The following is a 109,164-nucleotide window of genomic DNA, read 5'->3' as shown; positions in this document are numbered from 1 at the left end:
AGACTTTGTGTATCCTTTTGCAATATAATCTTACCCAGAATGGTTTTGAAAGACCATGAACTCGATCCTGCCAAAAATAGTCCATGCAGCCAAAAAAAATCAACAGAAGATCTTTAGCATTTGAGCTGGCCCATGAGTTGCATTTTTCACCTTTTTCCAATATGTTTCTTGACATCTGTGAAACTTCAGTTGACTTCTAATACCCCTGATTATTCCTCTAAGTGTAGCAGACTGCATTTTAATTACAACTTCAGGGCTCAGTGAGCAGCTTCATGGGCATAACGGAACAGACAGTGACTTTAGCCCTAAAAGTGTCTGTGTGCAGGCTGGCAGATGTATCCTATGAATGCATGTATTTTCATTTGGGTTTATGTGGTTTTGGTGACCTTTTGTCAAAATCAGCCAGCGACTTCCAGGAGGCAAGTTACATGCTCACTAAAAAGAAATGTGGTAAAATAACCTAGCATGGGTCCTTCTGCTGAATATTACATTTCTGCTGAATATCATATCCCTGTGTCCAAGGCAGGGATGACTGAGGTTAAGGTTAATGTAATGTTATTGGCGGACATGATGGCTACATGGATATTGCCCCCGTGTTCCTAACAAAGAATGGCAGCCCAGAAATGGGTTACATGGAAACTGGGGCCCAGTGACCGACTGGGGCTTCCTACAGGTCTGATATCCATTACAGGCTGTTTTATAGCTGGGATGCATCTGCATTGTCCTGTCTCTTCTGCCAAGTCTTCCACAAGCCCACAGAAAAAAAAGAGCAGTTCGCCTCCTCCCTGGTGCCTACACCACATTCTTCTGTCTTGCTGGGCTCATCCTGCTTCCAGAGAGCAGCAGCAATTTCTTGCTGTTCCCTCATTGCTCCAAACAGACTGCGAGTGAAGCAGGGATCTCTCAAAGCAATATATCCATGCCTACGCTCAGGTGGCTTTGGCAGCATCTCAGCATGTAAGCTGCTTGCTGACTTCACCAAAGAAGGCTGTCAAAAGTTTGCTGGGTCTCTGGGCAAGCCTTTCAGAGGGTGCATTGTTGGAACCCAGGTGAGAGTCGCTGTGCCTGAGAAAACACTGCACTAGGAAGTTGCCAGTCTGTCCATGAATCCCTAAGCGAGATGCATTAGAAAATACCTGGAGCCTGATATTTAGACAATGTCTGAATGGCAAGTAAACACACATGCACGGACTCTGGGTTTAGAGGCTGAGGAAATAGACTGTGAAGAACCTATGGTATGGAGGGCTTCCTCTCAGCAACCGGCGCTGTTTGGGCTGCTCCACACCCACCCAGCTAAAGACTTGCACGTAATTTGCAACTTCATTTTCAGTTTGCCATTTTATTTTTTTATGCCTTGTGCTGCTAAGTAAGTGATGTTTATTGTGGGGAGGTGTGCAAGCAATTTCTTTTTCACCACAGTGACTAGAAGAGCAAAACTTCCTGTACATTTTCCACTCTTGTGGAAAGACTCACTGATTAAAAACCCTCTGTGAACAATTATCCTGCAGTGTCTTCCTGTCATGGTGTCCTGTGTAGGTAGGAAATTCCTCCTGGCAGATCAGAAGGGAGCGTATAATTCAAAGCTATTAACTGATTTAATGGTCATAAATGAATATTGTGACACATCTGCTGAAAAGCTCGGTCCAGCAGGCAGCTACCAGCAATGAATTTGCTAAGACTGAAGCTGTTACTGCTCTTCAGGGAGTCCAGAGGAATTGGAAAGCAGCCAGGTCTGAAAGCAGGTAGGAAGGTGATGATGGAGGCAGCTCTTCCATCATCAGCCCAGAGGGGTGAGGGAGCAAGCACATTTAGGTCAGCCGTCAGTTCAGAAAAACAAGATCCACTTGCCGAGCTGATTGCAACAGAGGTTTTGCGTTTCAGGTGAAAGGTAGACATCTTGAAACGGGGTTTTGCACCAAAATGTGACAGAAATACCTACTTCTGAAATTCTGCGCAGAAGAGAATTTCAGGAAAAGTTCAGGAATGTTTGTATAGGAGATTCAAAGTCTCTTGCTGGTATTTAAAGTTGTTTTTATCGTTTGACTTGATTATTATTGCATTCTTTCAAAATGTATTAGCGGCCATGCAGCACTGCTGCTGGCATTTCATAGTATAACAAAACAGCAGATGTGTTTACAGTTCAGATTTTACTTTAGGATCATTACGGGCAGCAACAGCTTGGCTAGGATTGAAATAGCTATCCTTTTTAGATCAAAGGCCCTCCTTTGTTACAGTGAAACGAAACACTGCTGCTGTTTCTCTAGTTGTGAGAATAAGTGCAAGATAGAAGCGAAAGCAGATTAAAACATTAACTATTACACCAGTACATGAAAGTAGTAAAGAAGGAAATTTTCTTGAACTAAAATGCTGGTGTCCCAGGAGTTATTTCCAGTCGGGTAACTTTCTGATGTGTGTCAGTTAGTTCAGGATACCTTTTTCATGGATGTTTTAGCAAAGTGTGGAAGAGACCCCACAGGTTTGGCTGTCAGGCCTGCCTCCAGCCAGGAAGGTGGTAGATGAACAGGACAGGTCGTGGTAGGCGACCAGGACTGTGGGGCTGGAAGCCCATGGGATGCAAGCCATGGCAGCAGAAAAGGAAGGCCATGTAGGGAACTAAAGGCAAGTGTGAGGGCAATTCAGCGGTCAGCCCGGTGTGTGGTGTCCACCTCCTTCCAGCCTGCCCTCCCTCAGGAGGGGCACAGAGCCCCTACAAGCCATGGGCCGTGAGGCACTGGTGGGCAGCCTGGGCCGGGCCGGGCCGGGCCAGGCTAGGCTGGGCTGAGCTGGGCGGGGCGGGGCAGGACCTGCCGGCCGGCCGGCCTGCCTGCCTGCCTCCTCCTCCTCCTCCTCCTCCTCCTGCTTCTTCTCCGCCTCCTTCTCCTCCCCTTCCTTGTCCCTCCGGCGCCGGGGCAGAGGACACCCGCTCCCCGCCGACCCAGACCTCCTGACGCGCCGGCCGCCCGCTCCTCGCGCCGCCGGGGAGGCGGGGCCGGGCCGCCGCGCGTGCGCGGGGCGGGGAGGGGCGGGGCGTGCGGCGCCGCGGAGGAAGCGGCGACGGCGTCGGGCGCGCGCAGCCATGAGCGGCGGGGCGGGGACTGGCGGTCGCGGCGTGTGAGGGGTTCGGCGGGGCGGGGGGTCCCCTCCCTGCCTTCCCCCCCACCCCGTCCCCTCCCTCCCCGCGGAGAGATGGTGCCGGGGCGCCGGGGCGGGGGCCGAGAGCCCGGCGGGGGGCGGCAGCGGCGGGGCCGGCCCCTTTCGGAGCCGGGGGAGGCGGACGCGGGGCGGCGGCGGCCCTCGTCGTCGTGGTGGTGGTGGTGGTGCCGCCGGGTGCGGGGCCCGCGCCGCCATCTCCTCCGCCTCCTACCGCTGCTGCTGCTCCTACCCGCCGGTGCCGAGGGCCAGGCCGGCCCCAGCTCTGGCCCGCACGCCGCGGGGCCCCCGGACTGGCCCCCCGCCGGCCCCGGGCCCAGTCTCAGCCTCTACCTGAGCGAGGAGGAGGTGCGGCGGCTGATCGGTGAGTGCGGGCCGGGGCCGGGGCTGCGGCAGGCCCGGTGGGGAGACGGGGGCCTGTGGGGCCGAGGGCTGTGTGGGACTGAGGTGGCACTGGGGGATCCGGGCGCTCAGAAGGGGGTGAGGGGGCGTTCTGTGGCGTTGGGATGGCGGTTTTGGGGGTCTGGAAGCGGATGGGGGGACTCTGTGGGAGCGGGGCGGGGGTCATTGGGGCTGGAGGACTGGGGTGGTGTCTGTGGGACTGCTGAGAAGGTGGCAGATCTGGGGGTGCGAGGCAGGATGGAGAGGGCTGTGAGCCAGGGTGAAGGACCTGGGGCTCGGGACTGGGGTGGGTGAATCTGAGGATTCGTGTGGGGTTCTGCAGGTCTGGGGGAGCAGGAGGTCATGGGGAGAGAGGAGGAGTCTGGGGACTCAGGAAAGAGTCTCTGTGCTGCCTTGCGCGTGTCTGTGTGGTTGGGTCTTTAAGGTAGGAAGAGGCTCCTGGGCTTTACCCTCATGGTGAGGGGATCCCTAGGTTCAGGTGACTGGGGATGGTTCCCCGTGGGGGTGGGGTAAGCCCTGAAAGAGGTGAGTTCAGGTCCGTGATTTAATTAGGAAGGTGAGTGACATTCAGAGGGCAGAGAGGAGACCTGGCAATAATTGGGTGCGTGTGTGAAAGGAATCTTAATTTCTAGGCAGGCTGACAATTGCTGCGCAAGTACTTGGAGACAGTTCATGAAGTCTCCCATCTGGCCTGCTGCGGAAGGCTTTTGCAGTAGTTTTGTGCTTGGAGAGTCTCTGATTTAAACAAAGATTTGCTTTCTGTAAGCTTTGGCTTGCTTAGCCTCTTGTTTAGAGTTGGTGGCTGGAGTCTCAGAGCAAATATATTTGTATCCCCAGTGATTTGGTTTTCAGCAAGTGTCCTGTATCTCTGTAAGCTGAAAAACGAGCAGTGCAAGAGTTTAGTTGCATCAAATCGACAAAATAAAAATACCTTCAGTTAATTTGGGCTCTCTAAGAATGTAGCTGACCAAAGTCAGGGGACGTGGGGAGTGAATGACACTGTAAACATTTTTTTCCCCTCATGGCTTGCTCTGGCGATTAGCGTTCTGCTGCTGTCATTTTTACATTGCATGTGCTTGCTGCCAGATGCTCTGTTATGGATAGAGGATAAAAATGTCAGGCTTGCTGTTTAGCTGAGTTTCTAAACAAGCAGTTAATCTTGGAAATACTATACAGTAGGGTTTGAGCTATCCCAAGTCTAGTGCCTGAAATCTGTATTAGTTGGATTTGCTCAGACTTCTATGGCCCACTAGCATAATTAGTCGCCATTAAGTAGCAACCAAGGAGGGAAGATCTGCTGCTGCTGTTATGTTTTTAAGTTAAATTGCATCCTGTAGCATCTTTTATGGGTGTCGGTTGCTAACGTGGCCAAAGTCACTTATTACTCAAGCTGTCTGTAGCTGTTTTATATCACTTAAATTATCTGACACTTAATGATCTGTTCTGCTTCTGCATCCCCAAAGGCTTGCATAGACTCGTGTTTAATCCAGAGATAAACTGGCACAGTTTTCAGTTAGTGGGATTTAGATTACTGGAAATCTGTTGTAGATTATTTTTGTAGTTTATTTTGCCTTGTGTTGTTGTCGTGAGCAGATTTCATTTTAGGGGTGTCCTTTACGCATACTAGCTGTTGTAGGTAAGGTGTAATTTAATGAGGCATCTAGACATAGGCAATCCAATATCCGTTAACTTTATGTATTCCTCTGGCAGAAGAAAATCCAAAGGGACAGACAGGTTTGTTCCAGTTCTTCACACTTCTGAAAACAAAACAAGCTCTTTTAAAATGTTCAGTTTTGTAGTATATGAACTGTGGTTACATACATTCAAGTTTATGGTTTAAGTGCTCGTATCAGTCTGCATGACCTTTCAAAGAGCAGGGAGGGATCTTTCAGCTTCTGCAACCTCTTTGAGGAAGACCATGGTTCAGTGGATGCTAGCATAGTCATCCCCAGTGGATAGGAAAATGAGGTTGCTTGTGAAGCGAATTGTTAGATTCAGCAAAGCTGCTAATAGAAACACAGAAGCTAGTTTCTTTCACCTTTTGTTTCTAAACAAACTCTGTGTCTGCTACTGCATTGCTGTGGTTGAACAGAAAACTCTTAGACTTCCTGAAGTGCTCATAAACCCAAATGTTACACAGAGTTGCTACAGCCTGTGGTGTGTTTTCATGCATCTTAATATCATCCCCATGCATCTTTAGATCACAAATTTGGTTTGGAACAAGTGTAAGCTTGTGATTGTGAATTGTTGAATCAGCTATAGACGGTGATATAGTGCGTCCTGTGTGCAAGGCTGGAGCATCCGTGGAGTCTGGTGTGAGGTCTGCGGGGCCGTACCCATGCATGGCCTCTCCACTGGTGAGGTTCTACCAGTTCAGTGGCACACTGCAGTGCTTCTGCTCCCCTCAAAACCAGAGTTTGCTGTCTCATGGAACCATGGCCTGTGTTTTTAATTAGGTTGTGGCTCTTGTAAATGAAATAGTGACTTGCTTAAGATTATTTGTGGCTGCTGTTCTTTCTGTGGTGTGGAGGCAAGACAAATACTATGGTTTATAGTGACAACTGCCCACTACTTTCCTGTATGCTTATGCCATATTTCCACCATTAGGCTGTGTGATTCTGACCATGTGTCTGCCTTAGGAGGAATTGTTTTGAAATCTTCAGAACCTTACAGAGAGGAAAACTAGAGAAAACTGGCTTGTCTTGTTGTGTGAGATGGATTTTTATTTTGAAAAGCGGCAGCGTTCTCATGGTCTGAAAGCAGGGCTTGCTATATGGCAGGCAGATGGTGTCAGAAATATCTCCTGCCATTGCTGTGGAAAACACTCACAGCCCTCTGAACTGTAAGCCTTTGGAAAAAAAATAATAATGTGGTTTTCACATACTTACATGTGTCAGATTTCACTCACACTAGGCAGGATTCAGCAATAGATAAAGGTAGAAAGAGGAGCTGGTCAAGGGGATGTGGTTGAGATGACTTCAGTGATGGCAGCAGGAGCTGGAGGTGTGTTGAGAGCAGGGGTGAGGTACAGGGTGACAGGGAGTTGGGGAGGAGAAAAAGTGCGCTTGCTGGGGAGAGGCATCCAGGGCACCACAACCCTTTTTAGGGCTGTCTGTGAACTCTCTCAGCACCGTGATACATAGCTTTATGGAGTTGGTTCGTAGCTTTTTGGACTTGGTTTGTATGGACAATCTTTTTTGGGCCTGCACATAAACCTGAAGAAAGTAGTGGTAGTCTTGCAGAGTGGCTAACTATAGGCACGATAACACCACCTGATCTAGTCACTGTTTTCCAGTGACCACCCTGTGATACTAAACATGCAGGGCAGATTGTCTTAAATTAGTGATGAGTTATTCAGTAAAGGGTCTGTACTTGATTTAGTGACCTTCATTCAAATTCATCTGTGAAATCAGAATGTGGTGTTTGCCTAATGTTGAAATGTTCCATCAGTCAGCTTTTCACAGGATCCTGTGACATAAAGGCACATGTATCCCTGCTTGGCAGGTAACAAACTAAGGTTTAGAGAATAAGGTAAAAAATATCCATTAATGTTAGGTAGCTAGCTTTAATAATTAAGGATTTGATGTGATCTATTTAAAGTACATAGCATTATTTAGCACTTAATGCATTCATCATATATCTCTTAGACCTTCAGCTGTGAGTTTCCAGCAGTTCTGCAGCTCAGCCTCACAGGAGACCGTGGATTATACCTCCGAGTACAAGGACCAGAATCAATAGCTGCCTGTGAACTTGGCTTAAGCAGGTTTTTTTTTGCATTGCAGGCAGTTCTTTTGCAGCACTCACGAGATAGCACCTAATTGTTCATGGCAGAAACAAGACGCTTAAGCAGTGAGGACAATCCTTTCTGTTCTTGCAGGGTTGTTTTTTGGTTTTGTGGGGGTGCGTGTGGTGGGTTTTTTTTGTAGACTATGTTCCTTTCAGCTGTGAAATTGGCTTGTGGATAGCCCTCCTCAAAATATGGCTCTGACTTTTTAGAGGCAGGTCTAGCCTAAACGCTAAATGCAACTTAAGTCCCATGGGGAAAAACTACCATGTTATCATGTAACTAAGGGCTATCATAATGCATACATATGGGGGGCGTGGGGTGGGGGCTAAATTAGAATTACAGGAGAATCTTAAAAGTCAGAAGTCCTACAATGTTTGCACTGAGTTTGCAAACTTAGTATTCTCTGGCCTAGTTTCTTCTGACTAATCGTATTGAATGCTGCTTCTGTTGATTTTTATATTTGCACTTGCTTAATTACAGAGTTTAAATTAACACTTATGTGACTTTTTCTTATGTGTTCTAGAACTTCATTTGAAGCCAGCATGTAGCTTACTGAAGTTAGTTGTCTGGTTGTGAGATGCAAAGTCTGTTACAGCAGAGGGTTGGTTGGTTGTTTTTAAAATCATACTGCTGACTCAGAGCAGCTGGGGTTGGCAGGGACCTCTGGAGGTCATCTGGTCCAACCACCCCTGCTCAAGCAGGGCCACCCTGAGCCAGTTGTCCAGAAGCTTTTGAATATCTCCAAGGATAGAGACTCTACCACATCTGTGGGTAACCTCTGGCAGTGCTTGGTCACCCTCACAGTATGAGTTTTTCCTGATGTTCAGACAGACCCTCCCATGTTTCAGTTTGTGCTTGTGGCCTCTTGTCGTGTCACTGGGCATCACTGAGAAGAGCCTGGCTCAGTTCTCTTTGTGCACACCTTCAGGTATCTATATACGTTGACAAGATGCCCCTGAGCCTTCTCCAGGCTGAACAGTCCCATCTTTCTCAGCCTTTTCCTATAGGAGAGATGCCCCAGTTCCTTTAATAATCATTGTGGTCCTTTGCTGGATTCTAGTAGCTCCATGTCTCTTGTACTGGGGAGTCCAGCACTGGACCCAGTACTTCAGGTGTGGCTTCACCAGGGCTGAGCAGGGTCCTGGTAAATTATAGGCCAAATGCAGTTATGTGTATTTTAGGCGGAGACTACACATCTGCTTATTGCAGCAGTTGATCTTAATTAAGATGTTTTAATTTTATACTGTGAAACAGCTTTCTTAAAATTGCTGTTTTGGGGAGTTAGCAACACGGGTTCATGTCGAAAGTGCTTTATGGTGCTTGTGCTGCATTTGTAGTGACTGGAAATCTTCTTGCTCCTCTGTCTGTTGCCTGGTTATTTGTCCCTGTTATGAAAGGGAGCTGAACATCAGTGTACTTGAATGAGCTGGATGTTTAAATTATTGAAAGGTTGAAGTATGTATTTCTTGTGATTCTTGAAATGCTTCAGGACCTGTTAAAAGCCTACTCACACCTGTCTTTGACAGCATCACAACCTAGAGCAGCACCACTGAGCTAGTGCTGCGTATAGAGTGAATTTTGTTAGTAACACCTTAGAAATCTCCATGTGAGGTGGGTAACTTACGGGTACTTGTACATGGTGCCTCTTCAGGACAGAAAAAATATAGCAGAGAGTCTCTGTGTAGCTGCAGGTGGATGAATGAGATCTCCACCAAAGAGGAGATGTTTGACTACCCTAGGGTTTTGAAGCATGTATGCGGTACGTGACCTACAGTTCAGAATCTGGTTCTGTTGTATACATGTTTGTAGATCTTTGTTTTCTAGCTTTTAATTACTTGACTCTGAAGAATGTTAGCTTTTTCCACGTTGTATGCAAAAATAAGGATTGTGTTGCAATTGTCCATGTGCCTGTCTTTGCAGAAGTGCAGAAACCTGCGTGTTAATCCTTCATTTTATCATTTGAAAAGGACTTAAAGATTACTGTAGGTGAACATGGCTGGATGGAAGGCGAGCTTCTAATCTTGACAGACACCATGCACTGTAACAAAATTGAATTGCTGCTGATGACCTGAAAATATTCTGATATATTCCACTTAATTGGAAATGCTGTTTTTAGGATAATTATTTTATTACTTTGCCCTGTAAAGCCCTTTGGCCTAATGATAGTCTGTGTTTGGTGCTTATTAGACAGGCTTTTAGTGTTGCAGGTGAATGTCACTCAAGTCGTCTTTGGAGAAATAGGGGGCTTGAGGGTGCATGCAGCAACATCTGGCTGCTAGCAAGCTGCAGCAGGTTGTGACAAGTTACTTGCATTGCAGAGTTGAGCAATGTGTTTTCGTTTTGGAGCCTTTCAGTGTGCTTGGATGCTTGTCCATCTGATTTACCGAGTATCACGGTTTGTGTCAATACTATTTTGAGGTTTATGAGAACAAGCTGTATTTGGGGTTCCTCTGCCCTTTTCTGTTTTGTTGCCTCACTTTTAATTTGCAAAGCTCAAATAGCATGTGGATAGCTGTTTCTTCTGAGATGTGTGTAGTCATATAAACCCACTGCAATATTTGTAATGCTCACAAATGGGCAGAAGAATATTCTCTTATAAGTTTGAAATAGCCTGCAGAAGGCCATCAGAAGTGGTGCCAGTGGAGGCAGCCTCTGGCCTGGGTTAGGATTGCTTTGAAATAATGTATTCCGTGTGACCAGAGGGAAGTCCAGGAAATATGTAAGTCCTCATGTGTATTGATCTACTCAGCATTGCTGAGATGGGTGGTTGACTTCTGCTTTATTTATCACACTAGCTTATGTGTTGAGATTTAAAAAATGCTGGGGTTCTATCTGAATCCTACCTGGAGAAAGCAATTTGCTTCTGCAAATTGGCCATTCAGGAGGGACTGCATGGGCAGCAGGCAGCTTGGCTTCCTCGTGTGGCTCTTTGCCCTCAGCCCTGGGAGGAAGCAGCCATTTCAGCTCCCGAGAGGCCAAGTTCTGTCTAGTGATAAATGTTTGTGGCTCTTGTAACACTTGTGTGTTAGGGACTTGGAAGAAATCTGACCTCTGAGGCTGAAGGCTAGTCTGATGAGGGGGAAGGGAAGGAATAAAATCGCCAAGCTGCATTCCACACTGCTGTGATTTTACACCTGTGTTCTGTTTGGCAGCATCTTATTTATCACTGTTGATTGTTTGGCCTCTTTGAGTATACACTCTTTCTCCATCCAGTGCGTGGACAGAATGAGAACAAGAGAGAGGAAATTGGGACAAAAAGCTCCCTGCATGCATGAGAAAAGCCAGCAAGAAGGGCTTACGGTACTTCGAGGAAGGCAGGGGCTGAAACTGCTCCTAAATATCACCTGGGCAGAGGGAAATACAAGAGATAAGGATCATGCTCACAAGCATGAAAAATCCCAGGTGGCATCTTCCTGAGATTGGGACCTGTGGAGGCAGCTATATTGTACACTCCGGTGTGTGGGTACCTTAAAAGATTAAGTATTTGGGGAAGCCATTTGTTTTTTCTCCTACCCTTTTGCTATTTAGAGTTGTGTTTGGATACTGAAAAAGCTGAATTAATGGGATAAATAGCAACTCTATCTTGGTTCACAGTTGTTCTGAGCTCTGGCAAAATGGAATTGCTTGATGACTAATTCCTACCTGATATTATCCACACTGAAATATCACAGAGGCACCTACTTTTCTTGCAGTGGAAGGGTCTTTAGAGGCTATTCCTAACTTAGTGTGCAGTATTAAAATCGTATTTGAGGTCTCAACTGTGAAGCAGGGAGTGCGTAAAGGGTGAAGTGCATTTAATGAGTTGTGCCTGATGAATTAATTTTTTTCTTTTTTCTCCCCCCTTGAATGGCAGCAGCACCAGCAGATCCTGTGTAAGAATGAATGCTAACACTCTGAAAATGCCTTGTGGTGGTACAAAGGGCATGGTGGTAGAGGCTTCAAACACTTTATTTCTCTTCCATCTATGCCTTTGTCCTTCTTTCAAGCGGATAACTCACATACTTGCACTGACTGCTTTGGAGATCTGGGAGCAGAAGCAACAGCTTGAAACTAATGTGATGCTTTAGAATTTCACTGCCACTTACTGGGTGTTGAATAGCCATAATTAAATTAACCAGATATTGATTTCACTATGCTGCTTGGGACCGATAAGAACAGTAATGTAAGCGTTGGAACTGCTGCTTGGTAGGCTTGAAAAAGCTGCAGCCACTCAGAATATGTAATGCCAGTGGTACCAATGGTGAAGCTGAGCAGGTTGATAAACTGAAGATGGTTATCTTATCAAAACTGTTTTAGCCTTTAAGAAGTTAGTGCATGGCCTTGTAGAGAAATGCCCAATAAAAGAAAAAATACTAAGCTCCATGGCCTTCCTGATGGCAGAGATTGCCACAGAAGCGAATAGACGTGTTTTAGTTTGTGTAAAGCCTGGTTTTGTGTTAAACAATTAGTGTCACTGTGATGGAAGCCTTCCAAAGCATCTCAACGGGTGTGAAGGGTGCGTTATCCCTTCAGCAGTCCTGTCGGTCACAGAACTGGAAGCATGAGTTTTGAGGCCAAGAGGTCTGATGCATTGAGGGAGGGGTGTGTGTGGTCATTTTTAAATTTTTTTTTTTATTTGTACTCAGTTGGGTACTTGTTACTGAAATAGTCATGGCCACTGGAAGGGAGACTGTTTGAAGGTGACTTATGCTGTGGTACCTTATGGTCTTGCCTACAGAGATAACTAAATCAACATGTGGGTATGTTACTGTAACTAAAAAAAAATAAAGGTGGAATAACTTTGGGGTGGGGTTGGTGACACTTACATACTGCAAATCCCCATTATTCACGAGTCCAGATGACATCTGACATACTTTTGTTAGGTGATTGAGTCTTGCCTGGGAAAATTACAGCAGTTCAGTTCAAAAGCTCTTTGATACTAGCAAGCATTTGATCTGAAGTTATTTTATTTTGAGATGTGTGCTCTTGGGCAGCTGCGGTTCATGTGGATGAAGACTTTATTTTTGTTTTCTATTCTCAGTGTTTATTCTCACTCTAATTCAAAAGGAGCATCAAACGTCATGCTACAATAATTGAGACATTAACCATTACTAATAAGTTAAATTTTTGTCATAAATATACCTAACTATTCCATGTGCTAAGAATAAATTTGTTTAATTTGCTCATTAAAGTCAGCTTTATATTTTTATATTATTGAGCTCCCTTTCAGTTGCTTCCAACCCTGTACCTGCACCATTCCTATTCGCATCTGTTGCATTTTCCCTTGCCCACTGGGTAGGTCACTGGCACTAATTTCCCTCTGCCTTCAAGTATTTGTCTTGTGCATCTCTACTGCATCTTCCCTTTGGAATCAGTCCTTCAGGTAACTTGTGTGCACTGCTCTGGCTATTAACACAAAGTGACTGCTAGTTTTGTTGGGAGTTTACTGGCTTTTTTTTTCTTTTAAGTTTAAAATGGGCAAATTTCACTTCAAAGGTGTTCTTAGGAGCAGAGTTTACTTGTGTTCTGCTCTGAGGATACGTGCTGTTGGTTTGTGTGGGATTTTTTTTCTCCCCATTAAGGAGAGTGTCATCTTCTAACCATTTTCACAGCTGCCTTCATTTTTCTGATGGATAGAATATAGATTTTGTAGGTGAAGGAGAGAAGAATAAGCAGGCAGGCTGTTGAAATGTAATTGTTGCTGTTGTTCAAACAACAACAAAAGGGTAAGCAGTTGGGTCCTAGGAACAATTAACATCTGCCTCTTGGTATGGATAGAGTTAAATACCACCTTATGCTTTCACTTCAGCAAGTGCCACCTCCTGGGGAAAGCTTCTTCCCCTAAAAGAGAACAGGTCTACTCTGTGACTTTCACAAAGACCTTTGTGAGAAAAATCCTGTTTGCCTGTGGTGTTGAACTTGCAAGTTCTATTTAACACCATCAGCACTGTGAATTGTGGGTGATCTGTCAGCAAAGATTCACGAGAATTTAATGAGCTCTCAGCTAACAGTTTTTCCTCCTGTGTGCTAGATGTTGGGAAGTTTTCTACTAAGATTCCCTGCTAGGAAGTCTTGGTTGGTTTTCAAGGATGCAGTCATTGCCTTGAAGTTATGTTGAGTATTTCCTCAACATGGAAAACAGTATGTAAGGCATTCAATCTCCAGCTCATGAAAAGTTAACTGTGCGGTAGCAAAGCCCTTTGTGTAAGTAACCCCAGTCCATATGCTCTCTGCTACCGCTGGGCAGAGTTAGGTGAGCTTGCAAAGCAGCTGTGCTATTTGCAATGAGGCATCAGGCTCTGGTGGGAGAAGTTTTCCATGGAGGTGAGAATGGATTTAATTCTGGAACCTCACCAGTCAGTGTTATGTTAATGACCTAATGGTAGAGCAATTCCACAAAGCCATTGCACATTTCAGTATGCTTTGGTGGTGTCTCCAGTTGTAACTTTATTTCTAGTCTGTTTTCCATGCACTGCATACGGTCAGTTTTTTAAGGTCTGTGGTACTGGATTATGAGACGTTCATTTCTAGCAAAGCTTAGACTGAAGTTGAAAAGCTCTTTTGTTAGATAGATGCACATAGGCAATGAAGAACTTCACATAGAAGTAGGAAGTTGTGTACCAAAATGGGGCGTGATGAGCAGAAGGACATCCCTGTTCAACACTCAGGGAAGAAATGTTTCTCAGCAGAAGGTAGAAAGTGTGTTAGTGAGTACTGATGGATTTGTGCCTGCTGATTTTGTCTTTTAAGCTTGACACTGAAGAATGTCTTTTGATGTTCTCTGGGACCTGCATTAGAGGGAAAAGGTGTTTCTTCATAATCTCCATGTTACTTAAGATTTAACTTTTTTTCTCTGTGGTATTTTTCATCAGTCGTCTTTTCCAGAGACTCATGGTCTGTAAGATGTTTAAAAGCAAGTATTTCAGACCAAACTCCTGACTGACAGCTGTAACTGGCAGATTATAGTATTGTGGAAAACTTAAGTAAAAATGCAAGTGGGAGGCTATAATCTGTTACTTGTTTTATTAAAGGAAAGTTTACTTTCATTGTTGTATATACTGGATATGTACAAATAGGATATAAGAAGTTTATGTGTGTGCATATATTCAGATGCTTAGTATTACATTTCCAATAGTTTGCTGTTTTCTAAATGAAATGGATCCATGTGGATCAGCTTGTATTTGACTTCCTCATTTGTTAACTCCCAGTTGTAGTTTCAGCCCTCTGTAAGCTGTTTGTTGAAGGGAACTGATTAAATACATTCAAACAAAGAAGGCTTGCTCCTCTGGGAAAGTGTTCTTTCTACCCTGAAAAAAAAAATTTGAGTAGTCAAGAGCTGATTTTTAATTCTTCAGCCACATTTCCTTGTGCTTAGGCTGATGGTATGAAAACAGCAGATTTGTTTCCAGTGCACATTTGCAGAACCTGTTGCAAAACCAGAAAGCTTAGGATTTAAAATCAGCATTTCAGACTTATGGTGCATTTCTAATGAAAGGAAAATGGAAGGAGGGAAGAAAAAAGAGAGATCTATCTTCAAGGTAAATTGTCCAGTGCTGGGAGAATCCTGTGTGTTTATGGAGTAGGTTGCACAGACTTGGGAAGTGGCTGGAGGTGAAGGGATGTTGAAGCTTGAGGTTCATACTTTTCCATGTGGATGTTCACCCTGGAGTGGAAGCTTCTGGTCTGGGCAGAGGGCTAACCCAGACGAGCTGCTCGGGAGTGGAGGCATCATTCTCTGGAGCACGCAAACCTCTGAACAAATGGAATATTTATATAAAGACAATAACTTGCTTAAATGTGTCATAAATTGAGACCACAATGGATCATAATCCAATTAGAATTTTATTAATTGTAGCAAGTAGAATATGAGCAAATACAGCGCTGGACGGCAGGGGAGTCTGCGCTCCGCCAACTGCCGTACTGAGCAGTTCAAACAGTCTCTCTTTATACATCTTTACTTCCATGTTCAATGAGATAGTGGAGGTACTTTTCGCATGCTTCAGTTGTTGTTAGGGGGTCGTTTCCTGCTTCCTGGTGATAAGGGGTTGCTTGTCTTATCTCTGATGGTTATCTTGCATAAGCACGCCTGGGAGGTATTCTTCGCATGCTTTACATTGAGCTTAACATAAGTCTTAATAAACAATACCTTAGTTCAGTTTCTCACAATCCCCCCTTTTTCTTTTTATCCTATTATTGTTTATTAGACACTACTTTCATTTTCGGCACTGCAGGCAAATCTTCTTCCACAATTCCGACATTTATCATAACACTCACAAGGTAATATCTCACAATTACAATCATAGTTCTTATGTGGCATAATGCATTCACAACAATCGTCATCTTCATTAATAGATACTCTTATATTTTGCTTCAGACCTTGTAGTCAAAATAAGCAATTTAGCTGGGTCAAACCGTTCTTTAATAAAATGTAAAATACAGCGTAATATACAAGGTCCAAATATAAGTCCCAGAATCAACATAATAAGCGGTCCTGCTAAAGCAGACAACAAAGTGGTTAGCCAAGGTGAAACATTAAACCAGCTTTCATACCATAACTTGCCCGCTTCACGATCTTTTTTACGTTGATCTAACCTTTTCCGGAGTTTGGGCTATTATCGATAATAAAACTAACGATATACCAGGAAAAAGGGTGTCTGTCAATTTTTCCAATTTAAGTACACTTTTACCAGTCTTGGGGAAGTTCGACCATAGCTGCTTTTGCGTCCCATTGTTCTGGTTCTTTTCTCCACAGTTTGTTCCTCCTCTGCCTCGCCCGTCGACTCGGTTGCTTCGAGCCACGGGGTGTACCATCTTCTTGGCAGCAAGGGAAATCTTCAGGAGAACAGCTGTTTCAGGCTTTCTGCCTGTTTATATAGGCCTCCCACTTTGCAGCTTTAACTAATGGGACTAAGCAAGACACAGCTAGTACTTCCCTTCTGCACTTTGTAGCCAAAATTTCAACCACAAAGGGGATTGATTCGTTGGAATGGTAACAATAATACTAAGGGTTTATTCCTTTGGCAAAACTTTCCACCATTCATGGGATCCTCGAATAATTTCTTGTTCCGACTCTAATTGTTTTTAATTTCCACTCAGTGAGAGTTCTTTGGGTTTTCCAACACTGTGTGCAAACTCCTATCGGAGGGTATCCATATTCACAGTGTGTCCACCATTTATCCTGGCATACCTTACACTTGCAACGAGCAAATGGATAACAATCGCAGTTCAAATGATTGCATCTAATTTGTATGTCTAAAGTGCTTATTAGCTTTTCCTCTATATTCAATATTGTGTTACTACATAAGTTTAGCAATTTCCTTCAACACACTTTGTACGCTTCCATATATAATAGATTAAAAAAGATAATTATAGCAAATATAAACAGCAATATACACTTTATACCAAAAGGTAATGCGGCAAAATAATCAACTAAAGTTCTTATCATTACGTTATCTTTTCAGAGTTATCTTGGTGTCACCTGGAGTACTGATTACTTTCCAGTGGGGTCTCGTCACTGGGCCTTTAATGCGACTAGCATGAGTCCATCCACGCTCAGCAGTCCGGACAGCTGTTTCATCTTGTTCCTTAGCTCCCATTTGTTCTAGTTTTTCCTTTTCTGCAGACTCAAAACTCAAATTATTACTAACAGGTACTTGTTGCATAGTCAAAATCGTACTATAATTGCCTGCTACTCGTTTTGCTTCTGTATCAGCTGCATTATTTCCTCTAACTTGATAACTCGTGCCTCGCTGGTGTCCCTTTATATGTACAACTGCTATTTTATTTGGTATTTTCAATGCCCCCAGAACTCGCCGAATTAATTCTGGGTGTATCAGTTCTTTTCCCTGTGAGTTAACAAATCCTCTCTCCTCCCATGTTTTCCCAAAGGTATGTACTACTCCGAACGCATAGCGTGAGTCTGTATATATAGTTCCATCCTTTCCCTTCAGTGACACTAAGGCTTTCCACAATGCGTACAGCTCACAGGCTTGAGCCGACCAGCTGGCACTCAGGGGGCCCGATTCTATTGTCTTAAATTCTCCTTTTGCCCCAATTACTTGTACTTTTTCAGGGGAAACTTTACATCCCTCAGGTATTTGCCTAATAGTCGATTTCTCAGCCCCAGTGTCTACTAAAAAGGTGAACTCTTGTTTATGGGGACCTATTTTTAATTTTATCAAGGGCTCATGATGACTCCGGTCCCCTAAGATATAGAGCCCCTGACTCTCCTATTCCATTTTTAATATTTCCTCATCCCTGATCCTTTCTCTGCAATTCGTCTTTATATGTCCCTTCTTTCCACAGTAAAAACAACATCTCTGTTCCTTCTTTACTTCCACGTTCCCTTGTTTCGTTCCAGCAGATCTGTGTTCACCAGTCCGCCCTTTGCGATCCTCTCTGACTGCTGCTACCATCATTTTTACTTGTCGCTTGCTGCTCTCTTCTTCCCGCTTTACGTAGACTTTCTGAGCTTCCCTCAATAATTCATCCAACCCTCTATTCTGCCAGTCCTCTAACTTTTCAATCTTCTTTCTGATATCTTCCCATGATTTTGCCACAAACTGAGTTTTGAGGAGCGCTTGCCCTAAAGGGTCGTCTGGATTTACCCCAGAATACAGCTGAAGGGCTTTCCTCAGTCGTTCCAGCCACTCAGTAGGGCTCTCATCTTTCTTTTGTATTTCATTAAATGCTTTATTGATATTCTGGCCACGGGGTACTGCTTCTCTAATCCCTTGAATTACTATAGTTCTCAGGTCCTGCATATGAGTTCTATGCACCGGATCCTGATTATCCCAATTAGGTCTTTGGAGTGGCCATTTAATATCTGCTTGGGGTCCCTGGGCATGCTGAGCATCCCACAGTCTCATTCCTGCTCGCCTGATCATATCTCTTTCCTCGGTAGTAAATAATTGACCAAGGATAGATTGCATCTCATCCCAAGTATAAAGATTTGGTCCCAAAAATTGATCTAATCTTTCTGCCACTCCGAGTGGGTCTTCAATTAGGTTTCCCATCTCGGTTCTTTTAAAATCTCGTAGGTCAGCCGAACTTAGGGGCACAAAAATATATCAAATCACAGGTTGGGGTCCCCCCATGGGCATTTCCCTTAAAGGATACATCTGAGCTGCCCCTTTTTGACTCCTAGTTACGCGTCTAGGAGGAGGGGGAGACCCTTGTTCCGATTCTGGTGGGGGAGTGGGCACTCTGGGGACCTCTGAAGGGGCTGCGGGAGCAGGAGGAGAAATATAGGGAGGGGGGGTTAGAAGGGTTTCGTCTAACTCTTCCTTCTTTTTCTTTTGTTCAGTTTTTACTTCATTCAGTGGATAAAGTCTAGCTCTCGGTCTTTCTAGCCACACTTCCGCATACTGACTCTCTTCTGGGTTAAGGGGTTTTTTTATTGTTAACCCAGAGGTTTAATTGTTGTCTGACCCAATCCTCTTCTGACCCATAGACTGGCCAAACGACATCTTTAGAAATCTTCTTCCCTCCCCATATCCTAGTACAATATTTTATCATTTTCTGTTTATCTTTCCCTAGGGTTCCAGGGAAATATCTCCAATTGTCTAGGATATATGCCAGAGGGGTATTCTTAGGTACAGTGGGTACCTTTCCCATGGGAGTCGAAGGCTTGCTGCCCTTCGCCCCCATCTTCTGGAATATCCACAAGCGTGCACTCACTCGTTCCCCTTGTTCCTGGCCCAGTCCCTCGCGGGAGATGGGAAACGCAGTACTTAAGGGTCCGCACTCGCCTGGTTCAATATAGCGAACCTCTCACTCGTTATATTCCAGGAAACCCAATCCCGCCCGAACGGTAAACCCGCGAACAAATTCGCCATATACTTACGCGCCCTGCGTCTTCGTCCGGACTCCCGTGCACAGAATTTTTATGGGATTTTACCGGTTTCTCCTTTGCTCATCATTCTAGAATTTAGGTTCGTCGGTAAGGTTGAGGTAAGCTGTCGGTCGCGGGGCCGCGGATTGCCGCGGGGCGCCTCCCCGGAGGACAGAAGCTCACCGTTCCTTATCCGAGTCACGGCACCAAGATTGTCATAAATTGAGACCACAATGGATCATAATCCAATTAGAATTTTATTAATTGTAGCAAGTAGAATATGAGCAAATACAGCGCTGGACGGCAGGGGAGTCTGCGCTCCGCCAACTGCCGTACTGAGCAGTTCAAACAGTCTCTCTTTATACATCTTTACTTCCATGTTCAATGAGATAGTGGAGGTACTTTTCGCATGCTTCAGTTGTTGTTAGGGGGTCGTTTCCTGCTTCCTGGTGATAAGGGGTTGCTTGTCTTATCTCTGATGGTTATCTTGCATAAGCACGCCTGGGAGGTATTCTTCGCATGCTTTACATTGAGCTTAACATAAGTCTTAATAAACAATACCTTAGTTCAGTTTCTCACAAATGTGTAACTCTTCTCAATTAAATATTTCAGTGGCTGAATCAGGAGCGGGAGTGTCTTGCTCTGTGAGGGCTGTATTGGTTTGACGTCGCACTGCAGAGATTTCCCAGCTGCTTATGAAGAAACTCATACAAATTACAGACTAGTGTATTAAGAAAACGGATACTAATTTCAGTACATAGACAGGAATCTACCAGAGGGTTGGGTAGGCAGCTGGAAAAGCCAATTATGCCAGCTATTGTTAGCAGATTGCTATTAGACTAGGGCTAATCTTCATATTGTAGCAAGCAGTATTTCAGTAAGAGCGATCTCACTGAACTCTTATATTGCTGGCCCGTTCTTGATTTTCAGACGTGCTGGCCCGTTCTTGATTTTCAGACGTGCTGGCCCGTTCTTGATTTTCAGACGTGCTGGCCCGTTCTTGATTTTCAGACATAATCTTCCAGAATTATGTTATGATAACTTGAAGTCTGTTACCTGGGGTAACAGATGCCTAAATATTGTTGTCATCTTTAAGAAGAATATGTTACTGCTACTGGATGTTGTAGGATAGATTTGCTTCATAAGAATAAAATCTAATTTTTCCCATGCTGATAGTGGTGAGTTTCTTTTGTATATTGTGCTTAAAAAGAAGAAAAAAGTTGCAGCTAGACTGCATTTACACAAGGGCATTTGAAAAGAAGAGTTTTGTTAGGCTGCTAGACTGACATGATCCAATTTTGTCATGAACACAAGGGCTGCTTAGCATCTTTCACATTTGGGAATGAAAATTGGCCTCTCCCCTTCTTTTCTGAGCTTCTTCAGATGTTTTGTTATGTTAAACAGTGCAAAGAATGACTGACTTTCTCTATGGTGCTGCTTAAATTTACCTTTTTGTTTGTGTTCAACTTTAATTTATTCTCTCAAGTTTGTGCCCAAGGGTAGGAGGTACAACGATGTGGAAGTTAATAATGAGATTTAGGGGTTGCCTGGGTAAAAGGGTGGTGTTTTCCCCTTGAAATTAAAGCAAAGCATTGGTCTTACTGTTTTCATGTGGGCTGGTGTAGGTTAGTCGAGTCCAAGTAATGAGAAACTAGATCCTTTAGTGTTGTGTGTTGTCTGCATATGGACTTGTTTAAGAAGGCTTGCCAAAGCAAAACTGCAGCCTATGTTTTAAAACTCTTCATCACTGATCACCAATATACTACTTAAATCAACAGAAGCATTTCTGAAAAGCTTCTTTCCACCTCTGCAATTTATGTAACCCAACGTTTTTTCAATTTCTTTGTAAGGTTCTCCTCCCCTTTATGTTTTACTGCTTTGCCTAAAAAATTATTATTGAAGAACTGCCCATTTTCTCTAGCTCTTTGTAATGCATCTGTGTTTTCCTTCTAGAGCCACCTGTTTTTTCTTTTTATCATTCCATATATGATGTAAAACATTACATACCAATTCTGGTTTGTTCCAGGATGCTGGTGTATTTGCCCTACTTGAAGTGCAAGGTGGTGAAAGCACTCAGCACCTTAGGAACAACCCAACGTCTTGCAGAATTCCATTTCCCCCACCCCCAGTCAGTAGGTTTTAGTGTAGTAGTTTAGTAGTTTACTAAGCATTCTTGGAATCTGAAACAATTGGGGAAACAAACCTTGCTTCTGTCTTCTTTTCCTCAGCAACCTGCTACGGGTAGGCTGATTACAGCTTATGCTGCTTCTGTGTTTGAAAGAGATTTACACATTAAAAAAAGAAAAGTGAAAAACTGAGGTTGCTGGTTGAGGCTGTGTATTGACAGTATGTGGCTTGCTGCATTTGATACCATCTTTTGAAGCTGCCTATTCCCAAAGCATGTTTTGAAAAAAAGCCCAGTATGGTAACAGTACTATTTTAGAATAAGGCCCATCTAAGTTAGTGCTGCTGCAGTCTTGGCCTCCAGAAGGGGTGCTTCTGAGCATCCTCACTAATTCAGGAAGTTAAGCTGCCTGAGAAGTGTTCCCCACTTTTTTTTTTTCTCCTCCCTGCATATTACCTGCTTGACTTCTTGAACTTGGCTTGCTGAAGGCTTAAGTAGTGAACATTGCAAGGCAGGTGTAAGTAGGTGTCTGAAGAAAAAAGGTGAAATGCAGAATTAAAGCAATTCTGAGTTAGACTTAAACTATCATGGTAATGGAGCCTAAAGTGTTCTCTGCAAACTCCTTAACCATTTTTAAAGTCTACTCCAGAGAAAGTTAATAATAGCACTTAATCAGTCTGGGAATCTAAGCAGTGAGGAGGCACCATTTCATTGTTTGTTAAAAAAAAAAAAGTGTGTAGATAACAAGGAACAAAGTATCTGACTGAGTACAGGTAGCTCCCCACCAATACTCAGTGAATGTAACTGAACCTGTTTGATGTTTCACCAAGGTTGATCATTGTCCTTGTAATCTGACCTTGTGGGAAGAGAGGTGTTGGATGTGGTCTGCCCAGTGTGTTGGTAGTGGTATCCTTGTCCTCTGTCTTCAGCAGCACAGGGCTGTTGGAGCCTGGCAGGCTGTGCCATGGTTTTTATTGGTAAGAATTTAACCTGTGCAACCCATGCGGCATTGAGAAGAACATACCTTATCTTGGCTAAAATCTACTAAGTGTAGAAGTCTGGAATCTACCTGATGTGGACCTCTTGAGCGTGCATGGTGCTGCAGTATTGCCTGTGCAGTTTCTGTGGGTATGGGGAGGTTTTCTTTTCCTCAGAGTGGAAGACTCATGAAACAGAGGAAGCCCAGGAATGCAGCAAGCGGAGCGATGGCAGCCTGCATTGAGAATACTCATGCAACCGATCAATGAGCTATGGCTCTGGCTTTCATCACCTTTCGCTGCAGTACCCTGTGTGATTCCTGGCCTCTATGTACGTTCCCAGTGCCCTCCCTTATGGCTGGGATGTGGTGCAGCTCCCGGCATCGCTGGTTATTGGCACCTAGACTCCTTTGTGTTGGGCAGAACACACCTTCCTGCCTGGAGCACAGGCAGGTTGATCTATTTGACTGGCAGGTTCAACTGCAATTTTTGTGTTTTGCTGGCCTGATTGAGATAAATTATATAGGCAAAGTGCTTCAGGAATTCAGGATTGAGATGTGGGAGGCAGCAAGGGGATGAAAAATTAGGGATGGAAGGATGGTCTAGAAGCAAAACTGCTGTGGCAGATTGGGGGTAGGAAGATGGGCGCTTGCTTGTCTGGTGTGGACACAGGTTCTTAGCTGTGCAAGGCAAATGGAATTTTGTCTGTAGTTCAGTGATGGAAGAAGATGCGCTATAGAGGAAATGTTTTCATTTTTTATAAACTTAAAAGGAAAAAATACCATACAGTATTGAAACATTGACATTTCCTAAGTATGTATCTGCCAGTTTTCAGGGTTTGAGAAAGCTTTTATCCCAATTCATAGAAGATAAAAAATACAGTGAGAAGCTGTTGGAAGATACTGCCTATTGGTTTAGGAAGTTACTTTAGGAAGATCCACAAACACTAGAAGCACAGAGGATCTACTGCCAAAGTGTCACTGTGTATTTACTTTGGTTTTATATTCTTCCCTAGGCATTTTCTATAGAAACAGGATATTAAGTCAGGCAAATCTGCCTCTTTTTTATGAGTTGAGCTATTCTACAAAACCTCTTAAATTGTTTTTATATGTCAGTCTTTTAGAGCATAAATTTTTTAAGCAATAAAACTTGACATTGATTCTCATGCTGCTCTTACATGATGCTGTTGAAATTCTTATAATGAGCATTGCCTGTTTGTAAAGCTTTTCATGGAAGTACAAGCATTAAAACATTAGTGGTCTATATAATCAAATTACTCGGTGTTGTACCACTAGTAAAGCTAAAAGATTTGATTGATCTTCTGTAGGGTAATTTGGTTTTGTACACCTTTAGCTATTATTGCACATCAAGATATTTATGCTTGACAGCTTCAATTAGGATTGCCTTTTACATTACTTTTATAAAAGCCAGTTTTTATAACAGGCTATTTTATTGCTGTATACCCATTTGATTTCTATGACCAGTTTCTCTACAAAGTTTATATTAAATCAAGGATTATCACCTTGAAAATCTCATGGTGTTACAAATTCTGAAATATTTTTCTTGTGAACCTCTAATTGCTGGTGTGACCATTTATCAGCAAGAGAAGGTTTTCTTTCTTCCAAAAGTAGTTTCATTGCTCCAATTTCATAGTTTCACCTGCTAATCGTTTTATCTTCCTGTCTTTTTTTTAATAACTTGTACTTACTGGGTTTGATTTGAATACTTTGTTTACTAAGTTTACGCCCATAAAGCTTCCCATCGTCTTGATTGGATCTAATGGCAAATGCCTGATAGTTGTGAATTGTTCTATATGCTCCTCCCACATTGTCTAAAACTGAGGTAGATTTCATGAATAAACATGTAGACATGTAAAAATTATCTGGATGAGCTATTTTGGAAGTTTGTTGTTTCTTTTATGTGTTTTAAATGTCTGCCTTTGTTTCAAGGGGTGTGTGTGTGCTTCCCTCTTGTCCCTATTTTACTGGTGGATATGCTTTTACATTTGCCGTTTATTATTGAGTGGAAATCTGGACAAATTGGAGAAGAAAGGTTTAACTTTTCCTTTATATACTGTCTTGTGCTGATTACAGTCAGCACTTAAGACATCATCTGCATCTTCTTCTGTTCAGGATCTTGTTGGAGAGCATTTGCATTTCTCCCTGGGATTACTCTGTCTTCTTGATTCCTTTCGTGCATCCAGTCTCTAGAGTTCTCCCCCTCACCAGCCCCTAGTATCTGTGATTATATACTCTTGGGTTTTGATTAAGTTTCAGGACATTAATGAGCCAGCAGGGAGTAAAAGTAGTTAACAGCAACAAGAATGGAGAGGAACTTCTTGGCTGCATTTCTGTATCTTGTGAAAACAAGGTAGATTAAATCAAGTTCTGGAATAAGAGAATGCTTATCACTTTGCACTGATCTGTGCCCAGTTTTTCCACTAAATAGGAGGAATTAATTATCTTATGCTCATGCTCATTGTCCCTTTCTTCAAATATAGCTTGTCTACACAGTTCAATAGTTATCTTTTATTTTTTTTCTTTATGAAAAAAAAAAACCAAACAAACCCCAAACCTTTCATGACTCCCTAGATTCTTGGAATAACTTCAGGATGCCTTAAATGCTGTCATATTGGAGTCACAACCTCTCCAGTTTTCTTGACTTTCTAGCCATAATAAAAATAACTCCATTATTTATGTTCCCAATTGTACTGTGAATACTTTAATTGAACTTGGTCCCCTCTGTGTAGCTCATGCTTGGAGCATGCACCTGTGTCTGATTTGCCCAGTTTTCATAGTATGTCAATGTATTCTTGAGCCTGGATAGCATTTAACTGGGAGCAATGCAGGAATAGCTGTGTGAGACAAGACAAAATGGTACTGATTACAAATACAGTATGTATGGTTTTGTCCTGAGGGTATGGAGCTGGGATTAATTTGACAGCTGCAGGGAAGGGGGTTAATTTGTAGGGCTTGCTTTACCACTAATTGCTAGTGACACCCAGGGCAAGCTGTAGGGTCCTATCCTGTATTCAGTGTGACTTTGGAATGTGTGCTGCAAAAGATAATGGCAGCTTCAGTACTTCTAAATATAAGAGTATGTGCCTTATTTAGGAAAATGCACCTTAGTGCTCTGTACTAAATAGTTCTCTGGGTCTTTCAACTATTGAGGTTTATTTAAAAGTCCAGAAAGCAAATGGCAGACATTAAATACTAATATTACTTAGTGTACAAATGTCATTCCTCCTTTTGTCATGTGCTTTGTGTTATGATCTATTCCAGGGAGAATTACATGCAATTAATAAGTTAATAATCCAAAGCAGTTTGTTTTGAGCATACATGGCTGTAAGAGCAAAACTGGACCTATGATTCCCAGAAGCAGACAGGAGTATGTTCAGGACAGTCTATAATGGCTCTTTTGGAGGATTGTATGAAAAGTCATGTTTCTTTCCATTACATTCCAACTTTTACCTGTTGTTTAGGCTGCAATTTCTCTGAAATTGTTGCTTTGTAAGAGTTTGAAGCACTCTTGTTAATGCTGACATGCATGACTACGGATCTCCAAACCTGCAATTGAATTTATGGACTTGAGGAAGTATTTGCTTAAACATTCAAATACAAGTGGAGCTGGTGGTACTGATAGTTGTTTGTTCTGGTGTGTTACTGCTGGTCCTGTTCTTCCCCATCTTACTCTTTTCTTTCCTATTACAGGTCTTGATGCAGAGTTGTCTTATGTGAGGAACGATGTGGTTAATCACTACGCACTGTCCTTCAATCTCTTAATACCCAGCGAGACCAACAATCTTCACTTCAGCTGGCACGCTAAATCCAAGGTAAGCAAGCATAACGTCTGTGTTTGAGTACTTGACATGTGATCTGTATCGCTTGGTGAATACCCACTATTATAATTTAATGGCTTTTATTCTTTGCAAAAATTAGCATGTGCTAGGTACAAAAGAATTGTTTATATGGTTGCAGGCAATAAGTTAAGATGATATGTATCCAAACTGTTCTCTTCTTGTTTTAGAAAGGTTAAGCACTTCTTTTGAAGTATTTTATACTTCTTCCTTCTAGCAAGCTACATGTGTATTATGTACAAGCTACTGGCTGTGGAGTCTCTTCTGGTGGTGCACTGAACACACAGAAGGGGCAGCCATGAACTGAAGCCTCTGGAAATTAAATGTAGAGCAATTGTGCTTTAGAGATTTCTAGAAACTTATGTTTGGAGACAAGAAGAACCTATAAAAGTAGCATTTAGTGTGTTACTACCGAGCACCGATTAAATGGAAAGGGGGTTTTATTTCCCTTAATCACCATGGTTGGAGCATGCAGCAACAGCTGTCAAAGATTGCATATGCTCTTACATTTTGAAGGATTTCTAATTACTTAACCATTTACTTTTCTTTATGAAAGGATCTGTTCAGTCTCTGCCAGATGTTCATTCTTTTTTTTAAGCTTTAATGATGGTTATTATTCTGTCCATAAGTAGAAGAAACTGCAGTAGGAACAGTAATATTTAACAACTGCACTAATGCAATTTCTGAAGATTCCTTCTGCCAGTGTTCTTCCCTTTGAGGTGTAACTTTTTAAGAGAGGTGAATTTTGGCCTGCATTGATATTGGGTACAGTGCAAGCCAGGCCTTCTACTTGGTTTTGCATTCTACCTTCACAGGCAGTTCAGTCACTTGCCATTTGAATAGGGCCTTTGGAAGAGTTCCCTTGTTGTTACAACTTCGGCTATGAGCATCTGCATCACTGTCCCTGCCCTGAGGTTTCTTGGGCCCATCTGTGACTTCTGAAGAGGAATTTTTGAGCTTGTATAGCCCTGCTTCCATTACCGTGATTGCACGTCCTGTGCTTTTTTGAATGAATATTTGCAGAATCAGCTTAAGTGGAAATAAAATCTTGACTATAGTTGAATAAACTGTAAGCTATTTTGGCTATGCAGTTTATAAAACTGACCAGAGGAGGGGGAACCTTTTGAATTTCTATGGTTTTAACAAACTGGCTTTTGAACAAGTAAGTTTAAAAGTAACAGCAAGGGAGGTTTGTGTTTGTTTGTTTGTTTGTTTTTTTTTTTAATACAGCACTTTAAATTCTCCCCCAATTTTCAAGAATCATTTCAAGAATGGCTTCTGTTTTGTCTTTCTTAATTTGAACTGTCACAAAAATCTGATATTTAGACTTCTTATATGAAACCTTGAATTTGGGCACCTAAAATCACCAGCATTCTTTGAAAATAAGCTACAGTTTCTTAATTTCAAGAAGAACTATGAAAAGATATGTAGCAATTCTTTTTACTACTGTAGAGATTTCTTATGTGTTTTCCATCTCCTAACAATTGTTACAGGTTGGATATAAACTGGGATTTCAGGTAGATAATCCCATGGCTATGTCTATGCCCCAGGCCAACATTTCTCTACAAGGAGAAGTTCCTCGCACCCTTTCAGGTAAACTCTCCACCCCCGAAAGTGTCAGCTGGTGCTGACACTAGTAATGCTTTCTGGTGGTAATTTGTTTTTCCCGAAGTGTGTAGTGTTGCTTAAGAGCGTAATTTTTCTCTATTAAACATAATACATTTACAGTCCTTCTGCAACAGTTATGACATTGCTAAAATGGTATTATAGATTAGAATCATAGAATTGTTTAGACTGGAAAAGACCTTTAAGGTCACCAAGTCTGACTGTTAACCTAGCACTGCCAAGTCCACCACTAAACCATGTCCTTAAGCAACGCATCTGTATGTCTTTTCAATACCTCCAGGGATGGTGACTCAACCATTTTCCCAGGCAGCCTGTTCCAGTGCTTGATAATCCTTTTGGCGAAGAAATTTTTCCCAGTATCCAATCTAAAGCTCCCCTGGTGCAACTTGAGGCCATTTCCTCTTGTCCTATCACTTGTTACTTGGGAGAAGAGACTGACACCAGCTGGATTTCACTCCATTCACCACCACTCCTTAGGCCTGGCCATCCAGCCATTTTTTTTCACCCAGCAAAGAGTACGCCCATCCAAGCCATGAGCAGCCAGTTTCTCCAAGAGAATGCTGTGGGAAACTGTGTCAAAGGTGTTACTAAAGTCCCCGTAGACAATATCCACAGCCTTTCCCTCACCCTCTAAGCAGGCCACTTTGTCATAGAAGGTGATCAAGTTAGTCAAACAGGACCTGCCTTTCCTAAAGCCATGCTGCCTGGGCCTGATCACCTGGTTGTCCTGTACATGCTGTGTAATGATGCTCAGGATGATCTGCTCATAACCTTCCCTGGCACAGAGGTCAGACTGTCAGGCATGTAGTTCCCTGGATCCTCCTGTCCCTTCTAGTAGATGGATGTCACATTTGCTAATCTCCAGTCATCTGGGACCTCCCTGATTAGCCTGGACTGCTGATAAATGGTTGAAAGTGGCTTGGGGAGAACTTCCTCCAGCTCCCTCAGTACTCTTGGGTGGACACCATCTGGCCCCATAGACTTGTGTGTGTCTAAGTGGTGTAGCAGGGTTCCCCTTGGGTTATGGGATCTTCATTCTGTTCCCCATCCCTGTCTTCCAGATCAGGGGGCTGGATACCAGGAGAATAACTGGTTGTTTATAGACTAGATAATAGAATAGGTTGAGATTATTAGTCTGAGAGTAATATTTTTCCCCTTGTTTAGTGGAGGATAGAGATTTTCCTGAAAAGGAAACGTGATGGTTTTTTATGTGTACGCACACACACAAGGTTCCTGTTCCCTTTCAACAAAATTATTAGCAATTGCATGAATTTTAAGATCCACACCTTTTAATTTCTCTAGCCTATAGAGATGACATTTCAAGATGTGTGGGAGTTGTTAATAAATTGAAGTTCATGGTAAGTTTTAAAACTGAGAAAAACTATTTTGAATATTTGAATATTCTCCTCCATAGAATTTATACTGGAAACAATTTTATTTGTTTCTGGAAATGTGCAAGTGATCATCATTCCTTGCTCATTCAACTCTGGTTCCTTGTACTCTGTTATATTTTATTGCCCTTTGAAGATCTAGATTGTGTTTTGGTTTTGTACCACTTTTTTGTGAAAGCAGAGGCTAGGGAATTAGGCTTGTTGTGTCTGCTCTGTTGGTGTAAATAATACTGGTATGTAAGCTAGAAAGTAAACAATGTCATATTAGTTTAACCTTTGATTCCAGTCAGATTTGCAGAGGCCAAAATGTTTAAACTTTACAGTTGTGAAAAGAGCTAGCCTTCACAGCTTTTGAAGAAGCAATGAGGAAAACAGTTTTCTGTGATAACAGAGGTTTCTCTTGTGACAGCACCTTAGCTCCAAAGCTAATGGATGGCTAATGGTAATTTATCCACAGATACAATTTTTAGTAGCCTGTAAACTTTTAATATAACTCACTTAAATTTCAAGTCTGTGCCCTTTAAGGCTTTAATAGTTGTCTGAAATTACAAGGCATGAAGGCTAAAATACCATTTTTTAAAAGCAAGTTCTTTAAAAACATACATTATAAACATAATTTAAAAAGACCCATATTTAAATATTCTTTGATGACAATGTCTGAAAAGTGCTTGAACTTAACTGCAATGCCTATTTGTTGTCTTTTTGCAGTGTTTCGTGTCGAACTCTCCTGCACTGGCAGACTCGACTCTGAGGTCACAATACTAATGCAGCTCAACTTGACAATAAATTCATCGAAAAACATCACAGTTCTAAATTTCAAACGAAGGAAAATGTGCTACAGAAGTAAGACATTAAGTTTCAAATATTAAAAGGCTTCTAGTATTAAAGTATGACAGGAAAAAGGAGTGGGAAGGTGTATGGTCCAGGACAGGAGTAACAGTTCCTGAGAGGGAATGTTGGAGAGGATGGGAAGAAACCAGGTAAAATTTTGCCTTTCAGAGTTGAATGGGGACTTTTGGTAAAAGCAGAAGCTGATGGATGAACAAATTCCCCAAGTGTTCTGCTGCAACGACTGACCATTTTACATATATAGCAAAAACCATTTTCTCTGTTGTGCTTGGAAGGAAGAAACTAGTTTCCTCAAAACTAGTTGAACTAGAACTCTGAATGTTCAGATTGTTTTAAGAATTACCAACAAAATCTACTTAGTTTATAAATTGTGATAAATTGGCTATTTAGTGAATGTAAGCAGGTGTTAGTCTTTCTGACTTGAGTACAGAATGATATTGGCAGATAATACAAGTTTCAGAAATCCCAGACCAACTCTTCTGTGTTTTGAATTGGGAATCAGCAAGCATGGTTTATTTTGGATTGCTACTATCTCCTGTTGCTTTCTAGGTTTCTCCAGTTGTTTCCTAGAAATTTTTTCATAGATATCAGAAGAAAATTGTTTGGGAGAATCCCAAGAACTGTACGCTCCTTAAAAATGGCTGGGATATCCTTTTCTCAGGCAGCGTTTGAGGATAGCCACCTCTCTATTTGCATGCTCCTCCTAGCACTGTTCAGTTTACTTGGAGCCTTTGAGGATGGTAGTTGACTTTTTAGAGTGGAGTTTGTCACTTCTCTTGAGTATGAATGTCTAAGGATGAATTTCTGGAAGGTGTGGGTGAAAAAGCTAGCGTGGCTTTTTAGCATATAATGTTGTGATACTCATATTCCTTGTATTGATGCTATGGGAAGATCATTCCTAATTCGAAGTGTATCTCTTGTTCTAGTGAAAATGGAGGTCTGACTGATAACGTTGACATTTTTACCTTTATTTCATGTTTTCCTAGCTACTTTTTCAAATGTTCTAAGTGGGGGAGGTCAGCACTGCTTATGGATTCATAGCTTATTGAGCTGCTGAATGAGCAGAGCATGTTTCTATAGGCACTGCACAGTTATCGGGGTGTGTGAGATAAGACCAATTCCTAAATGATGCAGAAGTGATTTTTACAAAGATCACATTTCGGTGGGTTCAGAAAAATGTCAATAGCTTTTTGTGTGTTGATTGGTATAGAGCATCCAGGGGTTTCTGATTTAATTTAGTGTGTAAGTTGAAAATATGCAGGAACTTGCTAGCAGTTTTGTTCAAAGCATTTGTAATAGTTCCCCCTAAAGTTTAAGGGGGGGGGGGGGGGAAGAAGGAAAAAAAAAATCAGATTTTTCCCTCCCCTGGATTACTTTTTCCACAAGTTTATCAGGCTGAACTGGCTTGCCAAGGAGTCAGAAGGGGCTGTGCTGGGGAGGAAGCAGCTCTTCACTGGGAGCAGGAAGGGGGATGGGCAAGTGGGGCTGTGCCTTTACAGCCACAGGGGTCCATTATATTGCCTCAACTGTGTAGGAATCCTCAGTGAGGTTCATTTGAAGTCATCTCCACAGCCTGCATTCCTTCAGTTTGCACTGCTCCTCTTAGTGACCAGACTCATAGTAAGCTTAATGAAAATGTATCCCCTTTCTAAAAGACCACTTTCAAACATGAACCTCAGTGTTGTCCTTCTGCCTTTTGTTCCATATTTATGAGTATTTAAATAGGCATTACCTTTGTCATCCTTCAGTTTTAAAAGACTCATGACTGTAGCATCAGCTGAGAAGGCGCAATGCCCATGGCTACATCTCTGACCTCTTCCTAGGATGAGTAGTGTTAGGCTGGAGCCAGAATTTCTTCCAGAAAGTCAGGGTAGTATTGATTGAACATTCAAGAAGTTATTTTCTATCCTGTAGTAACTGATTCTGTGGGCTCTTTGTTTAGTGTCTGTTTAGTGTCTTAGCATACGCTCACATTCTCTGCACCTCCTCTTTCTATTGTCTGCTGCTTTGGACTTTGGACAAGCTGGAGGGTTTTTTGAGGTAGGTAGATTCAGTGGGTTCAAGCATGGCCTCAATGGACATATGTATCAGTGGTGAAATATCTGACCCATGTGTCTTAAAGAAATGTTGGTTTTTTTATTATAGAGTGGTTAGGTATTTAAAATGGAAATCTAGAGATAACTATAGTCCTTAAGTCATCTCACCTGGTTGGAAAAGCAGATTTGTTTTTCCATAAATGAAGCAATTGACACTCTGTGAAGGACTACAATAATAAATCCATACTAAACTTATTGGTTTTCTCTTATCTGTTTAGAGCTTGAACCAGAAGTAAAATCTCCAACATCTGATAAGAACAGCAGCAAGGCTATCTGTAAGTAATTCTGAGTGTACAACTTCCTTTGAGTGTAAAAAATGAAAAACTTGTGATGTTCTTTCTGTTTCCACAGCTTTCATTATGAAAACACTCCCCGGGTAGTCGGTACTATACCCAGTATTTTAGTGGGGTTTTTTTGCAATTAATGATTTTGACTGGGAGTATATACTAGTGAAGAGGAAAAAAAACCTATTCCAAGTCTCCTAACAACTTTTTTTATCACATCTTAGGGGCTCTTGTTTCCCTATATGACTGATCTTTTTCTTGACTTTAGGACCTGTCTGGTTTGCCATTTTAACTGGTCAGTATTGAATAAATAGAATGAGGTAGTTTCTCTTACTCATTCCTCTTCTAGCTGGAAATATCATCGACTGACTGTGCTCTGACTCTGTAGTACCCAAAATGTAAACATTTTTGCCAGAGTTGTTTTGGAAAGCAGTGGAGTACATTGCTCAGTTTTCTCTTTACCACCTGCTGTCTCTTCCAGGGCAATTGTTCTCTGCTATGCGTGATTTAAAATTGGAGATGGCTAGGGCTACTGCACTCTTCCTGCCTCCAGTCCTCTGCTGGTGTTGCTGCTTAGCACTAGCTGAAGGCCAGCGCAGCAGACAGCCTTCTGTTGCCAAGGTGCAGAATTTTGCTGTAAAACTCACCACAGTTGAGATTCTTCTGAGAAAGAGGATTAACTGCCCTGTAACACTGCTGCTTTAAGATTCAGGACAGGGGCCATAGTCCACCCACCATACCCTACAGTCAGGAGGAGAAGCTGAAGTTGTGTGCTCTGGCACATTCTGTCAGTGAGTGAGCACCACTATCACACTGTGCCTAGGTATTAGTCTCATTTGATTTGCTGTATTGCTCTGTGTCCTGGCATGCAGGTGACTCCTGCTCCTTCAGCCCCAGCTAGCAAGTCTTTGCCACTTGCTGTGTTGGGGCTCAGCTGAGCTGGAGGCTGGGTTTGTCCATGCTCCTCCTGTGCTTGCAGCACGGGAGCCATGGAGGAGGGTTGAGGGGTTGTGCAAGGTACAACCAGCAAGACCAATAAGACCATTTTAGGAGGTTCCTGGCAAGCTTTTATCCTTTGGTAGCAGCCCTTCTTTTGTCCCAGTAAATAAATGGAGGCATCAAGTGACTTGCTGGGCCCTGCCCTGCTTTGTTGCAGCAGGAACTGTGGTGCCCACTCTTCTGGAGGTTACCATGGTCTATCTTTGCAGGCTGGCTCCAGCTCCTGCCAGACCTGGGTGACAGGGCACCAGGGGCAAGTCTGGGGACAGCAGTGCCGCCTTCCTGACATGTCAGCCTGCTGGGAACTAACAAAACGTCACTTGTTGCAGGGTTTGCTTGGGGATTTTTTTTTTGTTGGTTTTGGGTTTTTTTTTTTGAGAGGTTCACTAACTTTTCACCTTTCTATTTCAGTTGATCCTGTAAATGCAGCTCCCACCACTTCTACCCGTGTGTTTTATATCAGCGTAGGCGTGTGCTGTGCTGTTATATTCCTGGTGGCAATAATATTAGCTGTCTTGCATCTCCACAGCATGAAAAGGATAGAGTTGGATGACAGGTATATATTCAAGCTTTTCAAGTGCATTTTTGGGACACGTTTACCCAGATCTGTGGGATTTCTGGTCTCAGAATGAGTACTCTGTATAGCTTGCAATTTCTGCTCTTGATGTCAAGCTGTAACAATTACTACCTGTGCAGAGTTGTTCCAAGTGCTATACTACAGAAAGGCAGCAGTTGCAGGTGCTCAGCTGTTCACAGGATGGGAGGGTTGTGGCTGTTGGGTTTTTGCCAGAATAGCTGTGTGGAGGACACGCACTGGGGAAATTAGGACAGAACCAGACCTACACAGATTATTAGGATTGAAGGAAAATCTGATAGATACCTGGGCACGCTGAAAATATTTGGGTTTACTGAGTTCTACAGGAGATTGAATTTCGGCTTTCTCAGTTTTGATTGATTTACCAGTATTCACTTTGGCCTTAGGGCATAGTCTGGGAATTACAACTGGTTGGTTATAGAGCTGAAAACGGGCTCACTCTCAAATGTATTTTCAATCCAGAAAAATCAAATCGGCACATGCATGTGAAAAGGACTTGTAATGTGAACCCAAGGGCAATACGGTCAGCTGAGTGGGGATTAAAAACCGAGGCAGAAGGGAGGCTGAAGAAGCAGGTGGACTGAAGCTGTGCTGAGGCTGTGTGAACAAGCTGCATCAGATACAACTGTTCAGAAGCAGGCAGTTTTGAAACTGAATACTCTGGAAAACAGTCAGGCCCGTGGGTGGTCACCCCTGTTGAAAGGATATCTCGAATTGTTTCTGTTCCTGCCTGCAGCATCTCAGAGTAGCTCTACCTTTTCATCTTATCTATCCATTCATCTGCTTCTTTCTGGTTTTCTTTCTGTTATTTACTCCTCTGGTGTCCCCAGATCATTTGGTTTTTGGGGCATGTCAGTAAGTAGTAATGGTTTCTTGAGGCCTGATTATCTAAGCAAATGACTTCTCAGCTTTCCTCTATTCATTTGTGCCTCATTGTCTACTGAGGGTTTTTAATTGATAGAAGATGTTAAAGGATGTGGAGCTTGCTTTAATTTAGAAAGGAAAAGCATTACATTTATAGAGTATGTGAAACGTCATCTATGAGTTTTTAAGAGATTGTCTCAGCCTAGCAGTGTGATCAAATGTCCTTTCACAGAGTCATTGTACTTGATTTCTGTGGAGGTGCAAGCTAAAAATTCATACTCTGTGGCCTGCAGGTATTAAAGAACTTGCTCTAAATCAGTATATGGCCTTCTGATAATTTCTGTGAAGTTTGTGCAGATCGTGGGATTTAGTTCCTCAGAGAGCCATGTGGCGAGTTGTTTTCTGACCCCAAAGGTGCCTGACCTGATGAAACCTTGAGTAAGAGCTGTGGTCAACTAGTGTTGTAAAAAAGGTGTAATAGAGGCAAAATGTGCCTGAAAATCAGGGTCTGAGGAGTTTTGTTGTCAGAACAGGCAGCAGGCACAGGAGCCAGCAAAGAAACTGCGAGGTGATATTTCAGTGTTTGGTTGAGAAACTGGTTCAGTCTTATTATTTAACCTCAGTGCACTGGCATTACATACGATCAGTGTAGCAACTAGTGTAGCATTACACACGATCATGTAGCAACTAGTCAAGGAACTTGTGAGGGGAGAAACTACTTTTGATTTGGTTTTGAATAACAAGCTCAAAATGTTGCTGTAAAGGGGTTCTGAATGAAAGATGATAATGTCATTAGGGTTAGCAACCTCCCAGGAGCAAGAGGCTGAAAACCTACTGTCCTTGCTCTTAATCTCAAAAACTAGAACTAAATAAAAATGAGGGAGGCTGTTAAATAGAAGCTAAAACCCAACAGCTGAGTTTACAGGCTCTACAGAGATGCTTTAAGAACATTGTATTGAAAGTTCAGAGCAAATGCTTGCATACGTCCTATCAAAGGCACTTGAAAAAGTGCCAAAGAAAGTTGGCGTGGCTTAACAGCAGGGTAATGGAGGTTATTAAAAGCAAGAAGGCACCATTGAAAAAGCTGATGTAGTACACAAGTGAGAAAACTAAGAAAGTTCATAAACACAAAGAAGTTAAACCTAAACACCAGGGTGAATCTAATAAAAAAAAGTTGTTTTTCAAACTTGCAACAGGCATTAAAAAAAACAACTCCTTTTTCAAAATTGCCTGCAGCAGGAAGGCAGCCAAAGAAATCTGTAGGGCCGGTAGGTGATCAAGTTACAAAAGGAGTTTCCAGGGGAGATAAAGTCGTGGCAGGAAAACGAAATGCAAGTTCTGCATCACTGTTTAATGCAGTGACCGTGCCAGGACACTTCTTTATGGGAAATTTGCTGGAGAGTGGATTACACTGAAGCAGCATGTAGATGCGATAGTGTGAATAGTTAAAATAAGCAGTAATAAGTTGCCAGCATTGGAGTATATGTATTCAGAAACTCTAAAGGAAGTTAAAGCGGCGTAGCTAGATCACCAACTGTAACTCAACCTCATGCTAAAAACTACACTGGAACCCTACACCTGGAAGACAGTAAATGTGGGAATAACTTTAAAAAGGGTTTCCAGAGAGAGATTGAGGGCCATCTATAAATAAGTAAGCCTGATGTTTGTATTGTTAGTATTAGTAAATTATGTTCTAAAGAAAAAATTCAGCAGGTGCATCTGTGATTACGGCGTAATGGGGAAGAGTTGACTTGGCTTTTTTGTTTTTTAAAGGAAGCCTTGCTTCAGAGCTAACAGTGGTCCTTGAGGGCATCACCAAGCATGTCTAAAAATCCTACAAGGATGGCTAGCGCTGCTTTGTCAGTGCTCAATAGCAGCCCAAGAAGCAAATGGAATGTTGATTATTTGGCAAGGCAGAGGGTTATACCCCAAAACACACTCTTCTTTGTTCTCCTGATACAGTCAGCAGAAGTGGATAAGCTTTTAAGTTTCAAAAAAGAGGGGGATGTGTGTTTGGGAGGGAGATCAAAAAAGCTTCTTCTGGCCCTGCCATCTGAGCTAGTAACAGGTACTGCCTTTGCCTGCAAACTTTCTCACCTGTTCTTAGGCCATTACAGCTACAACTCTTTTTGTAGGATTTTGACTGTAAGGATAAGATGGAAAACATTCTGCTATGGTTTAAGCTATGGTTTGCTTGTTGAATACTATGTGCAGCTGTGGTCCTTCTACCCAAACAAAATATTTCAAAAGCACATCGTAGGTTGTCCTGGAAGGGGCAACAAGTATGGTTAGAGAAAGGAATGACAAAATAGGCTAGGGCAGTTTGGTCTGTAAAAGAGATGTGAGACACGTTCAGTGGAATAGGGCAAACAACCATTTGCAACAGTGAACTAGGGAATATCTTTCTGATATTTGCTCCAGCACAGGAATTAAAGGGCAGCAGATAGAGCTGGCAGCTGGCAGGCCCAGAGCAAGCAAGACGAGATCACTCTGGCCGAAAAAGCTAGTTAAGCTTTGCAGGGTGTTATGGGTGCTGCTCTGTTTGTTTCTGACTACTGCTTTCAAACTTCTGTAGTTGTCGCTGATTCTCAGTGGGATGTTGGTACCATAAAACAAATGCATACAAGTCTTCTCTGGAATATAACAACTTTGTTTCTGGTATGACAGGGTGATTCTTGCATTTTTGTCACCTTGGTTTTTCAAAAGTGGGGAAAAAGTACTGGGAAATAGAGCAAATTCTGCAAAACACATAGGAGGAAGTTGTTCACACTCAAAGGATAGAAGTGCTAAGGTTTTTGAGTTACAAATACATTTTAATGTGTTAGAGCTTTAAAAATGCCATTCTTTCAAAATCTGGCCTGGAAAATCTTCTGGTTTTAACTTTGTTAATTTTGAACTTACTACAGTGGCAAGCAGTGATGATCCTGTCTGTTTTTGTTTTAAAACAGCATTAGTGATAGCAGTAGCTCACAAGGTTTATCCCAACCTTCCACGCAGACGACACAGTACTTGCGAGCTGACACGCCAAACAATGCAACGCCAGTAACCAGTAAGTGTTAATCTAATTAGACCCTTGCAACAGACCCTCTTGGACACAGCTGGAGTATTTGGTGGTAGGGGTCTCACTGATTAGTCTTTTCATCTTTTTGCTGCAAAAGAAATGAATGGGGAAAAGCTTTATAAGGGTGATATATTAATGATTTTTGTTTACAGCTTTGCTTTAAAGAACATCAAATAGTTTAAGAGCAGTGAATTAAAAGGAAGGGTGGCCGGGTTTTACATACTCTGTGGTAGACTGATATTAGCTATGTTCCATGTTAATTCTGTAATTACTGGAGGTATTTATTATCTGCAGAGTAAACACTCTGCCAGTTATTGTCTGTCTTCTCTAGTCTCCTCTATCCCATATAGCATTACTCCAGGGAAGGGACTGTTCAGACTGTAGGGAAGCTGGACACACTTGGTGTGCAGTTCCCTGGCAGTTCAGTCTCATCTAAGGTTGGACTGACTGTGAGTGTTTGCCTTTTACTCTGTGCTGGCACTTATGCTACTAGGCTGCAAGATGATTCAGGGAGCTGAGTCGGCCAAAACCTGACTTCTTTTGTAGAGTGATGGGTTTTTGGTTGAGTAAGTCTCTGAGCTGGCTTGTAGCCTCACTGTGTGAGCACCAAGAGTTGGTACTTAGAGGCTATGGGTCTACATGACTGGACACTGGAGGAAGGCAGGACTTAGCCCAAACTCAGTTGGCTTATGCTACTGCTTGAGACCCTGCTTTAAAAGATCAAAAGTGAGGGAAGGGTTTATATTATGAAATGCGAAAAATGGGGGAGCCTGGCCAGAGGAACAAACTATCTCTCTGTTAAACTCAAATTGCTGTTTTTACAGTAGACGGGACACTGCCAAGCTGGCACTCACGACCTTTTCACAAAGTGTAAATTAAATGGCTCCTGTTTTCATCTATTGCCACTAGTGATTCTTCTCTTCTGTAATGCTCAATAGTTTTGTATTAATTGCCTTAAGAGACTTTTTTCAGCAATCTAACGAGTAGAAATGTCAATGTAGAACTGTTATTTAGAGCTAGGTAAAAATAATGGTTAAGGACTTGATTTTTTTTTAAAGCAACCAGTTAAGACCTAAAAGTCTCTCCCATTTCCTTCTGGTTGCATGTAGTAATGATACAGATCATCCTAATTCATGAGGGAGCACTACACAAATGTTGTGATTACTGTTCAGCCCTACTGTGTCGTCTTGTTTCCTCCTCGTGTGGAATGTGGAAGCAGGTGTTTACCAAAGATTGAACTTGAGCAACTCTGGGAAAGTTTTGGCTTTCTTCTAAATTGTATTGTATCTCCTTTGGAAAAAAAATATTTTGTCATCTGAGTTCATATTTCACTTACAAAAAACTGCCTTTAAAATTTTAGTAGAAAAATTTATTTTAAAATAAAAATAAGTAAATATAAAAAAATATTATCTTTCCACAGAGTTTGGAAGAGATCTTAGCATACAACCAATTATTGAGCTGGTTTTCCCTCTTGCCCTCTGAAGTCTCTCCCCAGCCTTTTTATTTTCCATCCCTTATCCCAGATCACAATCTGCTGTTGATGTCCTGTCAACTTCAGGTTTTTAGGTTGGCCCTCTAAGTGACACTGTTTGGTTAATTTGAATTATGACCCCTGGAAACACATTACTGAGCCTCTGGCAAAAGGAGAGAGGAGAACTTGTCATGAAAGTGGCCTGCAAACTAAGCCCATGGTGATGATTAAACCCTCCTCGCCTTCATTAGTGTGGTAGCTGCTATGCCTAAACGGGACCTGTTTGCTCTGTTCAGTCTGGATTGTTTCAGAATGTCTCTTACCTGTTTTGGGACACCCCTGGTGGCACAGGGAAAATGAATAAAATTAAGAAAAGAAGAAAAAAGGTTGGACGCACAAAATAAACAGCAGGAACATTCTTAGTCCTATCAACCTTGTTTTCACTAATGTTCAAATAAAAAAATAATTCCCATCAAAGTAACTGTCAAGATTTTTTTCTAGTGATTCATAAACTTGTACAAAAATATTCAGACCTTTCTGACTATATTATTCTAGATGTCTAGAAGTGCCAGAAGAGGGCACTGGTAGTTTTGGTTATGTCCTGCTGGGGTAAGGCATCTTCCTCATGACCATGATCTTTATTTCCTTGTCAGGGAAGTGCAGTGTTGTGTTAATCCTCTTCAGTACGTAAGGAGTAGTTTTATTTACTTGGTGTCAATAATGAGACTTGATTGCATGACACTATATAGAATTCCGATAGGATTTTTCTTTTTTCCTGTGGATTATTATATTCATGTGTCTTTGTGTTTGTATAGTACTATAATCTTTTAAAGATTATTTACTAAACTTTTTAAGTACATGCTGCTTGCATATGTTTATACCTGTAGGTGGTGCTGCGGTGAAGCGATGTGTTTGTGTTCTCATTGTAAGGGTATTTATATTAGTTTGTTTGGCTCTGCTGGCTCCTCAGGTTATCCTACATTAAGGATAGAGAAGAATGATCTTAAAAGTGTCACTCTAATGGAAGCAAAAGCTAAAGTGAAGGACATAGCCATCTCCCGGGAGAGGATAACTCTAAAAGATGTGCTCCAAGAAGGTATTTACAGGACTTGGATACTTGTTGACTACAGCATGGTGTATATTTTTTCTTCTTTTTCAGTAGCTAGATTTTTCTGAAATTAATCATGGATGACGTTTCTGATCTTCGTAACTTTGGTGAATGAGAAGAACGATGAATGATGTTTGCATTTGGGGTGTGAGGGGTGGGGAAAGCAGTTTCCAGAATTCATTAGAATTGGGGAGCAACTAATCGTGCTCAGTAAATCATTCATCTTTCTGTCTTAATAATCTAGTCCTTTAAATAAAGGTAAGGGTTAGATGGCTAAGGAATGAGGTAATCAGTTGGGGCTGTAAGTGGCAAAGTAACTCACTTCTGTAAGTTACTGCAGGAGAGCTTCTCGTTAAAAAAAAAAAAATCAAAACAAAAAAACCCAAAGCCCACAAAACCTGCAGTCATCTAAACTCATAATCTCAATTTAATGGCTTCTGATCAGGAAATCCAATCAGCAGATGCAACATTTACAGCTCTGATATGAAAACAATTAGAGATTACTTGACTCCATCTTGTTTAACGTTTACTTTGGAAGTATTCATGCACAACATCAGTTGGTTCTTGTTGCTGTTGAATTTGGGAAATGGACTTAAATATTTACAGGTTTTTGTTGTAAATCTTTACTGCTGCAACTTCAAGTCTGTGTTCCCTAAGTCCCATGAGAAATCAAACTTTCAAAAGCTAGAGATCTGAGATACTAATGCTTTGGAGGTAGAACTACTAAAATCCCTTGCTTTACTGTCTGGCAAACAATGGGAGGATGCTAACACTCCCCATTTAATTTATGCCTCTAAATCTCTAAGGAGGTAGCTTTTGTGCTCAACTCCAATGTTCGTTGGGCAAAAAGCTTCCTTCGCATGCAGAATGTCCTCTGTGTTCCTTTGTACTGTCTGTTGCCTGTAGTTGCGATGTGAGTAGTCATCCAATGACTAGAAGTGACTCAGTACAGCAGCTATGTGTCACATGTTTAGCACTGAGTGACAGAGCTGCCCTATTCTGCGAGACAGCTTAAATGGCTGTTGAATGCAATGTGTACCCAGTTAATACTGGGATGGATCTTGGTTTCTTGGCCTCCAGTTGGTATTCGAGACTGTCAGAATCTTAAAAAGTTAGTGAGACATCTAAAGACAGATCCTGATATGAAAAATCATCAATTTTAGTTCAGGACTGTAGGAGAGTTGAGCCTCTGTCATCTAAGAACAAATGAGCTTCAGAGGGGAAGAAGCGACTAACAAAAATGCCTTCATAAAATTTTCAAGAATTCCTAAGTGCTGCAAATGGAACTTAAAGATATTTTACAGGTCTTCGCTACAGATTTATTATAAATTTTGAGTAGCTTCCGTAACTTAACATACTTTAACATTTTATAAATTTAGGAGGTTATGGCTCTGCTGTGGTGTAACCAGTTGGAAAATGCAAAGCACCAGAGTTTGAGAGCATGCAAAGGAAGAGGGATCTGTAGGGGCCTTTTGTATTGCTGGGCTTGCGCAGCACCTGTTTCTGAACCTGCATCAGGGTCATATTGTACTAAGATGTAAGCCAAAAATGTAGGTGTCTCTTTCAAAAGTCTGAAGGACTAAAGGTCCACTTGCTATTAACATCTGTTCCGCTTTAGCAAATGGAGCAGATGTTAACTCTAAGTGGACTGTTACCATTTTCTGCTGAAGTAGAGAAACGGCATAGATGTTCAGTCTGGAATATAAACAGCATAATCTGCAAAAAGCCCAGGGGAGGGTGAGGCTGAAGTAGTGTGTTCACAGTGTGGTCTCTGAAAGTGATAGCACGCTTGGTGACACACACAATTCCTGTGAAGATACAAGTCTTTCAAGGTACCATTAAAAAAAAAACAAAAAACCAAAGCAACAAAACTCCAAAGTGTGGGCCATACAGGCATGCTGTGAGTCTTACTGTGTCTAGATATTAGATTGCAGGAAATTTATTTTCTAGTCATAACTGCTTTTATATGCTTCCCCATCCTTTTTATTTCCAGCATTTAAAAATAGATAGCCTGATACCATAACATGTTTCAGTAGAAAATGCTATCTTCCCTTTGACTTATGTGTATTTGTGTATTAGAAATATGTATTTAAGGCACTCTTACAATGTCTTCAAGAACCAAGATAGGAGGGTTTTAGTTTACTGTTAAATAACTCATGCTATATATTTATGTTTGCCTCTAGTTAAATTGCTTCTTAATAAGGTTACAATTTGAGGATCCCTGTCTTGCAGGGTTTACTTTCAGTCCTAGGGTAGATGATAGAAGTGTTGCACTGTCTCTGTTAAGTATTTAGAAACCAAACGAGACCCACACTTCGTGTCAGAAGATGTACAACCAGGCTAAGGCAATCCCTGTCAAAGATTGTTCAACCTGTTCACACAGGACAAGTCAATGGGAAAGGGATGCAACATATTAACAGATTGCATGAAGGTGATGCACACAGTGGTGCCATGGTAATAGCGTGATAGAAAAGCGTTGCCAACCTCAGTTGTATAAAAAGTTAATTCTGTGTGTGTTACCAAGCTGCAGTTGTTCTTACTCCAGCTGTTCAATGTAGCTTCTCTTCCTCTAATAGCTTCGTTAAATTTTTGTAAATGGAAAAACATTGGAGACGCTGAAAAAATAAACCCCCAAACAAACCCAACACCTTCTAGCTGAGGTGAAATATTTGCTGAGTGTGATACTGTTTTTCAAACTGTTCCATGTGTACTGGTTGATTGAAAGCAGTATTTCTGTGTGAACATTTCCAAAAACATTTCATCTTTGAGAAATGTTTTGCCTGGAGAATGCCAGACCTGCTGGATGAGAAAGGCGCAGAGCTGGAGTGTTTAGTGTGGATGGTTGGCAAAAACTGAATTGCCACAAATAAACCCATCGTCAGTATTGATAAGTAATTTAACTGGATTCTGTTTCTATCATTAGTTCACTCAGGCTTGTCTGCCTAAGTTTTAGTTATCTAAACTTTCAGGATTTACTGCATATAGGTCTGAATCAAGAACTGGATTCAGTGCTGGAGAGGTTGTTAGGTTATACATTTTTGACTTACTAGGGCATTCAGGACTTACTGCTTCAGGACCATTGTTCCTAACTTTCTGCTAACTTTCCTACTTTCCTAACGTTCCTAACTTTCATGTTAAGGTAGTGTTTTCTTAATAGATATTGAATTCTGCTAATGTTATCGGTGTATTTTTACCATGTAGTACTTACTAATTGTATGTTCTCTTCACAGGCACATTTGGGCGCATTTTCCATGGGATCCTAATAGAAGAAAAAGACCCCAGTAAAGAGAAACAAGTTTTTGTCAAAACTGTTAAAGGTATGTTTATGTAAAGGAGGGGTTTTTCTTTTGTGTCCAGTTTTTGGGTTGTGGTGCTTGCTAAGTGTACCAAATCTGTCTTTAAAAACAAACCCCTCCTCCCCGAAATATGCAAAAGGCTACTGCTTAAAAAGCAAATGCAATTTGGATGCTGCCTTCAGCCAGAGAGAACTGAAATCTTATATGGAAGAAAAATGTGTGCATTCTCCAACAGTGCGTTCAGTTACTGCGTCTTGAATACTTTTGCTTCTTATTCTTCTAAGTAAAAAAATATTTGGTTTTCCCCCTATCATGTCATTGTTCTTTCAATCCACAGCCTTTTCCCCTGCAAATTGCTGAAAAAGGCACCTGCAATGCATCTTAAAATCTCTTATAAACATGTGTGGCTGTACAAAAGATAAGACATAGTTTCTGCCATCCTTAAACTTTGCTTTTGAAGCACAAGAATTATCATTTAGAACTTGAACAAAGATGCTGTATTTGTATAAATTAAGAAATACGTTGCTGGAGCAGTTTAAGATATGAATTTTAAAGAGGAAGGTGGGATTTGGTGAAGCTGCTAAATTTTGTTGTTTAATCTTTCTGGTACCCATTTATTCTGTGCTGTTTTTAAGAAAGATATATTGCTTAAAGAAAGCAACATTCTTTTATTCTTGGTATGTTTCTCACACAATCAGATATGTGCGTGTGATCATAATAAAAGAAAAGTTGAGGTGGAAAGCCACTTAGAAAAAGATTCACACGCACTTCAAGGGGAGGAGTTTATTCCAAATCAGGTTGACTTTAAGAAAGGTAGCTGAAAAAAGGGTCCCTACTTTTTGAAATGGTCTGAAGTGGCAGTTTGGGATGGACCCTGCTGCATTCTTTAGCTGCACGTTGTTCGTGATGTAAGCCTAGCAGGATGGTGTGCTTTGACGGTGAAGACAAGTCTGCCTGATACCATACCTGCTGCTCTAATAAAACAGGTTGAACTTAGAAAAGGTCCAGCTTGTCAGTACTATGAGACTATGAGGCCCAGCTGTGATTAATCAACATAGGCAGTGTGAAATTAGCCTCCTTTCCTCCCCAACAAACCCTTACCTCCTAATCAGCCTGGTATGCCTGATCTGTAAGGTCCCTCCACCTCAGTGGAAGGGGTACCAACAGTGAAGTAGTGCTTTGTGGGCAGCAGGAGGGTAACCGGTGAGTAAATCTGTTGTAGCATCAAGTCAGCCAGCAGAACTGCTTGTGTTTCTGCTAGTGGGATTCATGGAGCGCCAGTGAGGATTTTGCTGCTGTCACTTTTCCTGCTCTTTTCTCTTGCACGTCCTCATGGGCATCCCTAGATTCAGCGTCACAGCTACTCTCATAGTCACAAGATACTTCCATTATTTCCTCAGGAGTGCCTCTGAGGTGGTACGCTTTCATTCTGTACCCCTTTTCCTCCCTGTTGAGTCTAGAGAGGACTTCTGAAAAGTAGACATGCTGCCCATTTGGAAGGTGTTGGGAGCTACCATTTAGCATGATAGTGGTAGCTAGAACTGTGTCTGCTGAAGTAGTCATAGCCATAACAAAAGTAATGGTCCTCTTGTAAAAAGGAAAGTATTTTCTTGTAGTGACTTCTAGCAAGAAGTAATGGAGCATTCTCAATTAAAAGGTTTCAATATTTTGGGAACTTTTCCTGAATTCTGGCCTCTTCCATAGCCCCTCCCTGCCAAACAGTTCTGACTATCATTTAGTTTTTATTTGATACGGATAAGTCTTTTGGAAACTATATCACGTGAGCCTTGCGCTCTTCTGTGTATGACGAGGTTGTCTAACTTGGGGCGTCATTCACCAGTATTACCTTAACCTGTGATCCCCTTTGTTGTGTTGTTTGGTGGTTCTCTGCCCTGTTTCAGAGTCAGCAAATGCTATGACTCTTGTGAGCCCCAAAATTGTTGTGAGCTAGAGCAGTTTGACATCTGTACAGCACTACTTAAGCATGCTTACTTTTTATAGCATTGGATTAAATGACAGTGACGTTTGTGAGAACAGATCTTAATTTAGCTGCCTCCCATCACTGCTTGTCTAATTGCTTTACCAAAATGGGCCTTCCAGTCTCCTCTTAAAGCTTCATTTCTCCATTGCAGTGCCTTGTATCTTTGATATAGCATGCATCCTCATTTCTCTATCCCTTCCCTTTGCAGTGAAAGATTTGCTGGCTGCAGTGAACCAGAGCATAGTCTTAAGGGAGTAATGGTATTCACATAGTCGTTGTCTGTAGAGTATTTCTCAGCTTTAAAAAGGATCTATATGGACAAAGTTTTTAATAGATTTTGCTGATGATTGTCTGTGAATAATACTGTTTTGGGCAGCAGAATGTTGCTAGGAAAATAACTATAAACATTCTCACTTCTCCATACAGTGGTTCATTTGCAGTGTGAATATTAAGCAGCTTCATCTTTGTACCCTGGCTGTGATATCTGTGTATGCAGCTGGGTCATGTAATAAGTTGGGAGTTTGATTTGCCTGGGGGAAAAAAAAAAAACAAACCTGCAAAAATTCTCTCTTAAGCAGACTTTTTCCTTGATCTCATTCATTCTGTGACCACACACACACTGCTGTTGTGGCACAAGCACAGGAGTAGGACAGGAACACAAAAGCGGATGGGTATGAGAACTGTTGAACTGCCTTAAGTATCTCTGTTGCTGAAGGCAAGAAAGGAGCCTGAGGGTCATGGAGGAGAAACAAGGGGAAAAAGGCTTTATGTAGCTGAGCTATCCCCCTCAAAAGTTATGGGCTGATCCAGAACTACCTTGGTTTACCCAGTGGTGCAGTCTGATAAAATAAAGTCCAGTGGTACACTGAATGACAGAAAATAATGGGCAAGGGGCGTGGGGTATTCCAGATCTTCTGAAAAATGTGAACTGAAATTGTTTCAGCTGGTGCTGTGAGGAAGAATAACCTTCTTAAGAGGAAAATCACCTGTTGTCAGTAGGATCAGAGCTTGAGAAACTTAAGAAACTGCATTGGCTGTTTTGATATAAAGAGTAGTTGCTATGGCTTTACATCTGGAATGTCCGATAGAAATAACCCTTTGGAAGGAGAACACCTGGACGTGGCAAATACAATTGGTACGCTTGTGCCCAAACTATACCATCATATTAGAGAATCATAATAATTTGGATTGGGACCTTTAAAGACCATCTAGTCCAACTCTGGATATCTTCCACTAGATCAGGTTACTCAAAGCCCTGTCCAACCTGACCTTGAGCACTTCCAATGATGAGGCACCCACAACTTCTCTGGATGACCTGTTCCAGTGTCTTAACCACCCTCACTGTAAAAAAAACCAACCAAACCAAAACAACCCAAAAACCAAAGCAAACAAAAAACCCAAACCCCAACCAACTAAAAAAATTCTTCCTTATGTCCAATCTAAATCTACTCTCTTTCAGTTTAAGACCATTTTCCCTTGTCCTGTCACTACAGGCCATGATTAAAAAATATCTCTGTCTTTCTTATAACCTCCTTTAAGTACTGAATCTTAGAATCATTAAGGTTGGAAAAGACCTCTAGGACCATCAAGTCCAACCATCAACCCAACACTACCAGGTCTCCTAAACCATGCCCTGAAGTGCCATGTCCATACATCTTTTAAACACCTCCAGGGATGGGGACTCCACCACCTCTCTGGGCAGCCTGTTCCAATGCCTGACCACTCTTTCAGTGAAGAAATTTTTCCTAATATCCAACCTAAACCTCCCCTGGGGCAGCTTGAGGCCATTTCCTCTTGTCCTATCACTAGTAACTTGGGAGAAGAGACCAACACCCACCTCACTACAACCCAATTTCGGGTAGCTGCAGAGAGTGATAAGGTCTCCCGTCAGCCTCCTCTTCTCCAGGCTAAACAACCCTCAGCTCCCTCAACCTCTGCTCATAAGACTTGTTCTCCAGACCCTTCACTAGCTGCTTTGCCCTTCTCTGGACACACTCCAGCACCTCAGTGTCCTTTTTGTAGTGAGGGGCACAAAACTGAACATAGTATTTGAGGTGCAGCCTCACCAGCGACCAGTACAGGGGCACGATCACTTCCCTACTCCTGCTGGCCACACTATTGCTGATACAAACCAGGATGCTGTTGGCTGCCTTGGCCATCTGGGCACACTGCTGGCTCACGTTCAGGTGGCTGTCGACCAGTACCGCCAAGTCCTTTTCCTCCAGGCAGCTCTCCAGCAACTCTTCCCCAAGCCTGTAGCATTGCATGGGTTGTTGTGACCAAAGTGCAAGACCCAGCACTTGGCCTTGTTAAGCCTCATACAATTGAAAGGCCACAATAAGGTCTCCCTTGAGCGTTTTCTTCTCCAGGCTGAACACCACCAACTCTCTCAGCCTTTCTTCACGGGAGAGGTGTTCCAGTCCTGGGATGATTTTTATGGTCCTTCTCTGGACCTGCTCAAACAGGTCCATGTTTTTCTTGTGCTGGGGACCCCAGAGCTGGATGCAGTACTACAGGTGGGGTTTCATGAGAGTAGAAGGGGGCAGTCGCCTCCCTCAACCCAGGAACTTTGTCTAGATATGGCCTAAGTTGGTGCAGTTGTCTACCATGTCACTGTATATAAGCCTTCACCCCTGCGAAGTAACACCGTGTACTGGCATACAAGTGGCTTTGTGTTGGCTGCTGCCATTGCAAGCTATATTAATCATAGCAAGTTTGTGTTGTGCAGAGTGGTAAGTGATTATCCACCAGACATGCCTAAGAAATCCCAACAAGTGGCTTTGTGTTGGCTGCTGCCATTGCAAGCTATATTAATCATAGCAAGTTTGTGTTGTGCAGAGTGGTAAGTGATTATCCACCAGACATGCCTAAGAAATCCCAACAAGTAGTATGCATGGGCTTGGAAGGCTCTTTGGGCCCTGGGCAGCTTGTGTACGTTGGCTTTTAGGAGGAGATCTCTGCTATACTAGGAAAGGTGTCAAAGAAGGGCTATTGTCCTATTCAAGTAACTTTTTCTAAATACTTCTCATTAAGAAAACTTGTGAAGAAAGGTCATGTCATAGATACAACAGCAGATGCATATCATAACAGATCTCGTCTTTCTTGTGTTCCTTCTTCATATTAGTTTATAAGATACATAACCTTTCAGGATGGGTTAATTACTAATAATGTGGACAGAGGAAAATGTGCTGTCAATTTTCTCATTTCATATCTTGGAGAAGATGAATGTTGTGGCTGACGTGCTCATCAGACAATAGTTAGATGTGTTTCCCGCTCTGAGAGGGGAGTGTTTGCAGCCTTGTCAGTCTGCCTCTTTTTACCTTGCTGTGGGGTTGATGCTTTTCTACAAAGGATCAAAAAGCAAAGAAGTTGACTGGTTACGGCAGTAACTGCAGCAGCCCTTCCCACTTTCCTTCCCTGATGTTTTCTAGCCTTCTGGTAAGGTGTTGAGTATTACTACAAACCAGACGAGTGCTAACTGAAATCAAGAAACCTTGATTTTTCTGAATTTAGCACTTGGTCTCCCTTCTGAAGCGATCTGCTGTTAAAGGAATTGGTTGTACATAAAAACTGAGAAAGTCTGGACCTCCCTACCTTCATCCTGAGAAAATCTTTAAGTGAAAGAGGCCATTCAGAGAGTGTGAGACTTGTTTCCAGCAATGTATTGTATTCCCAGTTTTCTCAAGCTGGGATTGACCTGCTAGGTCAGACTCTCAAAGGGCAAGTTTGATCCTTATAAAGCAACATCAGTGCAGGCGGCAAATAGATTGGAGTTTCCTTGTTTAGCATTATTTGACTAGCTTCTCCTATGCCACAGAGTTTGCCTCGGGTCTTTCATCTTAGCTGTTCATTAAGTCTTTGAAGTGCTTTTCAACCGATTCAGTGACAACTCATTCTGTAGCTTGTAAATTGATATGACTGGAAATTTGGAGACACTTCTCTTGAAATCTCAATGCTGTATCTTTTATAAAGATATAATCTGAAGGCACAATTCATCCCTGAGTTCACTCGAGATCCCTTAGAAGAGTTTTTTCTTCCACCTTACTCCAGAGAAAAGTTGTAAAATGCCCTGGGTAGTGACAGAGCTTCTACCTGCATGTTCGTATAATACGTTAATTTGTAATAGGATTTTTAAATGCTATATCATCTAATACTTTAGATTGTGTCTGGATGCCTGAGTGTGCAGTGCTCTGTGCCAAAAGAGGAGAGCTTAAAATTAAAAGTAGGTATCAGTTGGCAAAAAGAGAGGCAGCTTTTTGGGAGTACAAAGGTCACAAGCCCTGGGCAAAAGGTATCAGTTGTTCATACTTTCTTGAGATCCTTCGTGTTGGCCATCCAGTTGTTCTTTTCTGTTTGCAGTTTACGGTTTCACTGTGTATTAATTTGCTAGTCACTGTCATAGAAGTTTTAGCCTCTTTCACATTTAGATTTTTCTATGGATAATTTGCCTTCGTTCATTCTTTTAAACGGACATCTATGAAGATTAAAATGTGTGTCTCATTACCAGTAAGAACAAGAATATGTTATCTGTACTATATTTGGGATATTGGAATCTGTGGATCAATAGAACCTAAATAAGTTAGAAAGATGAGAGGCTTAGCTGGCATATGCTTTCTTAATTTTGTTTCTTACTCTACAGTAGAATTTTTTAATGAGGTTGTAATGCTTCACTTTCCGATAGGAGGTTTGCTACCACTCTCAACTTCGGAAAGTGTCTCGTTTGGCATGTTTCTCACAATTGGCATTGCATCTCTTGCCAGTGGTTGACAAATCTCTTCTGCCTTTATATGGTGTGAAATAGACTTTGTCAATCTTTTAGATTGTCTTATGTCAGAAGAGGAAGAAAACACATGGTTTTCACCTTTGATTTAAAGAACACATTGTTTAATGGTGCTTTTCCTGTGAAGGAGAAAATTCTTTGCAGAACAAATGGAATTGTGTTATTCCAGGAACATACGCAGTGAGTTTGACTTGTGCAGAGCCCTGACTCATTTAGTACATTCTGGCCAAGGTAAATTTTTGTTAAAAACAACTGATCATGCTGTTCAAGATAACCTGACTGCTTCCATTTCATTTTCTAACCACGTAAAATTTTTCTTATGTAAAGAAAGGAGTGTTTGAAAACAAACCACCCGTGAAAAGCACTGGAAACAGAGTCATAGCGTGAATGAAGATTAACTCTTAGGGCTTCATCTTTTTACCAACTTAAGCTCAAAGCTTTGAGTTTATATTCATGTCATCATAGGTCACTAAGGGACTCTCAGCATTCTTGTCTACCTCTATGCTCTTTTAAAAAATTTTTTGTTAATCTAGTTAAGAGGGGCTGCTCAAAGTGCACCCACATAGACAATATGAATCATGATGCTGTAATAGAAGCCTTGGAGAAGAACCTTGCCATTAATTCACCTGGTACGTCTCAGATGCAGCTGCCTTCCGAGTGTAGTACACCAGACTTTACTAGTACAAGTCAAAACATGCACTTAGCAGTGCAAGTTTGTGTTGAGTTGTAGATATGAGGAAACCTATTAGATGTTAAATGTTGTATGTTAAAACAAGCGGGAATTAACTGTCCTTAGTGAGGAGACCTGTTACTGCCTTCATTCATGTGATATCTGTATTGGTCTGCTTATGACCTAGCTGAGTGCAAGTTGGTGACCCTTCAGGGCTTCTTCGGTACAGTTAGGAACTGTAGGAATAAAGATCCTGAGAACTTAGGCAAACCAGGGAAAGCAATAGGCATACTGATGTGACTTAAGTGTGTATAAGCAGCTTTGTGTTAACCAAGTTGAAGGGTTTCTTGTTCATATTAGACATAGAATACTGCAACCCAGAGTATACACAGTTGTTCCTAAGGTACCATTTTTAAACTGTATTGAATTTACTGTTCTGGGCAGTTCATTCTTAAAAGCACTGCCTCATGAAAATATTTATAAGCTTAAGTTCATGCCTTAAATGTACGGTATTTAAGTTAATTGTTAAAAGTTTTAAACTTTCCAAAATCAGAGTACAGGGTCCTGTTTCTGTAGAAGAAAGTTTATGACAAAAAAAAAAAAATCAGGAAAAGAGCTGCTTCTAGTCTGAGCTAAATTCTTAAGTGTCTTTCTAAAGGAAAGATACCTGAATTTGAAGAATTAGGGGACAGTAGCAAATTTCTGAATGTCATCTTAAAAATGCACTATATTTGTCATTCAGTCCTAGTTCATTAAGAAAATATATTCTACTATTTTAGGTCTCAGGATACATTACAAAAAATCTGACTAGCAGGTCTTAGAGGTTGATTTCTAAAGTACTGTGCTTCTTAATTTAAAGATTTGCTATTCCATATGCTTCTGCAGGAAAAAAAAAATCATGATCTACAGTACACTTTCATTTACATACAGTTAAAATCACTACTTTTATTTCAGTTTTGTTAGCTGTTGCCCTTTAGCAGTTGATAGACTTTGAAATATTAAATCAGTTTTATGTCTCTCTTCCCCAGTTTCATTTCACATTTACTTACACTTTCAGCTTCACTTTAAGTTAAATGGATTACTGAGCAAAGAGCCTTTTACTTGTTGCTATTTGCTGCGGCTACTTGGATTCTAGTATTATTGTTATGTGGGGAAGTAGCACTACCCCCAAATCATATCTCTCTGCCCTTTTCTGTGGTTTAAAATTGCATGTGCGTGTTTAATGTAGGAAAACCAGAACAGCATTCCCCATTTTAGCAGCATCATGTTGAAGCACTTCCAGAATATATTAAAATTAGGCTTGAATTTGAAAATATGAACTGAGTTGTTTTGGAAAATAAACTTGTCTGGTTGTGCTGTGGAAACACACATTTCAATATAAATAGCCTTGATATTAAGATTGGAGGAAAAATCCTGCTCAACTGAAATTTTTACAAGACTAAGCATAGCGCCCTACGTTGTAGCATTACATTGTCATCTGTGTTTGTATGTTTTAACATATCGAAGATTTTAATTCTGTAGGATGCATGGTTGGCTTGTAAAGCAGATAGACGTGGATGTGTGAAAGTGTAGCCATTACCTGAATGCCTCTGTAGCTGTCTAGACATGCACATGCAATAGAGTGGCTAAACAGGAGCCAGGAGCAAGGTGTTTTTCCTTCACTTCTGTGGTAGGCAGAAAGCAGTAAGATGTACTACTGGCTTCCACGGTAGCTTGTCACTGTCTAACTGTTAGGGCCTCTTGAAGTTTTGAAGTGTAAATATTTTTGCGTATGTACTTCCCCTTCTACCTATAACAAAGCAGATTGGATCATGACTACTTGTGTTCCTTGAGAAGTTGATCCTTGTATTGAAGGAAAGTTCTGAAAGTGTCTGCTAGCAGCATTAAAAATGTCATGCACAACAGATGTGAATTCAGGATAGCCTTTGAATTTCTTCCAAGAAACCAAAGACTTGTGTAGGAGGGTTAAAGCATGTATTCAGGCATGTGTTCTCTTTGAACTGGGATTGAATTCTGCCTTGGGAGGAATTTTACATAATGAGTTGTTCTGCAGAAGCAGCAGTAATTAAAAAGGAGCATTTCTTACGTGAAACTCAACATCTTGGGCAGTTCTAGTACTACTCTCATTTCCTGTGGGCACAGAGTTTGTGACCATTGCGCCTGCCTGTATGCTTTTCACCCTTCACTAACTTGAGCTTTTGGGCTTTGTCACAGTATATTTGGCAAAGGCCACAAGCTTGAAAGATAATAAGGGTAGTGGAAGCTTTGTGAGAACAGGTAGCCATAGAGAAAAATGGGTCATGTAAGAGTTTTGATGTTGGAGAATATTAGCTTCCAGTATGAGACAGAAGCAAGTTCACACAGGAGCAAGACATTAAAAATGGTCCAAAGGTGAGAAAAGTTTCAGGTGAAGCATCTTTTTAAATAGTCCTGTCAGGAAACATGTTTATCGGAAGCCTTAGACTTCCTAGCTATAGTGTTTGTAGAGCTGCTCCTGATGGGAGTGCTGAAAGAAATAGCTGTCTCTTACTACCCACAGAAGGTTATGAAAGGGCTCTGAAATTACTTATTTCAGTTTTGAGAACTGTGGTTATATTGCTTTTAAGATTCTGCTTTGTTTTCAGTCTGAAGAAACAGATTTCAGTGACCGTGCAACAATCTAAAGTCTTTAAGTTGTAATGCTGTGCTTTGCTATTTTGAGATTCTAGGAGGTCTGACTTAAAATGTTATTCTTGAATGCCATCCAGCTAGTTGGGTAAGCCACTGCAATATCCAGGTAATTGCTGCTTTTCATGTCTGGTAAGTAATTTGAGGTGTGGAGTGACTCTTTTCCGACATACAACCACCCAGTAAATGTAGAGCATGATGCTCTGCAGCTGTTATGAGTGCCCAGTCTTGTAGCAAGTAAATTGCTGCAATGCTAATGTCATCGCAAAACTTGCCAGAGATTTCTTTTCATGTGAGTGTCATGATGATTCATGTGACTGATGAATGATGGTAAACAAAGATTTAAAATGCAGTTTTGCAGATGGCCTTTCAGAAGTTGGTAAAAATCAAATAGGTGCTCTTTCTCCCCATGAACCAGGAAGGGCCTCGGCACATATCTCACTTGCCAGAATTGTGTGGAGAGATTAACCTCTTACATAAAAATAGTAGTGCCAAGAAGCCCCATTGTGCCTGGCTATACACAAATAACATAGTAACATTGAGATAAACTTGCAGCTGTATCAAAGCTTCTTGAAATCCTAACTGTTCTTACACTGTGCCTTGGGGTAGAATTTCACAGCCAGGCTCTTGGTACAGAAAGGGTAAAACCAGTGCTTTAAAAGCATCTTCCTGGTTCTGGAATGCATTTACATCTATCTCATATAGTCTTGTTTTTAAGCACCTTCTGAAAGTTGGACCTTCTTGGTCCTAAGTGAACATTTAGAATTACTACTGGGTATTAAATCTTTCTCTTAACTCACATGACCTGAAGTCTTTGCTCTTCAGTTACTCAGCTGTTGTTGTGTGATAGCCTTGTGAAAATAGATGATGCTCTTTCAGGGCACTTGACTAGGCACTGACCTAGCTATGCCTCATGATCATTAGGCTCCAGCTCTGTGAATTGTTGAGCACTGATGTATTCTTAATCACAAATAGTGTTAATATCAGAGGGAAGTTTAGATTTTTTTTCTTGAGGGCTTTGACGAAGTTGTGCAGCAAGCCCTTGTTGCCTTGCCTGGGAGTGTTCAGCTTAAACTCAGGGCCTGATGCCCAAATTTAATATATGGGAGACTATGGCCTCCTCTGTCATGGCTTTGAGTTGCTATTCTAATTTAAGAGGTGTCTGGCTCTGTGGGAGGCTTTTCCTCCATCCCCCCTTCTTTAGCTGCGTGTGTGGCTGTGTTTGTATCAAATGACTTCATGGATCCGGTACAGAAAAAACGAGCTGCAAAAGCCTGTGGGCATTCTTGTGTGTTTGACAAGATCACTCCCCAGGTCTTATTTTGTGTGGCTGCACAAGCATTTCTGTGAATAAAATGCCCATGTGTGTGTGCTTACATGTGATGCTTAGAGATTTGATATATGGTTTTGGTACAGGGTTACACTTTGGCACAGGCAGGAGAATGAAATCCGTAGTCTTCACCTTAGTATGTGCTCGTAAAAACATTTCATCAAGCTGGGTCACGGCTGTCGCTGGCTTTGCCCTGGCACTGCGTATTTCTCTTATCAAAGCCAGAAATGCTGTAGATTTTCTGGATTGCTTTAAGGGTTTGCAGTTGCAGGATGGTCAGATTCATTAAGTCCTCTACAGCAAAATTATTATTACCAAAATCACCTTCTTCCTATCTATGAAGACCTGTCTGTTGGATGCTTGAAAGTGCTTATAATCCACTAAATGTGACAGAGTTTGTTTAAATGTACTTTTTGTTGGGTAACTAAAGAAAATGGCCTTAAAAGGAAGCCTGATTGCAATGGGGACTGTTGCGGTAGCGCTATTTTGGTATTTTTTTACCCCCTTTTGACAAGAATCACTCGAAGAAGTGGAGATTTATGTTCTGTTTTGAATTATATCTAGTACAAAACCACAATAATCGAATTGTGTGGTGGTTCTAAATTGGCACTGGTCTAAGCTAGAGGAGGGATTAGCCTTGTACTGCTATTGTTTGTTTTGAGTGTGTTGAATTTGTTGGTGTTTAAGGTTTTTTTTCCATACAGAAAACAAGGAAATAATATTGATAAGAAAACACAATACGGATGCTGGGACTGTTTCACAAGATAAGATTTAGATTTCCGTATATACTTGAATGGGAGTCAATCATCCTTTTGGGTGCTCAACGACTATAGTGTAGTCTCCAAGCTGAAAGAAAACAATGAAACGTAACAGCGACCTGCTGAAAAACACCCTGTGTGATGGAAAGGGAAAGGCATTGGCGGAAGAGTGTCGCCTATTACAGTGTTAGTGCCAAGAGATGAATAGGTGAATTGTCCAAACCCGATTAACTCGTTCTGTAGATTTTAAAACCAGTCTGAAATAATCTCTGATTTAGAGCTTCAAACTATTGCATGGTGGATCTTACAATTAAAAGCAAACCAGTTAAGCAAGCACGGGGCCAAAGAGTGTGTGAGTGAGTTAATCACCTTAAACTCACACCTAGTAATCCCTTTCTTCTATCATATGCTGGGATGAAGAGGTTGTGGTCTTTGAGTTCTAGTAATTAACGCACTTAAACCTGACGCTGTCTACTAGTAGTCTGCTGGCAGTTCCTCTTAATTTCTTAAAATACGCTTTTACACCTCTGTTTTTAATGCTTCTTGCCCTTTAGAACAGTTGGATAACTCAGCCATTCATGCCTATATAACTTCATTTTAATGTAGTATCTTGGTTTTTCTTGTCGGCTTACAACCTTTGAAGTCTGTCTCTTACATATCAAATGAGTCATGTATAAAACACTTGACTGCCATTGCTGCGCAGTAGGTAGGACTTCCTACTTCTCATACTTCTGTGTGTTGGGAGGTCAAACTAGAGACATTTAAATATAGCCAAGTGAGGCCTTCTGCACTACAAGAACCTGTTCATACCCTCCCCTGCATACATACTTGTTATCAAATACAAGCAAATGCACTGTTTTAATACATCCCATAATATACCACAGCCATAATTGTCACTAATCTAATGGCACCTCTGTGTCTGGACTTCTCTAGGGTGCTGTGTCCTGGCTTTTGGTGGCCTTGGTCCTTCTAGCCTGTACAGGGTCCAGGTAGTGATGCTCCTTAGGGGTTTCCAAGCATGCCCAGGGTTCAGTGCCTCTGGCTGGGACTTGTATCTGCATTTATAAACTCCATTTCCTGATCTTCTCCTTTTTTAGTGCCTGTATACTTTTGGGAAGACGTGTCTCCTTTTTAATCTCTCCTGAGCTGAGGTGGTAAAGCAGCCTTTGAAGTAGTTTGCCTTGGAATATCATTCCTTTCCCTCACTTCAAGGAACTTTCTCAATCCACCTGATGTTTTGTGGCTCTCAGGGTCTTCAGTTGCAGGATTTCTCTGTTGATGAATCCTTCTTAGGCAGGAGCTGTGTTGTGCCTGAAGCTGTCTCTACTTCCAGCAGATCCGGAAAGCTAAATGCCAATTTGTGCATTACGGTTAGAGCCTATCTATTTAGCTTCCCATTGCCATGAAGGGAGGCCGTGTTTCTTTCCCTACCTTGTGCTCATCTGCGCTGACCATGTTCACCACTCTTAACTCAGTCAAAGGTCATGTTTTCTTTTTCAGGGTTAAAGTTCAGTTAGGAAAGGGTGTCAGAACTGGTACAGGGAGGAGAGTAAGACCATGAAGAAGGGAAAACAGCAGATGAGTTCTCCCCTCTTCTTCCTCCCAGGGCAGTAAAATGTTGGTTTGACTCATCTGTAATATGTAAATTCATCCTAATTCAGGAAGGAAAGCTGATTGGCCTTTGTTGGGTGCACCCCTGTGCTAGCTTGCTGCTTAGGCACACCAGTACTAGTTTTAGTACAGGACAGAAAATGCATCCAAGTATGAGGAGGGTGGGATTGTGAGAGCTCTGGTTTACATTGTGTTAAGCTTCCCTGTTGCTTCTTGCCACCAGACAGGGAGGGTTGGGGGAACCAAACATAAAAATATTTGTGGGCAAGGGGTTACAGGCAACACTTTGATTCTGATGAGTAGATGTTCTGACTGCTGTTATCTGGAGTTATCACAGATGCTTGAATTTTAGCTGGCAGCAGTTAATTGTTTTTTTTGTTTGTTCGTTTGGTTTTTTTTAAAGGTGGGGAAGAGAACAGCAAGCATTTTTAAGGTTACCAAGAGGCAAGTGTTTCAAGTAGAGAGTAGTAAATAAGAAAACCTAGAAATAAATGGTCTTGATTGGTATGGAAGTAATCTGCAGAAGCCTATACTGGTAATTCAGCAGTGAACCGGTGTCTTCTGAGCACTTCTGTGCTTTTGGGAAACGCACAGAATTCTCACCTTCTAGCAGCATTGGCCCTGTGTGCAGGATGTGAGCCATGCTGCCTAGTGCAGGAGGTTCATGCCTGCCCAGAAGCTGTCAGGAAGTGGCAAAAGTACAGTCTGTCAGCATCTGGAGTGTGGTTTATTTCCTTTTTCAGCTTCACCCCATTTGTTTAAGCAGAAATATGCCCTAGAACTTGGCTTACTCGTTTGGGGTTTTTTTTAAATTCCTTTTTATAAAAGTAGGCAAACAAGTTCTGTTTGTGCTCAAATGACCTCAACTGACTTGTGAATCTGGACCAAATTTTAATTAATACATTGATTTGTTTCCAAAATCATATTTGCAGTTCCTTTTTTTTTTTTAATTAGATCAAGCCTCAGAGGTACAGGTGACAATGATGCTGACTGAAAGCTGTAAACTCAGAGGACTTCATCACAGGTAAGCTAAGCAGTGTTTATAAACAAAACTGTATCTGCGTGAGCTGAAAATACTTGTGCTTAAAGCTTCCTAGGGGGAGAGGAAATTATTTTTTCAGAGCTGAGCAACTTTTTTGTTTGAAAATATTTTTAAGCCATAAAGAGCTGACACTATTTTTGGGTCACTTTAAAATACAAAATTCTAGATTGCAAAGGGTACTTACAACCTTTTCTTCCAGCTGTACAGTGAGTAAAATCAAATAGCAGTGTGTGGGAAGATGGGGAAAGCCTTTGATGATCCCAGCCTTGCAGTGAAATATGGGTAGATACTCCTTTTACATATTCTTTGTTATTACTGAAAAAGGTGCTGCAGGCATATGTTCGTTTATGCTAGTTCTTGCACATTGGTAAATGTGGAGGGATCTTAGTGATGATGAGAGTAAGTACACATGCAGGTTGCTTATCAGTTTAGCTAACTTACTAGTCTGTTTTGCATTGTTTGTAATTTTCTACATGGCACAGAAGTACTGTGATTAGGTGCCCTTCCACATGGAGGCAAGGAAGTGCATTGTTAGTCTTGCACACCTGGTATGGCATCATTACATCTCTTATGGGATTTACTCCGTAAGAATTACTGGCATGATCTTGTGGAGTGATGGCTTAAGTTTTTAAATTAATGCCCTAAACAGCTTGAGTTAGTGGCAGTTTTGCAGCTTAGATTAAAGGCTAAATTTGGCCTTAAAGATAGTTATTACTGGCAAGGATGCAGGTGGGAAGAAACCTGCATTCATCATCAAGTCCCTAGACTAGCAATTAATCATTTTGCTGGTAACGTGAAAGAAATGATAATAGTTCAAGCAGAATTATTAGTTATGTAGTGCATTTAAAAGCTGTTTTTCTAAGAATTATTATAGTTAAGACTTTGCCTAAAATAAAGGATTCTTTAAGAGGAGTAGCACGTTCTTGGGGAAACATACTTAAAACTGAAACAAAATTAAACCACTGCCCTTTCATCATTCAAAATCAGTTCTCTTCCCTTTTACAAGTCAAACTTCTTAAATAGTCCAAAAAGCTTTTCTTCTATACAGTGCCTATAAAGCTGGGACCTTTATCTTGATTGAAGGTAGAGCTACATGGGTACATAGAGCTCATGGGTTTGACATCTATCAGACTTCTTCAAGGAAGAACAGGAAACTTCAAAGTTCTCTTTTAAGAATCATTATAACTAGTTGAAGATTTCCTACTATGTTTTCAATAGAAAATACAATTTTTAAAAAATTGAAACTATATAGTTTGTTTCAAGTTTCTACAAATTGATATGCTTACCCCCATGCTGCATTGTCGGTACTATAGGAAGATGTTTAATCTGAGACATAAGGAACAGTAAAACACTTGTGATGAAACTCCTGACATACTTCTGCATTTAGAGTGCAATTTAATGCTTAGCTGATTCAAAACTAAAGTTTTCTGTTCTGTCATTTTGAAGTGACTCAAACATGATGTTTTGACTTTTTTAAACCACTCTGTAATGGAGCTATACATTATATATCTATAGTTGCATTTAGAGTGATACACTTCCAAGCTGAAGATATATTGCTTCTTAATATAAATGATAACTTGTATTCACAGAAACTTACTTCATCAAGTGAAAAAATTTGGAGGGTTCTTCCTAATGGGAAAGTACTCAAATATATTTTTTTTAATCTTTTGTGGTTTTTTTTTTATTTTGAATGTCTAGGGCTTCAGTTATTTGGAGACCTTGTGCTCTGCAATTCATAATGCAAGATTAATGCTTTTCTTCAGTGTTGAATTACTTTCACTTACTGTGTTTAGGGATCGAAGTTCTTTTTTTATCAGATTTTGGGTTCATAAAATTAGGGGTTTCTTTCCCTGTCTTCCAGGAATCTGCTGCCTATCACTCATGTCTGTATAGAAGAGGGAGAGAAGCCAATGGTGCTGCTGCCATACATGAACTGGGGGAACCTTAAACTATTCTTGCGACAGTGCAAGCTGGTAGAGGCTAACAATCCACAGGTACACTCAGAAATCTGTGACTTCTTGCCCATTAAACTTAGACTTCATTTGTCATCTGTGTATGTGCCTTAAAAGAAGTAGTTGTGCTATTCACCTCTTCTGTTGTGACAATGAGAGAATTGACAAGCAGGTTCCCTAACAAGTGTTTGTCTTGATTCATACAAGGAAAACACTCTTGGCTGTGTTTATCACAGACATTCAGAGGGCACAAAGCTGAGTTAAACTCTCATTAGGGTAGTAGCTGGTATATTAATACATCTTCAAAATATTAAAAAGATGTATGATTGTGGATTTCAGTTAGAATACATGGGGAAAATTGTGTATGGAGGAATTTCAGATTTGCTGATTTATTTTTTTATATAATAGATTATCCATTTAATTGCTGTAATTCATTACTTTAAGCATAAACCTTTGTTAAACTTTTAGGGTACTGCTGCAGATTTGCTAGTAAGTAAAATAACTGGATTTATTTAACTTTAGATACTAAAGGAAGCAATCTGATTTTTTACTGCTGTGGGTGCTCGTTAGCATTCATAACTTCACTGTGTTTCAATGGAATCTGTTGCATATATTTCATGAGAAGTGGGAAAATATTACTAGATGAGAACATATTTTGCATATTTTTAAAAATCTGAGTAAATGTTTAGTGATGGACATACGTATGTATTAAAACTATCTCTCTCATTAGGATTACCTTGTCTTTTCTTTGACTTCACCTTGGTTTGGCTTCTGTCTTTAGGCTAAATCAAGCACAAAATGAAACCTTGTTTCCTAAGGTCAGCATTTGTCCCTGTTATGTACCAGATTTCAAACTAGCAAGGCCACATACCTCTGATAAATTTACAAGCTGTGATAAACTGCTTTCAGCTTTGATTTTACTTGTTTTCCTGCTTAATCTGAGCTACAAATCCCTATGCAATGCACCAATATATCTTTCCAAGAATTTAAGCATAAATGGTATTTGTAATCTGTTATGTCAAACAGTTGCCTCTTAGTAACTCGGTATGATTGTACTTAACAATCAAAAAATGGGGCATTTGGTGTCCTAGATATTTATTTTAAGATGGAACTTTTCTACAAATACCTAAAGCGAACTCTTGAGTTTCCTGAAATAATACATAGCTATAGTTCTTAACCTGTTAACAAAGAAGCCAGTTTACTGTTTTGATTTAGTATTTGGTTTATTTTAACCTGTCTTGCAACTTCAGTGTGTCGACCTACATACCGAGGTTCTGAAACACTGTGGAAATGGAAGAGTGAACCGGGGGTATTAATATGTGCAAGAGTTGAATTTATATAGGACTATGAAGGTGTAAAAGTAGCTAGAGCAACAGCCTAGCTGTTTTCAGCTAGTTTTCAGCAATAGATAGCAACAAGAATTTTGACTACTGGTTGTGTTCTGCTGCCTGAAAATGAGTTGGTTTTCAGAGAAACAGAAAGTGAAAAGAAGTGTGGTCAGAAGGCTAAAATTGACCATTTTTGCCTATGTTCACCGCTAATTAAAGGAGAAGCTGTGTAGCAGTGAGGCAGCTGCAAATTGGAAACATTTGCCCTGGCATGTCAAAAAAAAAAAAAAATTAGAATAAGGAGTCTTCATAAGTTTTCAACAGGTGGTAGTGTCTGTAATAAGCTACTAGAAAGCATCAGCCACTAAAGAGGAGGGGAGGGGGCACTAGAATACAACAGAAATACTAACCTAACATGCACTGGGCTTGCAGTTTTGCAATGATTGTTCTTCTGTGCTCTTGCAGGCCATTTCCCAGCAGGATCTTGTACATATGGCTATTCAGATTGCCTGTGGAATGAGTTATTTGGCCAGACGGGAGGTCATTCACAAGGACCTGGCTGCTAGAAACTGTGTGTAAGTACTAAATGGGGTAGAGTTGTCATGCAGGCAGTGTTACATCAATAGCTAGGGTTAGGATGGGCTTTCTCCAACTGATCTGATCTCTACTTCAAAAATATACTGCTGTTTGGTTTCTTTCCAAATTTTGGGTGAATAGTCTTGTCAGTGAAGTTGTTTTCCTCTAAACATAAGGTGAACCAGAAACCATGGTTTTCAAGAAAGCAGAATGTCCTCACCTAAAATACTCTCACTAGCTTTTGTTTAGCCTTATTTTTTCAAAGGCTTGAAAAATACTAAACTTTACCTTAAACTTTAATAAAAACTTGGAGTATCTTTGGCTGTTTAACAATGGATAGATTTTTGTATGAAGTTGGGGTTTTTTCTTTTTTTAAAAAAGCGCCTAATAGCCTTGATCACTGATAGATTTCTTAGTTGTCAAATGATGGGTAGATATGAATGTGCTCTGTAAATGGTAGGAATGCCAAAGTAGTGTTCGAGACCATCATCTTACTGGAGTATGTCCTTAAAGTGTAGAGATTGTTTTGAGGTGTTTAGGGCTTTGTGTAAACCAGATGACTCAGAGACCACCAACTGTGCTCATTCCCCACCCGCTTTCATACCTAATAAGCGGAAACATAGAAAATACAGGATTCTGCCTGTATGTGACTTAACTACACATATGATAATATATAAATGGGCTGTTAGTCCATGAGCTTAGTCTTATGATAACTGTAAATAACTGTGTTACTTGAATTACGACATTACTTTTCAGAATTTGAGACCATGTTTGAAACCTTGAATTAAGTTCCTTATTTGGAGATACACTTCTTTTTGCTCCTTCGCCCCTCCACGCAGGGCATGTACTGGTCTATTAATGAACTAGCAATGAAAGAAAAGGAGAAAGAAGCAACCTCTGGTTTATACCCCAGAGCTGTGTACAAATTGTCGGTTGGTGAAGTAAGTTCTGAAGAGTTAACTACTGATGAATATAAATTCTTTAACTGGGAACTGGCTATTAGAGGAGACTTTGAGATTTTATGAGCTCTGTTGTATCCTAAATAATTTCATTTCTGAAACAGTACATCATCATTGGCTCACTTGGGATGAATTCACAGCTTGCATTCCTTCAGTTATAATGTTTTGTTTTATTTTGTTTTGCCTTTTTTTTTGAAGAAAATAAAATACCCAATGATCTAGTAATTTGTTTGATTCTTCTTGTATCTGTTTTAATGAAAATATTATTGATAAACTATTCAGTTTCTCAGAATTGCTGCCCATATCTTCTTGATGACCTTGGTGCATGCATTACATGGAATCTAAGACGCTTTTTGCCTTAAAAATACCTACAAGGTTTTCTCACGCCCTGTATTCTGCCAGTGCAAGGGTGTAAAGACTGGAGCACGCTCCCAAATCAGGTTTCTCGGTGCGTGAGCAGGAGTGACTGGGTTACTGACTCAGTTCCTGCTCTTTGGCTTCCACCTCTTTCAACTTTTTGCTACTTTTGTAAATGTGTTTTTCCTTATTTGCCAACCTGTTTTCCAGTATAGCCTTGGAAATGCCTCCTAGGATCCTCAAGGCCTCAGTCCCTCCAGTATCTTCAACGCACAGTTGTTGAACCACCTTGTTGTACCCATTTTTGATCAGGCATTTGCTTTGATTGTTCTCACATAGTCCTTGAAGTGGAAGTCCAGTTTCTGTCTTCACACTGTTCATGGACAGTATGCCCTTCTAGTGTATGGTGTGCCTCGGGGCTGTGCCACTAATGTCTGTTAGAGAGCTCTGCATCTCTGGCCCAGCAATTAATAGTAAAATATGAGTCACGTTCCATACAACAGATAGGTCCTGTTCCTGAAGTGTGGACTGACTTCCCTGCGTAGCCCCTCACGGTTGTCAGCGATTACTATTGCTACAACTTTCATCCCTTGTTCTTCTGTCCACAAAATGACTCAGTCCTCTCAGGTGCAGTCTTTCGCCCAGCTCTTGAAACGTCCCAACCGAGCCAACAGAGCTTCTGATGTTGCACCCAGGGGCTAAGAGGAAAAAAGCTTGTCCTACGATATTCTTGTCCTAGGATATTCTTTTATCTACTGCACCTGTTGTATGGGCACGACTGCCACCAGGCACTGTTGCTGTAGCAAATGCTGGGACAGAGGGAGCAGTGAGATCCACCCTGAAGCCATCCCTTGTGCTTTTGAATTAGTGTCACTGATTCTGCTGGACACAGAATCTTTCATGGCTCTTGTGCTGTGTGAGGATGCTCAGTTTGATAGTCCTAGACACTGTTTTCGGAATTCCTATTGCTTTTCCTCTCTGGTGAACAATTTGAGGAAGAAGTGGTACCACAGGAGACAGAGATCATAAACAGTGCTCCAGGGAAATTACCTTGTGACAGCCTCTCATTTCTGAGCAGAGAATTAATTGCCTCATGCCCTTGCTGTGTGAAGGGTCGGCACTCCAGACAGTTGACTCCCTGGCCTCCTGGGGCAAAGTCCAGCTTTGCTTTAGTTGCCATACATGTGATCTGGAGTGCTGGCAATAAAAATCAATTAATAGTGCACCTGACACTTGGCAGGTTTGTTAAGCGGAAAAATACTTCTGTTCTCAAATGCCTGTGGCACAGTTGGGCCCAGTTAGAGTGGATATATGGATTACACGAGTCAGAGCTCTCTAGAAAAGGCAGCAAATGCCATTTTGTTCCAGTCCCCCTAATGCAATGTTATTTCTATATTTTTGTCATAAGATGTTAAAGCCAATATCTTGTTGCTTTTACTCATATTCTGATACTAACGCCAGTATTCTGAGTCAGCTGTTTATGAGAACATTGAACTTTATTACGTATTTTTTAAGGTTTAAAGAATATTAATTAACATCCCAGAGGGGGGGAAACATCAGTAGGCTCTGTGTGCTTTTTTTTTGAGTCATCTTTTCACAGAATCACAATGGTAGGGGTTGGAAGGGACCTCTAGAGATCATCTTGCCCAACCCCACTGCTTGAGCAGGCACACCTAGAGCAGGATGCACCAGACCACATCCAGGCGGGTTTTGAATGTCTTCAGGGAAGGAGCTCCACAACCTCCCTGGGCAGCCTGTTCCACTGCTCTGTCACCCTCACAGTAAAGAAGTTTTTTCTCATGTTTAAGTGGAACTTCATGTGTTCCAGCTTGTGCCCATTGCCCCTTGTTCTGTCACTGGGCACCACTGAAAAGAGTCTGGCCCCATCCTCTTGACGCCCTCCCTTCAGATATTTGTAAGCATTGATAAGATCCCCCCTCAGTCTTCTCTTCTCCAGGCTGGACAAACCCAGGTGTCTCAGCCTTTCCTCATAAGACAGATTCTCCAGTCCCCTGATCATCTTGATAGCTCTCTGTTGGACTCTCTCCAGTAGTTTCCTGTCTGTCTTGAACTGGGGAGCCCAGAACTGGACACAGTACTCCAAACGTGGCCTCACTAGGGCGGAGTAGAGCGGGGAGGATAACCTCCCTTGACCTTTTGTTGATTAAAAGTATATTTCCCTTAGCCAGTATCCTATTTCTGACAAAAGTCAGAATGTATATCTCCTCTTGAGGGGAATAAATAATATCTTGCCAGATTACTTGATTAGACACAAACTTTTAGGCCACAAATAATATTGGTTGCTTTAAAAAGATAGTACTGGATCTTGCTTTCTTAAATCTTTGGCTCGTTATTGCTACAGAGGTACCATAGCTAAAATTTGTTTAATTGATCTGATAGGGGTTCTCCAAGGGAGCAGGAATAATTTAAGGGAGTTGTTTGTTTGCTTTAACTGTATTTTTTTTGCACTTGTAAATATTTGACTTTATTTGATCTAAGATTGCTGATTTTCTAGTGCTTATCTGTTAATGCAGAATAAATACTTCCTTTGATAACATTTGGTAATCACAGAATAAGCATGTGTTGATCTAGAATGCTAGTCCTTTGAAATGCCAATAGTGCGATTAGTGCTCCCCAATTAAATCCTGAGTCTGAAACTTAAGGTTGAGCATAAATAATTTCTGTAAAACTATAATGCCAAATTTGCTAAATACTTTGTTCTTTTAAATTAGCATTGATGATGCACTTCAGGTTAAGATTACAGACAATGCGCTATCTCGAGACCTGTTTCCTATGGACTACCATTGTCTGGGAGATAACGAAAACAGGCCAGTTCGATGGATGGCTCTTGAAAGCCTGGTTAACAATGAATTTTCCAGTGCTAGCGATGTGGTAAGTTGGTGTGTTTGGTTTTCTGGTTTTTTTTTTTCTTTGCGTGTGGGTGTTGTTTTTTTGGTAAATGTATTTTGTGGACATTCTCCCCTTTTCTTCAGCTGGTGGAGAATCATGGCACTGAATAAAAAAGTGATTTGTCCAGAACAGTATCTATACACCTGCTTCCTGCACTCACTGCTTATATCAGACAGTTCAGAGATCAAGCAGGCTCTTCTTGCATGGCAAAATTGTCCATTGCACACTGTTCTCCTTGGTAGCATTAGCAGGAAAGGCAATTTATTTCAGTGAGCAATTTGTACTGGGACTTGTCTGACATTTGAATAAACGGGATCCAGAGTCCTCAGCAGAGTATTTCAGTTGCAGTCTCAACTGAAGAATTGCTTCCCTTGACCTGCTGGCTACACTCATGCTAAGACAGCACAGAATGCAGCTGGCTTCTTTTGCTTCAAGGGCATGCTGCTGATGCATTCAGCTTGTTCACCAGGACCCCAGGTCCTTCTCTGCAAAGCTGCTTTCTAGGTGGTCAGCCCCAGCCCATCCTGGTGCATGGAGCTATTCCCTACCAGATGCAGGACTTTGCATTTGCTTTCCTTGAACTTGGAGGTTCCTGTCTCTTGAGGTGCTTGAGGCTCTTGAGCCTGAACTTCAAGAATCCTGTCCTGAGCTTCTTGAGGTCCTTCTGTAGAACCCCGTCCACCAGCCTGGCAGCCACTCTGCCCAGACTGGTGTCATCCATGAACTTCCTGAGTCCAGGTTGTTAGTGAAGATAAAACAGTATTGGTTCCTGAGCAATGCCACTAGTAACCAGCTGCTAGTTGGACTACTACTGCTGGTAACAGCAATTTGAGTCCAGCAGTACAGCCACTTTAATGTCAACATTCGCTAATTTGATATAAGGATCCTGTGGATTCCTTATTAAAGTCAAGGTGAATACCCATAGCTCACCTGTATCCACTAACATGGTCTTCTCAGGAAAGAACTAGTCAGGTTAGTTGGGCAGTGTTTGCCCTCGATAAATCCACTCTCGTTTTTGCCAGGTGCCTTTATGCTTCACGTGAATGGAAGTGACTCCCAGGATCACGTGCTCCCCATTAGCAGCAGCTGGTGTTAGACTACCTGGCCTGTAGTTCCCCAAATCCCACCTCTTCAAGAGGGTGCCTTTTTTCCAGTTGTCAGCAGCTTCCCCTGGTTGTGGTGGCCTTTCAAAGATGATGAGAGCAGCATTGCAATGACTTCAACCTGCTCCCTTGGCACTCTTGAATGCATCCTGTCTGGTATAGTGGTGTGGTGTGTACACACTTGACTACAATACAGCCTAAATATTTTCCTCTATGGGTATTTCTTGATAGTTTAACTTTGAGCTTTAGTTTTCCAGACTCCATCCCAGCATGCTAATGCATTCTCACTGTATTCCTCAAGTAGCCGCCTTCTGCTTCCACCCTTTCTTTCCTTCCTTAGTGTCTGAGCTTAGTCAGTGCATCCGTGGTGGCTGTCTAACATGCTTGCTCAGCTTCCTGCATGTCAGAATGGACTGGTCTTGTGCTTACAGGAGCTTGTCCTTGAAGGCCTGTGGTAATTGTAATGCTAATTAATGGTAAAACCCTTGCCCTTATGATCTGCATCTTCTTGCTGAGGTGGTATTTACTTTTGTAATGATGCTTTCCTTAACATGGCTACATCCAGGAATTGTAATCTGCATCTTAAAATGTGCTAGTTTAGAAAACTTATGAAAAGTTCCGGGTTTTTTTGCTCATTGCCATGGTCTCTGTACTAGTCCTCAAGCCAGATAAACAAAGCAAAAACAAAAAAAAGGAAGGAAGGGAAGGAGTCAGCTCTTTTGCAGAAACCTGAAGTTGCCTGTAAAACCATGTTTTTGTAATACTAAATTGGGTCAATTAAATGTTGATTATTTCCCCCCCCCCCCAAATTCTGGGACACAAAAGCATTCACTGTTTGTGAAGACGGAACTTGGAAATAAAAGCTTATGTGGCATTGGCAGTGAAGTGCAGAATTTCATTAGGATGAAGGCACCTCAGTATCATAACCATTTCAGAGGACTCTAGAGTAATTCAGCATATAGTCCACATCATTTTAACACAGAACTCCTCCTTGCATTATATAGGGATAAATGCAACTCAGCTTCTAATACATAGTTCTTAACTTCGCATACGTACGCAATCTGAATTTTGCAGTGTGCAAAAATGGACAGTTTTTCTGGGTGTAGAAAAGACTATCTGCCCTAAATATAATCTTTGCACTTACCTGGATGCTTTTCACAGATATGGTGTCTGCTTGCTGGGAATAAATCTAGTTATCAGTTGCATGTAACTTATAATCAGTGATGAAATCTATTACTAATTATTTAGGTGGAGCCTGTTAAGGTGCAGTTGGCATGTGTTCTAGGCTTGCTTTTTGGATGCATTTCTTTAAAATGATTTTGCTGGCTTGAAACATTCCTAATGTGTTCCTCCGTTGCCGACAGTTATTTCAGTCAGCTAAAGCACAGAAAAATAAAACACATTTCCTGTTGAATTTTAACTCTGCATTTTTCCCCTCTGTTGGACAGGAATTTCTGTCTCTTTATGCCATTTTTAGGCAGCTACTTAGGGAATTAGAAATAGCTGTATTCTCAAAGTATTTTTCTTGAATTGCCCTTTATTTTCAAGTTCTAGGTGCACCACTACTTGTCCCTCAGTATTTTTCTTAACTGCAAATAAAACGGATGTTCTCCCCTGCTTTCCCACACTGCTAATAGATAGCTGTTCAGAGCAGGCACACCTGGGCCCCTGCCATTCTCCAGCTTTGAGCTTCCCATTGGCATCTGCTGACAGCATCCATTAGTTGAGGCTTTGGTCGAGAGGGGGGCAGGGTTTCTTTTGATTAAAACCAGGAATCTTTCAAGGCTCGCAGAATTCTACCCCTTTTTAATAAATCACAATGTTTGCAGCACTTGTACCTTCAGCAGTGAATCATCAGTGTGCATCATGGTGCATCAGCACCATCTGTGTTTTGTCTCTTGATACCAGCTAGTAAATCACTTTACTTGTACTGTGGTTGCACATGAATTGATTGATTGATTTTTTTTCATCACCTTAAGCTGCTTTTGGCAAGTATTGCTGGCTGAATGATGTGTGGAATGCTGATCCAGCTGTCAGGTTTACTTAGATGAAATCTTCTTCTCATGAGTCCTACTTCTGAGCATATACTCAAAATATTCAGACGACACTGATTTTAAAAAAGCTATGGTTTCATTCAGTGTGCTCTTCCAAACCTTTGAGTTTCACAGACCTTTTTTGGGGAATTGTGTAGTGTTTTAGAGGTAAAATGTAATATAAAATTGCTACTTTTTTCAAAACACTGAGTTTAATCTTTAACATTCCTTATATTTGTTAAGTGTTTTAAAATGTCATACTGGAAAAATGCAGTAAATACATGATTTCTCAGCACTAAGATTTTAGTACACTGAGATTTTAGTTCAACTTAATACTGGTTCTGTGATTCTTAATTGTCCCTATTCAAGACAAAGTATTGTCATGTTGAACTTGTGTATCTATATGTATGGTATTTATGTAAAGCTTTCTTACTCTGTGTAGTCTTAATCATGACTGATTTTGTGGGATGTCTGAAGGAGCTCTCAAAATTCGGCATGCTCTGTTAATGCTGTGTGCTGTTTCTTTTTAGTGGGCCTTCGGAGTAACGCTGTGGGAGCTGATGACTTTAGGACAGACTCCGTATGTTGATATTGACCCCTTTGAGATGGCTGCTTATTTAAAGGATGGCTATCGAATAGCTCAGCCAATCAACTGCCCTGATGAACTGTAAGTAGATGTTTTTGGAGAGAGGATAAAATGTCCATTTTGTAACAAGCATGTTAAGCCAGCCTTATCAATGAAAGAGCCAGGTTTGCCCTACCCTGCCTGTTTAATCTGCCTTTTAAGCTGACCCTTGTGTAGGTATATATGTGGCTTCAGTGACCCACATCAAGGAACTCAGGCTAAAGTTAAATGCTTTTTTCTTGTTGTTGAGTCTCACTTAATCCTGACCCAATTCTTTTCCTTATTCTGACAGATGGGAGAAATGGGGTTGATCAGCAGGATGGGAGGAGGGAGGCAAAGGGGCATGGGGCTTTCGGCTTAGTAGGCAAAGGGGCATGGGGCTTTCGGCTTAGTAGGCAAAGGGGCATGGGGCTTTCGGCTTAGTAGGCAAAGGGGCATGGGGCTTTCGGCTTAGTAGGCAAAGGGGCATGGGGCTTTCGGCTTAGTAGGCAAAGGGGCATGGGGCTTTCGGCTTAGTAGGCAAAGGGGCATGGGGCTTTCGGCTTAGTAGGCAAAGGGGCATGGGGCTTTCGGCTTAGTAGGCAAAGGGGCATGGGGCTTTCGGCTTAGTAGGCAAAGGGGCATGGGGCTTTCGGCTTAGTAGGCAAAGGGGCATGGGGCTTTCGGCTTAGTGTTTCTGGGACTGCAGCGTAGGAAGCCACTAGGTTTGTAGGTAGACAAAATGTCCATTCTCTCGGCAAGACTATGGAGAAGTACTGTGTGTAATGGAGTTAAACAGCAGTGCTCGAGGTGTTTATTCATAATTTTAATGGTAATAGGAGAATGCAAGTGCCCAGGCACTACATTCTACCACATATCTTCCAAATCCCCTTCCCGTAAACCTACCACAGAAACACTTTGAACTATGCTTTTATAATAGTTGAGCAATTTCCAGTGAAATATTTATTGCTTCCTCCTGGATTGCCTATTAGTCGTATCCTAAATCAAACCAGCACTTCCAGTCACAGCATGTTTATTGATCGTTCCAGGTGTCTGTCTTCTGAAGTAGTTGTTCAGCACCGAGAGTAAGAAGATACAGGGTTCCTTTTTTCTCCCTGGTCAGCAGGATTTCTAGGGGCAAATGCTGTTTTTCATTTTCAGGCTGGGATGGTGGTTGCCTGGTTTACATTTTCATGTCTTCCATTTGTCTGTCTTGCAGGTTTGCTGTGATGGCCTGCTGTTGGGCCCTAGATCCTGAAGAAAGACCCAAGTTTCAGCAGCTAGTGCAATGTCTAACTGAATTTCATGCAGCATTGGGAGCCTATGTCTAAAACTGCAGGAGAAGATTCAATTCACTGACTGGGAGAAGGCATGACATATGTCTGAAGCTCCTTGCATCACTCGGACTCGCACACGTGATGTGTATAAAGCAACACCAAAGGGAGAAAGCACTTCTTCCAAAACACTGTGCCTTAGAATGCTTTAGTAGTCTGAAGTTTGTTTTTTTTTTGTAAGACCTCTTGATGTTGACTATTTTCTAGATATCACTTTTGCTAAGTTAAATTGAGACCTTTTTATTTGCCATCAGGATTTTTAAAGTGTAGTGATAGTGAACTTAAACACGAGATTTGGATGGACTTTGCACTCTTAAAACAGACAGATGATTTTTTTGAAGGGTATATGGAACTGGTAGAAGGGTGAGGACAGGGGAAATTAAGCAAAAGCCACACTGCAGAAGATTTTCCCTGCTTTTTAAAAATGTTGAAACTGAATCTTTCTGACCAGCTCTAGTGTTTGTACTTGTATGTATCTGGAATAGCTTTTTAGTATCAACTTCTATTTTGAGACAACAGCACATTGTGGTTGAATCCACAAGCGGCATCTTACTTTTTTTTAACCCATTCACTAATGTTTTCTGGAAAAGCTGGTCTTCAGGATACAATATCCCCTTTTGAAAGCAGTAAGTGATTATGTAAAAGTGATTCCAGTTTACCTCATACAGAGAGTAGTACAGATGGGGTAAAAATGGTGCCCCTCCTTACAGAGAAAAGGCTGATGTGATTTTTAAGATGGTTTTATGTGCTAAACAGAGGCCTTCAGAGAAGTGCCAAAGCAGCCCTTGTGTGGGAGTGTTTCACCTCAGACTTCCAGAATGCAGTTTCTCTTGTTCTAAAAGGTACTGGTTGGTTTTTTAACGGGCTTTTATGGCCTGAAATGGGCTTAAATATATAAATATATATTTGTAAAGACACTTGCAGAGTAAAGAATGTTTTTCTATTACATCTAATGTGAAAGTTTGGTCCCTCACATTGCCTTGTGTATTGAGTGTGCGGGCTGGTGGCTGTCGTTGGGCTGGAATCAGTATGAAGACAAGGTGGACTGCCTGCCTGCCTCCATGCAGAACTAGTCCCTGAGACTTAATATATCGTCCTGCTGCTTTCTTTAACCCAAATATCCATTCCACCCCAGGTTATTTTGAGTTGAACATTACATAAGAGGTATTTCAGGAAAATTTGTGGTGATCCATTGATTCAGCCTCAGTAATTTTCATATTCTGTATATAACAGTTATTTGTAGGATAACTTACAGTTCTCCAAATGAACTGCAGATTGCATCCTCTGCATGGTGGCACCATGAGGCAGGTTGCCCTCTAGCACAATGTGAAAAGTTGCCTTTTGTCTCACACGGTCTTCAGAGTAAAGCACCCATAACTTCGAGTGTTTGTGCAACTGCATGGTTGGGAGCATTGCCCTGACTGGCTCCAGAGTGACTGTAGCATTTTGGGAAGCTCTGGTCTGCAAGTACAAGCAGCTGGATTTGGCTGTGTTGGGCGGCTGGATTTGGCCGCATCGTGCAAATGAGCAGCTTTTCTTTTTTTTTTTCTTTCCAGAGTTCTGAACCTTGCTGAAGAAAATTAATCCTTTCTAATTAGGATCACATGAGGCAGAACTTCTTGCAGTCTGTTCTCAGTCTTGCAGGCTGTGCCTTTGCATTGCTGCACTAAAATGGAGTGTCTCTCAAAATGCAGGAGCTTTCCTATCTGCATTTAAGTTACTTATCTGTGCCTAGTGAGCGAAGTCTTGCTTTATCCTAAAGGGAAATTTTCCTGCTCATTCAAGTTTGGGCATGTTATCATAGGCTGTGTTTGCTTGAATTAATTGAAAGTGGATTCATTTGGTTGGCTTTGGAGTCACTGAGTTTGGGGATAGCAGTAAGGCCTTGGTTGTGTGGACTTCTGTGGTCTCTTTCCTTTCTGACCCAGGAAAACTACCCAATGTCAGTACTTGTTTACAGTGACTTGGTTGTTACTATCAGTGGCTGAGTTATTCATATCCAGATCTGCGTTATGATGGAATCTACAGAGGTCATAGCTGTAAGATTTACTTGAGATTGGGAAATCAGCCCAGGGTGGAAATGGTATGCATATTTTATGTACTTCATAGGGTAGCATATGCTTCACCAAGTGCACTGTAGTAGTCACATAAAAGATGTATATCTTGCAAGACCTCATCACATTTGATATGTATCTGAAGTGGCATCTAACCGCTGTGGCCTTGAGGTGGGCTGGGGATGTACCGCACTCCAAGCTGCTCAGCTCGATCAGCACAAGCTGTGGGAATGGTAAACTACGTCAGCTTTTCCTTTGATAGCCTATTTCTTATCTACTCCTAGATCAGTGTGCACATCAGTAGCGTGAATCGGTGAGAATTGTTTTAGTGTGGTGTTAAGGTATAAATACAACCATCAATTTTGGAAATTCTACTTTCAGTTAAACACATTTCACCTACAGGGGTTAAAGCTAAGATAGGCATCTTCCTGATAGTAGAGCTACCTCAAGTAGACGCCTTGCAGGCATTTATTGTACCTAAGATTGCAAATAGCTTTCATGCTGGCATTTCTCTTCACTGCTGCATGTGATATATCTTAGCTCCATGGCCTTTTAGGGCAGCTCTTGAGGAGCAGGTCACTTGGGTAGAAGATGAAAATACAGTCTATCTGGAAGGAGGATGTTATCGGTAGCTTCTACTTTTAAGGTACACAGAAGAGTCTCAGTTTTGAAGTTTGGGTTGATCAGTACCTGTTACCTGAATGCAAATATGCATCCTCTTACCAAGGTCTGGTATTGTACCATGTTTCATGCTGGAGAGAGGCATCAAGAGCATATTGATGATAGTCCTCAGGCTTACAAGCTCCAGTGTATGGATGGAGGTTTATTTTTAGTTGACAATAAGAGGATGAAAGAAGAGTGGCTGTTTAGGCCATACTAAAAACATGTTTCCACATCTGACTTTGAACAGGGGGTAGCAGGGTTGGGCGGAGAGCTACAACCTTGATGTGTAGAAAAGATGTTTTTTTATGTGGGAGAGCCAGGAGATAGGAGCTAAAGAAGAAGGAAACAGCTAAGAAAGCCCTAATCAAGTTTCTGGGGAAAATAGAAGTGTGGGTGGACCGGTCCTCTCTGCACCCAACCCTCTAGAGCATGATAGCTCCTTGCGGTGGATTCTCTGTAAAATACTGTCACTGGAGGCCTCTGCAAGAGCCATTTCACTTGGAGTGCTGATGTTGAAACTGTATGGGAAGTGGTGTGGAGAAGGTGGGGGAAGCAGCTGTCAGTAACTCTCTTGATGGGCTTAGAGACAAAAATGAGGAAAAAATGTGGGATGAGAGTGGGTTTTGGAAATTGTAGTGCTCCTGTATTAAGGAAAAGCCAAAGGAGAGGCTTAGTAGACTAGTAAATGACACAGTATGAAAGTGACCCTTGGGAGAGCTAGATGGAACATGACAGATAGGTAAGTCAAGGAGATAAAAGAACAGAAAGGTGTGGTTACCAGAAAGGGAGAAAACTAGGAGGATTCTGACTTCCAGTTTTTTCCCTTGGGGTGGTGATGCTGGGCGAAAGAAGTAGGCAAGAAGAGGTAAAAGGCAAGAGGTGTTGAGCATTAAGTGCAGGGTGTCACGTGACTCCCTATGGGAGCAGAGGTTGGGGTTGGTTTGGAGGACTTACGATGGAGTACGGCTGCAAAGTGAATGAGGGGGTCAAATGATGGAGGGGGGGGAAAAAGGCGCGATGGAGGGGGGGGAAAAAGGCGCGATGGAGGGGGGGGAAAAAGGCGCGATGGAGGGGGGGGAAAAAGGCGCGATGGAGGGGGGGGAAAAGGCGCGATGGAGGGGGGGGAAAAAGGCGCGATGGAGGGGGGGGAGAAGGGTGAGAGCAGGCAAATCATCAGCAGTGATGGATTGAGAGCTGTGGAGGTGCTAAATAAGGAAGGGCACCTGGAAAGCATTGCTCAGAGAATAGTGCTCCATGGACAGTTTTTCCATGTAACTCAAGAGATACCTTGGAGGATCAGAGCACTCTTCTTGGCTGTCTTGGCCAGCCTTCATGTTCAGGTTGTCCTCTGTTTCCCACTGGCACTAAGAATCAGCACCCCACCCTAAAGTGTTTGTCTGACAGCCTTTGTGCTGGGATTGTGAGAAGGTTTTCAACTATTTGCTCTGGAAAGATGTGTGGTGTGCTCTAAACTACGTGCATGGAAAGGGCTTGAGTCAGCTGGTCTTTTTCAGAAGAAAGTGGAAATATTGCTGAGACTGTGGAATTTGTGCAAGGATATTGAGTTTTGAGCATTTTTGTGGTAGCTGGTGGGTATTAATAATTTTGAAGAAAAGGAAGATTGAAAAAAAAACAAAGGGGGGGGGAAGTCTTCTGTGAAAAGAATGGTACGAGTGCATCAACCTCATATTGCGTGAGTGTACTTGGGGCCAGGTATAAATTTGGCTGTCTTCTGCAGATCAGTCCCAAAGCCCCATGGTGCCAGCTCCAAAACACTTGCTTTTGAAAGTGGTCAAATGCACGCCCCCCCCCCCCGCCCAAATACAAATGCCAGTGTTAAAAAAACCTCACTTGACACAAATGAAGGTGAACATGCATGAAGTGTGCTCATGCAAGCCTCGCTGTAGTGTTCTGCGAAGCAGCCCTTGGTGTGTTCTCTAGCTAACACATGGTGTATTTCTTCAATATGGCATGTGACTTGTAGTGCAAACGATCTGTGACCTAAGGGTTGTGTGTGTTCTGGCTGTGTTAACTCGGTGTAAGAAATCTGTTTGTCAGGTGAATCCCTCTTGGTACTGGCAGATTGTTATTGCAGGATGCAAGGGGAGTCCAGCCATAACCTTTGATCTAAGCACAGGAATTTTAGTGAGAAGGGATTGGAAGAAAAAAATATCTAATTAAAATAAGAAAAAGGGCAGGCTGCCTCCTGAGGCTAGCAGCCTGCCTAGAACTGATGTGAGTGAGATTTGATACAAATAGCTGACTGGAGCCAGAGAGTGCCCAATAAGGAGCCAATCTGGCAGCCGAAATCTGCAGTGCTTCTGCTGGGGAAGTGAGGTTTTATGACCTTGCACATCCAGGTTCTTAAAACCAGATAAGGACGTTCCTGTAGCCATTTGTGTGCTCCACATGGTGATGCTCTTGGTAATTGCTGTTTCCTCCCTGGTAAGGATGTGGAGAACATATCTTCTCTCTGGGGTGCAGCATTGCAAATATCAGGCTGAAATGGCATTACAGGGGGGGACTATTTTGGGGTTTGAGGGAACATGCTTTATTTCTGATGGCTCATCTCATTCCTGTAAGGAGTGGACCTTGCCTATCCTGACCTCTAACCATATCTTGCCTTGGAGCTACAGTATATTACTGCTAAGCACTTGCTAAGTATTGCCTATTTGATAAAAAGAAGAGGCTCGTATTACCATGCAGTAGCTCTGTAGCAGAAGGCAAGGTTTGACTGTAAGATTCAGTGTTTTGGGGGGTCAGTTATTAGACTGATTGGGGCTGAGCGTACTAGGCTTAGGACTTGGGCAAGCTTGGTACTTGTTCTCATATGCTGACTTACTATTGGTGTCCTGCAGGCCCACCAGAATCACACCAGCTGAATGCTCCCTTGATTGCACTGCCTTGCATTTGAGCCGTCTGCTGTGATGCTTCCCTTGGCTGGAAAAGGCAATAATGTTAGTTCTGTCTCCTTCCTTTCATGGTACAGAAACTGTTCTCAGTCACATAAACAAGTGTGGCTCACTAACTCGAGGACCAGCTCTCACTCCAAGTCTGATGCTCCAGATAGCAGATCCTCTTTTCAGGGCTGCAAGGCAGCTGAAGCAGCCAGACATGTCAGCTTTACAAAAGCTTCAAATCAAAACATTTTTCCACTAAAACCCAAGAAATATGGAAAGTTAAACAAAATAACCCCAAGTGTATTTCTGATTCAGCTGTTGGCTTCTGTGCATTTCTAGGGTGGGAGAGGCAGGATGCATCAAATAACCCCACCTCCTCCTCTCCCTCCCTCCTGCCCCCCAGCCTGTTCTTCAGCTCAGTCTCATCTGTAGTCTCAGGTTCCACCTTGTTTTCTCCTGCTCAAACAAGATGCACTTCATTTTAGTTTATTCCAACTCTGCTTAGTAAGTTTTAGATCAGCCCCTTGTGTTGTATCCTGTTGTGTTACCATCCCCTGAGCTTTTGACCTGACAAGCTGCGTTGTCTGGGAGAAACTCTCCAGGATCCAAGAACTCTTCCTGTTCTGATGGCCTTGCATCCATGTGGAACCAAAACACTTCGCAAGCAACCAGAAACACTGGCACTGGCTGCAAGTAATCCCTCAATCCAGGAACTTGGGCTAGTTAGTGAGACAAAGATTAATCTTGCTGAAACTGTGGTTTGTAAGCGAAGAACCTCTGGGGTGCAGTTCAGTTCATCCTGTAGATGACAATGAAAATGGCTCCAACCTATGTCCTGGTGTATGCATGCACCTATATCCAGAGACATACTGTACCTGTGGTGGGGATATATATGGTGGCTCCCTATCCCCTTGTGTGATGGCAGTCACTTGGTCTGCAGCTGTGTGCCCTGTATCCCATCCTATCCTCCAGCAGGAAAGCTTGCTTGCTTGGGATAGAATAGTATTTACACAAGAATGGCTCGCGTTCCTCCTTCAGACTGCAGTGAAAGGCCGCTTGCATTTTTGTGGCCCCTTGGCACACAAGTCGGGTTCCCTCTGATCCGGCAGGCTGAGAACTGCAGAAGCATGGTGTTGTGCAGCAGCAGGGAGACACCTGCAGCAGAGTCTGGCCGATTGGGGATCATCTCCTGGAGCTGTCCAACACCTTCAAAAGAAGCATTTTCAGTATTTTTTTTTTGTTAACAGTTCTGTGCAGGTCTCAGCCTTGTTTGTTCAACAAAAGCTGATCACTCTCCAATGGTGAGCAGTAGGGATGAAGGTTAGGGTAGGTGGCTACAAAATGTTTGTGATGCTTCAGTCTCTGGAATAGACTTGGAGAAGGCTGGAAGCTGAAGCCCTGGGTGCTCCTGAGTGCATTTCTGCTGCAAAGCTTGGGTGAAAGCAAATAGGAACCTCTTCTGGGTATCCTGTGGAGAATGCAAAGTGAGTGCTGTAGCTAACCTCTAAAAGCTGTCTTCAAGCTTAACCAGTCATAGAGGTCCTGCTTAGGGCTGCTCAGCCACCTGCCCAGTCCCTCCATGTCCCACACCTCTGTCCAGGTAGTATCAGTTTAATGCTGCTGGGAGCACTTGTCCGTTCTTCAAGCCCCTTTTTCTCCAGAGAAGCTCTTCCTCAGCAATAGCCTTCCACTCAACCAAAATGGAGCTGAGTTGGTGAGACTTTAGACAAAACTGTCTTCCAGGCTTTCTTTCTGAGCTAAGAGAAACCCACAGATAGGGAAAGCACTGTGCTGGGGAGGATTCATACTCTAGGAGGAAAAATAAACAAATTCTCTGTTCTCAGTGATGCAAATGGGACAGAAGCTGGCAACACTTCCCTAGGAAATGCTGAAGAACAGACTGAATAATAGTGTTTGATTGAAACAGGGCTTGAAGGAATAGGGAAGTGGGCTGACTAAACTTGTCTTTGCAGAAATGTCAGAAGTCTTAGGAGTAAGCCTGAAGGTGGGGAGACAGCAAGCTGGCTTTGAATGACAATATTGATATGATGGGCATGAGAGAAGTATGGTACAAGATAAGAGAAGGATGATATGTGAGCAGTGAGATAGTCAAATACCAGCCGAGAACAGGTACACTGACCTGACAGGAGGCTTCAGTCTTTTGTGTTGGGTAAATGTCATGTTTGGACTTTCTTTTTGATGCATAAATGGTTGTTTCATGGAGCAGCTGGACAGGACGCACCCCCCACCCCCAAAAAGAAGCCAATGCAACTTGATTCTGGATGATGCCCAGGACCAGCCATAAAATTGCTGGAGAGCTGCTCTGTACCAGTAACCAAACTGCAGCCCTTGCTAGTGCACTAAACACAAGAGAGCAAGGGGTTGGTGGGGGTGGGGGGAGGGAACAACCCACAAAAAAAAACCTACAATGAAAAAAACCCAAACTAACCCAGCATTTAATTTTGAAAGGAGGAGCTGTATATAAACAAAGCAGTTTAAGGACAAGAAAGCCTGTCAGAAGGGTAACATGCTTTGAGGCTGTGCCTGCAGGACTTCATTCCTGGTTTGAACGCTGGCCAGAAGGCTAAAATCCAAGCTTTAGATGTCCTCTTTCATCTGGCAGAGATTTACCTGTGAACAGATAAAGGCACATAGGTGATATTTTTGAAGTTTAGGGGCAGGTTATGCTACTGTGTGGATATTGCTGCTGGAATGCCATGAGAAGTCTTTAGTGGTGGTGTGCCATGATGTTCAGGCCATGACACTGTGTAGGGAGGGAAGAGCACGGGCGGAGGGCACCGAAAAGTAGCAGAGCGCTTTGCCCTGAACCAGGAGCATCTGCAGCCAGGAAGCACAAGCAGGAGGGGGAGGTAAGACTGCTTCTGCCTTGGAGGAGAGCGCAGCACTTATGAGCAGCAGCCTTGTTTTGTGGTTTTGTTTTTTTTTCTTTCTCTCCACTGTTCTTGTAAAGGTGTGTGTTTGTTGCACTTCGTCATGCTCAGACTGGTGATGCCAGCTTTAAGACCAAAGGGAGCGTTTCAGGCAGGTTAAACAGTGTCAGTTTTACTTGCACTAGCTTTAAAACTCTGTTTGAAGAGGAGGATTTTGAGAAGGAGCAAATTGCAGCAGCTGGTAGACAAGCTGGTCCCTGTCTTACAATATTCAGGCCCCAAGCAGCAGCAATGACTAAGGACAAGCTTGTGGTGTAAAACTGGGGAGTTTATTTTTTTAATTTTACATAATAAGAGAAAAAAATGTGTAGCTGAGGCTGCCCTGCTGAAGGATTTATAGGAGCAGGGAGGAATGGTGGGGTAGCAAGGCAGCCTAGAGCATACAGCCAAAGTTTAAGGGCAGAGCTGACATATCAAAATGCATCAACAATAAAATTGCTACTCAAGGAAGGGGAATGGTAGAAATCTCCATGTCTGCTATAGCAAAAGGGCAGAGGGGGACAAATTAGCTAACCTGTGATTTAGATTGTGATTTTAGATCTAGATCCATTTAGCTGCTCTGTTCCACGCTTCTGCCACATTAAGTAGCTTGCCCAAACTCTTGAGACCTTGGTTTCCCCTGCAATAGGTGGTGGCCTGAGCCACAGGGGTGTTGTGCAAAGGAAAAATAGAAGAAAACCAGTAATTGCTCCCAGCTTCTAATCAGGTAGAGCTTTCAGTTAATTGGTAATAGTGCAGGAGAAATAAAACATGTCAAGAGTGAATTGCTGACAGCTTCTTTGGGACTAGTTGGAGGAGGAAAACCTGTACTGCATCTCCAAGGAGCCTCTTCCATAGGGTGCCATCATAAATTAACTACCAAATTTTGCCTCTGAAACAAAGGAGTGAGTTGTTAAAAGGACTGAAGAGACAATACACTGGGATGATGAAAACCCATTGAAAAATTTGCTAGAAAAATATTTTCATCCAAGTTCATTCTCTCTCCAGGCAGGATGATGCTGGCAGCTCAGTTATCGGACCAGCTGGTCTCAGAAAATGCCATCTGTAGCATGTGTGATGGCAGTGACTTGAGTGTGAATCAAGGCCATCTCCATCAAAAAAGGTGCTTTCAGTGTCAGTAAGTCCAACAGAAATCCCAGCTGCTTGTAGCTGTTGTTCTTGGGGGACAAGTTAAACTTCAGGCTACTTCAGGTCAGTCACCTTCCCTTGTCCAGTGTTCTTTTAAATGGGGATATCTCGGTCCTATCTGTGGAGACTGTTCCTAGCTTTGTTTTGGAAATGTTGGGATACAAGAATGAATGTGGGTTCTGGGAAAAGCTGTGAATTCTGGCTCTCCTCGGCATTTGGGGAAAACAATATTATTGTACGTCAGAGCCAATTTTACGTTTCTGCAGGGAGTTCTTGTGCCTCGGGGAATCTGTAGTGATGTATGCTTGACTCCTCTGTACTGATGCAGCTTGGGATGATGTTGGCTGCTACCCAGTCTCTCTGCAGTGCCAACTTTGCAGAACATCAGACTGCGCTCGCAACTCAAGTCTTGGCTTTTTGGTTGCGGTCTCCGAAGACTCTCAGCCAGAAAGGCGTACTTGTGAGCAAAGCGAATACTTCTTCCTAAAAATAGGAGAACTTCCCTGGGTCAGGACAAACTGCCCTCACATTAATGTCACAGATCTTAAGATGTGTGCGCACTTAGGCTAGAACCATCTCCGTAGCTGACTTCTCCATCCAGTTGTGACAGTGGCCTCCCAGTGTGATTTGTGGACCTGTAGATGAGATGCTCTGCATTAATTTAGATTTTAATTCAGCAGTGGTGCTGGTGGGCTGTATTTTTTTCCACCCTCCTAGTGTGGGGAATGCCAGCTCACCTTTTCAGGTACTTTGATGCTTTCCCTGGAATATCCTCTTCTTACGTTTTGGCTTTAGTGATCAAATTGTATCCACCCTACACAATTTCCTGCTGTGGGTGAACTGTGGATTTACCTAGCAGTGTAATGAGATTGGTATTTTTTCACACTCTGATCATTTCTGCACACTGCACACTCAGTTAAGGAGCATGCTGACATTCTCATGGAGCACTGAAAGTACCCTAAGTCTTGAGGGATAAATTAAAATGCTGTTTCTAATACCTGGTTGCAGAGCTGCATTACGATTGCCCTTTTTCCTTGCGTAACACTCATGTAATGAGGAGTGCATCTCATCATGAACAATTATCTATACTGGAAAGCTTAAGTATGACTCCCAAACAAGTTTTAAAAAAAATCCTCCAAAACAAAACAAAAAAAAAAAACCAAAAAAATCCCCCACTTTTAACAATAATAATAAAAAGTTTAATGACCTTGGTTGTACATGCAAAGCTCCAAGATTTTGCTACAAGAAGGGACTTGTCTCTGAGTCTGTAGAAACACATAATTCTTTCAAAGCTCCTTTGTTCCTTTGGATAACAAGAGCCATTCTGGGTGTGTTTCTCTAATCTTGAAATCTGTGAGCTTTAAGGAAGAAAATTAAGTTAGAACACACATAAAAAAAAATATCTTTTAACTTATGCGGTGCTTCTGAGCGTGATTCCAGACTACGTGGCTGGCTACAGAATCCCCGATTTCTGTCCTTATGTAGTGAACACTAAAAAAGCAGAAATCTTTTACTATTATACCCTCCTTGAATCTCTGCTTGGTTTGGACTAGAGCAGTCTGAAAATCATGGTGTTTAGCTTTTAGTGGATTAATATTCTATTTATCAGCATGCCTGCTCAATAGACGCTGAATCCCAGAGAGGAAATTTGGAGCCATAGGAAGGAGAGTTGGGTGGGAGAGTGCATTAAGCAGTTGTCCCTCCCACAAATATATTTCCTCTTTGCAAGTCGTTGATGAGATGCCATGGAGTTGCAGGAAGCTTGAATGCTGCCACTTTTTTTTATCATGTTCCTGTGTCCTGACAAAGTTCATCTGACATTAATTGGTGTCAGGCTTGCATTTTCCTCCAGCTCCCTGGAGCAGAAACTGTTCTTCCCCTTGCTCTGCTGGCATCAGTGAAGGTGTGTTTCCAGCTGACCTGGGTGCAACGGGAGCCTTGGTGGCTAACCTCACAGTTTAGCAATGGTGTGGAGCAGCAGCTGTACACCTTGTCTTGTGCCTGGTGCAGACCCCTGGCTCCTCGGTTTTGCTGGCCAAAAGTCCGTGGCTGGATCACGCCCAAAGCTGGTACTGGGATGGCACATGCAGACCTCCTCCTCCGTGTTCATCCTGGCTCTGCTGGCCTGGGCAGAAACCCACTGCTCATTCCTCAGCCTGGAGCAGCATCTCCTACTGCTTTAAAGGTTAATTTGGGCTTCTTTCATTTGGCACTGGTGCCTGCCAGGTCTCTGTGGTCCAGAAACCTGAGGTTTTCCTGGCTCTCCTTTCCCTGTGTGGTCAGGTCGCACCAGGGACAGAGCCCAGATTTGGTGAACTGGTGTTACTGTGTGTGACAGCCCACCACAGCATCGATGTGATCTCTGCAAAGAGCAGAAGGGAAGCTACAAAGCATAAAACTGTCAAACGATGCTTTTTAGCATTTCTTCAAATCTGGGTTCTTAAAATCCCTGAGGTCTGGAGTCTTGTCCTTATATGAACATCTCGTCAAAGTACTACAGCAAGTTTCTAGCCCTGAAGAACCAAAAACTGGAAGGCAGAAGGGCTCTAACAGGGGAGATGTCTCAATTTCACCCTGGTATAAAAAGCCTTTAATTAGTTTTTTTTTTTTCCATGTTAGAGGAAAACTGTTTTTGGTCACGCGTAGAGCGGACACCGGTAACGTGTAAATCCTTCAGCATTGCCCCAGTTGCTTGGACAGTGCTAGCACAGGAAATCAGGAAATTGTTGCTACTCAGTGTTCAACTGCAAAAATACTGTGACGCTTTGACACCATTTGGTGGAGGAAGTGGTTTTAAGCGTTGATTAATTGCTCAGACTTTTTTTCTCTCTTGAACATTACTTTCCCAATCTCAAGTTTTCATTCTTTCCTCATTCAAGATGCTTCCTCAAGTCACCCACTTTGTTCAGGCAGTGAGGCTGTCTGTTGTTGCAAAAACCCACAGCCTCTCTAGGAGCTGAAAGGTGCAACTCAAAAGCTGCACCTGTGTGTCTCTGCCTGCAGCAGATGATGCTTGTCCTCGGGGGTTGCATGTCCTGGAAGGGGGCGTTGCTTGCCTTTGTGTGCTCTCCTCAGAGGATTTCTGCTGTCAGAACAGGCTTGGAGCTACTCTGGGCTGCTCCTTTGGGAAATCCACCCCTACGATGCATCAGGCTTGCTGTGCCACTACCAATAGTGAGGAACAAGCTCCAAGGATGGGCCATGGGAAAGGGATGCCTTGCAGCAGTTCACTGTCATTGTGCCTTGTAAAGCAAAGCCCTTCTGAGCCTGGGGCTGTGGGCAGGTGATGCTCCAAGTGGTCCCTAAAGGTAAATGAGGAGGGGAGAAGGCTGGACAGGGTTCCCCTTTCTCCCACCCCACTGTGAAAGCACATTATCGAGCAAAGGGCACAGCGAGGAGCTGGCACGTGCGGCCCCCACGTGTGAATCCTGCTGGGCTGATGGGAAGTGGTGCAAAGCAATGCCTCTTCTCTCTGACCCTGTGAATCCTCTGCAAGGTTTGGCTGTGGGCATCCCACCCACCGCAGGATTTGCTTCATCAGGGATCTTTAGGGTAAACTGTTTTGTAACTGAGCCATGCAAAGCTGTCAAATGAGTTGTAAATGCTTTTTGCTTGTGTGGTCCTTTGGTTGCCCCACCCTACCCTAAAGAAAACTAAAATTTTTCCAAGCCCTTTGGCTGCGCTTTGGGGAGGGCAGCAGGCAAGAGCAGGGATGCCCAAGTCTGTGTGTATCTTGTGCTCCCATGGGGCCACACAGGGTACTTTTGTCCTGCTGGGCTGCGTCCTGGTCCTGCTGCAGAGGGTTTAGTGCACCAAAGGCATGTGAACTTCCTTGACGTCTTCAAAATTTCCCTTTGCAGCTTCTTGCCAAGCAGCCATCCCTTTGGATGGCATGTGCCAGCTCGGCAGGCTCCAGCACTGCAAAGCCTCGTTGCCTTGCCTGTTAAACAGAGGCAGGTGGCGAATGTGGTTGGTGATGGAAGTGCTAGCGATGCTCAGACGTCAACCTAAAGAAAATAAAGGGGTGGGAGCTGTAACCTTTATGTTAAAGGCCTCTAGAAACAGAACAGCTTGCTCACCAGTTTGAAACTTGGGCAGGTCCTGGAGAGAGGTCGGAGCAGCTGGTACACCTCCAGCAACTCACAGGGCAGTTCCCCCACTCCCTAAGGATGGTGCCACGTGCCCTGGCCAAACAAAGGGCCCCCTGTGTGGCAGAATCTGAGATAACAGCCAGCAGGAGAGCAATGTGGGGACAAGAAGGCTTGCAGGCCGAAGGCACCTTATTTCTGTGCTCCCAAGACTGTCACTATGAGGAGCAAAGCTTGTCTCCTGCTACCCTCTGTTTGCCCCCAGCAGTGTTGTGGGAGCCTTCAGAGATGACCCAGCTTTGCTTCCTTAATGTCCCCCAGGCTGCCAGCACAGCATTGGGTAACCTGTCCCTGCTGCTGTGTCCAGGGCTGCTCCAGGACTTTCAAGACCAGAACAGTAAGGATGCAGCAGTACCTTCTGCACGTCAGGTCCTGGACCATATTGTACATCTTTTCGGAGCAGGCTGAGAGCTGGGCACGGTCCCCTACACTGCAAATACAGCTTGAGAAACCTCTGCAAGGGAGGAGGGGATGGTGGCACAGTCTGTAAGGACACAGCACGGCAGTCCCCACTCTGCAAGGAGCATGGGAAATGCTGTGCCCTCCAGCCATCTCTCCAAGCTGCCCCACATACCCCACCATGCAGAGAGGTCATCAGCTTTCCCTCTGGCAAGGGGATGCTCCCGCCCAGCAGCATTGAGGACAGTGAGATCTGGGCTAGGAAGAGCTGGCAGATGTCAACTGCATTGCTGGTCCAGGCCCAGGGGATGTCCCTGATGCGTCACAGTAGCGTGATCCTGTGGAGGTACGTAGCATGCGAGATGTGTACTGAGTGCTGTGTTCTCCTGGCGTCCCTGTGGGAGGAAGATGGGCCTCACGTGAGTGGGGTGGTTTCACTCTGTACTCAAGGATAAGGGAGAGCTGGAGAACATCTTCCCCATTAAATTGTTTGGTGACTGTTTCTTTTGTTTGCTGACGAAGATAAGTCTAGCACGAGCTCACCGGCATGGAGACATTTCTGTACACATGGGGTTTCTACAGCTATGTAGAGGACATCGGTACGTTGTGCAACTCCTGAGTGAATGAAAACAAAGTATTCCTTCCTCTTCTCTTCCTCTGTCTCAGTACCATTTAGGGGAAATGCTGATTTTTTAATTTTTTTTTTTCTTTTGCTAAAGTCAGTGTTAGCCTAAACATTCGGTTAAGCTTTTTCCAAAGGCTGTACCCTTGGAGGAGGAGTTCCCAGTGAAGGCTTGGGATCTGCACAGGTGCTGCAGAAGTGGTATGTACTGACCAGGGCTGAAATAGGTCCATGAGCTGGGGCCAGCAGCCTAGAAGATGGAAGAGAACTTGGATGAGCACAGAACACTTTTAGTTTTTAAAGACAGCAAACCCAGTGGGGAACATGTGAGGGAAGTGCAGAGTTGGACCTGGGAAAAACTCACGTGGCACCCAGGACACATAGGGAGGACTGGGGAGCAGCAGACGTCCAACCCGAGTGACATGGCACCAGAGTTTCAGTGGCTGCCAGCCACCTGTCTGCACCACACCCCAGGATGGAGCCTGGTGTTTACTGTGTCAGAATGGGTCATCTGGTCCCTCCCTGTACCATCTTTATACAGGGAGGGTTCTCCATGCAGGAAGCTGTGTGGGCATGAAAAGCCCTCTTGGCTACAGTGGTGACAGTGGAAGATGGTCTCTGGGGGTGCTGAGGACCTTGTGATGACCCAAAGCCCAGTCAGGAGGGCAAAGCTGGGCTTCAAATGGCAGCTCTGTGGTCACAGTGGATCTTACTTGCACATCTGCCTTGGTGATGGGTTGGCATGTTCACTGAATCTTTCCTTGAAAATAATTTTGCCTTGGGCTTTTGGTGGCAGCTGCTACTCTTCCCTGCACTAGAAGTGTCATGGTCTGCAAGCTTTGTGGTCCCACATAATATATTTTTTTTTTTGCTGTTACATATCTGTTATTGGGGCCCCAAATTAAGGCTCTGTTGAATTTTCTAATTTGTTGTAGGCAATTCTGGCAGCTGCATGTCTTGCCATGCTGCTGCTGGTGATGTCCTTACTGTGCATCTCATCAGTGGGCACCTGCTACTGGTAGACTATCACCCCAGAAGATGCATGGTGCTCCTTTGCACTCCTTCTATGGCTGGAGGAGGAACTGGCAGCTATAGCTGTGTTAGCAACTCTGCTCCTCTGCTGCTGTCCTCCCCCTCCGCCTTGGCTTTTGTTGTCACCACAGCCCTGGTGACACTCCCGCAGAGAGGAGGACCTGGCTGCTGACTCATGGCATTGTCCTTCCCTATTACCATCCCACCTTCTGATGGGAACTTGATGGGACAGATCAGTTCTGATGCAGTAGCATCAGTGGGACTGAGGCCCTGGGAGAGTAGCACCACATGGTTAAAGAAGCTGGGGTTGAATATGGACACTTCATCTTGGTTGGCTCAGAAAAGCCCTCAGGATGTTCCTGGCACAGGTTGAAAATTTGTTGACTGAGAAGCACCGGACAAAAACCTGTGGTGTCAAAACTGCCATCTTAATGATCTGCAGAACAACCTTGTCGGAACCATTTCTGCAGGGAGGGTGGTGACAGCCACAGTGGGGGACCGGAGCTGGCAGAGGTTTGGCCATCTGCCTGCCTGTGCATGCTGAGATGCCACAGGCCACTGCGCGTAGGGGTGGCAAAGTTGGTGGTCATTGGGACTTTGGGTTGCTTGCTCCATCTGAGCCTCTCTGGTCAGACCTTTCTCCTGAGTGATTGCTTTCAGCACAGCCCCTTCTAATGCGAGTTGTGCTGGATGCCCTTGCTTGATGAAAATAGAACAATGACCTCAAGGGTTTTCCTTTGAGAGTGTCTTGAGGGAGAACAAATGGGAAGGATTTGAACAGGCCATCTGCTCCCTTCCCATCCGGCTGTGCTGGGCCAGGCCCTGCAATAAGGTTGGGAGAAGGGCAAAGCATGCCTGGACATTGTGCTTGAAGGGTGTGAGAAGGTGCAGCATGCAGGGTAGGGGCCTTTTGAATCCCATCAGACCAGGGACCGGTCTTGGGGAGCTGAAGTCAATGGAGCCTGTGAGAAACTGCTGCCCCTGGAGCAGCTCCTGCCCTGGACACCTCTGCCTTCTGCTCTCAGTGGACCTCCTGAAGCCCACCCTGGCTGGGCTGAGCTGTAGGGCAGGGACTCCAGCAAACGTGGCCAGTTTGGATTGGGTCTGACCTCTCCATACTTGTCCTGGTCCCGGGAGCTGGGGAAGGCAAGCCTGGGAGAGGGGTGCATCCCCTGAGACCCACAGATCAGCTGAGCCAATTTGTGGAGAGCAGCAAGCCACTGACTGCTGGCTCCTCCAAGGTCTGTGCGTTGTTAAACGCTGGGGCATGAGGGCACCCTGGTGTTCAGGGCTGCTTCTTTTGAAGGGCATGTCCTCCTTCCTAAGAGCTTGGGGGTCTCTGGGGAATGATGCTCTGGGTTTGGTCCAGCTGAGAGCTCTGCCCCACCCTGGGGAAGTGTGGGCCAGCCTGCGTCACTCTACAGTGTCACGATCATTAGTGGCAGGACATCATCAAAGGGTGTTCCCGTGGGTAGCATGAGTTATGGGAGCCCAGCCCAGCGCAAGCGAGGAGACACAGCAGCCTGGCTATCCTGCTGCTGCCCCAAGGTCTGGGAGTTCCCAGCCCGGTGCAGATGGAGGGGGCGAGACCTGGACACTGGCTGTCCCATGTCCATGGGCATGCTGTGCTCTTGTCCCCAGGCAGTGTGGTGTCTGTCTTACCTAGGTGAGCCAGGTGCTTTCCTCGTGCATCTGGCGAGATGCAACTCGTCAGCAGGCTCCTGCTGCTGGAGCAGGAGCAGGCACATGTCCTGTGCTGCAGACACACCAAGCAGGGCATGAGCCCAGTAGGATTTGTAGTTCGTGCTGGAACTGTCAAATCCTTGTGTGTTCCTATCTCTGGGCATTGCAGACTGTATTTTTTTAACCTCAGGTGCCCTCCTGGGTATGCTTGTTTGGTTAGGAGTTGAGACTGGGAGGAAACCTGGTGTTCTGCTCTTTGGTTTGGGTTCAGCTTTGGTTACAGGGCTGTTTCTGCCTGTCCTCTGTTCCAGCCACTGAGGTCTCTTAGTCCAGGTCAAGCCCAGCCTGGGAGCTGAGTGGTGAGGAAAGGAGTTACTACTGTGTGATCTCTGTGTTCTCCTGCCTTTGTTTTGGCAAAAGACAGGTCCCAGCATCCCTGCCAGCAGTGGGGCTTGTGCTAGTGGTGGGAATGGGAGGGTTGGCCTGCAAAGCAGGACCGTGGGACAGTCAAGCATGCTGCTTAGGAGCAGCTTCCATCCCATTTTCAAGGCTCCAGCTGCTCCCCAAAGCTGGTGTCAGCCTGGCCACGTCCCGTACCTTCTCTGATGCCCAGCTTCTTGCTGCAGGTTGGGACTGCATGTCCTGCAGATGTGCCTCTGCCCCAGAAGAAACCCTGGTCCAGGCCCTTGGGGCTGAACCTCTTGAGGTCTGGCTGGAGCAAGGACTTGGCTTGAGCCAGGCTGCACTTCTGCAAGAGGCAGCATGCCACTGCCTCCGTCCCTGTGCTGGGCAGAACAGGTAGGGATTGCGCCCCGGGCCTGTTCCTGGCACTGTATGTCTCTTGGCATGCAGGCTAACCTTTTACATGAGCTGGAGCCACAAGCAGCCAGCACTAGGGCTCTGCCTCCTCCCAGCCCTCTGCAGGGCAGGGGTGCCCTCACCCTGGGGGGGTCCTGCTGGGCGTGCACAGGGGGACCGCTGAGCCCCATCGACTGCCTGGGCATGACTTGGCCCCCACCAGGGATCAGGTTAGGTCTTGTGTCCAGGTGCAGGCAGCCCAGTTGATGTAATGTGCCTGTTGCTGCTCGGCGGGGAATGTTGCTCACCTGCCCGGGGAGGCACGCGCTCTCGCATGGCTTGGCACTGCCTGCCAAGGCTTAATCTCCATTGTTTGACAGCTGGCGCTCTGCTGACGTCAATCCCATGGCTCAGGGGGCTTTTTGGGGAGGAATGGGCAAGTCTCTGCATATGCATACTTGCAGGCTTAGCAGAAAAACATTGCATGGAAACCATAGAGGGAGAGGGGTGAGAAGAAGAAGAAAGGAAGACAGAGGCACAGCTCCAAGGGATGCTGCTCCTCTGTGGCATCGCCCAGCCCCAGGAGCTGCTGGGTGACTCAAACCTGGGTTTACCTGGTCCGGCAGAATCCCTGATAGGGGGGAAAAATGTGACCTTATGCATACAGCTTGTTGGGAAGCGCTGCTCAGTTCCCCTCCCATGCTGAGGATCTATGTGTGCCCTGTAGGCATCTCACCTGCATTTCTTTCTGATACCTCCCCTACCACCTCCAGCCAGCTGAGACTGTGGACATTGGCTGCTGGATGTTGTCTCTTATGCTGGGTGACTGCTGTTCTCCTCCCATTCTCATCTCAAGGCCTAGGGTAGAGGTGCGATTTTGTCCTTTTTTATATATCATTAATGAAGCTGTTCAGCCATGTCTGTATTGTGCCAGCTCTGGACATCACTGTCATGCCTCAAGGGACCATTTCAGGATGCTCCCTGGAAGCCATGCCCAGGCCACTTTTGGCATTGGCTGACTTATGCTCAGCTCTGCTGCCTTTCTCCCAGCGAATAAGTTATGTGGGCGACACCCTAGGTCTCCTGTGGACTGATCCCTCCTCCGCGCATCAGCAGATATAAAGGGTGATCCGCACTGCACTCACTGCTCTGGGGAAAGCTGAGCATCCTTTGTTGCTGTTTGCACAAATGGTCCAGGTCCAGCTCCTACGTGTCTGTCTTGCAAAGCCTCCCTTAGCTTTGGAGCCTGGAAAACGCTCCCTGGGGAGTCTTGGCATGGAGACCACAGCTTCCAGGCTGAGGCACTGGCGCTTCTGCTTCCACTTCTGACCGTAACAACACATCCTGATAGCAATTGTTCTCCGAGCTGGAAATCCTGTCCACTCTGCTGCGGGACTTGTGCTCCCAAGCAGCTTGAGGTCTTTGGTCAATGCAGTCAACCCTTCCCGCAAGGGAAATGACTCTTGCCCTGCTGCTCAGCGGCAGCCACCTCTCTGGCACAAGCTGCTCCACTCCTGGGCTTGGCTGCTTGGCAGGACTAGCTTTAATGTCCTTAAATATATTTTGTTAAAAAAAAAAAAAAAAAAAGCAAAGTGGGGAGTGAGGAAGCAAAAGAGGAAGCCAAGAGTTACCATAAATAGCTTGGAAGGGATTTTTTTTTCTTTCCTGGCTTAGAAAGCAACTTGGTGGAAACAGTCCTGAAGCTCAACCTTGGTCATGCCTGGGAAGTGGAAACCCTGAAATCCATTTCAGGTCTGTGGATAGAGCTGAGAGCCCATGACCAGGGGGGTCAAAGGACTCTTTAAATCTGCTGCTTCAACTTTTCAAACTAAGTTGTTTTCTTTTGCCCCCCACCCCTGGAGAGTGCAAAAGCATGTAAGTAGCCATTGGAGCGAATTGCTTAACGTCTTGACTTAGGTTGCCTTTTCGTTTTGTTTGCACCACTGGCATTGGTCTGTGTTCCTTCCTGACTACGTATTTTTGAGGCCTTGGAAATGAAAGTTGGATGATACCCACCAGGCAAGACTGCTAGCACAGCATTTGAGTTTTTAGATGCCCAGGGAAATATATTGACTATTTCTTGGTCTGGAGGAGGGGAAATAAGAGGTGTTCTATGGTAAGTTTTTCTGGAGAAAGCTGGATTCCTCAGTGTGATTAGTCAAATACTATGATTCAGCCCTCCCCCAACAAATGAGGCATCCAGAAGTATGCAGGGAGTTTCTCTTGCTTGAAATTCTGGTCTGGAGGGTACGTTTGGGCTGTATAACTCGGTTTTCTTCACAGACAAAAACTGTGCCTGATCAACAAAATAACTCCTTTGATCACTTTTTTTTAAAGCAGGGAGCCATTAAGAAAAATAGCATGCAAGTTCATAGCTCTAAGAAAGACAGGATGAGCCCACAGCATCCTCTTGTGTATCACATTATCTTCTTGCCCAACCCCTGTGCATCATCTGGCACGCCAGGGGTCAGTGGCAAAACTGGTATTTTCTAGCTAATATTTGGATTTTTAAAAATAGTTTGCTGAGGCTGGGTTCATACCTCTTGTTCCCTGCCCACAAACAAGCAGCAGGGTGATAGTTCCTGGCACACTCTAATTGTGGGTACATGAGGTGGGATAGCCCAGCAGGGTGAGTCCTGGAGATGCTGTAGGATGGAGGACAGACATTCCTAAAGGACCTATTTCCAAACTGGTATAGACATTGCACCTCTTCTGAGACTGTAGCCAGGGAGATGATGCTGCATGCAGGACATGCTCCAGCCGCCCAGCCTAGGCTTTGGAGACCCATGACAATTCAGCATGATTAACAAATTGGAAGAAATTACAAGTGTGCCAGAAACTACTCTAGAAACTAAACTGGGAAGACTTATGGGAAGTTATGTGCACACCTTTAATAAGACAAGGCTTCAGAGGAGAGGAGAGGTGATGTTTTGTTCAGAAATATTAATAAAAGATATTGCTTTCTTCTATAGACCTGACCTCACTGCTCTCATGACTCTTGTATTGGTAAGTGCTGTGATTTTATCCATGACACATAAAATTTGCACTCACCTGAAGCATCAGGGAAGCTGATAAGGGAACTGAGTGATCACTCTGAATAGCTCCCTCTCCAGAACATCCCCTAGCCTGGATTTGGGCTGAGTCTACACCTTCCCCAGTAAGGCTGCCAGTCTTGGCTTGATGATAGCATGGGAGGAAGAATTTACCCTCTCCTTGCTAGTTACAATGATTAATCACATCCATCATTGAATAGCAGGGTCTTAACAGGATTTGGCTTTCCCTCTGAGTCACAGTGGCAGATGCCATCTCCCTGGTGGCCAAGGACTGGTGGTCCCAAAACTGTCTTTGAAACACTGGCTGCCCAAAAACTCTCTAAGATGCCCTCAGTTCCACTTGCAAAGGAGCTCCCATTGCTTTGCTGGCCCCAGGAGCCAGGGAGTGTCTGGCTGAGAATAAGTGGGATTCAGGGTGCCAGTGTGGAGGGTGCTTGCTAGTGCAGGCAAGCTTCTGGGCCCTGCAATGCATGATGGCTGGCCAAGCCCCACCTGCCTTGGGAGAAGCTCCCTCAGCAGGTCTGCAGCTGATGCTCAGCAGTGTAGCTGATAGAGGACCTACAGTGAGGACTCGGTTCATGTTGCCTGGGAGAGATGCTGTGTTGGGCACATGGGGAGGAGCTGGGTCCCTCTTTGTAAAACCAATCCTGTTTAGGAAAGCTTGTTCCTAACAGCTGAGGTATGGTGGGAAAATGTTCTGCTTTGCTAGCTGCTAACAGATGCCTGCTTAGCCATGGAGGCCAGGACCCACAGATTCACCAGCTACCTGGGGCAGATCTCCACTAGGAATAAGGCATCAGTTTTGCTGAAGATCTGCTTAGATCCCAGTGGTGGGCAGAGGTGATGGACAGACTCCAAGAGGAGGTTTGGCTTAGCTATTCCCTCAGGAGCTCCCTTGCCTTTCAAGACTACAGCAGCCGGTCCAGAGAAGGGACTGAAAGCCTTTGACTTTCAGATGGAAGTTGTTGGTTTTTTGTAATAGCATTAGAAACCTCATTACCTCTGTCAGTTTCACCCAGTTTTAACAGGGCTTTGTCAGGAGTAAGCCAGCCAGCATGAAAATTTTGCCAAAGCTCATCCAGCAGTTGGTAAGTGCAGATATCAACGAGTCAGGTGCTTGAAAGCCCTTGGAGAAGTAATTAGGGAGAGCAACCAGAGGAGGAAAGGAGGCAATGCACCAAGCTTGTTGGCTCCTTCACCCTGCAGGCACACTTTGCTCTTTTGCTCCAAGCAATGGTCAAGGAAGACAAGGCTTCTCCTGTGTAGGGCTGTTGAAAAGCTTCCGGAGAAAAGGCAAGGAGGAAACTACAGGGAATCAGCCATGGTTTGCATGGTTTCTCTGGCCCAATGATGGGGAGGTTGTGCTTGGGGTGCGATCAGATGGGCAGGAGGAGGCAGTGGCAGCAAGGACAGTGGTATGGAGTAGAGGTAGACTTGGAGGGATGGGGACTGGTGAAGCTGGATACCTCTGGAGAAGGTGGGGCTGTAGCAGGTCCTGCCCCAAATGAGCCACGGGTGTTGGAACAGTGGCAACTTTGGGCTTCTTTTGATTAAAAATTGTGTGTTTTCCATGGAAGATGGATTGTGAAAGGCCTAAGATCTGAGAATCCATGGGTTTCAGCTCTACTGCTGCTCATCCCAGTGCTGGGGGTCTCGCTGGGCAAAGCCTGTCAGGTTGCTCTCCAGTGCACTCTGCTTGCACTCTCCAGCAGTTTTGCAACATACAGTTCCTTTTTCTTGTTATTTCAGCTCTAGGAAAAGCACGGCTGGTGCCAGCCTTTCTGCTCATGGCTTCCTCCATCTTGGGCAGCCCCAGAGTTTCCCCCCTTCTCTGCCTGAGCTTCCAGGCTTGCCAGCATCAACCCCACCATGTCACACTTGACCTTCCCAACTGGAACATGGTACGTGGCTGTCAAGAGATCCCCTTGAATGAGTTGCAAAGGGCTTGGGGGTAATTCAGCTCCTCAGAAGGAGAGGATGACTGGAGGGAAGGGATGGAGAAGCATCCCAAGGAGAATCTCACAACTCGAAGGTGAGGAGACTCTCCTCGTCATTTGCTGCCTGAACCACCAAGTGTTGCTGGTTGCATGCTGTGTGTCACTGCTCCCAAGCCGGCCATCACAGGGTCAGAGCTTTGGGATAGCAGAGGAGGAAAGTAATGTATATAAACATAGACTCACTGGAAACCAGGCTTGTTAACTTTCCTAATAACTAATAGCTTAGCTCTGTGCTTCTCTGTTTCTCCAAACCGGGGGCTGACAGCTCCCTGGCTGCTTGCTTCTGAGAAATGGCTTTCCCTGTAAACTGAGATCATCTGATAACACTTACTGATTTAGTCAAAATTACGCCATTGTGGCTTGTTGTTTGCATGCCTGCATGGTTTTGGAGTTTTTCTAGCAGAGAATGTGTTGTGGGAGGAACTGACTTATAAATATACTCCACCCCCAAATCCAGTGGCTTTCAGGGAAAAAGCGTAAGGTGGAGATGAAGATGTGCTCCTTACTCTACCCACCTCCCTGAGTATTTCCTAAGCCCATGAAATTGGGTGGGAGGGTAGTTCCCTACCCAAAAAAATTCAAGGATCATGTTGGTTGTGCAGACTCTTTGCCACCCTGATGTTTGTAAGTAGATAGTGCATGAAAAGCCTCGATGAGAAGCTCTAGCCACCAGAGTAACCAACATGAAAACCTGCTTCTGGAAAAAATACTTTCTTCCTGCCCTTTAATAGCCAACGGCAGGGTGTTCCTGGTGGAGCACAAATATTCTCAACAGGCTAAATAATTATGTTTAATTAGTTTTCATTAAGGTGATGCTAATCCACCGCTCTATTTGGAAATCAACTTAGCTTCTGAAATGGCTTGAGAACAATGAAGCAGGGAATATATATGCTACTCACGCTGCACCCATTTCCCAAAAGAAAGGGACCATCAGACTCCCTGGGCTACACAGTGACTTCCCAGGCTTGGCAAGAGAGGCTGGAGTGAGTTTCAAATAGTCTGTCTCTGTGATATATTTTCATTTTCCCTCCCAAAGCAAAAAAATAATGCTGGGATTGCTTCCAGTCCCTCGCTTTCCAGAGGTGGCAGCATCATCACAGCCCCAGTCCTTCGGGGATGTCTTCTCCTAGGCCAGGTTCCTGCGGTGGCCTGTGGCCACTGGGGCTACTGCCTGTGGCAGAGGCGAGCCTGGGGCAGCAGCAGGGGAGGCTGTGTCTCCTGCCCTGCTAACGGCATGCAGGTATTTCTTATCACACCCCTGGCCATCTCCCCAGCCCTGACCTGTTCAATAAGCACAGGAACAATGGGGAGGTGGTCTGCCCGCAGTCTGCAATGACTGCCAGCACAGAAACCAGCCTGGCATTAGCGGGCTTGCTGCTCTGTGAGGCAGAGCTGAAGGTGTACATGAAATGAGCATTTCAAACAGCAGGGTGTAATTGCCTGGTGCGCAATGCTTAACTGAAAACACAGTGATATCCCTATCGCTCCATCTCTACATCAGGAGCGCACGCCCTCGTGCATCCCCTGCGCATTCTCCATTTGCCTGGGGTGGGACCAGCCAGGTAGGATACAGGCAGGATCAGGCCAGACCGGGTCCGGGATGATGTTTCTGCATGGGGCCACCACTGACCAACACTAGGAGGCAGGACCAGAAAGAGCTGGAGCCTCACGGCACGTAGGTGTGGGAAGTGCCCACCCTGGTCACCCTGCTCACAGACAGCCAACAGATGTCCTGCTGTGAGACAGAGCAGGCATTTCCCCTCTGGTATCTATGTTACACTGTCTGCACTGTCAAGCTGAGACAAACATGAATGTGGTGGTAGATTCTTGGTCCTTGCTTGCTCTACCTCTGTACCATTGGTTTCCATCTTCATCTTCCTGTCTTGAATGTGCGGCACTTGTTTCCAAATTAGATCCACTCACATTGGTTTTCTTAAGTTCTTCCCTTTTTTTTTGTGTCTCATTTCCACAATTTTCCATTGTGCTGGAGCCTAGCACGTTCCCATTTAATTGGGGAGGTAAACTGCCAGGGCTAAATGATGCCTCTTCAGACCTGCTTTTACCTGGGTACACCCTAGGTTTGGGGTATCTCTCTGCTGCAATCACCAACTTTAGTCGCGAGTGCTGAATCCTTACCAAGGAGCTCCCTTCTCACAAGTGTTTACTGTACACATGTATTGGTGGGAGAAAATAAAACCCAACACCCAGATGTGTGCCTCCAGCTGTATTAACCAACCTGGCAGCATATAGCCACCTCTTCATCTGGTCCTGGTCCAAACCCTGTCAGGGATAAGGGGAAATTCCCCAGTCAGACAAACAGAGGAAACCATACCAGCATTCCAGTCAGTCTTTCCAAAATATTTTTTCATGAAGGGCACACGCCCTGTTTTGAGCCCGACAGTGTCCTGTTTACTTTTCTTCTTGGACTTTGCAGGCTGCAGGAGAAGGTGGGAGACATCCTGGCACCATGTGGCCCAAGGAGAAGGGGAATTACCCTGGGAAGGCTTGAATTGAGACCCTGTCCTGGCCCTTTGCTGAGCTGAGAAGATGCCAGCAGCCCAGGTGAGGCTTCCTGGGATGGGGGTTGAAAAGGAGAGTGAGAAACATCTGAGATTTGGCACTGTGTGGTGGGGAAGGCTCTACTGTAATGTGTTTCTCTCTTCTCACCCTGTATGTACAACTCTGGAAAACTGTAGTGGCCCCAAACTCTCGCTATTAACCATCTTCAGACTGTCCCAAACGTGACTGAAGCCACCAACCCTCCAGTGGTACCCCAGCCCAGCACCACGTGCCCTCCAAGGCCATCTCTCCCTGCAGGAGAGCCCTGCCATGCCCAGGAGCACTCAGAGAGATGGCCACAAGGGCCTGGAAGGAAGTGACCCACGTTGCTGCAGGTGAGAGAAGTGCAGCTCCCAGCTCTCTCTGCTGGTGATCAGGAGATGCCCCATCACCACAGGCATAATGAGGGGTACAACCCGCTGCCCTCCACAAGGGATTTGGGTGCTGAAGATGAGGTTCCCGTGGCTGGTCCCTCCTAGAGAGATGTTGGCTGTCAGTCAGCGCTCGGTGAGTGCTCTTGATGCTCCACAGACCAGAAATGTTCTCCCCTTCTCTTTCAGCAGGGGTGTTAATCTGAGCTTGCATTCCCCATCAGCAGCCAGTGCCAGCAACCTCTGCAGGAGTTAATTTTTTTTAATTTGGGTGAGTTAGGAACCTGCTTCCTGCTGCTTGGATGAACTGAGATGTGCACTGCTGTTTGTAGAAGCAGAGGGGGACTGGCTTTATCTTAATTCCTCATGGCATTTTCCCCTCCCACGACTGCTGCTTCATTTGCACCCAGACCAAGTTTGAGTTGGCGCTGTTCATCTGAGAGCAAATCTGGTGGGGCTGGAAAAGGATATGGGTCACCAGGTGCCTTCAGCTTTCTGTTGGCATCGGGAGCCATCAAAAAGGGCAGCTAGGGTCCTGGAAGACCCCAAGTACAAGGGCCCCTGGGGATGGGAGGAGGTAGTGTTACAGCCTGAGTCATGTGAGAGAGGAACTGTTACTGGGCTCCACCTATTTCAGCTATGTTATAACCCCTGCCTTGCAGGGGAGACGGCCCAAGCCCAGAGATACCGCCTATAAGTGATGAGTCAGTCATTGTCCAGAGAGTCTCCACGGGACAGACATCATATCTTCTTTCCTTGGCTATCTTCTCAGCAACTGCATCCTACAGCTGGCCTGCCTTCTCCTGTTTTGTTTGCTTCCTCCTGGCTGTGGAGCACTGTCGCTGGAAGAGGAAGTGTCAATGGTGCCTCTCAGTCTATTCTACCTAAATTTAAATCACTATTTTTGTCTTTGTAGTCTCATTGTATCCTGTTTTAAATTAGGAACAAGTCACATGAGGAAAGGTGTTGTCCAATGTTTGGTGCAGTGGTGAGACGAGCCATTGCATGATGAAGGCCTTGTGCCATAACAGCCTCATCCCACTGTTGGTCATCCTCTCTGTCAGGGACAGGTTTTTGTTTCTTACAGCAGTTCCCCAAAGGAGCAAGGAAGAGGCAGTAGCAGGATGGGGTGACCTGCTTCTCTTCCCAGTTGAATGTTTCCAGTTAAGAGGCTCTTCCAGAAGCATGTTAGTGCACAGATAACACAGACGGATGCATTTCAGGAAGCGATTCCCAGAACCAGCTTGACATTTCCCACTGGTGTGACCTGGGCCAACGGCTGTCCTTGCAAAAGAAAGAAAAGCAAAGCCAGGGGTCAAATAACAGGAACCAGGCATTGAGGAAATGATCCCTCACTGAAATTAATGAACTTGCAAGGATAACATACTGTTTGGTGTGAGTCAAAGCTTTTTTTTTTTCACAGTGCTCAAGGGAGCACAAGGGTGTGGGGCTTCTGGTATCTCTTGGGCATCATGGAAGTGGGGGCCTGGGCTGAATGGGATGAGGACTTCAGTGGTTCCTCACTGAAAGGAGGACAGCACTCAGGGAGGGATGGCTTGACAGCCCCCACTGACATCATCCTAAAGGCTGTTTGTGGAGAGCTCAACAACTGTCCCCCAAAACTGCATTGGTGTCCATGCAGATTTCTATCATTCTTACCAGACATTGAGCAATCCTGCCAGATGAAGCTACTCCTCATTAACACCAGCTCCACAAAGAGATCTGAAGAAGGAAGGGAACTGCAGAAGGACTGTGCAAGTCAAAATGCTAAGCAATTCCTCCTTGTGCAGGCCTTGACCTTTGCCATCCCACCCATATGGTGGTGATGCATGGTCCTCTTTTTGGGTGAGGAGTTCAACAGAGTTTCTTCTCTAAAGAACAGCATCTCCTGTACCTCTCCTTTTGCTCAGGGTGCAGGGAAACTATTTAAAATGCCACCTCACCTCCAAGGGAAAACAGGTGGCTTGCTCCCTGAGCTGTCAGCTCACTCTTGAAATGATTGCCTTTGGGTGATCTTCAGTGGACCGCCATTGACCACATCCTTTTTACATTGGAGCATACCTCCCCTTATTGTTCCTCAATCTCCCAGCTCTGTGTTGGGATGTCAGAGAGCTGGAGCAGGGTCTTTGTGCAGCCAACCAGTATGGCTCCTCTCAGTGGAATCCTAGCCATGCCTTTTGCTCTGGGATTCAAACCTAATGGCAGGTCCTTTACCTAGTGTTCAGCCACAGCTGTCAGATACAGACTAGGAACACAGTGTTTCTGATTCAAAACAGTTAATTTCTAAGGTGGGAAAATTTAGCTCCATCAGGAGCATGGTATTTGTCTTGGACAAAAGAGCTTTTTTAGGTAGGAGTGGTCCATCCTGGCTGTCAGAAAAAATTTACTGATTTCTCCACTAAAAAATAAATATTTGTCTTGTTTTCTAGGGTGAAGTTAAGCAGCCATGACAGAGGCGTACCTGGCTGAGAAATTGATCAGTCATCTGATGGGATGGCTCTGAAGCAAGCACCAGTGAAGTGTGAAGGCATGCTGCAAGGACCATCAGAGCTGACAGCTCTTCACCAGATGTATTTATTGATGCTCTGCTTCCTTGTTTGGAAGTCAGTCAATGATGGTTACTTTTTTCAGAGCAGCTATAAATAGTCAGGTTTCTCTGCTGACATTAAATCTAAGCTCACCTGGTAGTGCTGAAATGCATGAGGTAGAGGACTGTGTTTGCTGGACTTGGTCCAAAGATGTGGTGGGTGGGTCACTCCCTCTGCCAGCCCCGACACAGTGGGGACAGTGGTCCACAAGGAAGCCCAGAAGTAAAAGTATTTTCTCCGTCACAGTGTTCTCAGAGGGATGTAAGAGCGTGATGATAGTCACCACAACTGGCGTGATTTTCAGGGAAGATTCAGGGCAGGTTCCTGTTGGAGGTACAAAGAAGTTTGGATGCTGGCCAAAACCTCAGTCTTGTGGTTAGAAAACAGAAAACAAAAGTGGGAAAAGAAACCCTGCTGTGTCGTAAATCTCTGGTTCTTCATGAGTGTGCTGGGGACAGCAGCATGCCAAGGCTCGGGTCCACCAATCCTGCAAACCGCAGCTCTGATTCTCTCTCCATGGGGTCACACTATGCTTGGAGGACTGTATCCTGCCATCGCTGTTCACTTAGAGCATCCAGACTGAGAGATGTCGTCACTAAAGGGAGGAAAGTGCTGGCTGGGTGAACAGGCTGGTTTTGAATCTGTCACAAATAGACACCAAGCATCTCCCCAGTTTGGCAACCCCTTGGTTTGTCCTCACAAAATAAAGGAGAACTGGAACGAAAGGATCCTGTTTCCAACCTGTTTGACTGTAAAAGCTTTTTTTCTTTTGTGTTAAAAAAAGAGGCACATTCTGTTTCAAACGCAAAACTTTTCACATTCATTTAGAATGTGGAGGGAAAAAAAGTTTCAGAGTCATCAGCCCATTTTTTAAAGGAAACAGAAGCAGATTGCTCTGAAATTATTCTTTAAGAATGTGAGCTAATCCCATAGTACTAAAAAAGCCATAATCAAAAGGAAGTGTTTTGAAATTGTGAAAGGGAAATGTTGCAGCCAACCTGAGATTGAAACTTTCCTCTGTTGATGAAGCTTTTCAAGAATAGGAATTTTTGCCTGGATTTGAGACGGGAGTGGTTTGTGGTTTCTCAGGCTCTCCAGGTATGAGAAATCTGAGACTACAACAAAGCAGGGCTCAGATTTCTGAATTATTATCTTTTACTTTTATCCCCCCAATTCTTTATGGAAAACTGACAGGACTCTTGACTTCTTTTCTTTCCAGTGCTCCTCTGGTACCTGCACAAAAATTCAAACAGGATCTCTTCACCTTCAGCAGCCTTACACATGTTGCCTGGACACAGGTCTGACAGCGATTTGCTCCCAACTCGTCTCCTCCAGCAGCCTGTAGAGGAGATGCAAAGAGGCAACGTCCTCCTGTCAGGTAGAAATCAAGAGCTTTAAAAACTGTTCCTGGGCCTGCTGTTTACTTATTTTGTGAATTGAGAGGTCTTGTCACATTTTAGTACCTAGTTTTTTCTTGCTCAGAGCCCATTTAGATTATAGGGAGATTATTTATTTGTTCACCTTCCCTCAAGGTCTTATGGCTCCTCTCATAATTCACTCATGCACCCTAAAATGGATCTCGCTGGATGTCTTCCCTTCCATTTTCTCCATTAAAAACAGTGTTTTTGTGAGCTGTGCCCATGGCAATTACTTGTATTGCTTGCCATCACCCTGGATATGATGGTTGGACAGCTTTCCGTCCCTCCTGGTCCATGACACGTGTGTGTGTGGTGTCTCCTTGGGTCCCTCCTGCTGAAGTGGGAGTGGCTAGAAGAGGATGAAAACTGTGATGGGATGATTCCGTGTGCAGAAACAAAATGTCATTTCCACTGGAAAATATTTCAAGGTGTTTCAGCCTTTCAAGATGAAACAAAATCTTTCCTTGCAGAATATCAGTTCCAGCCATTGTTCCAGTTCAACTGGCCTGTTCCAAAGAAAACAAATACATTTTGACTTGAAATGGCTAATGCTGATACCAGCTCAAAATCAGCCCTTCCCTGCCGCACGTTCAGAGCTAGGAGAGGATCTTGTCGTGATCAAAAACCTCCTTGCTTTATTCCAGCTTCTCCAGACAGAAAGTTTCCAGTGCTTTTTGTACGATGGGCATCACAGCTTTCTATCCTGCCCTGGGTGACACCTGGGACCTCTTCTTGGGCCACAGCCTGAGATGGAGCCGGAGCTGTCAGCAGCAAGGTACGGCCAAGCCTCTACCTTGATTTTGGGCTTCTAGCTGCTAAATATCAATGCTGGAGAGAACCCCAATGGGAAGAGGCACACTGCAAAAGTATTTTGCATGAGGATGAAAAGGGCGTGCAGCAGCATCTCTCCTGGGAAAGCCTCTCTGGAGAAGGAGGGGAATGAAGAGATCTGAACTGCTTTGGGCACACAAAAACTGTTCTGTCAAAACCAATTTCCAGAAGAGCTCTACAAAACACATGTCAGCAGAGGTTGGTGGCTGCCAAATCTCAGTGTCTTGCTCACAACTGCCTCCTGCTTCACATCCAGCGTGAGGAGAACAGGTTTTATTGGTTTGTTTTTGGTTTGCTGCTTATTGAAATTCAGGCTGTTTTATTTAGTGGGTTGACCCCTGCACAGTGACAGCCAAACCACATGCATATACTCTCACAGTATCAGGGAAATTTGGAAGATTTCAAACAAAACAAGGAGGTTTTATGAAACTTCCAAGTAGCTGGAGAAAAAAAAAAAAAGATTATGCAACTCTGGCACTCCTGTTGCCATCGTCAATTAAATAAGTCAATACATAGTATAATGAAAATATTTTGCTGCATATTAGTGGAGACTGAACCATTTTCATTGCAAACACATAACTCTTATTCCATGTTTAACAGTGCCCAGAGCTACAGGACTGAGTATAGTCTTATGGAATGAGATGTGCTCAATTCACCCTCTTTTATCCTCTTTTTATTGAATTTAACCTTTTTTCCAGAAGGAAACGGACAACCATCCAAACTTTGTGGTTTAACTGTCCTTACCACAACTTCAGGAGGGATCAAATTGGAGCCACGATCACCACACATTTGGACTAGCTCCTTTCACATAATGGGGTAATAGTAATTAAAACTTTTGTCTACTTATTTTTTTTTAACTTCCATTTGAATGGTGGCTGCCAGAGCACTCCAAGGTCTTTTAGAGGTGGCAAAATAGCTAAATAAAATAATTTCCAAGATAAAAGGTCAGTATATCCAACAAGCATCAGATCTTCAAGGAGGTGAAGATTTCCAGTAGGATGTTTCAGATGTGGGCACGTGGGTCCTCCCCATCTGCAAAACAGTGAAGACCATCTCAGCCCTTCTGCCCCTTTGTGGGGTGTCTGTTGTCATGATGATCCCTTGTCTGTCAGAGAGCATTACCAGGAGTGACTAAGATAAGAGCGTGCCGTGTCACTCATGGTGATGCATCTCACACATCACCTGCCAGACTTTTGCAACAGGAGGAGGAGGCTGAAATGTGAGCTTTCCATCAGCTCTTTTCCTGGAGAGGCCAGTGTTTCTGGACTGCACCCAGCAGAGAGCAGCTGTTGAGGCAGGTAATGCTGAGATGTCACCTCCTCCTTCCCCGTGCTGGCATGTAACCTCCCAGCAGCCAGGGCATGGGATAATCTTTCTGGATAGGAGCTTCCTTGAGCTTCTCAGGGTCTGATTTGGTCACACATCTTCCCCTCACCCCTTAGGATGCATCTGTCTAGACCTGCTACCAGGGGTTTAACAACATACCTATGAGCAGCAGCAGGTTTTGGTGCTGCTATTGGTGGTGTGAAATAACAGAATTGCCCTGCAACTGATTTCAAGGCACAGGAGAGCCTGGAAAAGTCTGTCTCTCTTGGGTATGTAGGTCCATGGAGGAATCAGGGTTAAGGAATTTTACAAAAATATTTTACTTTCTACCATTCTAGGCTGCAGAAGTCTTGCTTAGGGGCATTGCTCCTGAAATATTTACTGACTAAATTCTATTGGCAGTGGGCAGAGTTATATTAGACTGTCTCATCAGGATCACTTGAAGCAATTTCAAGGAAATACAATCCTGTTTTGAATGGCACAGTCAGATTCTTGTCTGCCTCATTTAATTGCTTTTACTACAGGATACTGATGCTTTAGATTGCAAATCCTCCAAGGCAACAGCTGTCTCTTTGTTCTGGATTTGCAGAACACATCCTGCAGCGAAGGTCAGGGCTCTGGCCCGACTATGAACAGCTGGTTAGTTTGAACACTGTACTCGGACAGTGCCAGGAGAGCTTTACAGTGATGGCTAGAGGGTTGAGGGGTCCTCACTGGCACAGCCCTGCTGGGTGCTGACCCCTGGTATTCACAGCACCCATGTTGCACTGAGGGATGCACATCATCTTCCGTCCCTGTGATTGGTCTTGTTTATGGTGGTGCAGCATTTATGGTGCATGAAAATGTCATGCAAAGGACTAGCTGGGGAGGGTGTGGAATAAATAATCTTAATTCCAATCTCCACATCCTCCTCTTACCAACTATCAGAGTTTCTTCTCTGGAACATGCTGAGCGAAAGGCCCCATACGTGACACCTGGGGGCTGGCATCTCCAAAAGCTGTTACAGAGAGAGGAGAAGTGGAAAAGCTATTACAGAGAAAGGAGAATTGGCTGGTCCAACGGGAACCCACCACAATAATCCATACATCAGGTCATCTCCAGTTTAACTTAAAAGCCTTTGGTGTATTATGGCAGGGATTCAACTGATGGTGAGACTCAAGTGTCCTCATCATAAACAAGACTTACTTAAAACAAAAAAGGCAGAGGAAAAGAAAGTGCCTGCTTAAGAGCCTCACCAGCACTCATTTAAAAGCATTTCCTCCACTCCCCTGTTCACTTATAGCACTCTTAAAAGTGGAGGAACTTTCTGCTTTACTCTCTGCTCTTTTTAAAGAGTCAGCCTGCCAAAATCAAAGCCTCCTATCTTCCAGGCTCTGCTATCACCCTCATGGTGCAATTACAGCCTGGCAAAGCATGCCTTCCCATTTATTCCTCCAGAATGCACCTTTCTCCTGCCATTGCCCTGCAAGAGGTTTGATTGACTGGATTTGCATATGGGATGGAGAATACAACAGAGTTGTTTAATGTATTTATTAGTCACCAGTGCAGACAAATATCCTCTGCTTCAGGTTAGCTCATTGTGGGCAGCCAACTATGGGAGGGATGGTTTAATGCTGACACACACCTCTACCATCATCTTCAGTATAAACTACCTGTTCTCCCATCCCGCTTTGACCTCACTCCTAATCTCTGGGCATGGCTGGCTTCCCTGCAGGGCTGGTGGTGGCCTTGGCCAGAGGGTAAGCAATGCCACGTCCTGTCATGGAGCTTGGATGTTGCTTATCCAAAAAATTCCTCTATGTGTCTCTCCACCATGGGGACCATGGTACTCACTCCCCGAGGGTTGGACCACCTCCTTGGGTGCCGGTAAACCACCTTCCCCTCGCTCTCAATCCCCAGGAGCAGGTCAGGCTGTGAGCCAGCCAAGCCTGTTCTTCAGGTATGGCTGTGTACCTCCCTCTGACCAGTATTTCTGCTCCAGATCAAATATACATTACTAGTAAATTAAACCCAGCCTGTCATGGTTTGTAATTTCCATTGCAACCACAGGCATTGGCAGGAACCAGTGATGCATGCTGCCCACCCCATCTACTTTGGTCCTTGTCCCCTGCTGTGCCACACCACCAGCCCCAGGGAATAAATGGGGTTTGCAGGAGGTGGGTTTGGTGTGCAACTCAAGGGACTGGCTCTGGTAAATCTGAGGGGGTTGTTTTTGGTCCGCATTCCCAGAGCAATGTTTGTACTTGCAAGTCTGAAACCCTCCAGGAGCCCCGGGGGCTTCGTGTTTGCTTCGGCACAGGCTTGTGCTGTCCTGGTACTTGTGTGCAGCAAGTAAATTTGGGGTCACCCAGCTCCAGGAAGTTTGTTTTTTAAACTGTGCAAGGTTCCAAAGTAAATACAGGGATCGCCTTTCACTCCCTTCTTAATCCTGCTTGTGACAGTGCCACCCACAAAGCCGGGGACCCAGCACATCTTGAGTAATAATCTCTAGGGCTGCTTGTTTTATGAGCTGTATGTAGGGCTCTGATCCTGCTTTTGTTCCTTTCTCTCTCTTGCAGAGCCTCCCCAGGTCTTCCCAACACGATGTGTCTCTCTCTAGGTGTATGTCCATCCTCCCATCTCCTCCCATGGCTGACATCTGTGGTAGGATCTTCATCGCTGCTGTGTCTGAAAAGACCAGAAGTTCACTTGAATCACATCTCACTCCCTTCTTCTGCTGAGCCAGGGGGTTATGAGGTCCAGTCCCTTCTCCAGCTTCTAGTTTATATCAGGGACTGTCCTACTCTGCTTGCATAGCAAAGCGAGAAATCATCTTCAATGCTGGGATGCAGTGGCTCTTCATCTAGTAACAAGGCTTCCCAGGGGCCAGGAAGATCTTCCCAGTTGAGTCCTAGTTGGGCTTGATGATCCTTATGGGCCCCTTCCAACGCAAGGTATTCTAAGATTCAGTGTCGCTGGGTACTCCTTGCCTTTTAAAGCCCAGCGGGCAAATAATCATTGAGAAGAACAGGTTGGCGATACTGTGGAGGAAAACTGAGATGCTTCAGTCCCTGCCAGATTGAAACCAGGTGGTAAAGCAGAGCTAGTCTCTTCCTCACCCCATGAAAGGATCAACCCACTGCTTGGTAGAAAGAAGTAAGGAGGACGATGCAGGGAAAGAGAAGACCTGTGGTCATGTTGAAAGAATTTGACCCAGTCTTCTTCCCAGCAGAAGAAAAGTGGCTTCTGAGGGTTCTGATGTTCTGCAAAGTGAGCATCCCCTGGAAGCAAAGAGGGACCCACCTCAGTTCCTGCATAACTACACCAGTGTAAGTTTGGTCTGCCCATGGGAAACATGCTTGGTGGGCAGGTTTCAACTGATGGCTTGTTTTGGATGAGGGGAGATGGCAGGGTGGAAGATGAACTGGTGGTGCACATGGAGAGCTGCAGGCCTGATTCAGCTTTGCTGGTTGAAGTGGCTGGCTCTTACTCAGTTAGCAGCAGCAAGTCTTCTCCTTCCAGCCAATGTCTTGGCCAGAGGAGCGTGTCTGCTGTGGGAGGAGCTCATTTCAAAGGCTGAGAATGAAATGCAGCCCCAGGAGCCATGTAAAATGAACCAAACCCTGTTGATGTGTGATCTTTCCTGCCAGGCACTTAACATGAACTGTATTGTCCTAACAAAGCATGATGAGAAGCATTTGAAACCAAACTCTCTTCCCCCTGTCAGCACCACCATAAATCACTTTCCTCCTGTGCACTCGTCTGCAGGCCGAACCATTCCTTGCCAAGGCTGTAACCCTCCAGGAATGAAAATGCAGTGAGAATTCTCAAAAAGAGGCAAGAGTCCTATTTTTTTATGTGCATCTCATTTTGTTACTTCTGTTGCACAGTTTATTGTCTAAGGTCTATAATTCAAAAGCAATGTCAGTGTAAGAAAGCTAGAGCTGAAGTCATGTCCAAGGGCTAGAATTTCTCTTCCAGTGGGATAAAAGCTTGGGAGATGTCAGTAGTGCTCTCTGGTGGTCCCATGTAGGTGGACAGAGCCTGTTCAGGACAGCTCTTTGCTTCTGCTGCAAGTCAAAGGGCCTGTGCTGGCCATGGCAAACCTCATGGAGCTGCTGTAGCACACCAAATACTGGATGCATCCTTAAATTGTGCCTGGCCTTAATAGCTGAAACCTCCGTGACTGGACTTTTAAATTCAGATTTGTCAGCTTTTATTGTGCTATTTACTATAGCTAGATAAGCTGCCAAGGCATGGGCGATGCTCCTTACTTGGGAAAAATGTTCATGAGAAGAGTAGACCAAGACACTGCATGGTGTGGGTGAGCAAGGTGTGTGGCTCTGTGGGGAGGCCTCCACTGCTGCAGGTGGCTCACAGCTGGGTGTGAAGCAGGTGTTTTCTTGCCTTACCAACTGCAAGAGGTGCAGATTGAGAAATAAAATGGCAGCATAGGTTGTCAGCATGATTTCTTACTGCCCTCCAGCAAATCAGCCCCCCTGGGGGGAACCCTCTATCTGATCTGAGATCTGAGATCTAGCTGGGGCTTGCTGCTGGTGGCCAGACCTCGGCAGCATAGTACTGCCTGGGGACCCAGGTCCTGTGGTTCAGAGCATGTCAGAGGCCTCCCAAACCTCTGTTCCTTCCTTGGCCAGCCAGAACTTCTCGTCAGTTCCCGCCAAGGACCTGCATCCCCATGGGGCAGTGATGTCCAGCCCACGGAGGTATTTACCAGAAGCTACACGCAGAGATCCCTGATTCCCTTTTGACTTGCTGCAACCTTTTGCTTCCCCTTGGTAGGGGTTATTAACCCCACCGGCATGCGGTTTCCAACCCCATCCACGAGAGGCGGCATTGGCGCAGGGGTGTTTCTGCCCGCTGCTCATTGCCAGACAAGGCGCTTTGGCTTTTTGGGCATCA

At 43.7% G+C, this 109,164-nt stretch overlaps 1 protein-coding gene across 2 annotated transcripts; it reads left to right on the top strand.

Moving 5' to 3' along the window:
- The first annotated feature begins 3,032 nt into the window (after positions 1-3,032).
- RYK (receptor like tyrosine kinase) lies at positions 3,033-72,692 on the top strand. 2 transcript variants are annotated; one of them, XM_064457097.1, is made up of 15 exons: positions 3,033-3,514; positions 25,964-26,085; positions 27,603-27,702; positions 29,835-29,969; positions 32,290-32,346; positions 33,766-33,910; positions 37,762-37,863; positions 40,308-40,441; positions 43,684-43,770; positions 58,501-58,570; positions 60,450-60,582; positions 62,334-62,443; positions 66,493-66,652; positions 70,337-70,473; positions 71,630-72,692. In XM_064457097.1, the coding sequence occupies exons 1-15, from the start codon at positions 3,187-3,189 to the stop codon at positions 71,739-71,741; spliced, it is 1,932 nt and encodes a 643-aa protein (XP_064313167.1). In that variant the 5' UTR covers positions 3,033-3,186; the 3' UTR covers positions 71,742-72,692. The 2 variants fall into 2 exon arrangements, with proteins under 2 accessions (XP_064313167.1, XP_064313168.1); XM_064457098.1 differs by having other exon boundaries at positions 3,034-3,514; positions 37,762-37,862; positions 40,316-40,441.
- Positions 72,693-109,164: the final 36,472 nt, after the last annotated feature.

Source organism: Phalacrocorax carbo, chromosome 7 (genome assembly GCF_963921805.1).
Source record: "Phalacrocorax carbo chromosome 7, bPhaCar2.1, whole genome shotgun sequence".
Taxonomy (NCBI): Eukaryota; Metazoa; Chordata; class Aves; order Suliformes; family Phalacrocoracidae; genus Phalacrocorax; species Phalacrocorax carbo.
The sequence above is the reverse complement of the archived record's forward strand: the minus strand, read 5'-3'. Positions and strand labels throughout refer to the sequence as shown.

Coding starts and splice junctions, on each gene's coding strand:
- RYK (XM_064457097.1), top strand. CDS start 3,187: ATGGTGCCGGGGCGCCGGGGCGGGGGCCGAGAGCCCGGCGGGGGGCGG. Junction 3,515..25,963: donor GGAGGTGCGGCGGCTGATCG/GTGAGTGCGGGC, acceptor TTCCTATTACAG/GTCTTGATGCAGAGTTGTCT. Junction 62,444..66,492: donor CTGGCTGCTAGAAACTGTGT/GTAAGTACTAAA, acceptor CTTTTAAATTAG/CATTGATGATGCACTTCAGG.